The sequence below is a fragment of the Hippocampus bargibanti genome, linkage group LG17 (genome assembly GCF_051943395.1).
Source record: "Hippocampus bargibanti isolate YZ-2025 linkage group LG17, ASM5194339v1, whole genome shotgun sequence".
Classification (NCBI taxonomy): Eukaryota; Metazoa; Chordata; class Actinopteri; order Syngnathiformes; family Syngnathidae; genus Hippocampus; species Hippocampus bargibanti.
Window position 1 is genome coordinate 6,906,846 of NC_142750.1, and position 144,179 is coordinate 7,051,024.

General features: G+C 42.4%; 4 protein-coding genes across 8 annotated transcripts; 3 read left to right on the plus strand and 1 right to left on the minus strand.

Annotated features, from left to right (window-relative positions):
* The first annotated feature begins 668 nt into the window (after nucleotides 1-668).
* bahcc1a (BAH domain and coiled-coil containing 1a) lies at nucleotides 669-67,461 on the plus strand. 5 transcript variants are annotated; one of them, XM_089019550.1, is made up of 29 exons: nucleotides 669-930; nucleotides 2,928-3,253; nucleotides 36,965-37,147; nucleotides 45,899-46,024; nucleotides 46,218-48,524; nucleotides 48,910-49,024; nucleotides 49,111-49,310; nucleotides 49,383-49,541; nucleotides 49,784-50,040; nucleotides 50,518-50,863; nucleotides 52,351-53,286; nucleotides 54,963-55,132; nucleotides 55,237-55,373; nucleotides 55,460-55,570; nucleotides 58,240-58,351; nucleotides 58,591-58,804; nucleotides 58,899-59,075; nucleotides 60,747-60,920; nucleotides 61,027-61,298; nucleotides 61,795-61,863; nucleotides 61,947-62,091; nucleotides 62,178-62,292; nucleotides 62,430-62,505; nucleotides 63,111-63,219; nucleotides 63,299-63,415; nucleotides 63,501-63,647; nucleotides 63,820-65,060; nucleotides 65,132-65,368; nucleotides 65,498-67,461. In XM_089019550.1, the coding sequence occupies exons 2-29, from the start codon at nucleotides 3,082-3,084 to the stop codon at nucleotides 65,705-65,707; spliced, it is 8,634 nt and encodes a 2,877-aa protein (XP_088875676.1). In that variant the 5' UTR covers nucleotides 669-930; nucleotides 2,928-3,081; the 3' UTR covers nucleotides 65,708-67,461. The 5 variants fall into 5 exon arrangements, with proteins under 5 accessions (XP_088875676.1, XP_088875679.1, XP_088875678.1 ...); XM_089019553.1 differs by having other exon boundaries at nucleotides 63,302-63,415; XM_089019552.1 differs by having other exon boundaries at nucleotides 58,902-59,075.
* Nucleotides 67,462-83,426: 15,965 nt separating this feature from the next.
* fscn2a (fascin actin-bundling protein 2, retinal a) lies at nucleotides 83,427-92,215 on the plus strand. Its single transcript, XM_089019252.1, has 5 exons — nucleotides 83,427-84,737; nucleotides 88,160-88,316; nucleotides 89,079-89,200; nucleotides 89,281-89,448; nucleotides 89,533-92,215. The coding sequence occupies exons 1-5, from the start codon at nucleotides 83,915-83,917 to the stop codon at nucleotides 89,736-89,738; spliced, it is 1,476 nt and encodes a 491-aa protein (XP_088875378.1). The 5' UTR covers nucleotides 83,427-83,914; the 3' UTR covers nucleotides 89,739-92,215.
* A 9,686-nt stretch (nucleotides 92,216-101,901) lies between these two features.
* Nucleotides 101,902-113,165, plus strand: LOC148885451 (transmembrane protein 235). The gene is made up of 4 exons (XM_089018758.1): nucleotides 101,902-102,327; nucleotides 105,167-105,244; nucleotides 107,053-107,190; nucleotides 109,370-113,165. The coding sequence occupies exons 1-4, from the start codon at nucleotides 102,156-102,158 to the stop codon at nucleotides 109,609-109,611; spliced, it is 630 nt and encodes a 209-aa protein (XP_088874884.1). The 5' UTR covers nucleotides 101,902-102,155; the 3' UTR covers nucleotides 109,612-113,165.
* Nucleotides 113,166-137,966: 24,801 nt separating this feature from the next.
* On the minus strand, nucleotides 137,967-141,037 carry socs3a (suppressor of cytokine signaling 3a). The gene is made up of 2 exons (XM_089019054.1): nucleotides 140,854-141,037; nucleotides 137,967-139,220 (listed from the first exon to the last, which is right to left on the minus strand). The coding sequence occupies exon 2, from the start codon at nucleotides 139,108-139,110 to the stop codon at nucleotides 138,496-138,498; it is 615 nt and encodes a 204-aa protein (XP_088875180.1). The 5' UTR covers nucleotides 139,111-139,220; nucleotides 140,854-141,037; the 3' UTR covers nucleotides 137,967-138,495.
* Between the last annotated feature and the right edge of the window lie 3,142 nt (nucleotides 141,038-144,179).

A 144,179-nucleotide genomic window follows, 5' to 3' on the forward strand; every position in this document is an offset into this window, starting at 1 on the left:
AGCAGTTTTGTTAACGCACAATGGCTGAAGGAGAAGAAATGGATTTGGTTGGAGAATTACTGTTGAAGCCATTTTCAAGATGGACTTAAAAAAAATGGATTAGAAAGGTCGGTCAGTTATTTCCTGGATAATGGTACCCTCTAGTGGACGTGTAGTACATCACACTACACTTTTTTTTCAATCTGGATTGATTCAGAAGTAGCACTACTGAAGACCTAGCGATAAAATCCACGGCCCACCACTGCTATTTGTATTTAGTACAATGTGGTATCGTGCTATTTTGATTGTAAAAAAACATTGTATTCTGATTAGATTTAGTGATCCAAGAGTAGGGGTAGTCATTTACTTTTATCAATACACCAAATGCATTACAAATATTTGCAATTAACAACTATCGACTGCCAACCCAGTGATTGTCATTTTTTGGAGGCGACAACCCCCCTCACGCGTTTTCCCGTGGCACCACTGTGCTTTGCACGCCCCTGTCTTGCAAGCAGGCATTGTTCACGAAAGCATCGTGTGCTTTAAATCTGCCGCGTCTCTCAGTGTCGAGCAGCCAAAGGGACGCGCAATTGGTCAACGCCATTCACCAATCGCTTTCCTTGCTACTCATTAACATGCAGGTAGCCCACCAATGGCAACGCGTGTCGACCGTGCAGCGCGGGCGCCAGGCACGCAACTGCACCGGGAGAGAAAAGCACCGCTTGGAAGGTCGGAGGCGCGATCGGAGCCAGGCCGGAAGCGTCCCAGTCCCCGCTGCATCCCGACTCCGAGAGGCTCTCATGGACATACCGGAGCCGCTCGGCCGGCCTTGCTGCATCTGACCGTTTTCAAAGCGACTTTCAATGGGCGTCGCATCCTATCCTGCAGCCGCATCGCCAGTGATTTTTGCGGTTTTAATTCATTCGTATGCAGATATTTAACACGCCAGTAAGTACTGCCTTTTATATGATACATTTTTATAAACGTAATTAGATGTAAGGAATGTAAATATACAGGACAGGCATATTGCAGTTCGATTGTATGAATAGATTGAAAAATATCTACCTAAAATACAAATGTGATGTGTAAAATCGTCAAAAATAACGAGCATTTTAGGCTACGGAGTGGAGGGAGAAATAGGAATTAATGCAAGGATGTGAAAAGTGTTTACCTTGTATTGTAATTCATCTCTATTATGATTGTTCGAATTTCTTCGCGTTCAGATTAAAATAATGTTTTTTTTTGTCATCGTGTGTTTAATTGTCTTTATCGGCGTTATGTTTTTTTAAACAAATATATTTATTTAACGAAATATATCTGCCAATGAACCAAATACAATATAGCGTTTGAAAATGGCAAAATTAAAGATGCATTGGTGTGCTTCGGGAAGTCGAAAGAGTAGCAGCGAGTCGTGCATTTGGCTCTCCCCGGCCGAGGTTCACTCCCTCCCGGGCGCCTTTGTCACGAATGGTCGGTGGTCTGTGTCCGCAGCTCGGTCCGAGCCATTGAATGCAAAACAAAAAATGAACTACCAAATAATTAGATTTTCAGCACAAACCCATTTGTGCTGAAAACGACTGTAATTTCAACAATTATTTTACACCGCGTTGATTATTTAGACGATTTTAAAACAAATTACGCTTTTTAAAAATCGACGTTCAGGACTTGCATATTTGAGACGAAACGAAATAAACGCACAGGTAAACAAAAACAAACACAATAATAACGTGTCTTCGTAAATTTGCAACAATTTAAACGTCGTTTTTAGTAGCGATGTCGATGATGTGTTTTGGAAGCACCAGCATGGCGGGCGGGCTAATGGCTGCATGCAAAGCCGAGACAAAGGCAACTGACGGGCGGCCATTCGCCTCCGATGTGTCCCCCCTCCTCCTCCTTCTCCTTCTACTCGTTCCTCCTCCACCTCCATTACAATCTCAGCTATCTTGTTTGCAGTAGCCATTTTCTTACTCTTTCACGCACAGATGGTTCATGTGCTTGCACAGTAGCCCACTATGTTGCCTTTCATCATCTTTTTGACTAGGTGGGAGATTTTTTTTATTGTTGTGGATGAAGCACACGACACGAGACCAATGTGTGTGTGTTTGTGTGTGTGTGCATCTCTGCGTATGTGTCATGCACGGGAGGAGGTCGTGGAAGGCGGGGGTCTCCATGGAGGGATTGAGAGGACCCGTAAACGACAAGAAATGTATCTATGATATGATTTAATTCAATGTAATGTTGAATCCCCACACCTGCTGGGTGCACAATTAGATTTTATTTATTAAAAATTTGATTTATTTTGCAATTTAATCTCAATTTGACATCATGGTTGAAAAAAAAATGTCCAATATTATTAATCATAAGAATAAATGTGCTTCATTTCATTTTTAGATAGAAAATAGGTCGTGTGCATGTGCGAGTGCACCATCATAGTTGCACACATGCACGCATGCATGCATGCACCGAGGGCTTGATGACGCATCTTTAAATTGAAATGTCATGCATCTTTTTTCACGTGATCTTTTCGAAAATATTGTAATTGGGCAACGAGTGTTTTAAGGGGCTGCGATGCATTTTGTACGTCCAACATTCCGTTTGGGTGCAAAATGTGAAAATAATTAAATCAGCTGTGGAGACGATAGGAGAACGATGCACGTCGGAAATGAAGAGCTGACACAATTTTTTTTGCGAATTTTTGGTTGGTTTAGTCTCGTTTAACGAGCGAGTAAATGACTGGAAGTAGCTCCGAGGCTTGACTGGCGGAGGCACGCTAAAATCGGCTTGCTTGTAAGAGCAGCGCCCGTTGGGGTCTTCGCTCCACACACACACACGCAAACAAAGGGAGGAGAGAATATCAAGCAGGGTAAATTCAATGAAGCAGCACTAATGCCGTGTTTTGTGCCTTGTATTACTTCGATTTCATTTGGATTTTTTTTACTGGGCAGAAAAGATGATCCAGAGCGACGTGTTCGGCCCCACGCGCTTCGCGACCGACTGAATGCAACACACCGATCTGCTGGAGAGGATTATTTTATGGGCTGCGTTTGATTCTTTTCACCGGGCCACATCCGGAGTGAGGATTACTGGACATTATCGGGAATGGAAGGACGGGATTTCGCGGCTCCAGCTCATCTCCTCACGGAGCGGGGCGCCTTGGTGCACCGAGCCACCTCGAGGATCGCCCCCTCCGGCCACAGCTCCGTGCAGCACACCGGTCACTTCCCCGCGGGAAAGTACTACCCTTCACACATACCGATGGCTCCACACTCAGGTTTGTCCCCTCTCCAATTTGCATTTTTACGCGTATGGTTTCGGTGCAGTACAATTCTTCTGATTAAAAAAAAATCATCGATACATGCAGGGAGTGGCTGTTGACACTAACCGTTCAAAATGCGAGCTAATAAACCAACCTTTTATTTTGAAGTCTATCATGGTCCTCAAAGGCATCTCAAGCTATTCGTTAAGGTAGAGAGTCTTTAAATTAAACGTAATACCTTTTAAAAACATGTTTTTTTTTTTCAAGCTAAAACAGGCCTGCCAACTTGGAAAGATAAACCCTTCAACACGGAAATAAAATGGAATACCGCATAAAAATGCAATGCAATTGGTTTTAACGGCCTTCATTTTTTTTTTTTGCAATTTTGTTTTACTGCCTTTTGAAGACTTTTTTTTAAACCTAGCAGTGGATACAGTGAAAAGGAGTGGAAATCACAACAGTCATGATAGTTTGAGATCAGTGGTATCACGATACACAGAGTTATAATCGATGCACAATGTGATATTATATATTATAATGTGTGTATGTACGTGTGTGTGTGTGCATGTGTGTTATGTGTCTGTGTGTGTATCTATGTATGTGTGTATGCATGTATGTGTGTATGAGTGTGTATGCACTGTACGTGTGTATGTATGCGTGTGTATGTAGGTGTGTGTATATGTGTATATATATACTGTATATATTTCTATATATATGTACTGTGTATGTATGTATGTATGTATGTATGTATGTATGTATGTATGTATGTATGTATGTATGCATGCATGTATATATTTATGTACAATATGTATGTGTTATGTGTATGCATGTGTAAGTGTGTGTGTACGTGTGAATATATGTGTGTACGTGTGCGTTTGTATTGCTATTTTTGTGAGGTCCACGATGATTTTATACCATACGTAGTGAGGACATTTTTGACAAGTGTGTGTTTGTTTGTGTGCATATGTATGTAGGTATCTATGTGTGTAAGGAGGTGCAGTACCTATGCATGCGTCGATTCTGTGCCTGAAGTGGCACAATACCAATGTGAGAACGATATTTGGTCAGTTATTACTGCAGAGTATCTGCATGCATATTGAGATAATATAAAAAAAAAACATATTAAGGCCCCATTTTGATCACATTTAAGAGCCTACGCAAACAAATTGCCAACCCGCAACACATAGCTCATAAGGCGCCCCTCCCCCAATCCTTCACCAACCCACAGAATATTGATGCTTCCACCCTCCGTAATCTCTGCTACGCCGCCACATGAAAACATGAAGAAAATACGGCAGCGTTGTTGCGTGCCCTTTGAATGACGGTTTCCAAGATCAAGTGTTGTGCTTGCGGATAATCAAGGCCTTCATTGTTGACAAGACGTCTTGGGCACGCGTTGCGGAGGGTCGCGGCCGCGCATGCAAAACAACGCTTTGTCACTTTGCGTTGGCGGCATCGTCTCGGGGACGTGTGGCTGCGTGGGTGAGGGGCTTCATGCGGGGCCACCAACGGGTGGGGGGGGGGGGGTGACGAGTAGGGAATCGGCGTCAGGGGCCCGGGTGGTTACACCCCCCTCCCCCTCGGCGCCCTCCCGTGTTGGCCTTCAAAGTGCCGGAGTGCAAATGTGTTTGCGGTGCACGTGCCAGCTCTGACAAGTGACTCGGGAGTATTTACATTTGTGACACGGTTTTAATTTATCATTTTGAAAGCAGATGCAGAGACCAATCACATGTTTTAGTCTTTTTGTGTGTATATCAGAATCAGAAAACCTTTAATCCTCTCACAATGGGTACATTTGCAATACTGTACCAGAAAAACAAACAAACAAAATCTTTCGGTTTTTGATCCCCTTTTGTATTTGTCAGTGGGCTATTGGAGTCTGCTGATAGAACTCCACCTGTTGTGTGTCTTTTTTGTGCACATATTAAGGCACACCTGTGCAATAAGCATCTTGGCATGCCTCACCTGTGAGGTTGGATGGATTATCTCATTTACACAGATTCAGGGACCAATGTGGGAGAGGTCTTCTGTGCATCAATTTTTACTTTGTGAGCTCATGAAAAATGGGGACAAAACAAAAATGGTGCATTTTGTTGTTGTTTATGCAGAGATGACATTTTGTGGGGGTTTGCCTGAAGAAGTACTAATTTATGGTACTGTTGCAATGTTTTTATATGTTTTGGATTGATGGTTGGCACTTCTGTTGTCGAGAGGATATCTGCGCAATATTTTGATGTTGGTGAAGGAGAAGTGCTTACAGATTCAGACCGATTTGGGAATAGAATAAGTGAGAAAGAGGCCTCTTGTATGGTATGATAACATTTTAGATTTTGGAGTTCAACTAATCAAAAATTGATTAATAAATGAGCGTGGTGCATTTAACTCATGCACTGCTAGACGTGCAAAAAATGTCCACTACAATGCCAGGGCTTTTGTCATTGTCACTTGAATTCCAGGACCCATAGAATATTGAGTTTTAGGATGACATAAACGTTCTATACAGAGTTACAAACCTTAGACTCTTTTCTGTCATTGGAAAGAAAGAGTTAATTCCTATGTTATATGGGTCTGGAGTTATATGAGCTTGAAATGAGGGCAACTGTCCAAAATACAGTGCAATACATACATATAGGTTTTTATCGCGCTTTAAAAACAGCTGAAGCAGGAATAAAGCGCTCACATGGAAAAAAGAGAAATGCTGCCCCTTGTGGAAAAAAAAAAAAAACATTGCCCGAGGCCATGGCCACGCTTTATCCGCACCCAAAGATGAAAATACAAAACCCGAACAAATTCAGGAATAGCGCTCCATGTCATACAGTGATATCTCGGTTTACGAACCCCTTGGCTTACAAACTTTTCGGTTTACGAACATTAAATTAATGACAATTTTACCATGGCATACGAACATTACCTTGGCATACGAACTCTACGGTATTTGAGGCAATACAGGCATCATCTTATATAAGTTTGAATACAATCACTTTTAAGTACAGTGATACCTCGGTTTCCGAACCCCTTGGCTTACGAACCTTTTGGTTTACGAACGTTAAATTTATGAAAATTTGACCTTGGCATATGAACTATTTTTCGGGATACACACGGAGCTGCCACAATGAGTGATGTGTCGTTCGCGAACGAGACCGTTCTCCTAACAAGAAAATGGTGGCTGATTGTAAAAATTATGTTTTATGGGAACCTGTGAACGGATTATTCTCATTTTAATGGTTTCCTATGGGAAATTCATTTTTGGGATACACACTGTTCGCCTTACACACTCTGGGAACCAATTAAGTTCGTAAGCCAAGATATCACTGTATTTTCAATTGCCGAATAAATTCGTGAATGGCAATGAATGAGTTAAAATAATCTTGGTCTACACTATGTATGTATGAAAAATGCAAATATGATTCATTTAAAGTGAACACATTTTTGCTACGATTGCCATGTTGATATTTTTCCATGACATTCAAGCTCGACACTTAGGGATTGATCTGGATATTCACTAAAACATAAAGAAATATTAATTTATGCATGAAAATTTGTCATTTTCAATGGCAGGTTGTATTTAAAGGGGCGAGAGGATAAATAACAAGGAGCAGAAAGTGAAAACCCCGAATATAGTCAGGTCATTCGCACCAAAAAAAAAATAAAAATATGATGAGGAATGTCGAGAATTTATAAGCCTTTCATCACTTTGTCATTCACATTTGCTTTCACCGTATGCGTGCGCACAATAAGATGGACCGGCTGTCTTTTGTGCTGCGCCATGCAGACTGCAAAATGCCATCGCTCCAGTGCGCTGAAAGCACAGGTGGCTTATTGTTCTCTCCGCTCTCATCACTTTAGGGTGTGACTGGAGGGAACATTATCTCATGTAGCTTCGAAAATACCTTCAATTTTCACATTTTCAGGTATAAGTTTATTTCTGCTGAAATTTTGGAAGGACGGTACTGAGAGAAATGAACTTGACATATATATTTTCTTCCTTTTACACCATCACATTCATTGTCAATCTATTATCGATGTGACTTTTATGATATCGTATTTAAAATGAGATTTCAAGTGTTAAAATGGATGTTTTATGGCACAGGGGGACTGTGCTAGACTTTCCCGCCAAGGGCCACATTAAAAAAAAAGGGCTGTTAGTCTTCATATTTGGTTTGCTAAACATGTGAAACCAATGTAAATGTGGGTTGAAGTATTTATGTGTATTTATCAAACAGGTAATTCATCTGGTATGTGTGACAGAAGGTAAATATCTATCTTGCATTATGTATGTGTGGGTTGGTGGAGGGGGAGAAAATTGACTTGGAAGTTAGACAATTGTTCTCCAAAATGTCTCCCGTCCCCTCTACGCATATTCACAAATGTACCTATGTGCGGATATAGACAACAGCAAACTTCAATCAGAGATGGCTTTATGATCCCCTTATGTCTTTTATATGGCCATTTTTAAAAAGTACCCGGTCACATTGAAACAAGACTGAATTGGTCCCTCTGGATCTTGACAAAATAAAATAAACTATCACACTTTTTATGTCATTTAAACATAATGTCATCAGTGCAAGGATGTTGACCGTGTGTCATTTTATTATTGTCAAATATATTGCTGCTTTAAAAAAATACCCTCACAAAAATCCTTTAGAGCATTTACTCGCTTTATGGCTTTCAAGCACGACAAATTACATTTTACTTTTTTATATACATATGTATAGATAGCGAGATAGATAGCTAGCTATCTAAATAGCTAGACAGATAGCTAGATGGCTAGCTAGATATATAGCTAGCTGGCTAGATAGCTAGATAGCTAGATAAATAAATAGCTAGCTAGCTAGCTAGATAAATAGCTATCTAGCTAGCTAGCTAAATAGATAGCTAGCTAGCAAAATAGATAAATAGCTAGCTAGCTAGATAGCTAGTGAGATAGACAGATAGATGTGTGTGTGCGTTTGTATTCATCGGTGCAATATGGATGTTTATGTACACATATGTACATACATGAGTTTAAAAATAAAATAACCACTGTTAATGTTAAATAGAATAACAAAATGATGATCGGTAGCTAAGTAAAAACAATCCGGTAACCGTGATGCGACAACACTTATACCTCAGTGGAGATATAAGTATATAAAATCCCCAAAGCAAACAAAGAACTCTAAAACAGTGACTCTTGCTAACATGCTTTTATCCAATAGAGAGACATTTTAAACTCCTGAAAAGTATTTTCAAAGTTGTTACATCCAAACTTTTAACATTTCATGTCGTATTCAAAAACCTAAAAGAAACAAAACCTCTCGGGTAGAATGTCCGTTGTTAGTCACTAACGTCCCCGCCCATTGTCTTTTAAGCTAGCATGGTTAGCCCGACTGAGTATCTTGTTTGCCGAGTGCGTCGAATCCCCCTGGGGGACTAACTTGCATAGTGGTTGACATGAATATTTAACAGACACAATGAATATTTCAAGATTGGTGTTGGGTGGTTGTGGGAAGGGGGTTGTTGTGATCAGGTGTGCCATCTTGTTCATGATAAGAGTGCGTTAGCATACAGTGCTGCGTCTATGGGCCGCCAGTTTTCATGAGTGAGCGAAACTCGGCCAAGTTTTGCTGCACTTAACATTTCGATTGCTAGTGAGCATCTACGCAAAGTCATTAGTCGTATTTGAAGGAATACGATTCGCAAAGTTGATGATAGTATCCCGTTTCACATTCATATTTCAATATGACAAAACAATGACTTCAGCAACGAAAAAGCGAGCGATGCCTTAAAAATATGTTTCGTGTTTAAACGCACAATGCGTGTAATTCTTTTTGTGTTTAGTTTCATAGTAAACCACAGCTGGGGTGTTTTTAATCAGCTTCAATGAACGGTCTGAAACGGTCAGAATCACAGACGCTGCATGTTTGTTACGCAAGCAATATGGTGGATTCAGGGTACTTTCACGATGCGCCATTCAATGCCATTTACAAATTTATTCGACAATTGAAAATATGACGTAGAGCGCCATTCTTGAATTCGTTCGGGTTTTGTTTTTTCATGCTAGGGTGCCAATAAAGCGCTGGCCATGGCCTCTGACAATTTTTTCCCCTTTCCACAAGGGGGCGGAATTTCCCTTTTTTCCATATTAACGCTTTGTTCCAGTTTCAGGTGTTGTTAAAGCGCTATATTAACCAATCAATATGTATGTACAGTATTGCATTGTATTTTGGACAGCCACCCTCATTTCAAGCTCAGATAACTCCAGACCCATATAATTTAGAAATTTACTTTTTTTTTCTTGATGAAAGAAGAGAGTCTAAGGCAGGGGTGTCAAAGTCATTGTTTGCCGCGGGCCACATTGTAGTTCTGGTTTCCTCTCGAGGGCCGTTATGAATTTGGGGAACCCATTAGAATGTTTAAATCCCTTCAAATATTACATATAGAGCACACAGCAAATTAATGAATAACTCGTTTTCAAATCTGAAGTCAAGAATAATGACTTTTATTGTGGTTGACATGCAAAAATATGACATTTTGGCTCAGATTTTAGCAATCATCATGGAATTTAACAAGTTTGATTTGATTTCGCGGGTCGAAAAAAATGATGTGGCGGGCCGGATTTGGCCCGCGGGCCATGACTTTGACACTAGTGGTCTAAGGTTTCTAATGCTGTATTGAATGTTTATGTAGTCCTAAAACTCAATATTCTATGGGTCCTGGAATTCAAGTGACAATGACAAAAACCCTGGCACTGGGTTCACATTTTGCTGTGTATAAGTTAATGGTCATTTTTTGATTATAATATTTGAAAGATTGAGAGACACCAAAAAAATCTATATCTCAATTATATTTCGATTAATCGGCTAGTTGTAGTATACACTACAATACAATACGTATTGATTTATATAGCGCTTTAACAACAGCTGAAGCTGGAACAAAGCGATTAACAACACATACAAAAATGGCACCTATATAATTTTGCTATGTGCGGTACAGTTTAATAAATGTAGAAAAAAATGTTGTGGGACAGATTTTCAGCTAAGGGACAAGAAATAGAGCCGTTATTTGCTCGAGCGTGCTCGGTAGAGTTTGACCCGTGGGCAAAGTGAAGCTTGTCTAAACCGCCAGATTGGATCAAAAATTCAGATTTCTCCAAAAATAAAAAAAAGCCACGCTGCGACCATGTCAGTCCATTTTCATTTTAGGAGCGTTTGCGACGCATGCCAGGTGGCCGGTTTACGGTTGCACTTTCCTGAACGTGACCGCTGATCAACTTTTTTTTTGTTGGGCCGAGCTGTCATGTCATTTAATGTGCTCGAATTCAATGAGTCCGTCGACAAGCTGCGGAAGGGGTAACACTATCTTTTGTTGACTTGGGGGGCAGTTTGCACTTGGCTGCAGTGGAGACGTACGAGAAGCGATCTTTATTGCTGGGCTTTATGGCAAAGGGGGCTGGAGGGGGTATTGGGGGCGCTCGTCTTTCAGCCATATTGTTAGAATGGTCGCGCTTTGCCGGAGGTGTGCTCATGTGAAAGCAGCTGTGGGGCGAGGGAGGGGAGAGGGGGTGAGATCTACGGCAAAAGGTCATATTTGTGTCATCCCGCACGCTCAAACTTCCACTTCCTCTGCATCTCCCCTCGCTTCCCTTTTCCGCAAACATCCCCCACGCCGAGCCCCCTCCCGAATGGTTCTTTGCAAGGAAGAACTGGGAAGCGGACGTCTTCCTGCCGTCCCCTCAACCCGGACCATTGTTGGCCCGCCCGGCTTTGTGCGTGTGTTTTATGGCTGCTGTTAAAGATAAAAAAACAACCCTGTCCACCCCCTTTATTGTTCTCTTGTAGGATGTCCCTGTCATTCTCCCAGTTTTTTTTTTTTTTTTTTTACCTCCGAGCAGCTTCCCCCTTCAAAGGTTAGCCGGGCTGTCTGCCGTCTCCCCCCCTTGCCTCACTCAGATGCCCCTTCCATTTTATTTCTGAAGCAAAGGGGAATAAATAACTTTACAGAGACTTTTATTGAACGTCTCATTGCTGGAATATCCCGTAGGTCTAAGGACGCTTCAAAGACAAACGCAGGTGTCTGGAGGGATTAGCTAAAAAGGGCCGCTTACGACTCCAGACCTGGAAAAAGAATCAAGCCCAGTGGGGGGGGGGGGGGGGGTGGGTTGGTCTGTGGTTGTTTACAACAACTCGTTTCAAAATAAATAAACCTACTACAGTGAGACCTCAACTTACAAACACCTTAACTTACAAACTTTTCATCTTACAAACGTCAAATTTCTGAAAATTAAATCTTATAATAAGCACTATTTTCATAATACACACCCACCACGGCTGGTGGAGTGATTTTCGGCGGAAGCACACGACCGAACAGCACCAGAGGTTAAGTTACCAACAGTCCTTATGGAAGGTGACTCTCCTTCCATAAGCCATCAACGGCCATCAAAAAGGTCAATAAAACTTTATTTTTACAGCACAGTTTATTTCTTTAATTACAGTCCTCATGTAATGCGCCTCTCTTTCCAGCCAGCAATTCCCTTTGACCTTCGACCTCCAACGCCATTCCGTCAAGCCATAAATGACCATCACAAATATAAATAAAGTGACTTTATGATACAATGCAGTGTATTTCTTTCATTACAATACAATAGCACATTTATTATACATAGAATAAGGTATGTTGTGTATAGTTTTAAGGCTTATTTAGTTGAAAAGTATATTTTATGGAAACCCGGGAACTGATTATTCCCATTTTAATGGTTTCCTATGGGAATTTTTTTTTGAGATACACACTTTTCGCCTTACACACTCCGTCTGGGAACCAATTAAGTTCGTAAGTTGAGGTCTCACTGTATTTTGTCCATTTCAGCGCTTTGGGATATTCACAAGAATGGTTTCTTATTGTGTCCCCTATTGGCCTGGCATGCAAGGTACACTATTTTCAAACTTTTAACCAACAGCCTTTGAAGGGAAAAGCCGAAAGGAAAAGAAGAAACAACAGCCACAAAAATTTTAGCTCATTAGAAAAAAAAGATCATCTCCAACTGTTTAACTCATTCACTGCCAGACGATATGCAACAATGTGCCAGCCTGGGCAAAAGGGCACCTCACTGGTGTCGCAACCGTCTTTCTGGTACTCCAAGTGAAATCCACATAAATGACAATGGCTCCCGAAACATTTTTTTTACTACAATTTATAAAATGCTCACCAAATCGGATCATTTTGCATGTCACCCAAATTGTTGTAAAAAAATGGACGTCGATAATGCCGAACTATATCAAATTTTTGCATCCCATTTTTATTGGTGGAAAAAAAAGAACACTTTGAATCCGTAAGAAAATCAGTCGGTCTGCAAATATAAAAAAAGCATCACAGGCGGGCTGCAAAAGCAAAAAAAAAAAAACATTTTGGCCAGCGAATGGCCATGCCTCCTCCGAGAGGGCACTTGAAATGGTACGCCACCCACACCACACCGCGTGGGCCTCAAACCCCCCACCCCACCCCCATTCAAGCATAGGGTGGTGGCACATAGCGTCAGAAACACAAAAGAAGAGCGCGCCGGATGGCCCAGCAGCCTCTTGTGTCAGCTTTTGGGGGGCACTGAATTTCACCCCCACCATCCCTCGCGTTTATTTTTGTGCTCAATACAGAAAACAGAAGAATCCAGCTCGGTTTCCAAAATATGTTTTCATTTATCATGAGCAACAAAACTGGAAATAAAGTACAACGAAAAGATTCATAGATATTTTTTTGCTTTTTTTTTAATATTGAATTTTCTCTTTTCTAATCTGTATTGTCCAAGCCACCTCAGCGAGTGGCCGCGTTGCATGTGACAGCTGTCGGACATTATTAACAGCTCATGCAGAAAATCCAGATTACTCTTTTTTTTAATTTCAAATGTATGATGGTAAACGCGAAGCGAGGGGAAACAAAAAAGGGAGCCGTTGCGGCCCATTGTTGTCGGCAGATTTGTGGCGAGAAAACAACACGCTGTGAATTGCACGCATGTGTGTGTATGTGTGTGTGTGTGTTTGCGCGCAATCTGCAGGACAGCCTGATTTGAGGCAGGCACCCCGCGGTTGGTTTGGAGGCCCAGACAGGTGCATTGTTAACCCTCTAATGTCTCAGTCTGGATCCGTGAGAGGAAGAATACTCCCGTCAGGATTCCCGCTTTTAATTCAGCATGTCTCGAGGTGGCTAGCCAAAGGGAAACAAGCCCTTCCCCCCCCTTTTTTTTTTACATTTCTATTGCTTACCATGAATTCAGCATTTGCTGTTGTGTTTCGGGATCGCTTTCTCCTTGGGAGGCTCTGGTGGCCATATGTTTGCCTGTTTGTTTGTTTGTTTGTGGGATTAAGCCAAACCGACATAACCACAAAACTTGATGTTTGGTTGGAGGCAGGAAGAGCCCAATTTGGGGGACGGGGGGTCTGAAAAGGGTAAACGATGTAATGGCTGTTCAAATGAGACAAATTTGGGTCGCGGTAATACTGTAGTCTGTGTTTTTGTTTGAAAGTGCGTCATTTTAACTCATTCACTGCCATTCCCGTTTTGGTTTTTCCATGCTTGGGTGCCGATAAAGCGCTGGCCATGGGCTCTGGCAATATTTTTTTCTTTTTCACAAGGGGGCAGCGTTTCCCTTTTTTCCATGTCCGCGCTTTGTTTCAGCTTCAGCTGTTGTTAAAGCGCTATATAAACCAATGTGTATGTATTGCATTGTATTTTGGACAGCTGCCCTCATTTCAAGCTCATGGAACTACAGACCCACATAATTTAGGGATGAACTCTTTTTTCTGATGAAAGAAGAGAGTCGAAGGTTTCTAACGCTGTATTGAATGTTTATGTAGTCCTAAAACTCAATATTCTGTGGGTCCTGGAATTTGAGTGACAATGACAAAAACCTTGGAACTGGAGTGGACACATTGTAAATGTGACCAAGAGAGGGTCTCCACTACAACCCGAACGAGCGCAATTGAAAATACAGTAGATAGGATAGATGGAAGGCGGAGGTCTGCGGCCAAGAAGCGAAAGCGCCAGGTGTTTTCTCTCTCTCTCTCTCTCTCTCTCTCTCTCTCTCTCTCTCTCTCTCTCTCTCTCTCTCTCTCTCTCTCTCTCTCTCTCTCTCTCTCTCTCTCTCTCTCTCTCTCTCTCTCACCTTTTTGCATTTTAATTGGGGCAACCGCAATCCTGAAAATGCAGATGGTGCGCTCGGATCAACTCAAGTAATGGAGCACCCTTTCATTAGTTATCAAGGCGTGCCGTTAAACAGATGCGGAGATTTGCTATTAAATATACACGCCGCGTGCTTCTTTTAAAGAGGTGTCAGGCCATTGGTGAGAAAACAAAGATTAGCGTCAGGAATTTCTTTTTTAACAAGTCTCAGGAGAGATGCTCCAACCAGCTGCCTCATCCTCAATCCAAAAGGGACTTGTTGCTCGGTTTTCATTCTTTCGCCTCTGTCTTGGTCTCTTTTCCTCCTGATGACTTTGATCAAAAAAAGCCACATTTGTCCCTTTAAGGTTGCTGTTTATATCAAAAGGCTTGTTTTACAAGATGAATTCTTTTATTTCGTGATGTGCTGTGTTAATCTGTCCGCACCCATCACCGTTTCTTGAACCTATCATCGCTTGTCCCGTTCAGTTTTATTTTTCCACCAGGCCACTAGGCTACGCTATCTCCTCTCTCCGTCGATAAGGGACAAACGATGGTCCACCCAGCAACAGATTTTTCTGCCGTTGCCGTATGGATTCGTTCTCTGAGCTCGCCGGACGCGGCCGCGGTCCGGTTGGGGTGTGGTGTAGTTTGGGGATGGGCCGAGCAGGATGGTGTGTTTTCATAAAGGAGGACAGAACGGGGTGCGGCGCCAAAGCGAGACTAGATGAGCATTGTCACATGCTGTCATACACTTGCTGGTGCATAGCAAAGTGACACGCACACACGCACGGTTGTCACACGCGCTAACACGTCTTGCTTCCCAGGAGGCCGTGGGGGCCAGTGAGACGGAGCGAGCTTGAGAGTCTGCTTTGACTATTTACATCTAATTATAGTGGCGGAACTATTTCTGCAATCGCGGTTGAAGCTTTTTAAATATATATGTACCACAGAGCGGGAAAGGGAGGGGGGGGGGCACGAACAAAGCTTCAACAGCCTTTTCACAATGGGAAGTGGTTATCTCATAGCCTCAGCGCACCGACAGTCTGCAGGCTCACGGTATTGTTACGATAGTAGGCGGAGGGGGAAGGAGGCGGGAGGGCGCTGGGCCCCGGATCGTAAGCCCTCTTGTTCTCGCGTAACATCAATGTAGAAATTTACGAGAAGCCAGGGCGATATCGTTTTTCCCCCATTAGCTAATACGCTCATCGGGGCGATCACCACCGGAGAAGAGTCGTTTTGTCGCTTCTGCCCCACGGACCCGCCCAGAAAGTGCCATTCATCTGGCCGAGTCAAAACAAAAAAAAGGGAGTTGAAGCAAGGGATTAAGTTGTGTAAAAATGTAGCTAGCGCTATAGAGAAGAGGGGAGGGGAGCTAATCCTCGAGTTTGCTGGTTAAAATGCAGCTGAGTGGCCTGTATTACCTGAGGGCTGTGGAGGAAGCACTGGGCTAGAACCACCCCATACCTGCCAACTTTTGCCGTAAAAACTACGGTTAATAATGAAAAAAATAAAGAAAACTACAGTCATTTTGTGAGGAATACTCCCAAGCATTTCCAGGAGTTAGACTTCGCTCAAGAAAAGGTGAAAATGACATGAGTTAGAGTTTCATACCTATCAACCTTGGCTAATCTCTGCTCGTATACATGATTACAATTCCTATATAAAAGTTGTAGTACCCCATACATTATTTGAAATGATAAAAAACGCTAACAAGCAGAAATGCAATGTGGAAATGCTGGACTCCGGCGTTTTACTCGGCTTTTCTGGTTTCAGAAGTTGGCAGGTATGTCACCCCCATTCCTACCCCTCAACACCGCCCAGTATGTCCCCATCCGCATCCAAAAAAAACGGACAATAAAAATTGCTTTCAAACACAAAACGGCAGGAGAAATGAGAGTCTGATGTGAAAATTCACATCACAGTCCCGGGGTTTCTAGCGTTTCCTTGGTATAACTCCGTAGGCATGACATTTACAGATTGACTTCAACCCCACCCACCTAACGCCTTTACTGCTTTTGTTCGACATTGGTTTGCCATGAAACTAGCCGACGTTGAAAAGGGTAGACGAATCCACAATCCATAGTCCCCATACTTTTCGCAACCCTTCCTCAGGGGTAACAACAGTTAAGATTCAGTCCCTCTGGGTTACCGTATTTCACTATAGTCCAATCGACACTTGTAAATGACTTCATTGCGATCATGAAACAGGAAAAAGATGAATTGTAACACCTTGAATAAGAACCCAAGAGAGGGTCCAGTTGAATTCATGACTGCCTGCTATGCAATGACATCATGCTAGCCAATATCTGAGGTCATGGTTCAGTGTTCTAAATCGCACAATGCCAACTGACTTAAATCGTCTGTTTAAAAACATGGAAAAAGAGTTGCCTCAGGAACACGCTTAGCCTGCTGGATGCAACCTGAGACAGGTGCCCCACCGAAACACACAAGGACGCACATACACACAAAGGAAATGGCTGCTCGCATTCGGCACGATCCGACGTTGCCTCGCCGCAACATTCAACTCTATGGCAAGCAAATTAATTAGCTTGCGCAGAGATAACGGCGGACTGTCAAGCCAAAGTGTAACACAACCGGTTTCCTGATAGCTCCATTGTGGGAATGTCAAGGGGGACCCCCTGATTAATGGTGGGGGTTGGGGGGATTCCTCTGCAACGTCTTCCTGAAGAAACGTGTTCCCGGAACTGGCTCGCATCCCCCATTTCACAAAGACGTTTACAAAATTTGGAATATGCTGAAATGTTGCCAACGGGTTCAGGCCCTGATCCGCCGAGCCTGCTTATGATTGGCTGCGTAGAGTATGTGGGCTGGCAGGAAGTCCCTCTTCCCAGTTGACGCTACAGGAGGACGCGATGCATAACAAAAAGTAATGTCTGCTGGCATGTAATTACTGAATTACAGCTTTAGTAATGGCTTACTGAAGACCCAAGGATATATGTCATCGCACTACAGTAGGCGTGAATTTATTTTATGGCTGTTAGAGCGTCCGTGTTTTATACTTCCACGTTCGGTGTTTGACTTAAACATAAATTCCATACAAAATATAGCACTGAGGAAACGTACGATCAAATTCACCTTACAAACGACCGCTTGGAACGATCTTGTTCGTAAGGTGGAGAGCCAATGCAGGTGGAACATATGTCATAGCTTCAAGATTATGTCAAGGATACACCATTAAAAAGGTTTTGCGAAGGATGGTGTGTTGCATTTGTTAATATTTTTGCAATTGCTGCACTTCAACCGTCATCTGTACTTCTTCGACACCTTCAAGAAGGACAGAAGACGGCTAACGAAACCTTTTCATGGATAGACCACTCCTGTATAACTGAGACAATTGTTGAACCATTCAGTTGCTACCTGGAGGCAATAGAGAGTGAGTCTGTTTATGGGAAGGGGGCACATGTAACACACCGAGCCGCCGTCAGGAGTCATGGGATTGATGTGGCACAAGTGGGACACGACCGGGGACAATTCCCAGGATCCATCTTGATCTCGCACACTGACAGACGATCTACAGCTGCGGCCGCGTCAGCGCTAATGTGAATGTCTGCGCTCGGGAATCCAGAGTCGGATCTGTCAGCTGTTCAAGAAAAACTATTAGTGGCGGGAGAAGGCAATTATTCCAGTGAGGACTTAGAACCACTTCTAATTGCAGTGAGTTTGGGCAACGATTACACGCTGGCTAATGCTCTGACGGACCACCCCCCGCCCCTTGCCTAGCTGGCTACCAACGCCGCCAAAATGCTTGCTGGATGCCTTTTGGTTCTACCGCATATTCGCGGGGGCACGTGTGGGTGGCTGCCATGTGGATCTGTGATTAAACTTCCATCGAAGCGTGGTTTTCCATGCTTGTGTGCAGTTCTCCTGCTTACATTATTGCGGCGTGTGTGGTGACTGTGCCTCGCGTGTTCCTCAATTGCATTATCGCAACGTCTCTGCCGCATTCTGGAAAGAGTATGTGTTTTGCACGTGTTACATTAACGCGTGCATGTCGTCACAGGAAAGAGCTTTGCGAAGCGTTTCGCAAGCGGTGGAAAAAAGGAAAGAGGGAGGCAGCTGAGAGGGCAGCATGTGGGGGAGGAACGGGGCACCGATGCAGGTGCCGAATTCTACCACAACCCACGGCGTGTTGTATTCCTGTCCCAAACACTACATGCTTATAACACGGATTAAACGCTCGATCTGAACACCACAGTCAAGATACAAGTTGAGGTAATTATAACCACAGTTTAGTCCTGCTCACCATGCAAAACCAAGGCCTGACTCTGGTTTAGGAAAGGGATGTTGGTGGGCTAGCTTACAATGATTCATTCTCCACATTCAGGTCCCAGATAGGGTTACGTTTGACCAACAGAAGTCACAGGTCCCCATATTTTGGGTCTGCATGAGGTACAGGACATTAGGTGGGGTAGAAATGAGTGAGTCATGGATTTAAGGTAGTCTGAGTGCGACCCGGGGCCCTCTCCGGTAGGGAGGACTTGCTTCACATTATTTACAGAGACAGGAACGTAGCTTCATATCATGATGTTGCCCCAGCACCTTTGACAGTGGAGATGGTGTGTTCGACGACCCCCTCCCCTTGTGTGGATTCTCCTCAGGCCTGGGTTTGCTTCGGGTACTCCGGTTTCCTCCCATGTTCATGCACATGTACAGCAAGCTCACCATTTAGAGTGTGCTCACACTCTAAATTGTGTGAGCACATATGGTTGTTTGTCTCTTGTGTGACCTGCGATTGGCTAGAAAACCGACTTAGGGTGTCCCCTGCCTAGTCCCCGAAGATGGATGGGATAGGCTCCAGCACCCCCAACATTTTGAACTTTATGAGGATAAAAGCGAGTACAAAAATCGATGGATTCTTGCTGCTGATTTTGAAACGCATCGGGGGAGAATGGCATCGTATGGACACCATTCCTGCCGCTCTCAGTTTGTATCCCTATTCGACAGATCCCCTTTCAAAAAGTGGAGCTGCTTTGAGGATCGATATGGCCACACGGTTTACTGTACACGCGCACACTTTTTACATCTCATCTGTCATTCGAAAGAGTCCCCCACTCTCTGTTGGTTTACTTTCCAAGCGAGCAGATGGAGAACATTGAGAATGAAAGCAGATCCTAAATCCTTTTGGACCCGCATCAATCCGCCTCAGATTGTCCTGTGAGGGGGCTCGAATTTCCAAAGACCGAGTGAGGCTTAGTAGCCCCCCACCCCCACATCTTCCAAGCAGGCCGTTAGTTACTGTCCACCAGTCTAGTGATAGTACTTTGTGGATCGTAACACTTCCGGCAAATCACTGAAAAGAGTGTTTGTCCCCACAATGTTGAGCATTGTGGGGACAAAGACTGAGTGAGTTATGAAAGCCCTGCCACCCCTTCCAAGCAAGCTGGTAGTTACTGCCCGCCATTCTAGCGATTGTACTTGGTGGATTGTTGCACTTCCGGCAAACCACCAAAAATAGTTTTTGTCCTCACAACGCTCAACGCAGATTGCTACGTCCTACCATGGGCTGCACCTGACTCTGCCTTTTTATGGTGGTAGTAGTGGTGGTATGATAGAAGACTTGGATATAATCGAGCACATGTGCCGCTTTGAAAAGCTACATTCAAGGGAGTTTGCAGGAGGCTCTTCTGTGCGAGTAGGCCGGGACAAACGCCACATTTGCGAACAGCAAAGCTATACCAGCGCACCATCTGGACAACGATTGCGAGCAGGCACTCCTTGGTTTTTGTATGTGCGCTCGTGGAAAGTTGTGTGTCTGCATGAGAGAGAAGATTAAGCCTTCCAAGTGGAGACCTCATACTGCCCCTGCCTCTGTCTACTGATTTATGGGTTTGTGTAGGAAATCGCTCATTTGTCACCTCTCATCTCTTTTTTTCCTCATCAACCACTCCTGCCTTTTTCTTCTCCTTTCCCCTTGCTTGCACTCGCAATGGTCGCCCAAATTTTGTCAGCGTTTCCAGAGAAAAGAAGCACTTACAGCTGAGGAGAAGACAAGTTATTTCTATTGAAAAAAAAAGATTGGACACGTTTGAGTAAAAATGCATGCATTCTAGATGAGAATGATAGATGTTTCTGCTGGTTTGAACATAATTGTTGGAACTAAAAAAAGTATGAAATGCGTTTAGGTTTCGATTGGAATGTATTGGATTATAGCCTTTATTAGTCTTGCAGTGGAGACATTTACATTTCACAGCAGCAAATTTATGAAAGGAAGAGAAAAGGAAAGAAAGAAAAGAAAGAAAAATAAAATACAGGAACTGCTAGAAAGGCAGCTACTCTCGTGGCGCCATTTTGAAGTCAAAAGAACAAAAAAACTAAACAACAAATAATATGACAACACAAAAAAAACAGACAGTCATTCAATCTAGAGCACTTTCTGCTTCCTCTTTGAAGCATCATTTGTATTTGCGTTATTGAGAAAGAAAGCTCTCAAAAGATCTCTGTTAATTAGTCTGGCGACCACTCTTTTTCACATCGAATTGCTGCCAGTACTGGTTCTGTTCTGGTGTTTGTGGTATTATCCTGTCACTGGCAGAAAGCCAACCCAAATCCAGCTTGGCTTCACAGAAATTAGTTCTAAAAGATCCCCAAAATGGTGAACTGACGCTCATTTTGGCTCTATCGCTGAAACAGGCCGAGAACCAGTCAAGTCTTATCGGTTCTCCCTGAATCTTTAGTCTTGTATAGGTTACCTTTGAAACATTTGTTTCGGGGCCTTGACCATTTCCCAGCCCACAATATGTAGTCTGGCCATCCATTTCCTGGACCGCTTCTTCTTTTCAAGGCGACGACAGAGGCTTGGAGCCATGTCCGACTGACAAAGGGGGACAAAGGTGGTTGACACCCTCGACCGGCTCATCAATCACACAGAGAAATTGGGAGAGGGTGGAATCAGATATGGAATCCCACAAATGGCTTAAAGCAAGATCCACCAAGGCGGGTTAGGTTTATGACACTAACCTCAACCCTTTCAGTCCCCACTGGGGAAAAAGGAGAAAAGTTATGGTGATCTCTGACACCTGGAAAAATCCACAGACGTACTACAAAAACAGGCACAAACACAGTAGCCTTTTTTTTTACCACTTCCATCTTCATTTCATTTGAATAACCCCATGCTGTAAGAGTCTGCGCTGTATATAGCTCTGCTGCTAATAGCTGGTCGTCAATATATTAGCACGCTGAGGTCCTGGGGAGGTCAGCGGCAGTCTAGAGCCTAATGTGCGTGAGTATTTACTCCCGGTGTGTTTATGTGCCTCCGTGCACCTTACTCGCTCAGGTGCTGGCCATAAATCTGCATCAGTGTTCCCAGGCCTGCTGAGGGCACGCCAGGGGCGACTGGGTATTTCACCTCCTTCAAAGCCGGGGAGGGGCGGATTGCGCAAGTGAGAGATAAATCAGGGAAGAGGCGCTTAATGAAAGCTCAGAAGTCTCAGATAATCAGGGGACTTGCTGACAGAAATCAGGCTCGTTCTCGAAAAGTCAATTAACCTGCTTCCCTTCGTGCCCTAATTACGCAGCGTCGATGGTTCCGTACAGTCTGTACAGATGGTTATGCACAATCATGCTGTTGCAGGTTCCACCTGTGTGTCTTGAAAATGTTTTTTTGGGTTCATGTTCCCTCTCGAAGTTCCAGAAACATTGCACGATGGCCAGGGGGTGGGGAGTGGGAGTTAGCAATCTGGATAGACAAAAGTCTGACTAGCACGATTGTCTTTGATCACAGAAAAACATTCACAGAAACAAAAAGTAAGATCAGAAGAACACACAGCGGAAAACGAGGCAACCAGAATGTGTCCAAAAGATCTGAGTTCACCCGATAAGTACAAATTAAGTACTGGGCAGTTCTCTCCTCGTCATTACAATGTGAGAGGCTACAGTTGATGTCTGCGGTCAGAGTGAACAAGCGGTGTTGTAGAATGTCAACACGACCAGGCGGCCTATTTCACAGCACCCACTGTTGACATAACTGCTCTCTTATCTGGGGAGCGCAAAGCCCGACCCCATAATTGAAAACGGTGCCAGAACAAATACTGTAAGGCAAACTAACATGCACATAACGCACACCATAAGGGAATTTGTAATGGCATTACAAAGCCCCAACAGCTTTGACATCATTGTGGCCTTAAACACACACACACACACATATATATATATATATATATATATATATATATATATATATATATATATATATATATATATATATATATATATATATATATATATATATATATACACACAGTAAAGTCTCGTTATATTGATATTCTCGGGAGTCTGAAAAAATATCGATATAACCGGGACTATCGATATATCCGACCCTGCACGCATGTAATTTTCTCCTTGTGTTCATAGAAATAGTATCGTAATAAGTGGTACTATCGATATAATGAGACTTTACTGTGTGTGTGTGTGTGTGTGTGTGTGTGTGTATATATATATATATATATATATATATATATATATATATATATATATATATATATATATATATATATATATATATATATATATATATATATTTCATGCTCTCATACTGTGAGTTTCTCAAATGAATGTAGCGTTAAGGGTCTCGATAATCTGGTTGAAGGTCCCACTCCGCTAAGTCTGGAAAGCGATGAGACAGGAGAGACTGTGGAAAAGTGCCACTGGTTTGTGTATCAAAGCCACATTCAAGTACTTGTGTCAAATACTTATATTTCAGTGTCAAAACATGTCAACGGACGTTCTTGTACTCATCGCCAGGGTAGTAACTCCTCTTTATTCATCTCTTCTGTCCCTCCTCACCCCTTCTCCTCTGCTTCAACCATTTGCGCCCCTTGCTGCATTGTTTGCATTGTGATAACCCGTTGAAAGCTGTTGGCGTTGACTGCGAATCTGCTTCCTCCCTCTAGCTCCACCCCCATAGCCCCTTTTCCCCACGTTCAAGAACATCTCCAATTGCGCGAGGGCCAGATCTCCAACTGCTGAAGCTCTGGAGATCATGCCATTTTAAAAAATAGCGCTTAAAAGTCGCACAAAACCCACGCAGAGGCGCAAAGAGCTCCCTTCAGCCTGTATATCAAAGTCATTCAACACTTTGCGAGAGTTTGCATTGTAGTTTGGTGGTGTGATTTGATTTTAGATTCGACTCTTAATGCGGTGGACTGCTTTATTGTTTGGTCTCCCGCTGCAAACTTGGCGAATGAATATCTACGACCGTGCAATGGAAGCAAGCAGCTGCCGATGCTGCAAGATGGTCCTCCCTCTCGCTACTGTGAGATAAGAGGAGGTTCCTGTTCCTTTCTTGAACCTTGGAAGATGCTATTGTTCCGCTCATGGCCGTCAAAGTGCAAGTCGATGTAACCAACTTTTTACGTCACCCTGTCTCGAGGTTTAAAATAATCTGTGACACTCACCTCATCTATTACACTCCTACATATGTTACTCTGGCGCAAACTATGGTTTCCTTCGGCCCCCACATTGCCGGGTGAATGCTTTTCTTTTTTTGAAAACTACATTTTTTTTGTCTAACCGACCTTGTATGCACTTCAAGTGTAGGACACGTTATAATGTGTTATCTGCACTGGCTTTGCCGGAGTACTTTTGCCAGATGCACAAGTACTCCTCACGAGGTAACTCGACGCCTGACGTGGCCTTGGCGATGCTGCACCTCCTCTGCTTTTGTCTGAAGCTTATCTGGAAGCGAGAGGAGTTAAATATTTCGCTTTTGTTCTCGGCGTGAACTCAAATTACACCGAGGGCATCTGCAAGTCCTTGGACTAGCTGCTCAACGGCTTTTAGCTCTCTTTTATCTCCTTTGTTCCGTCTCTGTGCCTCGACAGGTCGCATCAGATGGAGAGAAGCCAGGGCTTTCTTCTCTCTCGCGCACACTCTCAGACTTGATCGTATTAAGGGCAAGAGAGGACACAACGTGAAAGTGTGGACTTCAAATGAGTCCCAAATGTCCAACGAAGATGCTGATTTATGGTTGAGGGTTTCAGGAGTTAAATGTTTGACTCCCCTTTAAAAAAGGTTCATTGTTCGCATGGATGAAAAGGTTTCTTCAGCCATTATCTGTACTTCTTTGAAGGTGTCGGATGTTTCACTCCTCATCCGAAAATCTTCGTCAGTGAACTAAAGTTGTGCTGGCAGCTCTGGCCCTATATATATATATATATATATATATATATATATATATATATATATATATATATATATATATATATATATACACACACCTAATGTACAGAGGTGGCGGTGCCAGACCTCTGCTTTGAGGTGATTTTTATGCTACTGGTCTAAGGTTGGGGGGAGCGGTGGACTACTCCCTGAAGATAATCTGATTACTTCTTTTGTCCTGTCTGTTTATGTACTATGTAATGGGTTTATCGTGATTATTCGTCCCTGGCTCATGGCTTTATGACTGGCCCTGATTGCCCCATTCGCTCTGGTATCACCTCATCAGCATGACATGTTATGGCACCTCTACCTCTGTACATTAGGGATATATAAAATAAAAAAATCCTCGTCTCACCCACCATGGGTGGTGTCTGTCCCCATTTCAGCTCGGGTCCTCTACCAGAGGCCAGGAAGCTTGAGGGTTCTGCGCAGTATCCGTGCTGTTCCCAGCACTGCGCTTTTCTGGACCGAGATATCCGATGTTGTTCCCGGGATCTGTTGCAACCATTCGTCGAGTTTGGGGGTCACTGCCCCAAGTGCTCCGACCACCACAGGCACGACTGTCACCTTTACCTTCCAGGCTCTCTCCAGCTCCTCTCTGAGCCCTTGGTATTTCTCGATTTTCTCATGTTCCTTCTTTCTGATGTTCCCATCACTCGGGACCGCTACATCCACGACAACGGCTTTCCTTTCCCCTTTATCTATGACCACGATATCAGGTTGGTTGGCCATTACCATCTTGTCAGTCTGTATCTGGAAGTCCCACAGGATTTTTGCTCGGTCATTCTCCACCACCTTGGGAGGTGTTTCCCATTTTGACCTTGGGGTTTCCAGTCCATACTCCGCACAGATGTTTCGGTAGACTATGCCAGCCACCTGGTTATGGCGCTCCATGTAGGCTTTCCCTGCCAGCATCTTACACCCTGCAGTTATGTGTTGGATTGTCTCAGGTGCCTCTTTGCACAACCTACACCTTGGGTCTTGTCTGGTGTGGTATATCCCTGCCTCTATGGCTCTGGTGTTCAGGGCCTGCTCTTGGGCAGCCAGGATGAGTGCCTCTGCAGGAATAATATATATATATATATATATATATATATATATATATATATATATATATATATATATATATATATATATATATACCTTCAAAGAAGTACAAATGATGGCTGAAGAAACCTTTTCATCGATGGACCACTCCTGTACGACTGAGAGCTCGCACAGACTTATATTCGCATGGCAAACTGATGGACAAACAAAAGCGACTCTAACCGGATGTCGAGAAAGTGCTTAACAACCCCAAAATATGACCAAAAGAAAGTGACTTTGAAGCACATATTTGATGGGAGCTAAGGGAAGAGATCAAGGTAAAGAGGAAGTGAGACTACGCTTTGAATAGTAGGGGGAGGGGAGGTGATGAAAAGGGAAAGAGCGGATGAAAGCGAAAACAGCAAAAAATGGTCCAGAAACCTGCCGATGATTCTCAATACTGACGGATTTATGTTGCGTTGTTGTCCGTCAAGCCTTCAGCAATCTGACAGCAACGGGGTTGACTTAGCATTTTTATCTCACTGTTGACTAAGCAAACCGACTTCCGAGATTGACAGAACCCACGAGATTGTGGCGCAAAGGGGGAGAGCATCAACCCTCAGCCCTACTCCTGCCTTTACAAAAGCAGATCCATCGAGCAGAGAGGAAGGCCAGACCACCCAGGACGGCGCCGTCAAAGAGCCGCTTTGATGTGGCACGAGCATATGTGCGGCACGAGGGAGCGATCTAAAAAAACATTTAAATCTCCTTTTCTTTTTTTTACTGCGTCCTGTACGCCATCATTGTGTTTCATCTCTACAGAAAGACCCCGCCAGCGCAGAATGCTGATTGCCCCCACTCAGTTAAACCACATCACAATTAACCAATTAAGTTTAAAATTAAACAGGGGACCCGTTTGTTGAAATACAGTACAATAATAGTGTCCAGATTCTGTCCGTACCGAAAGCCGAAAGACACATACGGTCGCTTTTGCTAACGTTATTGCGGGTACAACTGTGGACTTTGTTGGCAGTAGTGGCGCTTACTTGTTTCTTCGCTATGCTACAAAGAATGTTAGCAATATGTTCTGTGTATCAACTAGCTAGGCTAGCGGAAACATTGTCTTCAAATGTGAATTTGGTCCTACAGATATTTTCTTTATATGGGTGTCAAACGCAAGGTTTAGTGCCTCGCCATTGGACCACTTCGGACTCTATAACATTGCGATTTGAACTCAATGTTGTCCTTCTTGTTGACAAAATGCCTCGAGGCGAAGGTGTTTGTGACTTTGCCCCAACACATTTTATCCCAGCCCTCGTTCAAGAGGCGAATCGCCGCGCTTTTGCCGCATTACACCAATAAAAAGATTTGTGGTGTGCATGACACAATTGTAACCGGGTCTGATTTGAGCCCCGAAGCCAAATGCGGTGTTGTTATGAAGCAGGCTGACAGCTCTGGAGCTGAGAAATCCCTTTTTGTTTTTTGAATCAGCTCTTGGCTAACTTTTTTTGGTTTATCTGACGGCTCCCACAATGTAGGTTCACGCATGCTTGATTAGCTAGTGCGTGTGGATGAAAAACAGGGTGAGAGAAATCTTGCATGTCGGTGAACAAGCTGAAGGGTGAAGGACTCCCCCGATGTTTGTGCAACCCTGGAGGATTCCTCCCCGCTTCCTCTCTAAACACTCACCCCCGTACGACAATGCTGGGAAGAAATGTGTCATTAATGGAAGAGGGGGGGGGGGACCAAAATAATGTTTATGGGCTCAAGCAGCTCTGAAATCATTTTCCATATCAGTGCAAGTGCATTGGCCCCCGTGGGGGGAATAAATCAGATTTTCTCCTCCCCTGTGCCAATAGGAAACATCATGGGAAAGAAAACAGATTGGATTGTTTGAGAGATGCCCTGGCGCAGCTGTGGGTGTCTTTATGTTTGGGTGTCTTTCTCTGTGAGTGTGTGTGTGTGTGTGTGTGTGTGTGTGTGTGTGTGTTGGGGGGTTAGAACGAAATCACAAATTTAAAAGCGGATGTTAAGCATGCATGCGTGAGATGAATGAGTTGTACTATAATAATGGTGATTTTTATGCCACGGGAATAATGATCCGGGACGTAGGAAAGTGCTCTAAAAGCATCTGGTGTTACAATAGGTCAGTTAACAAGCTCACCCGACAAATGTTTTTTTTTTCCTTTTAAGGACAACCAACGCCTCCGGACAAGTTGTGTCCATAATTTGTAAAATCACTTCAAATGACTTCTACTGAGCGTATTTTACAAAGATTCCACGGCATATAGCTCTATTTTACGTTTTAAGACTCGCGCTGAATATTCAGGAAGTCTTGTTTTCGAGTTGACGACGATGCCTGACGTGACGTCACGTCTGGAACGTCCCTGACTAAGAAAGCGACACACAATGCATTTTGGGTACTTTGTTTGGTCTGAAAACTTCGTGTTGATGGCGAAATTACAAGGGAAACACATAAATAACGCTATGGTGAATCGTTGTGTGTTGCACCAAGACTACTATTTGATACTGACACAAATTCCCAGCAGACAAATCAGCCCATTTCCAACAGAGCTTGGGCTCCATCTTGTGCATTTTCTGGGACGCTACATTGGAGTCCAGACGCCTCAAAATGATCCAGAAGGACTTCTTTAATCGATTGCAAACATTTATGCTTTCCTCTTCAGAACTATTTGAATCATATTCATAACTGGATGAGTAACAACAAAGCATCTTCTCCAAATCTGAAGCCATTGTTTTGATCCAAGAGCATAGCAAGACGTCTTGGCGTGACGTCACCAACAAGGGGGCGGGACCTTCTGAAACTCGCCATCCCGAGGTGATTTTGAAGTAGTTTTGGGACACTTCAACTCATTTTTATTGGTGTTTTGCATTTGAATAAAAATATCAGCCAGCATGTTTTGGGTATTTTAGATGCTATAAAAAGTTTTTCTGATATCAGTTAGGAAACAAAAAAATGTGGTGTCGGTTGTCCTTTAAGATGCTCTAAAAACAAAGAGCAGAACTAGACAATGGGCCTTTTTGTATATTATCTTAACCAAGTGACAGGCACTTTCGATTTGGCTTTAATAGCGGTGAAGCGGCTGGCAGGGGGTGGGTTCATAAAGTACAATGGGACTAAGGTGCTTACAGAGTCAACACTCTGTAATGAGCATTAACCAAAAGTACGACACCTTGGTCTGGTTTAATATCGACTTCCTGTGACATCATAAACATTCTCATGAAGACACCGTTACGTGGCTCTCTGTGGGGACCTGAGCTATTAAACCAAATCTGTGCGGTGGGTGTGGGAAATGTGAGTGGGTGGGGTAAAAAAAAGGAGGTAATGGGCCTTGTCCTAGTCTCATCCTGTTGCTGTTTCGAATCTGTCCTCCCACTCCCTTCTCTAGACATGGAATGTCTATGTACTTGTGCTTTTCAGTTGAGGCCAGTGACTCAACGCATGACTATTATTTTCTCATGGACATAGCACAAAAGAGGGAAGCTAAAACTGCACTCACCTTCAAAAACCATTTTCCAATTGGAACCGGGTCTATCACTGCCACAACAATAGTAGTGTACTGACTTTTCGGTGTAGGATACTAATAGGAATTCAAGTTCACGGTATTCCCCACGATTAAACGTTCAGGGTTTCAAAATCATCTCGGACCTTTTCGGCATTGGGATTGTATGAGTTTTCTCACAGTCTGGAATCCCAAGTCTGAATAGCCCAAAGGTGTAAATCCGATCTCCCTTGTCATGCAAGAGGTATGCTGGGATATGCTCCAGCTCTCGTGCGACCTCAGACATGGTGAGTAACTTGGAAAAGCAGTTACTTCTCGAGCAGACAGACCTAAGAAACATGCTCTGAGGAAAAAAAATAAAATGAAATAAACAAAATTAGGAATCAGCTAGTTACAGAGACTTCTTTCTGGCAAAAGATCACTTCCAACCAACCTATTTTTCCTATTGCTACCTTGGCAAGGACATACGTTGTCCTTGTCTTTTCAAAATGATGGTTCAGCACAACTTTTTGAGCCATTGTTATCTTTATGTGTATGATGCTTCAGGTGGATATGCAAAAAATATTAAAAAATCCAAACACGCTTTTTGCTTGCCATTAATCACAAGAAAGTAGCTGATCAAGGAACGCACCAGTCCTTGACACCACTATCTACACTTGGCTCGACCCTCGGCCTTCACCAAAATTACCCCCACCACTCTGTAGTACCAAAATAAATACGTTCACCCCCCCCCCCCGCCCCCGCCCCCACACCTTCTATTCTCCAAATGGTTTCTCCTGTTTTCTTCCCAAGCCCCTTACACGCTGACCACATCCACTAGACTCAGTCCACAGGCATGCAGAGTGGTGAGTGTCAGAGGTGTGCGTTGCCGGCACCTCCACCCCTCCCAATCCACCCCTAACCCACCCACATTCGCACTAGGCCCGATTTCAGGACTCACGCGCCTGTTCCATCAATTCAAGTAGGGACGAGCCTTCAACAGAAGACATTGTCGGACTGTGTCTTGTTACGTTCACCCAAAAAAAAAAACCACTTTGGGGGTGTGAGGTTAGTTTGAAAGGGTTTTCTAGTCTACCACATAGGTTTGTGTTTCCAACATGACGCGATGGTGCTACAGCTGTCTCTGATATTTAAATAAGCTAGCTAAAGGCCTTCAAAAACGTTGTCCCCTGTGGTCAGTACCTCAAACGTACATTTTTTTTGCACTCCCCACAAATTTTGACCAGAGCGTACAGAAACAAGACACTGAGCTAGAGATACTAGAACAAAAACGTCTGTGACAATTGTGCGAGGAAATCTGGCTACCAATTGAGTTAATGTTTTCAAGATGACTGTTGGAAGGAAATGCACCCCCCTTCTAAGTCAAATAGCCTTTTCAAATTCCCGATGTGTTTTATTGTGAGGAAGTCGATGCGGCCCTGCTTAGCGGTGTATGCAGTCTGTCTCAGGCCGCCGATGTGTGCAGTTGTTGCCCAGTTCCAACCCCACCAAAAATCTTTCACTGATTAAGGAGCATGAGGTGTAAGCGGAAAGTTTTTGGGTAAGCAACGATGACTACACCAACAAGAAGTCAGATGAGCAACACATAAAGAGGAGAAGGTATCTGAAGAAAACCTTTGTGATGTTTTTACTTGGTAAGTAAACATTTTTCAAGCTTTATTTGGGTGCGAGTCTGGAAAACAGAAGCTAATTCAATTGATGAAGATGAGTCCTGTTCTTAACGGCGATGGCACAGTTTGGATATCGAAACCATTTTTCTGGCACGTCGTCTAGCTTTGTCAGATAACATCAAACACAGCTGCTGCGCTCAGACTGAGTGAATCATTTTTGGTAAATACAAGAAGTAGGAAAGACAGAAGACCGAGTTGCCTTTTGGGAGCTGTGCCGTAAGGAGCCGTGACACTGGGGACTTTTCATTTGGGAGTTGGAAGGGGTTTGCAACTCCGACTGAAGTGATTTTTATGAAACTGCGGATGGGTGGGGTACGGGCCAAGAATAAACGGATTCAAATAGAAGGCGGATGGTTGAAGGAAAAGATTCTGAGATGATTTAGTAACTTTTGTGAGCATAATTCATAATCCAAAACCCAAACATATGCAGCGGGTGGCGATGCGGAGGTGGACACTTAAGATCTAACCATGGCGACGGTCTTGTTTCATTAAATAGTACAGTTCGAAGTGTGAGTGAGAAGCACTGTTATGTGTTTGTACCTTGTAACGTCCTCTCTTGGTCATTGGTTGATCACTGTCGTTGTCACGGGTCCAATATTTCTTGTCAGCATCACACCTCTGGTTGTTTATGTCCTCTCGGGTGGACATCTTGGCAGAAGAGACAACGATTAGACTCAATACGCAAACAAATAATGCTTATCTCATTTTGATGCATGCATTCAGGGCAGTGGTTCTTAATCTTGTTGGAGGCACTGAACACTACCAGTTTCATATGCTCATTCACCAAAACGTTCTTTCAATGACTGCTCACTAACCGCAAACGAGACTGAGGGGTGGATCTCTGTGGCGGAGGATCCACCAAACCCCTAGGGTTCGATCGAACCCAGTTTAAGACCCACTGATTTAGGGGAAATATGGTGCACACATATTTTGATTGGAATCCCAATGTATCAGAACCAACGTTTAGACCTTCCATGAATCCAATTTGAGGACACGGTGTCATGACGCCGGTTGGATTATTTGCAAGGTCTGACCTGGTTTGAAGAAAATTGGAGATTTTTCATCGAGTACTGCCTGCTCTTCCACTAATATCTCCTTGCTTGACATCCAGACACTCCCTTTACTCTGTTTCCTCTCTTGTTATCCTTGCAGAGACACCTTTCTGTATTGCTGTGCACAAAAAGACCTTGCTGTCACTCCCGATGTCTCTCTAACCCCCCCTCTTTCCCTCCGGGGCGACGCTGTTAATAATGCAAGAGGATTAGCTGATTTATGTGAGCCGGAGGCACTGAAGAGGCCTGGCTTGGGTACCTAGAGGCGAAATAAGCCGAAAACGGGGCAGGGTAGTGCATATACGGTAGATAGCGGCGCCGTACGGCTGTTGTGGGTGGTTGAATGATGCGAGCTGGATGTGTGCCTGCCAACCACCCTGGCAATAATCCATCCCCTCCGTTGTCCTCGACCCCCCCACCCCCACCGTCTTCTTTGGAGCTGTGACAGCATTTTACCGCAGGCACTAGGGTGATTTGAGGTGGCACCGGAGATGGAGGCGATAAGGTAGGCGGGGGGGGGGGGGGGGGGGGGGGGGGGGGGGGGGGTACAAACCAGAAAGGCCACGTATGACGTTGTAGCGTGTCAGCAGGAGGCCACACAATGCCTCCTGTCACCTCAATATTCCAGCGTGGTGGAATACTGCAAAAACAACCATAAACATGCTCCGTTTTCTGCAGCGTGTGAAACACAGAATCATCCGGTTTCGGTCCATACAAAACAGCAGCAAGACTCTGCGGCAATATTTCACCTTGGATGAATTAGAAAATGGTAAATCTAAGAAGGGAGGAAAGTGAGGTTTCACACAAGACTGAATCCTACTGAAGACTGAATCGGAATCCTACCTTGGACATCACAATGTCGTCTGATTCCTGGATGCCATCTCCGTGTGAAAGCCCAATTGCTTTTACTTTACTGTGCTCTGTGTGAAAAGCAATAAAATCACTTGTTAAAAAAAACACAATCATGGAAAAGGATTCCAACATGGAATTTCGCCGTCCTTGCCAGGAAAACAAAACCAAGAGTGCTCCATAAATACATGAATTAAAAAGGCATTACTATAATTTCCGGTAGATTATTGAATTACTCCCAGAGGACAACTCACGCTTTCTTTTCGATGCAATTGAATTAACATTCAGATTTGTGTGCGTTCCTTTACATGAAAATGAGATGCAGAAAATTGCGGGAACCCGAGCTGTCGACTTGGGTCCCTCTATAATTTACATTTAGCATTTCGAGCATCATGTGGGATCCAAACGTATACCGGAGCGCCACCTTCATACATAAGCATGACACGGTCGTGCAACTCTGGTGGGGGTCAGGGTGGGGGGTCGTCGTGGGCAAATAGAGGCAAAGCAATTTATGCATTGGTTAATGAGTGTGTTTTACTCCACCTTGCCCAGCAAATACATAATAGACGAGCCCCACAGTATCGTCCATGTTCAGCCGTGTTCCAATTGGTCAATTACTCATCACGGTCTTGTTAAACACAGCAGGGATGCATTTTTTATTTTATTTATTTTTTTGCTGGAATCATAATGGTGTAGAACAAGGTCTAATGCGATGCTAAGCGTCAGAGACATGAGGAACTGGGAGACAAGAATCATTTCTCACCAGTGGTAATGTGTGTAAAGCAGACGCTACATTGGAGGGAGTATGAAATGCATAAGAAAGCATTGTACAATTCTGATGTTTCTGTTTTAGTGCCATTTGCTTTGGATTTCATAAAAATGAGCATTAGACCCTAACCCCACCCACCTTTTTTGGTACATTAATGCATCTAGTATGTATATTTTATAAGATGGATAGTAGTTTTACTTTGGATTGTTGTATTACAGCTTTGATCCTTGTAATTCATTCATTCATTGTTTGGAAGAGGCAAAACCGAAAATTCTATTTCTATCAATATGAATAGTAGTATGAAATTCATTGTAAGAATGTTTAGCCATTACCGCCGAGATGTATACACTATTATGACTTCATAGTGGTATGCTTTACATTTATCAGTTGAACCTGTACGTTTTCACTATCTGGCTACACCTCCCCCCATACACAGACATTGACATTTTTTGGGGGAGAGGGTGGGGGGTCACAGAGAAAAACGATTAGTTATTTTGACCCAAATAAATAATAATAATAATAATACATTTCATTTCATTTCTAAGCGCCTTTCAAAGCTCTCAAGGTCACTTTACAGTCACAGGATAAAGTTTTTCTGTGGGTGAGCAGAGGCAGCCACGTGCGCCAGCGTTCACTCAACCCCGAAGTAACTCAAATCGATGGAAATCCAGCTAGCTAGCTAATGGATAGCAAATACATAGCTAATAGATAGCCAGTGATAAGGATGTGCTAAAAAAGATATTCTGTTCATGTGTTGCGTAATTTGAAATTTCGTATAAAGAGAAGTTCGGAAGTAGTGGTACCACTGTTTTCAAAATCTCAAAAATATAAGACGAGGACAAAGTGACTTAAATTGTATTGTATTTTTTAAGCATATTTGCTGTACAATGAGAGAGTAAAAGCGGCGTGCAGTTGCTCACTTAGAGGGAACATTGATGATGATAAATGATTTATTGAGTTTTACTAAAACTCAAAGAGGCTTATAACAGTGTCAAACGTATTGATATCATTTAGTTTGGTGTCGACTGTTACTGTAACAATAATTTCATATTCAAGCATTTCCAATATTTTGCCTTGTCAGCAGAAAGCAGCACAAGCATGATTCACTGCCAGATGATATGAAAAATGTGTCCACTCCAGTGCCGGGGTTTTTCACTCAAAATGCAGGACCCAGAAAATATTGAGTTTTAGGACTACATAAACATTCAATGCAGCGTAAGGAAAACCTTAGACTCTCTTCTTTCATCAGAAAAAAAGAGTTAATTTCTATCTTATTTGGTTCTAGAGTTATCTACAGTGAAAATGGGGGCGGCTGTACAAAAGGTAAATGCTGCCCCCTCGTGGGAGGCAAAAACATTGCCAGAGGTCTGACTGAAGCTTGAAATCCCCCACCCCCTGAACAAATTGCGTTCCACATCATGTTTTTAAATTCCCGAATAAATTTGGGAATGGCAGTGAACGAGTTAAAGACGCAAATCTGTTGCCTTTTCTTTCATTTTGTTCCAGTTTAGTCGATCTTATGGCAATACGTGTATTTTAGTGCACTTGGATACCTTTGTGGAAACATTTCTATTTTGGGAACTGCTTTATGAAGACAATCGATTTTCGGATGACATAACTTGTGCTCGGAGAGACTGAAATTCCGATTGCATCCCACCACAAGTATATTTCTGCTTATTGCGATGGGACCATAAAAGAATGTCTAAATTTAACTAAAGGGTGAAAAAAGGGTGGGATTGTTGAATTCCCGCTGTGAAATCAGAAAATTAGATAAGTGGGAAAAGAGACTTGAGAGATAATAGAGGGACTGTGTGTGTGTGTGTGTGTGCGTCACACTGGGGAGCAAAGGCAAAAGTGTGTGAGAGCAAAAGGGAGCGAGCCTGGAAAAGTGTGTGCTCAGCTGTGAGAGGAGACCTCTGTGTGCCCACAGGGAGCAGTGGAGTGAGGGGAGAGAGGTCCACGACTCTTGTGTCAGAGCGCATGAGGATGTTACGCTCTCATCACACACATACACACACATGGGCGCATTGTTGTGCCGTTCATTCACCCCCTTTCCCGGCCAGGGGCAGCGTTCAAATATGTCATGCTTAATTATCACATTGCGGAAGTCAACCAGGCTTTGAAAATACATGGATCATTTTATTTTTGTGTGGCTTTACAAATAAATACAGACGCTCCCCAACTTACGAACGAGATACGTTCTGAGCGGTCGTTCGTAAGGTGAATTTGTTTGTAAGTTACTTCAGTGCTGTATTTTGTATGAATTGTAGGTTTCAGTCAAATACTGAAGGGGGAAGTATAAAACACAGACGCTCTAACAGTCGTAAAATAAATTCACACCTACTGTAGTACGATGACATATATCCTTGGGTTTTCAGTAAGCCATTACTGGAGCTGTTGGCACGTCATTACTGATTGACGTGCCAGCAGCCATGACTTTTTGTTATGCATCGCGTCCTCCCGGAGCCTCAACTGGGATGAGGAATTTTCTCCCCGCCCACATACTCTACGTAACCAATTGTAAGTGAGCTCGGCGGCTCGGGGCCTGAACTCTTTGGCAACACTTCAGCATAACCGGCCGCTGGTGTCCGTCGCGTAAACATCCAGCCCGTCAAACCTCTAATGTTGCAGGCTATCTAGCTAGCTATTAGCTATAGGGCTATCTATTAGCTATGTCCTTGAGAGTTGAAGGGCGCTTGTAGATGCAATGTATAATAATAATAATAATAATGATGATGATTATTATTATTATTATTATTAGCTATCTATTATCTAGCTAGCTTTCTATCTATTTGAGTTACTTCCAGGTTCAGTGAACGCTGGTGCTTGTGGATGCCGCTGCTCACCCACAGAAAAACTTATAATGTGACTGTAAAGTGACCTTGACAGTTTTGAAAGGTGCTTATTAATGAAATATATTATTATAATGTGTCTGTGTGCGTGAAGCACAGTATGCAGCCAATCGTAAGCGAGCTCGGCCGGAAAAAGGCGCACAATACAAAATCTAACTTACAGCATCATTGTCCTAACAGTTTTTGACATACTGTACCCGCAAAAATGTTCACATGTACCGTTTTCCGAATGTTTGTAAATTGGGGAGCGGCTGTAGTCTCCTTACAGTACATTGAGCATACCATCTGCACTACAGTTTTCTCTTTCCTGGCTGGGGTTGGGAAAAAAAATCTCACCTATTTATTTTTTATTTTTTAATGGAGCCAAAAACCTGTCCCGATGAGCAATGGCTTCGAGGCAGTATGTTTCCTCTCTTCTACGAGGCACATAATGTGCGATATATGCATATAGCCAATCCGAGTCCTTGCCTTGGTTGAATCTGACTTTTATTTTTTCATTCGTCTCCGTTCACTTGAGGTCACCAGTCCTCATACTGACTTTTACTTTCCTGTTACACATGCCCATACATGGTCATTTGGTTTCCTCTTCCACAAAAAAAGGTTGACAGAGATGTTAGTTGTTTCTTGCTCCTTACGTCAATTGACAACATATCAAAGAGTGTTTTGTCTCCCTCCATACAGGCAGTGGATTGATGGGAAATTCCTCCGCCTCCTTCATGGGGACCTTTCTGGCTAGCAGTCTAGGCTCACCCCCTTCCCACCCGTCGCACCATTCCCGGACGCCCTCCTCGCCTTCCTCTCCCTCCTTCCGGGGCGGACCTCATTCCGGCGCATCGCCAATCTGGTTCTCTCATTCGCATGAAGGTACAGTACCATACAAATCATAATCTTACTGGGTGCCGTTGCTCTTTATTTTTAGGCTACGTTTGTTTTTTTTTTTTAAACCAACCACGTCTTATAAAACGGGCCAGGACCAGAATGATTAGGTGCTTGTGCCACAGTTTTTTTTTGGGGCCACAAGGACACAAGAGTCAAAAGTTCAGCCAGGGAATCTTGTGGTACTCGCAGCGTGTCAGCCGGAATGACTCTAGAGCAGCACTCGTAAATTTGGGCCAGTAAAAAAGATTCGACCGGTGTCCCTCCCAATGCTCGGCCACAAAAAGACAAAACCGGGGAGTTGCACACATGTGGCACGTGCAAAAGTCAGGCAAATGAAAACACATGCTTTCTGTTGAGCGGCGCGCAAATGTTCGGAGAATTCAAATGTTTCAAGAGAAAGGGATCATTCACTCCTTAAAGGACAACCGACAACATTTTTTGTTTCCTAACTGACATCAGAAAAAAAGTTTTATAGCAGGGGTATCAAAGTAATTGTTTGCCGCGGGCCACATTGTAGTTACGGTTTCCTCTCGAGGGCCGTTATGAATTTGGGGAAGCCATTAGAATGTTGAATCCCCTCCACATATTACATATAGAGCGCAAAACAAATTAATGAATAACTAGTTTTCAAATCTGAAGTCAAGAAAAATGACTGTTATTGTGGTTTACATCCAAAAATATGACATTTTGGTAAGGATTTTAGCAAGCATCATGGAATTTTACAAGTTTGATTTGCTTTCACGGGCCGAAAAAAATGATGTGGTGGGCCAGATTTGGCCCTCGGGCCTTGACTTTGACACCTGTGTTTTATAGCATCGAAAATACAAATGTGTTCGGGTTTTGTTTTTTCCTGTTTGGGTGCCGTTAAAGCTCTGGCCATGGCTCTCTGGCAATGTTTTTTTTCCTTTCCGTAAGGGGCAGCATTTCCCTTTTTACCATGTTAGCGCTTTGTTACAGCGGCAGCTGTTGTTAAGGCTAAATCAATATGTATGTATTGTATTTTGTATAGCCACCCCCATTTCAAGCTCACATAACTCCAGACCCATATAATTTAGGAATTAACTTTTTTTCTGATGAAAGAAGAGAGTTTAAGGTTTCTAACGCTGTATTTCATGTTTATGTAGTCCTAAAACTCAATATTTTGTGGGTCCTGGAATTTGAGTGACAATAACAAAAACCCTGGCACTGGAGTGGACACATTTTTTTGCACGTCTGGTAGGGAATGAGTTAATATTCTGACAAATGATTAATTACATAACATTAAAAAAGAGCTTTTTTTTCTACCGTGATCTCTTTCTCTTGAGTTTGTTCTGATTACGAAAAAAATGGATGTGCTTGGATGGGTGGAAATAAGTGTTTTCAACATTGTTCTCCCAAAGTACAGAGTTGATGTCTGTAGCAACCGTTACAAATAATGAACTGTGTGTGCACCCTGAACTCCAAATGTGATGAGCAAAGTTTACTGTTTGGGGCTGGAAGGCAAGTCTCTCCACATCAAGCCTGAAAACAGTCGACTTTATGGTGTTTCTTTCCCCTTTTAAATATTTATGTTGTCATCGTATTTTTTTTGAAAGCCCTATATCACATACCCATACCCTTCTATGATGTGACTTTGGACGTTGACATTGTTTCAATCATATTTGGCTTTCAAATCGGTTGGTTGGCCTATATTTCGATGACGACCACATCGGCGTCGCAATCTGTTGTTGATGTGATCATGGAGCAAGTGACTTGCACGGAGGCTGTGAGTTTGTAGTATTTCACTCATCTGACTTGGAATGGTATTTAATTACTCTTTTGGAAAGCCACCCCCATATCAAGCTCAGATAACTCCAGACCCATATAATTTAGGAATTAACTTGTTTTTTTATGATGAAAGAAGAGAATCTAAGGTTTCTTACGCTGCATTGAATGTTTATGTAGTCCTAAAACTCAATGTTCTGTGGGTCATGTAATTTCAGTTACAATGACAAAAACAATGGCATTGGAGTGGACACATTTTTGCACATCATCTGGCAGGCAATGAGTTAAATATTCTGCGTACAAAATTATAATAGAGTTTGGGAACTCATTGGCTTCTCCTGACTGATGTAACATTCTAGTTCATTCCGTTATCAGAAAATACATCCGTCAATAGAGCTGTTGTATTATTTTCTTTCGAAAGTCTCAAATGTAAGTTCTGTTCGACGTACTCTCGTAGTTTATAACTCTCCGTTTCACATTAGCATGGCCACTACGTCTTCCCCTGTTTTTGCTTCTTGCTAGCGGTCTCTCACAATCAGCTAGCTATTCTCTGTCCTCCTTTTAAGACACTGGTACATGTGAGAAGTGTGGTTAATTCACCATGGAAGCGAGGAATAGTGACAGAGAAAAGCAATTCCACACCGTGGCAGAACAATATTTGGCCACGCCTGATCGCCAGTTGGCAAGTTAGCTTAGCACCTAGCATTCCCCTGGTAGTTTCTCAGCAGCTGGGAAAGCAAGGGAGGATGGTTGACTGTTTAACAGAGACGTATGTATCTATGTAAAGCGTGTACATTCACACATGTGGACAATTTAGAGTCTTCAATGAATCTAACACGCATGCCGGAGAAATCAGGATTACCGGATGCATACCAATACAAGCTCGGGGAGAAGAGGCTAACCCCATAACACGCTAACCGCTAGCCACCTGTGCTGCCGTTTTAGGAAAGCTTCTTCTTTTCTTTTCGGCTTTTCCCTTCAAGGGGGTTTCCTGACACAACCCTCTGTATTTATGACTGTAAAGTGACCTTGAGAGTTTTGAAAGGACCGGCACAAGAAGACTTATGTCCCTTTGTGGCTACAGAAGAAGCAACTCGCTCAGTAAAAATGCTCCCAAACACAAAATGGTCATCGGCTCAGCAACATTCAAAAAAGCAAAAACAGTCGCGCAATGCTTAAATAAATATTGGCTCATTGATTCATAAGAAGGCAAACAGTGAAAAGAGTATGTTATATCCAATGTTTTGGGATTCAGAGTGAAGAAAGACACCGTTTGAAAATATTGGCGCTTATTCTGATTTGAATGCTTAAACACACCGCCCTCCTGAACACAAGTGTTGAGTGTTTCTTTCTACCGTTTGATGATACAAGATATTTGATTCATCCGGAAAAGTAGACCAATATTAATAAGAGTGATGATGATGATGAGGATGATAATGATGATAATGTCAAGAGTAATAAAAGTAATGGAGGTGAGTACGGGCAGGATTATGACTCGGTAGGCAATGGAAGCCATTATCTGTATTGCGGTTTAATAGCATATAACGCACTAAGTGTATGATTGAATCCAGATTGTTCATCAGCCGCATTCAGCTGTTCTCCCCTTCAAGATAATTGCATATTGTCTTTTGTGCGTGTTTTGCATAAAAAGCAAGTCATCAAAAACCAACAGAACAATTACCCCAAAGACGGCCATCCTCTGTGTGGGTAACGGCAGAACCCCCTGCCCTTGAGTCCCTGACGTGGGCGTAACTTGAAAATACATGTATAATCGCACTCGCTCAAATTAGGAGTCAAGAAACATCTCCGGTCTGCAAACATTTAATCAAAACAAAAAACGGAGATGTATAGATTTCATTCGGTGCAGATGTGCATGAGAAAAGCCTTTTGAACCACTTCTGATTTTCGAGTGGATTTATTGACTGCTTATTAAAAACAGTCACGTCATAACGGCGTTAGGGTGCCACCCCTGCTGAGCCACAGAGAAATAAAAGCGATACAATCTGGAATATTGCTGAGTTGTAATGATGGAATGCGCCCAGGATGCATAAAAGATGACAAAATTTACAAACACGTCAGCACATGGCTTGCTTCGGCCAGGAAGAGAAATTGCCAGACATCGAGTCTCTATTGAATTTAAAGCAATGTATGATTCAAGATGGAACCCATGCCACAAACGTCATGTTTTTTTTTCTTCGTCGCCGTTTCTCAAACGTTACGAGGCGCCGATCCTAAATTCAGGGATGCATCTGGGTTGCGCCTTGCGCCATTGACACATTTTGACAGCCAGCCACTGGCGCTACTTTGGAATTCCACTGTGCCAGCACTGGCGCAAGTCAATTGAAATTAGCGCATATTGCTACGTGATCTGCGCCACATATGACGCACTTCTGTCAAAATAGCCAAAGAACAAATTTAGTGAAACAGAAATTGAAACTTGTTCGTTTTCCTTCAAAGATTTTAACTTTTGTCGTGATCCGCCGGAAACTGCCAAAAGAGATAATCTAATATTTATTTACCCATGGTGCATTGCAGTATTTACATCGAATGACATCGACATATGTGGTTGCAATATGGAGCGATAGAACAGGAGTAAAACTACAAAAGACATTTAAAAACAAGCAGCAAACTAAAATATTTTCATTTTTTAAGAAACAACGGAGGGTAGTGACATTTAGTTTCAGAAAACTGCTGTTAATTATTCAAATTTAGTGGCTAATTGAAGTGATTTCAGAACTGTTGCAGCATGTTGGAAATCTTAAAAGCTAAGAAATTTATGAAAGGGCAACCGACACCATTTTTTTGTTTCCTAACTGACATCAGAAAAACGTGCAGGCTGATATTTTTAGTCCAATGAAAAACACAAATAAAAATGACTTAAAGTGTCCGAAAACTACTTCAAAATGACCTCAGAAAGTTTCACTTTCAGAAGGTCCCGCCTCCTTGTTCGTGACATCACGCCAAGATGTCTTACCTTGCTCGAGAATTAAAACAATGGCTTCAGATTCGGAGGAGATGCTTTCTTGTTACTCATCCAGTTATGAATATCATTCAAATAGTTGTGAAGAGGAAAGCATAAATGTTTGCAATCGATTAAAGAAGTCCTGCCGTCTCATTTTGAGGCGTGTGGACTGCAATGTAGCGTCCCAGAAAATGCACAAGATGGCGCCTAAGCTCTGTTGGAAATGGGGCGATTTGTCTGCTGGGAATTTGTGTCAGCTAGTATCAAATAGTAGTCTTGGTGCAACACACAACGATTCACCATCACCTTATTTATGTCTTTTCCTTCTAATTTCGCCATCAACACGGATCAACACGAAGTTTTCAGACCAAACAAAGTACCCAAAATGCATTGTGCGTCACTTTCTTGGTCAGTGGCGTTCCTTCAGTGACGTCACGTACGGACTCGTCACCAACTCAAAAACAAGACTTCCTGAATATTCAGCGCAAGTCTTAAAACGTAAAATATAGCTATATGCCATAGAATCTTTGTAAAATATGCTCAGTAGAAGTCATTTGAAGTTCGGAGGCGTCGGTTGTCCTTTAAGGTAGACACTAGTAAGAAATAATGTGCTGTTATCGGTCTTTTGTTTATATATTAGAAAAATAGATTGTAGTCAAATAATGTTTTTTTTTTAATTTGCAATTTAGAAATATGACTGCATTTTGGTATATTTTAATCAGTTTTGTATACTTTGGCAATGTAGTTAAATGGGGCTCATCCATTTTAAAATTTGGCCCCCTTTTCAGACCCCGTTTTTAATTTCCCCGATGCATCCCTGTAAATTGGCTTGCGGCAATCCGCAGCCGATAAAATGCGCATAAATAAAGAAATGACTCAACAGTTAGAGATACTCTGTACCGTGGAGTCACCTCGTCTTGGTTTTAACGATTAAAAAAATGACAAAGTGAAAGCAAAGCTTTAGTTCATGGTCGACAAAGATACAATTTCATGTCTATCTCCTGACACGCACTCAGGCATCCATTTTCTATGGCGCTTCTCCTCATCAGGGTCGCGTATGAGCTGCAATTTATCCCAGCTGACATTGGGGGAAAGGGGGTAGGGGGCAGACGGGGTACTCCCCGGACTGTTCGTCAGCCAATCACAGACACTAATATTTAGGACTCACTGTATTAATCAAATAAAGCCACAACGATGACAAATATGGCAACAATTATGTCACAGTGAGCAAAAATAAATCATTTCGATTTACTGCATGAATTAGTTTCACATTCAGTCCATTCGAATCTGATAGTCCTTTTGTTTGCCACCAGTTTCTTTTTTCCCTCCCTCCAGTATGGAAAACGCCGAAAGGGCTGATGTCATGATTTATTTACCACGTTTTCCACGACAATCCAAGCGCGGAAGCCCGTTTTGCTTTTGTTTTTGTTCTTTTGCTCTTTAAGGTCCAAATGTAAAAAGGTGCATCGTAGAAACGAGTGTGGCACAGAAGGTGCTTTTCAAAGATTCCGTTTGACAATCGATTCAAAGGCGAAATTCGGGGTTCCTCGCAGGGCTTCAGGCCAGCTGGACAGGATCCAAAGCACCTCCTGGTTTTTGCCAACAATAATCCAAGCGCCATGCTCTTGGCAGATATGCGCTCCGTTGCCTCCACACACCTGTCTAATCCATTTTGGATTACTTTCGCCTTTCTCAGCCTATCTTCAGTTGTCCATCTTTCCCGTCTGTGATGCAGTAGCTTGCTTTTCTCCTTTTGTGGGATTAAATGTCAGCCTTCCCCAGCCGCCTCTCTAATTCCCTCCACTCTCGCAAGCTGGTTTGCATCCCTTCCTTTCAATTAGTCAGACCTGGAGAGATGCGCCCGCCGTGCTGCCCCATCCCCACCAAGCATTTTTCATCTTCTCTCCTCCCTTTTTCTGCATCTTGACGGTTCTGTCACGTTTTCTCAATTAGCCGATCTGACGGGTGCTCCGGCATGCTCCTCCTTGCCCCGCTCGCCGCACGCCCTCTCTCCCAATTGTTGCGGCGACGTCTTGAGGCACGTTGTTAGCGGCGCAAGAAAATCAAAACAATTTCTACAAGTAGTAGAAAGGCTTAATTCAAAGGCCCCGAATGGACCAAAATCTCAGTAAAACATGCATCACACAAAGTGATCTTCACAATTACTTTAGAGAATGCTTCTTTGTCCTGGTCGTTCAGTTACTCTCAAGCCACCAAGCCGTGAGAAATACCTTTGGAACATTTTGGAGATCCCCTCCCTTGGGCTCTATTAGTTCCGCCTCCTGCTCTGCCCGCTGAAAACGAGGGCACGCTTAGTGAAATCCCCCTCTGTGGCTCCTGACTTGTTTATTGTGAAGGGAGTGAAAGAAAGCAAAGCTGCTGTGCAGTCAGCAGACAGCGCTAACACCCTTCTTGCAGTCGCCTGCAGCAAGAGCAGCAGCAGCAGAAGCATCTTCCCTTGTCCTGGTCAGATTAATGGCTGAATGAGCGACGCCATGCCCGGCAGACCCTCCCCTCTACCCACAACGCTGAAATTGAGCAGGCTGGCATTATCGGGCACAGACAGACCACACTGTGAAAAGGGATTACGCCATCAATCGTCACACTCACTCTCTCCCCTCAAAAAAAACCCTCTCCCATCTTGGATAAAGACTCACCAAACAGCTCGTTCTGTATTTCTCTTTTCCACAAAATTATTCCCCCCTGCTTCCACCGTAGCTGAACTAGCATAAATTGATATGCTTATTAGTCATGACAACGAAGATGGAAGACCAATGGGGAATGGGTGGGGGCAGGAGAAAGAGTAACAAAGAGGTGAAAGAAAGTGAGGCTACAGTGTGTAATTATCACCTTCGTGGCCTCTCTGGAAAGCATCCCCTCCTGTATTATTGGAGGCTGTTTAGCCTCTGCACAATTCATTAATTAGGATGGGAGGGTACAGGAGTTGCTTAGAGATGAGGTCACCTAGCCCACAACATCACTTCTCCTCTTTTAAACCTACCACGAGCACCTTCCACAATTGTTCCAAGAGCTAAAAGTGAGACATCTAACACTGCAGAAGGTGTGGGTTGAAGGGGGAGAGAGGGGGTGTTGAAGAAAGCATGCCGCTGCGCACACACAAAGCCGAGTGAACTGCATCTGCGCTTTCCAGGATCAGGCCGCACACTTGCCAACACAAATACATCTGTCTTTCATTTAGCTTGTAACAACCATGTTTCCCCTCCCCGTTAGTCTTCCTCACACCACCGCTACTCCCATTATACTTGTACCTGTGTGTTGCGTTTTAAGCTGAGGATGGTGCGATAGCTTAAAACTGTGATGACTTTAACTGTCCCTGTGTTCACCTTTCTTTTACCCACAAAGTCATAAGGAATACAAGAACAGATTTTTAGCATCGCTGAAGATTTTCAGTCCTAAATTCTTGGTATTTCATAAACCGTTATCCCTAGATAAGTAGGACTTCTCCTTGATTTCTGGAGATCAGGTTGGTTACGAGAGACTTGGTCTCAAGTGTCTGGTGAATGGTTGTTTTTAATCCGCCACTACTGGTCCAGTGGAAATTCCAAATTGAAGAACCCTTGTGGATAAAAAAAGGGGACAGTCTTAAAGTGCAGTTGCCTTTGGTTCAACTTTAGTGGTTCCAAGTCCCTCAAGGGCACTGGAATCCAAGGATTACATTGATATTATACAAGATTCAAAAGATGATCTAGGTCATGATAGCGGCAAAGAGAATGTGAAATCCTTTCAATCAGATGGAGAAAGGTGTCACAGATATTCTTGGGAGAATGAAAGACAAATAGCCATATGTTGAAGAAATATCACCATCCTCAAGCCTGAGCTTTTTGTGTATTGTCTGAAATCTAAATTCAAACGGGAAAAGCAAACAAGAGCCACTATTTATTTGCGTATGAACACCACCAGCTGCATGGGACCTCGAGGATTATGTAGAGTTTGTGCGGATAACTGCATTATGGTGCTCAGTGCCCTGTCTTATCTGGTATCTATACTCCTTTCCGTGCTATCTATTTCAGCCGCTGCAGGGTATCCTCGATTCTCAGGGAGTCTGGCACACACTTTTCTTCCTATGAGCCACTTGGATCACCATGCCAACGGCGGGGTTCTCTATGGTCAACACCGTTTCTATGACACTCAAAAAGGTGAGGCACAAATTATTAGAATTTAATTATGCAGACGTAATAAGTAAACAGAATCTACACTACAGTACTTTGTATTGCATCTGACCTGTGATAAAGGAATGGCCAGGGACCTGATCAGTGATACAAATCATGTAATTCTCTGAAATCTCTCTTCTTATTTGATTTGTCTTTGCCTTCTTGCTCTCGATCACAGAGAACTTCTACATTCGAGGTCTACCGTCACAGCCCCCTCTCATCTCAACTAATCACGGTCTGCCATCGATGTCCAGGGCAGGATCTGGCCTTTCCCAGGGGCCTTGCAGCAGAGAAAGAGATCCAGGTGGTGGGGCGAGTCACCTTAAGAGTCTAAAAGAGGGAACTATGGAGAGGGGAGTGGGAACTGTCAAAGACAAGGAGAGATCAAGTAGCAAACAAGAGGCAAAGGAAAGACAGCAACACCAACAACAACAGCAGCAGCAGCCACAGCAACACAGCCACCAGTCTGCCCTGCCCGCACATCACCATCACCACCATTCCCACACCCATCAGCAGCACCCACACTATCCCCAACACCCGCTGCCTCTGGAGGAGGTCAACAGCCGGGCCATGGAGAGGCATAAGGCGTCACTCCCAATGGAATACAGCAAGGACCCACAAATTATGGGCAAGCCGTTGAGCGCTTGCTTGCACAATGCCAAGATGCAAAATGGAGAGACTGGAAATGTAGTTGGACCAAAGACATCCATTTCCAGCTGTGGAGGGGAGGGCACACCCCTGGGAACTATCGGAGGTGGAGGGAATAGTCATGGCAGACATATGAGCTCTAATGGAAATAGCCGCTGCACCAAAGAAGGGATAAGTGGGGAAATGAGGATTAGTGAACAACCATCAGACTGCCTAGAACGGGGTCAGGCACCACTCCACCACTCTTTGTCCTACCCTGTACCACCTCCCTTACAATTGGGTTCGACTGGAGGGGTGCATCCACATACTCACCCACATACACATGCACACCCTGGAGGCTTCCATTGCCTTCAGCTTCACCCAAGTCACCCACACCATCCACATCCTTCCCACCATGCGCACCACCACCCTGAATTTTTCTGTCCACCACCTCCTGCCACACTAGGTAACCCTGTCTCACATGACAGGGGGCAAGTAAATGCAGGACGGGAACCTAAAGTCACAGGGTCTACCTTTGTGCCATCTGTGGCAGGTGCAGGGGAGAAACATGGTGGGACATTCCAACTTGGTAACACCGATTGCCAGATTGTAGGCAATGGAGGTGGAAATACCAAGGACAAAAACATGGACAAAAATGCAGGTGGTGGTCACCACAGTAGTTGGCATAGAAAGCAACAGCAACAACAACAGCAGCAACAACAGCAACAGCACACATACAGAAAAGCAGAAAAAGCTCCAGACTGGATGCAGTCTCACCATCACCATCTCCAAGCCACTCAACTCCCTCCACCTCTACAACAACAACAACAACAGCAACAACCTACACAAACCCAGAAGCAACAACAGGTTGGACGTTCACGCAGTGTTGAGTGCGTAAACGGTGCTGTTGACATGGACATGTTCCGTTCCTCATTGCCCCAGGGGCCCAAGACTGGACACCCTGTCCCACATTCTGTCAACACTTCACCTTACAGAGACTGTTCCCATCCAGGACCACCACCAAATTCTTCTCCACTTGGAAACAAAAATATGAGTCAGCACAGTGCTTCTGGTGGCAGCTGCTCCTTACAGAGAGATGGCCAAAAAGTAGCCAGGATTCGCCACCAGCAGCATGGACGACCTGGCCCAGATGCTCCAACTTCGGGTGACATCAACCATGGGATGGTTCAGGAGATGAAACGAAAAATTGACATGTCGGCTTATGGTTATGGCGCCAACAGTGGGCAGCAGCACCACCAGCATCCCACTGTGCCACAATGGTCCATGAGACCGACTCACCACATGCCACACAATGAGGAGGAACAGAGAAAGTCCTACATGGAGTTAGGAAACAGTACTATGCAACATTCACAGCAACAGCAGCAGAGAATGAATCAGCCTCCTCAGCCAACCTCTGCACCTACAGTCAGTCAGCAACAGCAACAGCCGCAGCAACAGCCACAGCAACAAGCCGAGCCTCAAGGCTCAACTCGGGGAGAGAGCAGTGCCATGAAAAGCTTACTTAAGTATAGCAACCAGCAACAACCACAGCTCCTCTCTCAGAAAACTCCTTTTGGCGGGCTGGGAAGCCTGAAATCAGGGCCTGCTGGGGGAAGCTGCGCCCTTCAGATTAACAAACAGACTCTACCGTCAAGGAAGGGCTCAGTCAATGACAACGACCGTCCGGATTACAATGGACGACATCGGGATATTGGGGAAGCTGGCCATGGCGAAGGCGAGGTGCGGCAACCTCCGGTTGGAATTGCAGTGGCTGTGGCAAGACAAAGGGCACCTTCGTGTCGTTCAGCAGATGGTCATTCCAGCAGCAGACATGGCAGGTTGCACCCCACCGTGAAAGGTACGGTCAAACGTCAAAAAGACAAATAGCTCATTTAGAATGTTACAAAATCCAGAATAAAAACATTTGAAGCTCCAACTGTTCATATTGACGTAATTGACATAAAAGGCTTATACAAAGAAAGCCAAATGCAAGACAAGCAAGTATAATATCTGGGAAAATATTACATTTACTTCATATCAGAATTGCAGTCCAACAATAGCACCATGCTGGGCACAACTCCCCCTACTGCTTTGTGGCTTTAATAGTCTTTGAGTTGAAGTAAAAGCGTGCCAATTCTCTGGTGGGTTAAGTTTGTTTTTTGAGTCACCAGGGAATTTGTGCTTTCCTTGACACACAAGGCTGAACAGAGGTAGTTAATTCTAAGGTAATGTTTGTCCCACAGGACCAGCTCACACCATGTATCCCTCAAATCCAACTACTGAAGAAGAGAGGAAAATGATGAGTGGGGAACAGATAGGTCTAACATGTTTGGACAGAGATCGGGATATATATATAAGGTAAACCACAGTTACTTGACAGAATGTGTAGTGTCCTATGATCGGCGATCCCCTATGTTTGATTTTTTTCCAATACCCCAATACAGAGATAATAAGGAAAGGGTGGAGTTTTCCAGGATTCATCCGTCCAACAGCTGTCACGGGGACCTCACTTCTCATCTTATGGTCCCGGGTGGGACTTCCCTCCAGTCAGGCCAATTAGCAGACCCTGCTGCACATTCTGCTCATCACCATTGGATGCCAAGAACTGGAAGCCCATCCCTTTGGATGACAGGACACTCTTATGGTAAAATCCCAGCTATTTTTGGGGAACCGGGTATTGATTTGATACAGAATGACCATCTTCTATTTCAATCAGGTATAGGTCATACAGCGCTGCACCAGAATCTTCCCCCTGGTTTCTCCACAACCATGCCAGGCCCTCTCCAAACGGTCCTGCCTCTTCCTCAGGATCCATCTGCCCAGTTGGTGGTCCTACCCACGGATGCCCCTTCCCATCCTGCACCCCACCACCTTGGTATGTCCAAAAGAGGCCCACCAAGCTCATAGAAAAATAGCCCTCTTCTTTTATCTCTTGCTGAGTCTGCAACATACCACACGCACTTGCATTTTGACCATTATACCATCTTGAAACAGTCAGCTTATGTGACATACAGTACTGTTTTCCTTTCTGGGGCTGAGTACAGCGTGAATATGGTTTGCGTGGTTGGCAGGAGACTGATTGTGGCTTTTGTCTGGGCATTCCCCTGCTCTCATTAGATGTGATGGAGCAGCCAGGGCTTTGGCCCCAAGTGTATGGCGCCCGGGGCCCAGCGTCCCACATGCAGCATCCCACCGTGTACTCTAGATCCCAGTTTCTACGGCAACAGGAGCTGTACGCTCTCCAGCAGCATCAACAGCTCCAGCATCAGCACCAAAGCCACCAGTCGCCGCATCCACCACAACCGCAACAGCAGCAACAGCACAAAGGTGTTCACGGCATGGATATGCAACATGAAGCCCCCCACAATGCACAGGTGACTGAAAATCAATTTGTTGATTTGGTATAATTTAATGTAACCCACTGAAAGCCAGACATTTTTACTATATGTACAGCACTTTGTATGCAGCTATGATTGTTTTTAAAGTACAGGTAGCATCCGACTTGCAACCGAGTTCCCTTCCGACCAAACGGTCGCAAGTCGAAATGGTCGTCAGTCGAAATCCATTCAAAATGTTGAATAGACACTCGGAGGCTAAATGACATGCAAACCCCCGTCTGGTGCCATAACACGGTCGATTGCTGTGCCAGAGTGAGATGCTGGTTGGCCAGAATTGTCCTACGCGTTGCCGGCCTGCTAGCGCGTCGCGGTGCCAGGCGTATAATTATTTTTTTTTCTTAATGGGGTCTCGAGGTCATGGTCGTAAGTACGGGTGGTCGTAAGTCGGATGTTACCTGTATTCTATGAAGTTGAATTTGAGTCCTTTATAATTCCTTGTCTTAACCCCCCTAGATGCAGAAAAGGGCAGATGAATCCGCTGTTGACCTGGAAGAACTCCTCCCAAAACCAAGGACATCAAAACCATCGAAGCCCTACTCTTACAATCCCGCTCAAAAGAACACCTCACCCCCTGGAGCCTGCACTGCTCACTTGTCCCCATGTTGCCAGTCCCCTTCAATGCGCCCACACGCCAAAAGCACTCCCTCCACACCATGCCCTGTTCCTAGCCCTGCTGTTACAACTCCTCAATCGCCGACCATTAGTCCTGCCCCGTCGCAGATGCCCAAGGGGGCTGACCCCCAAGATAAGCAAGGGGAGGGCCAGCCCCCGCAAGATTATCCAGAGTCTTTGGAGCCGGGTAAGCATAAGCACAATTATGACAATGGAACTGTTTTGAAGTGTCTGAAGGAGTTACAACTTAATTCATTAGTGCCTGCGGTATTTGAGGCAATACACGCATCATCTTATACAAGTTTGAATACAATCACTTTTAAGTACAGTGATACCTCGGTTTACGAACCCCTTGGCTTACGAACTTTTTGGTTTACGAACGTTAAATTATTTTTCGGGATACACACGGAGCTGCCACAATGAGTGATGTGTCGTTCGCGAACGAGCCCGTTCTCCTAACAAGAAAATGGCAGCCGACTGTTTGTGTCCTCTCTTCCCCGCCCCCAGTCTTCGGTTAAAGCCACATGATTGGTCAAGAACGCAGCAGTGAGGGAGTGGGGGGGGGGGGGGGTACAGAAAGAGAGAGAGTGAAGCCGTTCTCGAAAAAGTAAATGGCTGCCGACTTTTTTTTGTCCTCTATTCCCCACCCCCAGTCTTTGGTTAAAGCCACGTGATTGGTCAAGAACACAGCAGTGAAGGGAGGTGGTTTAAACATTAAAGAGACAGGCAGACGACAGTGAGAGAGTTTGAACTTTGATAAAAGCAAAGGCAGAGTGTAGACTGCAAGAGTAAAATATCCCATCAATCAGGCCCCACAAACAACCCACACAAGCCATCTGTACACTTGATGCAAAAAGCTATCAACCCAGCTAAACCGAACACAATTGATGAGGAACTAGATAAAATTATCACAGAGAAAGCACCTACAAGGGATCATTCCTCAAGATGGTGAAAGAAGAAGGTTACATTCCTCATCAAGTGTTTAATTCTGAGGAAACCGGCCATTCCGTTCCATCAAGCCATCAAAGACCATCACATAGGTAAATAAAACAACTTTATTATACAGTAGTTTATTTCTTTAATTATAATACCATAGAACATTTATTATACATAAAATAAGGTATGTTTTGTGTAGTTTTAAGGCTTAGAAAATAAGAAAGTAGAAAATTATGTTTTATGGGGACCTGGGAATGGATTATTCTCATTTTAATCATTTCCTATGGGAAGTTATTTTTTGGGATACACACTTTTCGCCTTACCCACTCTGTCTGGGAACCAATTAAGTTCGTAAGCCAAGGTATCACTGTAGTTGTGAGGCTTTGTTTTTCAACACAAAACAGCTGTGTTAAATATCATATATTCAGACCGCTATTATTTTCTGTTTACCGGTTGTCAAAGTGTGCTTCAGTCGAGTGCAAACCTCTGTGAAGGCCAAGCAATTGCAATTTGGATCACCACTATATTGTACACCTCCAGAATGCCAACAAGTATCCCCTTTTACAATTTTAACAAAAGTAGGCATGACTTCCTGAATGTATTCAGATCCAGACTGAAATGTAAAAGGCTTTTGTGGAATATTTAGTTTTGGCATCACTGTGTAAACTGACAAGATAATGAGATTGTAACCTTCCTGTGGAAATAACTGAAGTAATTGAAATCTCTTTCTCCCACAAGACTTGCCTCCTGGATACACATACTCCGCTGTTACGATCGGCTACAGAAACGGGCCTTCTCCACAGGATATTCAACTTGCAGAACCAGCCGAACTGGAAGCTATCCAATCGCAGCCCTGTGACCATGCCCCCCAGCCTCTCTCAAGCCTTGGAGAAGGGATGGACTGCCAAGAGGTGATTAGGCCTCCCCCAGAGCCACTGGCACCAACGGAAGTAGAGCAGGGTGATGAGGGGAGCATCAACAAAAGAGTCCTGGACCAAAGCGAGGAGGTAGAGGCAGCAGCGATTACAGTAGCTAACTATGCATTAATGGAGGATGAATTGGAGATGCAGGGGGCCGCCGAGAAAGAGGTACTTGTGTGCCCCCCTAGTGACAGCCCAGTGTGCGATGCTGCTTCCTGTCCATTGCCTCTGTGCATGGATGAAGCTGAAAGGTCAGAGACTGTCATCACCTTGGAGGATGATGATGATGATGAGCCCCTGGGTGAGGAAAACCAGGTGGACCATGAGATGTCAGAAGAGCAAAAGCCAGTTCTGGGGACCATCAAGGACCTTAACCCTCCACCTCCGGTAGCACTTGAGGAGCAATGCACATCCACTGAACTAAACGACAGCGAGCAGCAGCAGGGGAACAAGATGGCCGCTGACATGGCCTCGACGGAAACGCCATGTCTTTCCCCTGTTGCGGCGTCCGACCACAGTCCAAGCCAGACAACTGCTGCTGAATCCCCAAAACCTTTTGTGCCCTGCTACTGGAGCCTTGAGCTGCTCATTGCTGCAGCTTTCTGCACAGATGTACCCCCGTTTCCCTTGCTCCCTTTTAGCATTCCATCAGCCATCCCATCTCAGACCAACCCATGCCAGGGAATGGAGCTACTCAGTGAGGTGGCAGACCTGGAGCTACAACAGAAACGACACAGCAGTGGGGAAAGTCAAGGTAAGGAAAGCATTTTTCTTGTAACCATTAACACACTCCTACCAACCAGTAGACTCCTCTTTTCCCAACAAGACCACCTCCCATTTCCCCCTAAAGGGGAAGCCTCAGTAGCTCAGTGCTCCCTTCGAGGTTCGTCTCTCTTCTCCATCTCTAGAGCCTGCGGTGAAATCTCCCTTGGGAGGTCCTCTCCATGCCTGCTTGCTGTTCCTTTCTTTGGTGCGCTAAAAGGCAGTATTATCTCCTAAAAGGCTGCTCTTACGATACAAAAGCCTCTGGAGGGAGGGAGAAGAAACTAATAGGACAGTGTTAAACATTGTAAGACAGGGTGCGCACTTCTTTCTTTCCCACATATTTTTTTCTTGAGGAAATATATAATTTGAGTTACAACTGCACTTGCATGTTTTCATTCACAAAGCAGCGACATAACTAATTTCCATTTACAGTGATAACTTAATTGGTTCCCAGACAGTGTTTAAGGTGAAAAGTGTATATCCCAAACATTAATTTCCCATAGGAAACCATTAAAATGAGAATAATCCGTTCCCAGGTCCCCATAAAACATAATTTTCAACTAAATAAGCCTTAAAAGTACACAAAAGATACCTTATTTTATGTATAATAAATGTGCTATGGTATTGTAATTAAAGAAATAAACTGTACTGTATAATAAAGTCGTTTTATCTACCTTTGTGATGGTCGTTGATGGCTTGATGGAATGGAGTCGCCAGTTTCATCAGCAACACTTGATGAGGAACGTTGCCTTCTTCTTCCACCATCTTGAGGAATGATTCGTTGTAAGCTTTGGCAGCTTTATCGTCAGAACTGGCTGCCTCACCATGACGAATGACACTATGAATCCCTGTACGACGCTTAAAGTTCTCGAACCATCCGTGGCTAGCCTTGAAATCATCAATGGTTGATGAACTTCGAGGTTGCCTCTTGACGATATCCGAGTGAAGTTGCCGTGCTTTCTCTGTGATAATTTTACCTAATTCCAATGATTGTTCCACCACTTTGACAACACAACCCAAATGTGTAATCACAAAAGCAGTCAATGTTTTCAGGACCCTGGAGCATTGCCTCACTAATTTGATCTCATTGTTTGAAAATGCCTTTTAAAAGCTTCCTTGTTTTCTCGTAATGCATTTAACAGCTCCCAAAAGGGGTTTTTATAAACATTAAAAAAAACGATAAAAAAGGGTTGATCCACTGATTTTGGAGTCAGTGATGCGCTTTTGAAGAGAGTGACATTGACAACAACAGCAAAAACAAATTGACAGTCTTTAATATTTCATACAAGACAAAAGAGAAGCAGCTCACACTTTCTCGCCTTTCTTAAAGCTCAGTCTAGATAACCAGCCGCATATCCTGTGAATAATTTTCTCCTGCCCGATAGCCATGATGACAAATATTTTATGTCATTTCATATCACATCACATCGCCTGGATCTGTCGTCTCATTGCGAGATGTTTATTGCTCTGTAAAAGCGCAGAGCTGCGGCAATAATCTGCCTTTGCTGGGTGTGATGTAAAATCCAAAGGTTGGAGGCACCGGATTCTACGTAATATCCAGATAAATACCAGTTGTTCTGATGTTGTAATTTTGCAGGATCTATAAATGGTTTCTGGGGTTTCTGTCTCACTGCGGAGCATCAACCGTATCGTTTTCTTCCCTAGCTGAGGAGTTGCTGATGTTTGACCTCCACAGCCTGGCTACTCTGGCAACAGCCCGATCGCTGGAGATCAGTTCACAAGCGGACAACACAACATGTTCAGGCCGACAATTCCCAGCCCGCAGGACCTTCAACTTGCGGAGGAAATGCACCTGGACACCACGCAATGAACCAGTAATAATGTTTTTTTTTTAACTTGGTCCCCGAAAGGTCATATTTGAAGTTTCATTAGAAAGAAATAGAGATGAACGTTATAAGAGACAATGGCCTCTTTCCAGGTGTGCCAAGCTAAAGGCAGTATGGAAACGATGGACGGTCCTGAACTTGAGATGCGTGTCAAGTTGGCCGAGCTTCAACGCCACTACAAAGAGAAGCAAAGGGAGCTGGCCAAACTACAGAGGAAACACGATCACCAGTGAGTCTGATCCGGCTTTCTGAGCATTGATCGACATTTGTTTTTAAAAACAGACAACATCATTCTTTCAATGTACACTCAAACAGAAAAGAGGAAACGCCACGTAGCCCAGCACGAAGAGGACCGGGACGACCCAGGAAGAAGAAACCCATTCTTGCGCCAAGCTCAGGGTCATGTGAGGGCCACAGAAAAGTCAAGTATGTACATGTCTGACCATCTCTCTGACTCCTGAAAGGGCCTACCTTTCACTGGATAAGGGAGAAGTCAAAACAAACCATTCAACTTAGTTCGGAAGGGTGGTGTAAATTATTTAATTCATTCACTGCCATTCACAAATGTATTCAGGAATTGAAAATATGACGTAGAGTGCCATTCCCAAATTTGTTTGGGTTTTGTTTATTCATGCTTGGGTGCCGATAAAGCTCTGACCATGGCCTCTGGCAATGTTTTTTTCTTTTCCACAAGGGGAAAGCATTTCCTTTTTTTCCATGTTAACGCTTTGTTCCAGCTTCAGCTGTTGTTAAAGCGCTATATAAACCAATGTGTATGTATTGCATAGTATTTTGGTCAGCCACCCTCATTTCCAGCTCATATAACTCCAGACCCATATAATTTAGGAATTAACTCTTTTTTTCTGATTAAAGAGGAGAGTCTAAGGTTTACAACGGTGTACTGAATATTTATGTAGTCCTAAAACTCAATATTCTGTGGGTCCTGGAATTCAAGTGACAATGAGAAACAAACCCTGTCACTAAAGTGCCCCTTTTTTGCACATCTGACAGTGAATGAGTTAATAGCATACCTGTGACAGCTAGTGCTTACGGCTATTTGCAGAATATTTGTTAGGACATACCTGCAGATTATACTCATTAGGTTTCGACCTGCGTGGCTTGAGTGGAGTGTTTGTAATGCTTGGTTGGGTCCGGCGTAAGGTAGGGGTGAAAGGGCTGATAGGCAGCCGATGTAATTAGAGTACAATGATTCTATGGTATTCTTGAACTGCTCGGGGAATGCGGCACCTCACTGTCATACAGGCCCAAAGGGTCAACGTGGGTCCCGGAGGATATCATGACCGTCATGTCGTGTTGTTTATCAGCTCTCAAATATTAATAGGCAAAGGGCTGGGCGATTTCAGTTCAATTTTAACATAGTTCAAATTAAAAAATATTCAATATGAGAAAAGGGTCTTTAATTCGATTCAAAGTATAATTTTATTTTTGGTAGTGGGAGACCGAAGTAGCGTAGTTCCCGTTACGGCAAAAGAATTTGGGAATAAAAAACTACTGTCAGGATTCAGTTACTTGATTCCGGCTTCTTTTTGTGGTTTCCGAGGCAACAGCAACGCCCGAAACTGCCCTTCTGCAATGTCACCTCCACTTTTCTTTCAAACGTGTGCCTCCTGCCCCCTCGCCAGGCCAGCGCTGACACAAGAGGAAGGGGAACGCTGATTCTGGGTGACAGTGACGCCAAAGCGAAAGGGTAACAGGGCCAAGGCCCTGCAGCAGGGTGCAGTAGAGGGAGGGTGGCCACCACTGAACATGCCATGGGGTTGTCGGGTGTTTTGCAGGCTGTAGCACAGGGGTAGTTACTCACTGTTGTGTACTTGGATGAATCCTAGCTTGGATGTTTGGGTATCGTAACCGAGGGCAATGGGGCCATCAAGTACACGGATTGAGGCTGACACTTGATCTGATGTCCTTCGTGAGAATTGTTCTAATCTAAAGCTTTTCAGATCAGCTGATCAATTTGTCACACCAGGAAAAGTCAAGATTTCAGTCATTTGCATGCAGCGTCCGAGAGGACAGTAATTTCATCTGAATTTTGGCCAGGCAGCCAGCATCTCACTCTCGCACAGCAATCGAATGGCACCAGAGGGGGCGGGGGGAGTTTGCATGTCATTTAGCCTCCGAGTCTCTATTCAACATTTTGAATGGATTTCGACTTAGGACCATTTGGAACAGAACACGGTCGTGAGTCGGACGTTACCTGTATCTTGATATACTTATGGACATGTAGCCATTTTAAAACATTTGCTATTAATGCTTCCATCTGGTCACTAAAAATGAAGGATGTGAGTCATTCTCAACCTCAAATATCCACTAAAACATAACACAAATGTTTACTGAATGCGTGTGTGCCGTTATATATACAGTTATGGCCTACGCGGTGGATTGTGTGATATTTTCATATTTAGCATTGAGTCCAACACAATCCACATTTTTCAGCGGTCCTGTGGTCCATTGGTATCCAGTTCAGGGTGTAGCCTGCCTTTAGAGTTCAGCCCACCGTCTAAGCGGTGCAGAAATAAGATGGATGGATTTCAGCAAAGATTTTAGTGGCTACTGAATCGTAGAGTGCATATAAATTAGATATACTTTTACAATATATAGTTTTTTTAATTCCCTTTTCACATCCAGGCTTTTTCCCCTACCGTGTAAATGTTAAGGATGTCACAGGCTGTGAACACAATAGGAGCGGAGGTTAATTTATTGTTTGCGCACAGCCAGGAACTTATCATTGTGGTCCATGGACAAATTTAGGGGAGGGCCAGTCAAGGGCATTTAACAAAATCGTCAATGCTCGTTGATGCGCTGCAGACGCTCTCTTGTACCAAATCTCCCCATCAAATAACTTTAGCTTGCTTGTCATATATCCACCTTTTCAAACAATACTGCTCAGATGTGGGGCTATGCTACTTTCACGGAACTCCATGCTTCGTACAGAGAGAGAAGTGTTATTAAATTCCACAGGGCGGTGACTTAATTGTTTTTCCGCACGATGTCCCTCTTCCCATCTATTTATTTATTTTTTCAAACAACTGGCATCCTTCTAAAATGAAATCATCCTCCCTGGTTTTGACTGACAGGCTGGTGGCAGGACATTCACTGATGCCTGAGGAATTAGGAGGGGGAGGAGACAGCCAGAGAAGAAAGAAAAAGCCATCCAGTCGAATCTTTGAACAACTTGGCAGTGCACAGGTCAGGCCATTGTCCACATCCTTTTGCATCTCAAAATTAAAGGGGGCACTCTATCTAATTTGTATTTAATATTTACATATTACTTTGTTGATCTCTGTTTCTAATTAAAGGCAAAACCTCAGGACTTTATGTTAATGCAATTTACACCTGGGCACTTAATATCCCTTTTCACCTTTTATACAGTCTCTGATGTTTTTGCTGTAGCTTTACTAATGTCTCACTATCCTCTTCTGCCCTAGCAGATGAAAGCCCAAGGTGGCAAAAAAAGTGGTCCTCAAAGTGTACTGGGCTCTAAGATGGTCATCGACATGGCGCAGCTCAAACAGAAGAGCCAGGGTAAAAAGATCCTCTCAGGGATGCGCTACAGGGACAAGGAGGTTTCAGCGTGCCACTCAAAGCATGGACACAGAAGCCAGGGCAACAGACAAGAGTCTGGGGGACACAGCGACACAGGTACGTGGCTTGCGATTATTTCATTCTTTCATTCACAGGTAATTCTAAGATGAAGGGGAACCTAGATCTTAGAAGGGTTATCCAACTGTCTCAGCAGCAAGTGTGGACAGTGGTCCCCAGGAGATCTGGCCCAGGGAGGTACACCGGGCATCGAAGAAAGAGACACGCGATCCCACTCATCACAGGAAGACCGCAGCGAGAGTTCACCATGGGCAGAGACGGGAGTCATTGGGTGAAAGTTCAAATCCTGAGAGTGACTCCTCAGAACTAGGTACAATGAGACAATGGTGCCGTCATTCAAAACTATACAGTGATACCTCATCTTATGAACGCTTTAGCTAACAAAGGTTTCACCTTACGAACGTTAAATTCGCGAGAATATAATCTTGGCATACAAAGTATTTTTTGGGACGCACGGAGCGCCACAATGAGTGTGTCGTTCGCGAACGAGCCGGTTCTTGGAGCTTCTAACAAGGACCTGGAAATGGCAGTCCTCTATTTGTCCTCGATTCCCCGCCCCCAGTCTTTGGTTAAAGCCGCATGTGATTTGTCAAGATCTGTGGTAGAGGAGGGAGGGGACACACGCAGCAGTGAGTGCGGGGAGGGGTTATAGAAACAGAAACACACTCACAAACACACAAAAGGGAGATGACGAAAGTGAAAAAAAAAAAGAGACATGGTGAAAAAATGGATAGAAAACAGTAAAATTTGGACTCGTTTCAACTTTATTGATAGTTCAAAGGCAGAGTGTAGACTGCAAGGTTAAAATATCCCATCAATCAGGCTACACAAATAGCCCGCACAAGCCATCTGTGCAATTTGAAGAGCACATACAAGCAAGGGAACCAGCTATTAATGAAGTTTGTAGTGTGTCTGCCTGCATCTGTTGCTGTTGCAATATCACAACTTCTAAGATGTACAACCCAGAGCTCCTTGAGACATTTTATGCAAAAAGCTATCCATCCCATCAACGACTATCACAAAGGTAAATAAAACTACTTTATTTTACTGTACTGTTTATTTATTGAATTATAATACCATAGCACATTTATTATACATAAAATAAGGTATATTTTGTGTAGTTTTAAGGCTTAGAAAATTACAAAGTAGAAAATGATGTTTTATGGGGACCTGGGAATGGATTATTCCCATTTTAATGGTTTCCTTTGGGAAATTAATGTTTGGAATACACAATTTTCGCTTTACACACACTTTCTGGGAACCAATTAAGTTCGTAAGCAAAGGTATCACTGCACTTGCTTTTGAGATTTGCTTGGAGATGCACCACACACACACACACACACACACACACATACATTTTTTTAGCATGAAATGTGAACCGTTAAAACAAATACAGCTAAAATCTACCCCTTGATCAGAAGTGACAGGCAACTAACAGCCACCAATTTAAGGCCAGGGGCGGTGGTTGAACTCCAAAGTACCACTGTAAACCCAAAGACCGAGAGGAATGCTAATGCATTGTATACGCTTGGGAGAAATGCGGTGCCATGACTCTCGTGAGCCTCGAAATCTGTAAATCACTCTGAAGGCAACCAGATGTGGGTGAAAAGGTGAGGAACACCTTGTGTAGAAGACAAGGCGCGCACGGACATTTTGACACCTGAGTGATCCTGCCTTGTCGGCGGATCTGTGTTACGTGCGCAGCTGAGGACACTTGCCTGTGAGAGGCTTTGACAGGCCTGGAGACTGGGAGAATGGCTGACTCAAGGGGGAGGGGGGCTATGTGACAAACATGCACACACAAAGTCACACCCACTCACCATCAAGGCAAAACACATAATACATCATTTCAATGAATAGTTCAACATTTAGTCGAATGCTAATGAAGTGTTTCTGAGAGAAAAAAATGGTGGGTCCTTCCAGATTACTAGACTTTTCTAACCCAAGAATTCACACTCTGTATTCTTGTTTCCCATATCAGGAGAGGATGAGGAAGACGTCATTCATGACAGCGATGAAGGTCAAGACTTACGAGCCCCACCACCCAGAGATGTGACTTCTAGCTCCTCTGTGGCAGGTCCGACTCCTTCGTCCATTGTAAAACTCGAAGCCAATCAGAAAGCCAGGAATAAAAAACAGAGACAGGAGCTTTATGGTAAGGCTGACGGCGGATTTATAAGAAATCTTGACGAGAAGCATCTGTTTTGTGTTTCGGGTCATGGCTTGTTAACAGTGTCTGTTTCTGTAATTGAACTGCACAGGCTCTCACAGTCTCTCTGGTACAGAAGGGGAGGTCAAAGTACGAAAGAAGAACCCCAGTAGACAGAGCCCGGCCAGTGCGGTCAAAATTCGGCAGGAGGACCACAAAACCAGACTGTGTACACCGAGGTCCAAGGACCCACGGTGGGGAAGCCACAACAAAAGGGGCAACCATTTCCGACGTAGCATGGGGCTGCCTACCTTTCCAACAACGAGCGAGAGGTTAAAGAGGGCCACACGCAAGAGTACCGTGTTGAGAGGAACAATTAACAAGGTTAGTGCAAACTAATTATTGGCAAGTGCACATGATAATGATAATGCAGATTCATTAAATATCCACGCATATCATAAACCATAAAGATGCCCTTGAAAAAAATGCAAGCCAAACCAAAACACAGTGTTTGCTGAACAAATGTATCGGAAGACCGCATTGATGATAAATATTAATGATGGTGAGCCCAGATGGTGTCTGGAATTCATGCTAATCTAGATAGCAGTGAGGTTAAGTTTTCGGAGTTGGTCGACAGCATCGCCAATAATTTCTCTTGTATTTAGGAAGGACGTATTTTCAGAATCTTTGTCTCATTGCCTGAACATCATTGTATTGTAAAAAGAATAACAATGATTATACCAGAAGAATTCATTGGAATTGAAAACTGTTTCATATTTAAACAAAACAAAAAAACAACCTGCTTACACTTCATTGACGAAGAAATATATTGAGAATTTGCACCACTCAATTTTTTGCCCTCATCATGTCCCATTACCAGAGAAATAGCTCGCCGTCGGTGTCAAAGAGTGAGGACAGCAGCAGGGGTAGAAGAGTCAAACAGCAACAGGTACCAATGACGGATGGATTTGAACCGCCAGTATTTTTAAAACGTTCAATGAATTGAGACGTCTTTCACTCAATGATCCACAGGAAAAGGGTCGCGCAGTTAGCCGGCTGCTGGAAAGCTTTGCGGCTGATGAGGGATTTCAGATGGATGGTAGCAGCTTTTCAGAAGAGGAGGAGGAAGAGGAGGTGGAGGAGGACAACAGTGATTCATGCAGCAAAAACCCCGAGGGTAAACTAAATTACATGGCGTGTCTCACAACTGCTTTTTCATGGATGCTCAAATATTTATTGGGATGATTGTGTTTTCACTGGCAGTTCCCAATTGCATCTTGGCCAAAGAACTCTTAACGGACGGACTGAAGATACTGGTCTCAAAGGAAGACGAGCTTCTTTATGCGGCCAGGATCCACACCATGGATTTCCCGGATATGTAAGGAATTACACCAGCAGTGTTTTTGGGGGTCATTTTGAGTTGACCATTGAGTTATAAAGGCTGAACATATCAAGAAAGGCAGCAATGGCAAGTCCATGGGTTAAAAATAGCCCATGCATGTCGTTTCATACCAGATTCAGCGTTACGATTGATGGAGAAAGGGGAAACCGTGCAAAGATCTATTCATTGGAGCAACTGCTGCGGGAAGCTGTGAGTTACACAACATTCATTGCTTCACCCTCGCTTGTAAATAATTGTGCCGCTTGGTTTATTTGCTTTATATCTACGCCGGATGAATATAGAGAGATGTGAGGAACAATCCATAGATTGAGACATTCTTCTCATCACAGTGGCTCAGATAACTACAAGATCTTTGGTTGGATCTTAAGAGAGATCATCAACAATTTTCACAGAGCTCCTTCTCGCACATACGCTCACACCCACATCCACGCTTCATCTTTCAAAAGGGTCTCTCGTCATGGCAACAGTAAATGAAAGCAACCTGAAAGAACCCCCAGTGAGAGGCGGATGTTGGGCTGCCTGCATTGTTGGAAGGAGGATCTGGCAACCAGCAATCACAAGCGCTCTATTCAGGCCTGCTTTGGTATTACTCGGCAAGTCAGGGTTTACTACATCCAGGCTTCCTTTCCTTTCAGCGCTGACTGGCACATTGGCAAGGCACGCAGAAAGCAGTGCTAAGAATTGCAGCACGATGGATGCGCACGAACTTGTTTGCGGTTCCCTGAAACGCGTGTGTTTGATGTTCCACACTGATTGTTATATAAACCCTAATCGCATTTTGGTCTGGATGTCAGGTTCTCGATGTACGCCCAGAGTCAGAAGCCATGCTAAATGATGGAACCAGGGTGTGCGCTTATTGGAGTGAACGCTCACGCTGCTTGTACCCAGGTTATGTTCGCAGAGGTGAGACATCAACCTCCATTTGTATCCAGTGGATCTCAATTCTTCACTATCTACTACTGAATTTCATGTTTGTCTCTAGAAGGGATTTCAACCGAAGAGGCAAAGCCAGGAGTAATGGTCGAGTTTGATGATGGAGACCGAGGGAAAATATCTGTCCCAAACATCCGTCTTCTACCACCGGGATATCAAATACATTGTGGGTGTTTCCTTACTATTCTCCTGAACATGTTGTTTATCTGTAAATATATGCTAAAATTGAAATTAAATATACCATTTCTAAGGTGAGGAAACACCTCCTGCTCCATATGTACCCAGTGGAAGCCAGGCCAAGAAAAGTCCCAGTTTGAATTATGCATCCAGTGAGATACTCAACACTGTTAGTTCGGCCAAAAGCAACCCCCCGCTAACCCTTCAAAAAAGAAGACCGGGTAGGATTTCATATTGTTTTGTTTCCATCCTGTTTCTAAAATATCATATTAGTCCAAATATTCAATAAATGTAGATAATGACATACAATTTAATGTCAGATACATACTGTACAAACCGGTCAGTGCACACATTACATGGTAATACTTCTATATTTTTATCTTTCAAACCTAGGGAGACCAAAGGGATCTGGAAAAAAGCAAAAGCAACAACAGCTGACTGAAAATGCCAATAAAAATACATCTCTTTTTGTGGAATGGCCTTCATTGACCGGCAGCAGGAAGAGGACATCCCACAATCTATTTCAGCTTAATGGGACACAGAGAAAAGCCTTGAGATTGAGGGAGGATGATTCATTTGCCTCGACTCAGATCCAACCGCTTGCCTCCACCCAATCCAAAGGGCTTTTCAGCAGTAGCTCCTTTGAAGTGGACTCCTTTAGTAGCATAGCAAATGGCTACTCCTCCTTCTGTACCAAGCCTGCGGGATCACGTACAGATTTATCTGTCGGTCCGAAAAGTGGAGTTTATGGGCAGAAATGTAGACAAGACGAGTTGGTACCGTCTAAGGGAAAGAGGTCTGAACAAGAGTTTCTTGTCAAGTTAGATCATGAAGGAGTAACTTCACCAAAAACCAAGAACAGCAAGGCTCTGTTGCTGCAAGGTGGCTCTTCGGGTCTGAGTGCAATGCCTAAGACGGAGGGTTACTCACATCCAGTTCTTCTAGTTAAAGACAACAAAAAGGGTGACAACTCTCGGGTGGAACTTCTCTTGAAAGGAACAACACCCCAAAGAAAGCCTTCCCCTCCATCGCATCTCGGTGAATATGGAGACATTGGCTTCAGTTCGCACAGAGAGTGTCATAGCTCTTACTCTGATATGGATGATGAAGAGGAAGAAGAGCAGGAGCGGAAAAGGGCTGCACTTGCGTTAGGTTCACGAGGTCTAAGGACAACCGGGCATTTCCTCTCTCATCTCTCAGTTTCATCGTCTTCTTCTGGTTCATCCAGCTCTTCTTCATCAGGCTCGATATCTAGCTCCAGCCTGTGTTCCTCGGATAATGACTCTTCCTACAGCTCAGAGGATGAGGAAAGCTCGACACTAATGCTACAGAACTGCTTGTCTCCTCACCGGGGACTCTTGCCACCCAGTGAACCATCCACTTCTTCACGGCAACATTCATTCGTGGCTAAAGCCTTGGCTGTTTCCAATCCCAAAGGATCGCCTGATGAACATGTCTCCAACAGTAAATCTCTTAAAAGGAAAGACTGCAACGGTTCTGTTACTAAGTCATCGAGAGAATTTTTAAAGAAACCAAAAATGCTACCAGATGATATGTCATGTATACCAAGGCCGAAGATGTCCGCATTCCTTGTGGGCCGCCAGATGTGGAGGTGGTCTGGCAACCCTACACAGGTGAGAAGATGATCATTTCCAGTACATAGTCATTGCAAAGGAACATTGCTGAAATACCTGCATTTCCACAGAGACGAGGCCTAAAAGGTAAGGCCAAGAAGCTTTTCTACAAAGCCATCGTGAGAGGAAAAGAAGCAGTGAAAGTGGGAGACTGCGCCGTGTTCCTTTCAGCAGGACGTCCTAACCTACCATACATTGGTAAAATCGAGAACTTCTGGGAGTCTTGGACATCAAGCATGGTGGTCAAGGTTAAGTGGTTCTACCACCCTGAAGAGACCAAGCAAGGAAAGCGGCAGCGAGACGGCTCGGTAAGCAGACGTTTTCAGCATTATGAACCTTCAAATAAGGTATTTTCCCTGAATGTCTTGGTTTTCCCATTGTGGGACGATTAAAAGCTTTCTGATTCTGATTTATGTAACCGATCTTTCCCCATCCAGCATGCGCTCTACCAGTCATGTCATGAGGACGAAAACGACGTCCAGACAATCTCTCATAAGTGCCAAGTAGTGAGTCAGGAGAAATATGAGAGTCTGACACGCAATCAGAAGGCGAACAGTACCTCGCCAGACCTGTATTACCTGGCTGGGACATATGACCCCACCACAGGGCAGCTGGTCACTGCTGAAGGGGTTTCGATCTTGTGCTGAACTTCTGTGAGGAAACTACTGAAGAATTCCTCAGCTGAAAATATCAAAGTCCGGCACTTTACACAGAAGACGCCCCCAGGTTGTAAAGTGACGTGTTGCTTGGTTTACAGCTGTCTGAGACTACACACTGGAGACCATTGATGTCTGAACCTTTGTAGAAGAGGAGGAGACTTCGAAAACCTGGACCATTTGAGTGGAACGGCTGAACTCTGGGTCTTCTTGTGCATAACAGCCCTTAATAACTGATATTCCATTGGTCTAACGGTTCCATACTCTGAGCTTCTCTCATGAGTCACCAAAACAGAGCTGGGCCAAGTTCCACAAAGCTCATACTGGTCTCGAGGGACCAATTAGAAGAAGAAGTGAAAGAGAGACATGGGACTTTCCCACAAGCCACGTCATTCCAGGGAAATTAAAAAATGTGTGAACGTTGATGTCTGTAAATATTTCGAAACTGATCCAAACCAAGCCATACACTTCAGTACCTCTCACCTGTCTTCATTGTTCAGGTGTACAGATTGTACAGATGGAATATTGTATTGTTGCCCATTGTCAATATGTACATAAAAACTATTTTATACAGGATTATATTGTATATATAAGATTATCTTTCCATGTTTGCAATTGATTTATTTTTCTATATGTATAGATTGTTGTTGTTTTTTTCTCCTCCTTTCTTTCCTTTTGCTTTGAGAACTCATGATTGAAGATTTTATCGTTGCACTGCGTATGCCCTGCTGAGACCGAAACAGACAGAGCACAAAGAATGAAGGATATGGTGTACAACAGGGAAAGACTCGCTCTCGGAGAGATTTGCAGTCGCCCTGTTTAAAAAAGGGTCATGTGGCTTTTTTTTTGTAAATGTTCTTAATTTTTAATAACCTATCATAGTTTTTTATTTATGTTATCCTAAACTGGTTTTTAAGGCAGATCCCAGTGGACTGCAATCACACTTAATAATTTAAGATATGAATGACATTTGTGTCATCATTAATCATGTCAACGCAAATGAATTTCAAACAAGACTGGGTCTTATAACAATGTAATTTAATGTGCTACATTATAAAAAAAAACATACCAAAGTGGCTTTAGTATCTTTATTTGAATTTATTATGTGTAAAGCACCTGTATTGAATTTGCATCAGGAATCATTAATATCCTCTACAATACTCCTCCACTGTGTGTATTGGCTCTGCATCGTGACAATGGCTTCTTGCACATGAACCCACGGTTTTATCTCACGAAACATACAAATAACAACAAAAGAAAAACATCGCAAAGCCAAATGGGGAGCATGAGCATGAACGTCCAAGGTACTGACAAAATATGAGACTGAGGATTCAATTATGTTATTTCCGTTTGAATATCATGTCTATTTTGTACAGTACATGCACATACTCGATACTAACTGTGAAGGACAATCAGATTCACAAAGCAATGGACTAAGTTCATTCAATCTGGAAATGACGTTTATTTAATTTTCTGCCAAGTACCTTTGGTCGACACTAGTCTTGTTTTATATGCAATCCTGACTCTTGTATTCACCAAGGTTGATTTTTGTTCTCCAACATTATTTATTTTCATGTCAACGTTGCTGTTTGTTGAATACAAAGAGCGCTTTATGAGAATGTGACACTTTTTTTTCCAAGTCGGTGTGATGTCGCATTTTGCATTTCTTAAATAAAAGTGGTCTTCTAGAGGCCAAACAGTGAAATGAAAATAAAAACACTGGATTTTTCTTGTCCACAAACATCTGTGAATGGCCTCTATTATTTTGCCTGTGCTCTCGTCAACTCATCTTAGCCACCATGCGTACCACCACCGAACGATTTGAGGTTGCTCGGATTCACTTGGAGAACACTTTATCAGACACAAATACCTTCGCCTGCCAACTTTTATTTGTCGCGCTAAGTCTTTCTGTGTAAGTGTCTGGGGCTGAGCTAAGTTTTCCCAAGCGGTGGGGTTCCACGGTAAATAGACAGATCTGTCACGGCATCGGATAGAGCCTTCTGGCTTTCACTGCCAAGCTCTGTAAATATGATGCCTACTGATTCAGAGATAGAGTAGATATGCATTCTCGCGATTCAGGCAAGAGTGCACACATGCATAGATTAAAAAAGAATTCAAGGTTATGGCAAAAAGGCCCTTTTTATGCACCTTTAAAGACACGATCGCGAATGTATATGCTTTGATACTGCGGTGCACTGATGCGTCATGTGATACTATGAGTATGACAGTTCGATGGCTGAAAAGTGTCTATTTGAACATTTGGTTAAACTGAAATTTGGACAAGCTTTAAGAGTTTCCACATCCACATTTGCATACATCCCCGTCAGCCTTGTCAACGCTTATCTCTGTTCACACAGTGAATGAACTGCTAACAGGGCCCGAAGGAGAACCAATATGGGTCAATGGCATTCTCCTCGGGTGTTTAGAGCAACACCACCAAATGTCCTCACCAGAGGTTAATGGGTACATCAGTCATTTCCAACGACAGCCCAGTGAACACAAACAGGACTGTTTGCTACCATAACCTTTTTGTGTTGACTATGGCCGCTGCCCTGTTGTACGAGTCGTGGCCCTCTGCTGCCTCAGCGGCGTGCGGGCAGGAGGGGAGATGAGGACAGGGAGGGGTGAAAAGTGCGATTATGATGAGGTTAACTTTCTTTGTTTGGAAAAGGTCTTGCCCCATTACCTCTCCAATGCTTTGAGATACACAGCCGAGAATAGAGTGAACAGTCTAATTTGAAAAATGTGGGTTGTAAGGGAAGCAAATCACCCAACGAACGTTGATTGGAAAGCCGAGGTCACTTCGCTGTTATCTATCGTAAAGCGCCTCAACTTAATTGGTTCAAAGACAGAGTGTGTAAGGCGAAGTGTGTATCCCAAAAAATAATTTCCCATAGCAAATCATTAAAATGAGAATAATCCGTTCCCAGGTCCCCATAAAACATAATTTTCGACTTGCTAATTTTCTAAGACTTAAAACTACACAAATATACCTTATTTTATGTATAATAAATGTGCTATGGTATTATAATTAAAGAAATAAAATGTACTGTATAATAAAGTCATTTACCTTTGCAATGGTCGTTGATGGCTTGATGGAATGGAGTGGCCGGTTTCATCAGCATTAAACACTTGATGAGGAACGTAACCTTCTTTCACCATTTTGAGGAATGATCCCTTGTCGGTGCGTTCTGTTATAATTTTATCAAGTTCCTCATCAATTGTGTTCTGTTTAGCTGGGTTGTTAGCTTTTTGCATCAAGTGTACAGATGGCTTGTGCGCGTTGTTTGTGGAGCCTGATTGATGGGATATTTTATCCTTGCAGTCTACACTCTGCCTTTGAACTATCAAAGTTGAAACTCTCTCACTGTCTCCTTAATGTTTAAACCTGCTGCGTTTTTGACCAATCACGTGGCTTTAACCGAAGACTGGGGGCGGGGAATAGAGGAAAAAAACAGTCGGCTGCCATTTAGTTGTTAGAAAAACACATCACTCATTGAGGCAGCTCCATGTACGAAAAAAGTTCGTATGCCAAGGTAAAATTTTCATAAATTAAACGTTCGTAAACCGAAAAGTTCGTAAGCCAAGGGGTTCATAAACCAAGGTATCACTGTATTTAATTTTTGGGTGAAGAAGTACCTCCTCCTCTCTGGATTAGCTTGCTCAGCAGCCAGGCTGTGTTTGCTTAGTGCCAACGGGAAGAATACTTTCTTCCAGAAATATCTACACCTCATAAATGTCTCGCCCTCAGGTTGACCCTGTCTGGCCTCTGACTGTGGGGGGTTGAGGTTGAAAAGGGGACAGGGAGCCTGGTGTGCATTAGTGTGCGTGGATGTGTGTATAAGATTTGGTCCTGGGTCTTAACAAGATGGTGGCTTTCACAGCAGGAAAAACATATCAATCAAGTGCTGACTGCCCTTTTCTTAAAGGGCACTAAAGCCCTGCTCATTCATTGTTAAGCATATCAATTCGAAAGCAACAGCAGTCGTCATAGAACAAATCTAAATAGATTGGCAGCGCTACTTTAGTCAACATTGAACGGAAAAATACGAGGAACATCTATTTGGAAGCTTTGTACGTATTGTATCCATATTCGGAATGACATGTTTGTCATACGTCCGGTGAGGAAGTGCGAGGTGCTACGTGATGAATGATGAATAAGTGAGGCCCCCTTTTAGCATTGAAGTTGCCCGTTGCAGGGTTCGAGCATAGTTCAATTCGTCATTCGATCTCCATTCTTCACTTTGAAGGAGCATTGGTTCGAAATTCAAACAAAATGGAGTTTGACCAACATTCTGAAACTGACTGTTAGATTTAGCTTTTATTTTGGAGTCAGCAGGGACTTTCAATCTTGCTGCTTTTCTGTCCTAAATCCAGCTATTGCCCCTGATACATTTTAGTTATTAGTCTCAAGAAAAGATACTGTCTTAGTTATAAGAGACATTTTGTCAGTTTTATATTGGACTAGTGTTTTTTCTCACAACATGTGCTGATCACAAAATCTGATGTAACACAGCGTAGCTGTTGCTGGGGTTCACTGAAGTTCCGCATACGAACAGGCAGCAAAAATGAACATTTATCGTGATGCTAGAACAAGTTCAGGCGAACATAAAACACACACGGATGCAGAATCTTCATTTGCTGATCAGTTATGACACTTTTAAAGAGCGACTTGGAAACTAATGTGTACAATTGGATGTCGTCGTTATAAAAAAAAAAAAAAAACATGCCGCGCCAACAGTCACAGTTGTTATCTCAGCAGTCCAATAACGCTGTACAGTCAAGGCAAGTAAAGTTACAGCCTGTCATAAAAGGGGGAGGGGGTGGGGTAGGTCAGGTGGCGGACAGCTGGAAACTCTGTATATCTCATCTGAGATGACTTTGCTCTTTGTAAGAGAGATGCGTACAAACTGGTGAGGTATATCCGAGAGGCTTGACGACAAGAGTCAGGATGTATCAAGTGTCACAATAAACTCTTGTGCCTCTCCAAAAGAAAAGGAGCAGCATGTGTCAAAAATTGTGTCGGGCCCAACAGTTCAAGCAGTGTTAGGGCTGGAATTCCTCATCGGTGAGACTTTTTCCATCACTGCAGCGCCAACGCAAAGGGAAGGTAGTTTACACGAACGATTCAGCGAGGTAAGATGAAGAAGAGCGCCGGTGCTTGTCTCTTCAAGTCTTTTCCGAATGTAAAAAAGGGAAGCAAATCACGATGCGTTTTTAGGATTCCTTCAGTCCACAATTGTCTGAAAAGTTGCCTCGGTTTTGTCCTTGAGAGTTGAGAACAGTTTAAAACAAATCAAGGCAAACCCGTCAAGCCTTCGCTTTGACTTTGCATTGGTGTGACGTTATTTTGCTTTCAAGTGCACGTCTGGATTTGTTTTGGAGGTCGGCAACAGTTTAATCAAACATGCTCCTGACACTTCAAGTGTGAAAAGCTATGAGTGAAATATATAGTCATGATTTTCTATGAGGCCATTATTAACATGTTTGCTTTGGCCTTCTGTCAAATCATATTTTTCCCAAAATTTGGTTCTGCTCTTCATTCCTTTAGCTGGAACACACAAAAATTTGATTTTCTACTGTTACATTTACTCATAATGGCCCTTTAAAAGGAGACCTAAACTCCAAAGCAGCCTGAAACTTCTTTTCCTTTTGGCTTTTCCCTTCAGGGGTCGCCACAGCGAATCAGTGCCTTCCATCTAACCCGGTTTTGTGCATCCTCTTCTCTCACAGCAGCTACCTTCATATCCTCTTTGACAACATCCATAAACCTGTTCTTTGGTCTTTCTCTTGGTCTCCTACCTGGCAGTTCAAGGCTCAGCATCCTTCTCCCGATATAGTCACTCTCTCTCCTCTGGACATGTCCAAACCATCTCAGTCTGGCTTCTCTGACTTTCTCTCCAAAGCCTCTAATATGAGTTGTCCCTCTAATGTACTTATTCCTGATCCTATCCAACCCGGTCACTCCCAAAGAAAAACTCAACATCTTCAGCTCTGCGACCTCCAGATCTGCTTCCTGTCTTTTCTTCAGTGGCACTGTCTCCTGTCCAAGCATCATAGCTGGTCTCACCCCTGTTTTATACACCTTTACTTTCCGTCTGTAACTAAAATGAATTTAATTTATGTACAAACAGACGGGGGATACAAAACTGCCTTGATTTGATTTGACGGCCAAGAATAGTTTAAAACACACACCCAAGACACCTTCAAGGCTGAAATGAACAGAGGTTGTGACAGTTTTTCTATCGCGCAAGTACTTCGATCGTTAGCTTGGAGCCGAAGTCACGTATTCGTACAGTGCGATAATTTGTAAACGACCACTTCCATCTGGAAACGGAAATCATCCTGGTAATTACCGTATTACCTATTTCCCCCACTTCTCGGTGTTGTGGCGTTTTGTGCATTCTCGTGTTGACAACCGCAAACCTCGCCGTTTCCCTCGGGTGTTTACCCACTTTTGCGAACGCCGAAATGGAGCTCTCGCCATCCCATCTCTGTTTACATTGCTCTTCTCTGCTATTTACTCTGCGCTCACTCGCTCTGGTGCGCCGTGCTCCAAACAGCTGTCCCATTATAGAGGAGACCGGGCCGCTTCAACCACAATGCTCTGCCGCACGGCTCTCGTCAACAGCCATTACTGCTGCCACCGCAATGATTGCCTGCCTCCGCTGGCACGGACGCAAAAGTCATAAAGTTTATCGTCTCCAGCAATGCCAGAGAGAATTCGGGGTAGACAGTCAGCCTGGGAAACTCTCAAAGAAGGTCGTTGAATCCATATGAAAACTGACCCAAGGACTGCTTTTGATTTAGGTTTTTCTTGAGATCCCGATATATTTTAGGATATTGGTTGACCTCTGAAGATGGAGGAGACTGATTCGCTGTGGCGACCCCAGAAGGGAAAGCCGAAAGGAAAATAAGATAGAGGCACACATTAGTGTCTGTAAACTTCACTTAGCTTGGATGCACTCCATGTTTTTTCTTGAGTATCGAAACCAGTTTATGTTTCCACTTTTTGCGGTATCGTATGATGACGTGGTATTCTCATCCTGAGCTCATCATGTGGGCGATGGCATGATACGGCACCCTGCTTTGTGGCGTGAGGTCTGTCATACAATATACAATATCAAACTACAGTTGCTTGTTCCTTAGTAAAGCTATTAACCATTAGTAATGGTTCTTAAACTGGGTTTGAGTGAACCCTAGGGGTTCGGTGAATCGGTCTCAGGGGTTCGGTGGATCCTCTGCCATAGAGGTCCACCCCCCAGTCTAGTCTGCAGTCATTGGAAGAAGGGTTCGATGAATGAGCATATGAAACTGGTGAGGTTCGGTGCCTCCGACAAGATTAAGCACCACTGCATTAGAGCTACAACATCAACATCAAACTCATGAGGTATCTTATTTTTTTTTACAGTCTATTAGTCTGTTGATCAGCGCAGCTGTTGCTGAGTCAGTCAACAGTGAAACCTGGCCAAAAGGGCGTCAAACAGCCCAAGGGCGACCCTTGGACTGCTGCAAGACGGTGTGGGGACATGGACAAGAAAGTGGGTATAAATGAGTAAGTAATAGCTACCGCCTTGGGCCGGCTGGATATGAGATTTTCAGGCTCAATGCTTTATGTTGTCACTTAGATATGGCAAAACATTCATCAGAAATTTGCAATTGATCAGAAACTTGCAACCAACTGTGCTTTTTCACCAGGCACTTTCGTCAATGATAACCTGACACAATAAAAGTGGATTTGGTGGGTGAGAGATTTACCAAGTTAAGTGTATCAGTTTAAGCTGAATTAAAGAAGAACAAAAACAACACTTTTTCCGGCAGTTGGCAAAAAAACCCACATCAGTGTTTATCACTAAATTCACTGCCTCGACTACTTTTAAAAATACACAATCTCTTGAGATACAAGGTGTTCATAAGCCTTGTGACTGGCACTCGGTCAACTTATTAACATGAGTTGAAGCCCCTAGGCTGCTAAGCCAAGCTTTGATCAGGCATTTTGGAGACACTGCAATATTCTTTCCAAAAAAAAATCCAATGGGGGCAAATTCTAAACAAACTCATCGAGCATCAAGTGTAGCCAACGGTGCGGGGAACGGCTATAAATCCACGTTCCCTTCAATGGCAACGTGAGGAACTGAGAAGGAGATTCATACACGTGATGACAAAGTAAGACGGCGTGACGAAAAGGGAAAAGGACAGCATGCATTGGTAATGCTATGAGATCGTCTGACACACCTCTGCAACCTTGCCAGAGGCCAAACCTAAACCCTCTCCTGTGATAACAGTTATGTACAGAAAACCAATTTCGTCTTATATCCGCTCTTGAATTTAAGCAACGGCAAGCTGTCAGCTGGGGGGAGACATCAAGCAGGGGTGAGTGAATGAAATACGGAGAAAGAAAAGGCGGTCTCGAAGCCTGCGGCTAAACAGTAGGGGTCAAAGGCAAGGAAAGGGAAAAAGATGTGGACAAGAAAGAAAATGAAACCGAAATGGACCAATTCAGTCGGCACGGGCAAACTGTGAAGTCACCTGAGAGAAGGCTCGCTCATACACGGTTTGCGTCTCCATGGAGACTGGGCTATCAGAGCGCACACATCGGTGGGGGCAAACTGTTGACCAACTGGCCCACCCGGTGACTGATTTCCACACACGGTGTTACCGACCAAATTGACATCAAAAGTAGACCTGTAGTCAAACTAAACTAATGTGGACAGTAGGGAACTAAACGGTGAATGGGGTGTGTTTATAAAGTGACTTTTCGTTGTTACCTTTAAGGTATTCGAGTTGTTTTGATGGGGTTTGCTCAGTGACACGATGGCAGAACAAACCAACTTGTTTCAAATTGGTATGAATCAACAGGCGACACTCTGGACTAAATCAAGTCCAACTGGGCTATGAATTGTTCGTGTATAATTCTTCCTTGAAGTCGCAAACATCCTGTCTAATAGCAGTGGGGGCATATTTTGAGGCCAATAGGTTGTGGTGCGGGGTGGCCAGCAGTGGTTAGCACGCTGGCTTTACAGTGCAGGGGTCGCAAGTTCCAGACACAGTCCGGCCTTGTTTGTCTCTGTGTGACTTGCGATTGGCTAGTAACCAATTCAGGGTGTCACCAGCCTATTGCCCGAAGAATGCTGGGATAGGCTCCAGCACCCCCCGCGATCCCAATGAGGGTAAAGCGGTCTGGAAAACGGATGGATGGGGGTTGTGGCACACTCAGCTATTTGATGGTCTATATCAGTGTGTTAGTGTAATTGTTAAGATTAGGAACGACATAGAATCTTGCACTTGCACACTCAAGTACAGGAAGTTTGAATATCTTGTTTTCTATCCTTTCACCCCCACCCCAACCCCATCCCTTTTCAATTGCTGCTGTGGACTGCAAATTTCCCCATTGTGGGACGAATAAAGGTTTTCTGATTCTGATTTGAAACCTGTACTTTCATGATGTACGTCACAAAATTATTTGGGTGGGCATTTTGGGGAAATGAACCTGAAAGTCCACTGCGTCTGAACTTTCAGGTACATTTCCACACGTGATTCATTACAACAGCCTCATGTGCTAACATTTCAAGTGTAAAGAGCTGGTTTTGAAGGTACATCTCGTCTTGACCTATAAATACATCTACAGAATAGCTTCCGCCCAACATAAGTTTTTGATCATCTCTGGACTTCATTTGCCACCCTGACCAGAGGAACCATATCAAGCTCAAGGGTTTCCTCTGCGGTCCGCCGTTCAGCATCGGCTTAAAGGGCCCACTCCGAACGTGCGGCGCATTATGGAAGTTTTAATAGGTGATCAGAGCAGCTGCTGCCAGCACAGCGTTGATTTACTGCGGCTAAGAGAGGGCTTAATGACTATAGAAGCAGACAGCTCTTAACCCTTTGATGTGCTCCGGATAATGTAATAGGATCAGGTAGCCCCCTTGGGAAAGTTGCATCCGCGCTGGTGAAAATGAACATATACAAAGCCCCGGCGCTTTGGGAATCCAATTACACCATCTAAAAACTCCTTAATAAGAGAGTGCCGCCCCCGTGCAGTTCAGTTGGAACAACACATGGCTTGAACCGTCGGTCAAAGCGTTTGACACTGTCGTAACGGACGTGCACCAATGTGTAAATGCGCTCCAATCCAAATCCATACGCACTTGGGTTTCCTGTTGACAGGTGGTACCGTGCTCGAGGAAATAAAAGCTTAACTGCCGCAAACGGCCCAGGCAGGTTTAGTACTATGACGGAGCGCCATTAGAGTGCTGGTCCGGTCGTTTGCACTACTCAGATCATGTAACATCCAGTTTGAAGGCCAAGGGGGCACACATTTGGTTTTGCACAGTCCGAAGATGCATTGTGTGCACCACATCATGGCAGATTATTTTTTTTTAATGAAACAGACATGAAACTTTGAGCTGTTCAGAGTTTGAGCCAAGTGCAGAGTGCGAAGTAGCTTGACCGATCTGTGACGATGTGGCAATGTGACTGTGCCACGGAGCAACAGACCAAGAAGAAGCTTGGCTTCTCAGGTAACTCACTTGATTACAGTCCAAATTTCCACAGTGATATGACTTAGATTTAGAGGAAACATTAACGAAAATTAGCTAATCGGATTAACGTTGTTTGGGGGTGTGGGAATTGGGTCTAAAATTAACCGGACTATCTTTACATGGCATTTTGAAGCATTCATCATACAACAATTGAAAATCTTTGCCAACCGGCTGTTCATCCCGATATAAAATTGGACCCCGGGACCCATTAACAAATATAGGAATTACAGCTCAATTGTCCAATGGCTCTTGGTTTGCCAGGCTGTAATCAAAAACATATGGAATGTTCAACAACAACAACAACAACAACAACAAAGTCCATTATTACAGTAAGGATGTGTCCCAGTAGCTCATGAATTAAAAGCGAAGCAGATACGGGTGACTGTGAATGATGGTGGGCTTCCGGCAGCCGCCAAATCGCTACTCACCAATGCCAAGTGAGAAGGCGCCAGGCACTTCCTGTTGTAAACACGCAACCCACATTTAGGGAGAGTGTGACGGGTAGGGGGGGAGGCTGGTTGAGAGACAACAAGGGGGATGTAGAGATGTCCCCAGCTGCTCCATGAAAATGTCCCCAATGAAACAAATGTGTTCAATTTGTTTGTCTGTTTGAGGGGTGCGTTGAGACAAATGGCATCTCTCTGTGTATTTGTTCATGGAGGCGGACGGCTTGAATGCGACTAAATGGTAAAATTCCAGGGGGTGGGGGAGGTTCTTTTTCCCCCTTCCATTTCATCTGCTGTCATTAAAAGCTACCGTGGTTCGAATTCTTTTATTATTATTGTTGTTTTTTTTTGAAGAGTCGATGTAGTCAAACTTTAAAAGAGGTTGGTTACCATAGATTACAGCCGATTGAGGCAGTGCCACAAACCTGATCAAGAGGAGAAAGGGCAGCAAAAAATAAAATAAAGAAATAAACTAATAGCTAGATAGCTAGATAGCTAGACATCTATATAGATAGCTAGATAAAAGGCTTGCCATATGGACCACAACCAATTTGAAGAGTATAACCGTCACCAAGTTAATCCTTAGTAAAGGGTCAACAACTGACTATCAACCAGCATTGCAGGATACAGTATATGTTTTTTTTCCAATCACCTGTAGCAGTTTGTCAAATTCTGAAGGAGATCGCCATTTACAGAGAGTCGATTAAAAAAAACGTCGCAGTCTGTGACAAAACCCAAACAGACTTATGCTCGAGCATAATTCTTCTGCTACGATACAAGACCGACATCAAAACAGTCATTTCAAAAACAACAATCATCAAACGCCGCCAAATTCAGAGTTTAAAATAATAAATAAATAACAAACGCATGCACCCTCAGAAGTTGAAGAGTTCAGTAGTCCCAAAATCCAATCATCAAATTTACCTGCATCTCAACTGGCTTTATGAAAGACTATGCCAGTTTTTTACGAAAAAAAAAAAAATTGTGACAGTTGTTATTGTGAATGGTCAAGTAGGGAGGGGGGGACTGACCATGGGTGAGTTCCAAGTGTCCACAGTTTGAAATAAAATGTGTTAATATGGTACTACCTCATCCTCCCCCATCCTACCAATGGTGTGTCTTCACACGGAAAGAAAGAGGAAGGGAGGAGTGAGGGTAGGGGTATGGTTTGGAGGAATTTAACAAGTTTGGCTGGTTCTTAAAACAAATGACAGCCAACAAAACAAATGTGCAATTACAAGGGAGAATTAAAAGGCTTGACATTTACCAAGGCTCATTTATATGGCCAACCATGCTCGGTTCATTGGTAAAGTCCCAATTACGGCGGGTCGAGCGACAGAGAGCGAGCCGACGCTAGCTTGACTCGGGATTGAGGCCGGACAAATATAGTAGGACTGAGGCGTTAACGGTCCGAGGGAGGTTCATCTCGTAGATGAATGAGCACCTGGATTAATGAGGTCAGCGAGAAGTGAAATGCTGAGGAAGGAGATTCCCAGCCAATGCGGCCATTTTATGCTTTACTTTTACTGCGCGTCTTCCTTGGTCGGGTTTTAGAGGGGGCAATCGGAAGGTCCCAAAGAGCCACAGGAGACCATAGAAGGAACATTTTAATTTTTTACCTTAAGATAAACGAAATGGGAGCGATAACAGTTGTCGTTCCTATTATTGTGTTCTGGTGTGATTTCGAGGAACCGTTTGAAGGACAAACTCAATTGGAAAAACTGTTTTATTTTCTCCAATGGCATAATTTCAAGACAGCTATTATATTTAATTGGTTTCCGTCTGGAAATTAGCCCATCGGAGTTGGCAAAAGTACGGTTTCCAAAGCGACGTGATGTCACGCCATTACACGCGTGGCGGCTTTTGTAATTATTCAAAGCACTTGCGCCGTCGTCTTTTGCAATTATATGAAGCTCCCTTGTGCCATTTGACAACTTTTGACTCTTTTTAGCAATGGAATAGTCACAAGGTGGTTTGCTGGCCCTTTAAACGCAGCAGGCTAATAGATGCCGGGGGAAGGTGCTAATGGATGACAACTTGAAAAATGGTTCTTATCTGAGGAAGGCCCAGGACAGTTACAAATGAAATAATCGGACCGGGCACATTAATCCATGCTCATGCCCTCCGAGGAGACCTCTGCTTTACGTGAGCATGTGTACAGACAGTGTGTAGAAGTACGTCTGTGTGTTTGCAATACCTACCATATGCTTCACTTTCAGTCATTGTACTTGACAGCAAAAAGTGTTTTGTTTGTCTTATTTTTGAAGCAAAGATTTTGGCTATAGTAGAAGGGAAAGCTCCAAATAAATAACTAAAAATACTCAAAATTTTCATTCATGTTCTACCATGTACTGTATGAAGTCCAAGATGGTGCCCGAGTAGGCGGACATCAGCAAGTGCTTTCACGAGCTTTGCTTTCTTTTGTTTTTGTTTGTCTTGTTTTTGTGTTTTCTTTTGTCATTTTGTGCCGTTGTGCATCATGTGGAACGGATACGGAGGTTTTTCAGCATTTTTGGCCACGACATTCATCAAGGAGACTGCTGAGCGGTTGCGCCTTTTACGAATATGCCAGCACTGTTTTTGATTTGGGAGGAATGTCAATGCCCTTTGACTGTCATCACTGGACAGCTCTGGGGCAATTGTGCTTTTTTTTGCGCCTGTAATGGGCAGCATTTTGACAGCCCCGCTTTGTTCAGCGGAAAGGTCGGTGCTGTTGGACAGTCTGCGGCGATGAGAAGAAAGGAGTATGTGGAACTGTCGCGCCTTGCAATGGAAGCGGATTTACGTGGGATCAGGAGATGTGTGACAAACTCTTTTCATCATTGGATGCTAAAGCTTCGTGTATACTTTCAACATTTAGCTTGTAGTAGACGCGCACATTCCACCATGACGTCCCTGATCCACTGGTCAAAAGGACGCTTTGATCTTCTCCTGTTTCATCTAGAACTGATTCATCCAACAAAGAGGGTGCAGAAAGTGCTTAAGATTGAATGACTGCGTCCTTGTGGTGTCATTATTTGTTATATATTTTTGTTCTTTTGACTTCAAGATGGCGCCGTAGGAGTGGCTGCCTTTACAGCAGCTCCTGTATATTGTTTTTTTTACTTCTTTCTTTCCTTTCCTCTTCCTTTCATCACTCTGCTGTTGTGAAATACAAATTTCTCCACTACGAGATTAATAAAGGCTAATCCAATCCAATAAAGTCCACTGGCGGACTCACGTGACTTTAGGTGAGAGGCACGGTCCACCCAGAAGCGATTGGCAATCAATCACAGAGCAAGCGAAGGGACATTTGAGCCACAATTCGCAATCTGGCATCTAATGGACACCGAGCACTACAATGCCACCGTAAAAATGATGTAAGGTTATTGCTCGGAAGGTTCCTGGAGTGCCAGGCAACCTAGGAAGGAAGGGGGGGCAGCAGAAGGACAATGCAAAGGCTGGTCCCATTAGCTGAATATTAGCATCATCGTCGGCTTTGGGCCATGTGACAGGAACCACAACGCCTCTCACAGAATGCTTTTTGTCAGCCCCCTTGTACAAATGTTTAAATATTGTCTTCTTCATGGACAAATGGACCGGGGGGTTTATTATTCCACGTCTTTAAACGCAAACAAATTAAATCAGCTTTTGTTTTGTGTTCAACTGGGCGAATGACTCCCTGAAGACCGATGAGAAAATGAAAAACATTCATCTTTTGGATTTTTTCCTTCATTTGTCAGCTGTTCAGCCAATTGCAGACATGCCGTGACATATTTGTTGGTCAACACTGCCATCTGCTGTACATGTCTACACCCATCTTTTACATGCACTTTTACAACATTTCGCTTGTCAACTGTCAAGTTCTGGATTACTCAATATCGACAAAATGGTCAAAGCGGAAAACGCAATGAGATTAAATCTTATGTGCGCAAAGCTAACTGAAAGTAGGTGTCGTGATGGAGAAAATGCCCTTTGCTGTTGTATTTGGAAATTAATATAATGCATGAATGAGGTTTGGAAGTTCAAGTGAAGTGTATTTAGTTCGCCATTGGGGTATACACAATAAATAAAAAATAATAAACAAATACAGAACAACAGAACAAACAAAATGAATAAATAAACATAAATAACATTACATACAATTAAATCACATTAAATATAAATAAATATAATTATACACAATTAAATAAAATTAAATAAAAAAATGGAACAGATTTTTTTCTATGAAATACAAACGGACAAGCTTCCCTTTAAAAAGAATTACAACAATATTTTTAACGCATTCACCGCAGTTCACGAATTTATTCGGGAATTGAAAATATGACGTGGAGCGCTATTCCTGAATTTGTTCGGGTTTTGGTTTTTCTTAGACCCCTGGCAATGTTTTTTCCCTTCCACGAGGGGGCAGAATTTGCTATATAAGTCAAGATGTGTGTATTCCATTATATTTTGGACAGCCACCCTCATTTCAAGCTCATCTACTCCAGACCCATATCATTGAATTCTTTTTTACTGATGAAAGAAGAGAGTCTAAGGTTTCAAACTCTATTGAATGTTTATGGAGTCCTCAAACTCAATATTCTGTGGGTCCTGCAAATTGAGTGAAAATGACAAAAACCCTGGCACTGGAGTGGACACATTGTTGCACATCTGGCAGTGAATGAGTTAAAAAGTGGGGAAGAAAAAAAGAATGTCTCATATTTCTGCGCCACCTGAGCTGGTTATTGTTTTTTTAGGCTTCTCATTCATTCCTTGTAAAGCAGAAGTCAGTTTGTCTCAATGTGATGTGAGGATCATGCGGTTCCAGACCCGCAACACACGGAAAGTGCCAACTGCTAAGCTGGGTCGTAAATCGGCACTATAACTGTAAAAATGAATTAAATTACATCTCATTTATACGACTTGACGGGTTTGGGAGGCAAAAGAATAGCAGAGAGCCTGGAGTTAAAACACAGCTTGTTGATTCATGTATCGTTTGTTACTTTAATTACTACACGCATGGAAAATATGGATCCTCTCACTCGATACAACATGACCCACGAACCTGTTTGAGGTCCCCCGTTTTATAAATTGTCGCAATTTTGTGATTCCTTACGCAGTTTATCACAAGTGTTTTATAGCAAGCCATGTTTAAAACAACTACTGTATTTCCATTAGGCTGTCGTCAACACGTACTCCATTAATTATGGAAAACCGATTGCCGTTACTTGAAGCATTGACAATATCGGGTGATGGCGGTGATGTTTTGAGCAGATGACTGACAAGACAGGTGTGCTTTTCGTGAATGTAGTATGCACCATACATGCAGATATGAGTGTCTGATTCAAAATATTAAAATGTACACACAACACAAGTGGGATTCTGGTACTGAAGCTGTGGTGTCATTTACAAAAAGTCAATCAAAATTAATCTCAATTTTACTTTGATATCCCCAGTCCACAGACAATTGATTTTTTTTCAGAGTGTGCACGGGGTAGCAAAGTATCGCCAATCCCAAAAATCATAATCTTTTCAAAAGCAATCTCCCTCTAAATAGTTTTTTTCATACAAATACTAGATTCCTTATTCCATTGCAGCCATTCTTCTGAAATCTGTGATTAAAAAATGCAGTACTGTAGTTCTATCATTACTGGTACTTGTAAGCGTGATAACTCCGACTCTGGCATCCCTTCACTAGCTCTTTATACATTTTAGTTATTTTCAATGTCTTATTATTTGTCTTCAAATCTTTAAATGGCCTCGCTCCTCCTTACCTCCCCGAGCTCATCCACTCCTACACACCTTCCCGACACCTCAGGTCTGCTGACCAGACATTAGTAGATGTGCCAAAAACTAAACGGAGGTTCAGAGGGACCTGCCACCAAATTTCCAGACAAATTAAGAAAAAAATGGACAGTATACTACACTTTGGAACCCCAGATGAGTTCAAACAACCGATTTTTGGACGACTGTATTAGTGATTTTAGCCCATGTCGTTAAAACTCTAGAATAGGAAGACAATCTGGGAGTGGGGGAAATTGAAGTAGTATTGCAATGCTGCCATCCAGTGAGCATAAGGGGGAAAATCCTAAATCCTGTTAACAGTCTCTCTCTCTCTCTCTCTCTCTCTCTCTCTCTCTCTCTCTCTCTCTCTCTCTCTCTCTCTCTCTCTCTCTCTCTCTCTCTCTCTCTCCCCTCCCCCCTCCCGCTTCCTATATGCATATATAAATACGTGTATGACTTGGAAATAGGGTTAGATGAGAGATGTCCGGAAATCAAGTGATGCATATTCATATTTATCTGTCCTTGGTGCGCACCGTGACAAAAGTCATGCACGGTATCGCATGTGTTTATCATCAAACGATGGCTGACAGAAGCGCAGAGACGGGATTCAGTGTTGAATAAAAGTTGACAATGCACTAAGGTGAAGGAAAATGCGGCGACGGCAAATATGGAGGTGGGTTGCATTCAAATATGTGCCATTCAAATTCTTCTTGGCTAAGCTCACAAAACTGAAGACTTGGCATTCTGGGTAGACTTGCTGAAACAGCATGTGGCCGATAAAGAAACCTTTGTATTTACTCGGGGTTTAGGACCTTTCTTGAGGCCCTAAGCCCTAATTGATAAGTCGTCGATACTTGAACGACTTGAACAAAACAGGCGATCGCAGGAGACAGAAGCCGTCGAGAGTAAACACCTCTCCCCCGTTGGGACATTTTCCAATTAGGCTGTGGCTCGCCAGCAGGTTTAAGCAAGGATAATCCCAGGGGTTATGGCGTTGCAGGACCGACAATGTGAGCGACACCAGAAGGAAAACGGAGTGTCGGGAAGAACGAATGACGAGAGCTGTGAAGACGAGAAAAGGCAATGAAAGGCGTAGCGCTTGAAGGTGCAGCAATTTGGTTGTCCTGAAGGGGACAAAAGAGCGAGAAGGGGAGATTTGCGGTTAGCAGAACCAGTATGTGACGTCAGCAGCTTGTTGGATTGAGGTACTTTGTCCAGCTGATTTTAATCCGAAGCCATTAAGGAACCGAGAGCGAGTGTCTGCGCAAGAGGTCCGACAAAGAGAAAGTGACAGGCGTCCGAAGGAGGCCTCAACAATCCATCAAGGGAGATAAGTAGACCCTATCTATGACTTTGAGACGGCTGGGGAAGCAGCTTTGAGATTCCCTTTGAAGCGTCTTGAGGGGGTTTTCATTTATTTCCGTTGTACATTATTTGTCCTTGGAACTTTTATTGTGTCTTGGTCAAACATGCCCACAAACGGAATTAACAGAGCCTTGAAGCTCCAGTTTGGGCTCATCAACTACGAAAACCGCTACCTTACGGCAGAGGCCTTTGGCTTCAAGGTCAACGCTTCAGGCACCAGTATGAAGAAGAAACAAATCTGGACCTTGGAGCAAGACGAGCATGACGGCCAGGTGGTGTTCCTCCGTAGTCATTTGGGACGTTACCTTGCTTCCGACAAAGACGGCAAGATCACATGTGGGGCGGAAAGTCCAGACTTGGAGTGCCGGTTCCTGATTGTACCCCAGTCCGATGGTCGCTGGGCGCTGCAATCGGAACCTTTCTTGCGTTACTTTGGAGGCTCGGCCGACTACCTGTCCTGCTTCGCCCAAGTGATTGCTGAGCAGGAGTTATGGGCCGTCCATTTGGCGCTGCACCCGCAGGCCAATCTGCTCAGCGTGGCGCGCAAATGCTACGCCCACCTGTCCGCTTCAGATGGAGAAATCTCGGTGGACAGCAACATCCCCTGGGGGGTGGACTCCTTGGTCACTTTGGTCTACCAGGATGGCAAGTACAGCCTGAAAACCTGCGACAGCCGTTTTCTCAGCAACGACGGTAAACTGGTGAAGGAGAACAGCAACGCAACCAGTTTCACCCTGGAGCTGAAATCGGGCAAGCTGGCCTTCAAGGACTGCGACGGAAAATATCTGACCCCCATGGGTCCCACGGGAACGTTGCGATCCGGCCGATGCTCCAAACCGGGGAAAGATGAGCTCTTTGACCTTGAGGAAAGTCACCCACAAGTTGTTTTTCAAGCAGCCAATAAAAGATTTGTCTCCGTCAAGCAAGGTAAATCGACAAACCACACGTCCTTCCTGCGGAAGTTTTTTTTTTCCATATATAAGACGCACCAGACTATAAGGCGTACCTTCAATGAATGACAAAAACGTTTCCCAAATATAACATATAAATAGGTAAAAGTTTTCCAAATATAAGGCACACTACATTATAAGGCGCTACAGTAGAGGCTGTGGTTACGCACTACTTCTACGGGCGGGAAACGGAATCGGCGGCTGCTGACAGTACTGTAGTTGGGCGACCTCAATATGACTTAGGGCACACCTGCGTATAAGACATAGGGTCATCATTTGAAGAAAATCAAGGCTTTTGGGTGCGCCTTATACACCGGAAAATACTGTACTGATTAAAAAAAAAAAAAACTATAATAAATCCGATCCTGTTGTAATCCGAGTTCCAACGGCCACAATTTCAGGCACAATCCCAAAACAAGAGCCGATTGTCTTTTTTTTTTTTTGAATGATTGATGTAAGCTGCAAAAACCACCTCAAGTACTTTAAACAGATGCTAACAAAGACAAACAGGGCATTCATTCACTGACAAATAAACCAAGGTGTTTCATAGAAACGTACATGCCCGTTCTTTGTAATACTGTATGTTAGCCGAAAATCTCGCATGGGGGCCCAAACCTCATAGTGCCATTCGCATACGTCATGTTTAAGGTGCATTGTGTTCAAATCTGCGTGAAAAAGCACAAGGAGTCTATTTACATGGCTTTAATTGCTCACACGCGGTGCATAAAAATGAATAAAAACACACATCGGGAGATGAATAGGCAGATTAATGGATCTGACTGGTCATGGAAACATTTGCGCTTTGCACTCTGGATTTTCCTCTGTATACAATCTGGTCAACGTTTCTCAATGGCAATCCCCTAATTATTGGAAACGAGCTACTCACGTGGAAACTAACCTTGCGTTTTTCTAAGAACCTTTTGGGAAATGGACGCTAGTATGTGTTGCTCCACTATATTTGTTCCATTGAACTTTGCTTTTCAACTGGAGCGAGAACTCATGTGGTGATTATACAAAGGCGTTTCTCACGGTTACAATTGATTTCAGTCCACTCTTGCTATAATTTTCCCTTTCTCCCCACAAATCGATATTTTTTTTTATGGACTGCGGTTAATGCAGTGTAATTAAGGCTCGCCATCCTGCCATAATCACTTTTGTTTTCATTTTATAGTCAAAGAGCATATGTGAGAGTTTTATGATGATGACAGAAAAAGCAAACCGGGTCGTCAGAATGATTTTTAGTCATCATTTTGGTTCACATTTGCCTTTAATCCATCCATCTATGTCGTTTATCCTCACGAGGGTCGAGGTCATGTGCGGAACTGAACCAGCTGACTTGAGGCAAGAGGACGGTGACATTCTGGAACGGTTGCCGACCAATCAATCACAAGGCAAATCGAACCCTGACAGTTACATAACATGACCCTCCCAAAATAAAAACCCAGAAACATCAAGAAGCCCGTTTCGAATTATAGAAAGCCAAATTTATCTTGTTTGCAAGCCCCTGAATGGTCATCGGCCATACCGTGGAGGTAATAGTGGCACGAAGAAATTATACACAAACAAAATTGTCCGCTGAGGGTCAGTAACCTAAACTTTTATGCTACTCGCTTTTCATAGTCATTCACTGAAGAGGGGTTGGCTTTCTGTTACACGGATCTACAATATGACAGTGTGGGCTGTCAGGGCCTGCACGGTCTTCTCAACTGGCATAAAAATATCTGAATCACAGACAAATGTGAATTATATTTTGTCAATGAATTCTTATTAAATAATTCCAAATTGTCTTTCAGCTTCATTTGATTGCTTTTCCCTTGTTGAGCTGCTTCCAGATCACGTTTCAGCCATCATTTGTTACCAGGGTCAGAAATCTACCTGGACACCTTCACAATCTGTTCTGCAGGCCCTGGAGCATAAAAATCAATTCTGATAAAACAGTTGCTTTAACCAATCAGAGTTTGAGTTGGCAACGCAAGGCCTGCTGGAAGTCGCTGGAAACATCAGAGTTTTCGCAAACTATAATTGGCTAGTCACTAGCCAATCATAGTATCACTAGCCGCTAGTGATAAGAGCATACTGGTCGGAGCTAGCACACTGTATCTGTACCGAGCTGCATAAGCAAATATATTGTTGTGTTGATTTAAACGTGATTTTGTCAACCCACAATGGCCAAAGGAGAAGAAAGGGTTTTGGTTGTCGATTTACTGTTAAAGCCATTTTCAAGACGGACTTTTCAAGAATAGATGGACATCATTATGATTGGACAGCTCCAAAGCTAGCAAAAATAGCAAATTATATTGCAATTTTAGGAGTCTTATCACGTTCATAGTAAAAAATTTCTTCAAGTCACAAGTTATTCCCTGGCCAACAGCACCCTCCAGTGCACATGTGGTAATATCACAAAACACTCGCAGCTGATTGAGTCAACATTGCACTACTGAAGGCCTACCAGTGATATGCACTGGCAATAAATAACGACATCTGCGCCTTTTGAAAAAACAGTTTGCATCAACCCGCAAGATATGATCTGCTGACTTCTCTTGTAAAAATAACTCATGCGATATATTGGGAAATGACGCCTTGCCTCATGAAGTTTCGTCGTACTCAATTACAACAACCGAGAGCACTGCTGAACAGCATCTCAACCAGAGTAGATTTCAGGTTTATGTTTTTTTTCGAAACCCCCTCCATTTCATCGATCGGGCAACATTTTATAACTATGGCGTTGGTCCTGGCGCCGGTTTCCCCATTTTTTTTCAGGGCACTGAAAGCGGCTTAGTGGGCCCTGCAGCGAAGATTTGCATTTCACCACTCAAGGAATTACAGCAAGTGAATGAACACGAAGGGCGGAGGGAGGTTGGGGGCGGGGGTGACTGTGGCGGATTATGGTTGTAACAGGCTTAGGAGAGAGGTTGGAGGATATTTCTGTGGCATCTAATTTGACCTGCAGCAGACAGCGTTCGGTTCTACGCGTCTGTCAAGTGTATTCGCCATCACCTGACACACCCAACCAGACAGAGCTCATTCATGAGGCTTAAGTGCATAACATTGGATTGGTTGCAAGTGAGGCGACCCCCCTCTGCCCCTCCTTCCACGGCAATGGCTGACTGACACGATTGTGTATTATTTACAATCCTAAATTATCCTCAGAAACTAAAATTCCTTAACATATATGGCCGTCTGTACACAATTCCAAATTAGAAGGCCAAATTCCGTTTCAAGACAAATGGCCTCTGTGCAAAAATCAATGACCGAAAGATTCCCCTCAGCGAAAAATAACGACTCACAGTCAATAGTGCACGGGATGGGAATGCAAGGTGTGTCTGAGATATCCTCTCCGGAGGCGATTGTAGTTGTGATCCTAACAAAGAAGCAGCAATATTCTTGTCATGATTCCAGGTGTGAGCATTTCAGCCAACCAGGATGCCGAGACGGATATGGAGACTTTCCAGATGGAAATTGACAAGAAGAGCAAAAAGTCCATGTTTAGGACAAACGGAGGCTCCTATTGGACTCTTGTGACACACGGAGAGATCCAGTCCACTGCATCTGAAGCGTAAGTAGCTTTTGAGAGGTTCATTTTTCACTGATCAGACTATTACTGTTCATAAGATAGTTCCAGTTTTTTCGTGCTATCATTAAAAGGATGGCCCTTCACTTTTCCAGCACACTTGTTCCATTCAGTGTACCGTATTTTGCACACTATAAGGCGCCCCTAAAAGCCTATAGCTAGCGACCTATTAGTTGAGAGGTTGGAGGATATTTCTGTAGCATCTAATTTGACCTCTAATTTGACCGAGCTAGCTATCTTGATACATAGCTATCTGTCTAGCTAGATAGATATGTGTCTGACTTGCATGACGCTTCCACACCTTTTATTTTACTTGTCAAAATTATTTCGCAGTTAAAGCATAGTTGTCAAAGTCAAGGCCCGGGGGCCAAAGCTGGCCCGCCACATCATTTTATTCGGCCTGCAAAAGCAAATCAAGCGTGTCAAGCTCCATGATGCTTGCTAAAGTCTGAACCAAAATTTAAAATGGTCCCATTTAAACCATAACAGTCATTATTTTTTTACTTCTGATTTCAAAACAAGTCATTTATCAATAAGTTGTGTGCTCTGCATATGAGGGGATAAAACATTCCAATGGCTTTCCCACATTCATAACACCCCTTCAGAGGAAACCGTAACTACAATGTGGCCCACGACAAAAAAAAATGAGTTTGACAACCATGTGTTAAAGAAAGACATTCAGTGTCAAATAATAGAAGTTTATCTTTGACTGTTTCTTTTTTTTCTCCTTCTTTTCTCTGTAACCAGAGAGATCAATACAATGTTTGATATCGAGTGGAGAGGACACAGAGTGGCGTTCAAGGCCAGCAATGGCAAATACGTGTGTACAAAGAAGAACGGGCAGCTCTCGGCGGTGAGCGACGCTGTAGGTAAGTGCTTTTACGCGTTTGATATGAACTAGATTGCTGAACGTGGAGATGTAACCGTGTACTACTTCCTGTTCTTGGAGGGGAGGACGAATTGTTCCTCATGAAGCTCATCAACCGACCGATGCTGATCCTTCGTGGAGAGAATGGCTTTGTGTGTCACCATAAGAACTCCAACACTCTCAATGCCAACCGATCGGTCTACGACATTTTCTCACTGATATTCAACGACGGCGCCTACAATGTTCAAAGTCAGTATGGGCGAGAAAAAAAAAATAGATTAGACAACCACTCAATCGGCGCGTGTTTTTAAACCCACTGTTGTGTTTTGGCAGGTGTGAATGGAAAGTTCTGGTATGTCTCCAGTAACGGCCTGGTGTGCTCAGATGGAGAAAAGGCTGAAGATTTTTTCTTGGAGTTTCTGGAACACGGGCGGATGGCTATCAAAGGTACCAACGGAAAGTACCTTCGAGGAGACCAGGGAGGCACACTCATGGGCGATCGCACTTCAGTTGATGCATCCTGTCTTTGGGAGTACTAAAATCTCATCACGTCGGTGTGTCCTAACGCGGTGCAAGACGATAATGAGATGAAGAAGCTGCTGCTGTCAGCTCACACAAAGTGGATTGGCTGGCTAACATTTTTATGCCATGTTTTATATCGGCAGCCGCACGCCCCAATCGCATTTTTTTAAATTGAGACGTTTGGGAAGAGTTTTGGTTCCTCATTTTGTTTTTTCGTCTTTTAACTCATTCACTGCCAGACGATGTGCAAAAATGTGTCCACTCCAGTGCTAGGGGTTTTGTCACTCAATTATCACTCAAATTGCAGGACCCACAGAACATTGAGTTTTAGGACTACATAAACATTCAATGCAGCGTTAGAAACCTTAGACTGTCTTCTTTCATCAGAAAAAAGAGTTAATTCCTAAGTTATATGGATCTGGAGTTATCTGAGCTTGAAATGGGGGTGGCTGTACAAAAATACAACACAAAACATACGTATTGATTTACATAGCGCTTTCACAACAGCTGAAGCTGTAACAAAGCGCTAATATGGGCAAAAGGCAAATGCTGCCCCCTCGTCGAAGGGAAAAAACATTGCCATAGGTCTGACCTGCACTTTATCGGCACATCCTGCAAGAAAACAACAAAACCCGAAAACATTAGGGAATGGCAGCGAATGAGTTAAATGAGAATGTGATTGCCGATGTGAGAGGGGGATAAAAATGTCATCAAATCATAGCTCATCAAAATATTTTCTTTGAATCAAGGCTAGCAAAAAACACATAAAAAGAAAAAGATGAAATTTCATCCATTCAAAATTAATTTTTCCTCAACTGAAACTCGCTCAAGAAAAAAAGTCAAATCCAGACATGCTTTTAGTTTTGCAGACCGTTGCATTAAAGTCCCCTCGTCCCTCGTTTACAATCCTTGATTTGACCCAACGCTTTTAACGAGTGTGCTCCACAGGCAAGGCGTGGCCCCTAAACGTCACGACGGGCAAGTGGTCATGCCCCGTTGTTTTTTTGTAAAGACAGATGGACAATTGCCAATGGAGTTTTCATTTATTTTTTATGAGCCATTTACAGCTTCTATAAAACACTGTATGACACAAATGAAGTGGACTTGCGCAAATGGACTACAGAGTTCGAATGCCGAGCAGCGTACGGTAAAAGCAAACTTGGCTGAATCGTTGAGGGGGTTGGTGAATATCAGACATGCGGGACAAAATTTAGGTTGAAATATTAAAACAGCAACATACGAAAATGAGTGTGAACCAAAGTAAAAGCATTGCGTGTGTTTCTAGTAGGTCAAGATTCTGCATTGGGGCCTTATACTGCTTTCCACAGTAAATCACTTTAGGCTTTTATGTCTAATTAGAACAGGTTAGGGATAGGCAACATTTGGGTGCTGACGGGGTGGAGAGTGTTGACTCATCGGCATGGGCAAAATGAGCATTTCATTGTCGTGGAATTACATCATCAAGGAACTGAGGTGAAAGGGGATATAGGGTGTATAGTGTACACTAAGGGTGTCAAACTCGTTATTTGCTGCGGGACAAATTCTAGTTACGGTTTATTCTCGGGGGACGTTATGAATTTGTGGAAGCCATTACACAATGTTTAATCCCCTCCACATATTACGTATTACGAACAAATTAATCAATAACTAGTTTTCAAATTTGAAGTAAAAAATATTGACTGTTATTGTGGTTTTCATAAGACAATTTGAAATTTTGGTTCAGCCTTCAGCAAGCATCATGGAATTTCACATTTGCTTTCACAAACCGAATAAAATGATGTGGCCGGCCATATTGGGCCCCCGGGCCTTGACTTTGACACCACCTGTGTTGTACACAATTTGGCGGCAACGAAAAGAGCCACCGTTGACTGATAATAATAATAATCAAACATTCTGTGGTCTGAAAAAGACCAACGTGACGTCTGTTATGATCGCAGACCCAACCGACAGCAGCACCAAAAGGGTTGCTCAGAACATGCCGATGAAAAGTAAAAATGACAAATTAATTGTTCAGAGAGGTTGATTGTTTTGGCTCGACAATGGTGACAATGCAAAAAAAAAAATGGATTGTGCATTGGCAGTCCAGGGAGCGCCGAATTGCAGAGTTCCCCAACGCCCACCGTGACGCTCAAGTATGGTCAATCGCTTGCTAAAAATCTCATCAACCCAAACCAATCAGAAATTCTGATCAATGTAGAGCACTTTCAGATATTCACGGCTTGGTAGTCGGCTCTGAAAAAAAGCAAAAAACGCCTTTTTTGAGTAGAGAATGACAACAATGGTACAAAAGCACCATCCGTGAAGTGGAATGTCGTTTTCATCTTCCCTCCTGGAGTTGGCACTATTGTTGTAAAGTGATACTCAAGGGTGTTAGCGTTAAATGCATTCCATCGTAGTGAATAATGCCTGATTTCGTTTCCACGAGCATACTGTCCATCATATTTTCTTGGAATCAAACTATTCACAATAAAATCGAAATGTGTGGAAGAACCAATATGGTCGGGGGTCTCTTTCTTTTCCAAGTTTTATATCAATTATATACACTAGGGGGCAGTGTGGGCCTTCACCAACACATACACCGCTAGGTTCCAACTGCTGAGACAAGCCCCCACAGCATGATTTCCAGCATCTTTGAGAATCTTAGCACGTTCACTGCTCCCTCCCCCCACTACGGAGTCCTGTCATCTGGCGACACACGATTCCTCCTCATCGCTACCTCATGTGCAAAACAATATCCTTATATAATAATACATTACATTTTAAGCACCTTTCAAAGCTCTCAAGGACACTTTACAGTCACAGACAAGCATAGGTACTATAATAAATAAAAACATAATCACAAACACAATGCAATAAATAAAATACAATTATAAATAGAAACAGAGAGAGCTACACAGAAAATGCAATTTTAAATAGGTGGGTTTAGAGATGGGACTTGAAGGTGGGAATAGAATCGATGTTACAGATGTTGGGAGGAAGTCAGTTCCAGAGTTTGGGGGCAGAGCAGCTGAAAGCTCTGTTCCCCACCGTGCTGAGACGGGCAGGGGGGGGGGGACACAGAGGTGGAGGGAGGAAGTGGATCTGAGGGAATGAGAGGGAATAGACATTTGAAGAAGGTCAGATAGGTATGGGGGGCAAGGTTATGGATAGCTTTAAATGTATAAAGAAGAATTTTAAAGTTGATTCTTACGAAATATATAGAAAACAAGGGGCAAAAAGTGGTGCTTGTACAACTCGTCGCTGTTGAGAGAAACACTTATCGCGAGCTAAATTATCAACCAGAGAGCGTATTGGGGTTGTGGACCGGAGGCAAACAGCCTTCCAGCGCATCAACTTTAAACTCATCCTTGACATATTGACAGAGCAGACAAGCGATGAATACATCGACGACAGGCAGACTGGTGTCAAAGCACTTGGGGGGATTTTAACGTCCTTGAAACGGCTGTGGTTTTAAATTCGTACGGTCAAAAGTGAATCCCAGAATCGGGACAAGATGGGATAAAGGTCACCCAAACATTTCCCATTTCGTTTTTTTTTTTTTTTTTGGGGGGGGGGGGGGGAGGGGGGTTGCTTCAGTGGCCAATCATGAAACTCCACTGTCAACACTTATTAAAGATTTTTTTAAGAGTATAAACATAAGTCAAAAAAATACCAAATTAGACCCAAAATTTAAGAAGTCCAAGATGGCGGTGCTTGGCATGGCTTGGGGATCCCGCGATGAGACGAAAGGAACGTCAGCGCAGAGCGCCGATGCGTATGTAGAACTGCAGCGGCTTGGAATTGAAGCGGATTTACGTGGGGCAGGAGATGTGAGACAATCTCTTTTCGTCAATGTATGCTACAGCTTTGTGTATACTTTCAACATTTAGCTTGTAGTAGACGCGCACATTCCACTATGACGTGAAAAGGATGCTTTCATCCTCTCCTTTTGCATCTGGAACTGCTTCATGCAAAAAAATAGAGTGCAGAAAAGCGCTTAATATTGAATTCCTGTGTATTTGTGTTGTCATTACTAATTATTTAGTTTTTTTATTCTTTTGACTTCAAGATGGCGCCGCGGGAGTGGCTGCCTTTCCAGATGCTCCTGTATTTTGTTTTTCTACTTCTTTTTTCCTTTCCTCATCCTTTAGGATGTTGCTGCTGTGAAATACGAGACTATTAAAGGCTAATCCAATCCAAATCACAGGTGTCAAATTCAAGGCCCGAGGGCCAAATCTGGCCCGCCACATCATTTTATTCAGCCCGCGAAAGCAAATCAAACTTGTGAAATTCTATGATGCTTGCTAAAGTCCGAATCAAAATTTTAAATTGTCTCATGTAAACCACAATAAGTCACTGTTCTTGACTTCAGATTTGAAAACGAGCTATTCATTAATTGGTTGTGCAATCTATCGGTAATATGTGGAGGGGATGAAACATTCTAATGGCTTACCCAAATTCATAACGGCCCTTGAAAAGAAACCGTAAATACCGTACAATGAGGCCCGTGGGGGAAAAAAAAAGTTTGACACCCTTGCTCTAAATCCTAACCCATGTTGGGCCGCAGATATCTTGACTGTGACGATAAACGTATCGATTAGCAAAGAGGCAACACCACCCTGGCAAATTTGGGCGTTTTTGGGATTGTCGGGTATTTTTGAAGACTGAACCTGAGTAATTATCTTCCAGAGTGTGTGTTGTTGAGAAGAAATATTCTGCTCTGAAATTGGTCAAGATAGACAAATAAATTATCTATTTCATTTGTACAGTCTGCGATCACAATTTGGTGTGATTAACGAGTCAGCGCGACTGGGAAAACATAATGATTGTGGCGTGAAGGAGATCAATTGTCAATTTGGCAGCACTCACGGCTTCTATTGTCATCAACACAGTGCTTTTTCCAAGAATTTTGTTCAGTTTGCAAATTTCTATGGTGTCATGAAGAAACAAGTACAAGAATCAAAACACTGATTTCTCACAGCACTTTTTTTAATGAAATTGCCTAATGAGCACAGCTTTACAAGCAGGTTCTTTTTGAGCGCAAAGTCCTCTTGACAGGTAGTTCGGCAAGAAAAAAAAGTCATGCTTTCAACAATGTGTGAATTACACTCGCACTAATGAAAACTCGCTTACACATAATCATCTTAAGTAGCAGGTGTCAGCTTTAATGATACTCCATCCCCTGCACGCATTTTTTAATACACGTTGACACTCTAAGAGCGAATCTTGAAATGTCTCCCTTGTAATATTCGATGAAAAGTGACTTGATATGACAAAATTGAACACAATGCATGATAGCGGCAAATTGGTTCTAATTACGAAATAACAATTCACATCAGATAGACTGCAAGGCGGATTAATTGGTTCCAAAATGCAACCGTCCTGACACATTTCACAGACACCAAATCGAACAAATATTTTTGTGGATGAACTATACCGTGAGAGCCAAGAAAAAAAGTGAGAAATAGAGAAAAAGCACACTGCTATCCTCCTCACTCATATATAGTCTGTGGGAAATATCAGCACACAAGTGGTGTTGAGGTGAAGGGCACCAATTCCCTTTTCCAATCTGGAGCCACACGCCGTTAAGGCCATTGGGGCTCCATTTCTGAGCACCCCCCCTGCAAGGCAGCTGGCCGAAAGAATCAACCCCATTAACGGGGACTGGAGTGTCAGCGCAGACTGCTCAAAATCCGGTATAGCCGATGCACCAAAGCGTAAAAAAATGAACAGAAAGCAAGCAGAATCGCCACTTTGCAACAGAAGAGCAGACTGGATCATTTTCACCACCAGAGAATTATTGGATCAATGCGTTGACTCATTCTAAGTGTCAGAGTCGAGGTCGAGCAATGGGATGGGAGACGGGGGGTGGCGGAGGGCGGGGGGGATTAAGTTTGGTCATTTGTCCTATTGTGGCCGCCGTCATGATGCATTTTGTTATCATCAGCGCTGCGGCTATTTCGGTGCCGGCAAATGACTCGTTTTCACAGCACCTTTGGACTTTCTTATGAAGAAATGACACAAGGGACTCAAAAAAAGGGCTGAACTTCAAAAAGAAGCTCACTTTTGGAATGTGGGTAGAAATATTCAGACTCCGGGCAACACTGCTGTGTGTGGTCAGCATACAAAACAAACATTGACGATTAAATTATTCAGTTACCAAGGTGAGTATGAATGGTTGTTTGTGTGACCCTCTGTCTGTTTTTGAGGCTCGACAAACAAGGAAAGTGTGCTACATGCAATGTTCCCTCTAAGCTGCGTGCGTGCGCAATCGCGCACTGCCTGCACATACTCAGCGCACAAGAACATCGATGCAGCGCAAATTTTGCAAAGTAAGTCAATGAGTGACAGGTGTCCAGCCAATAATGCCGTACAGTTCACGTACGCTACGCAGCCAATCGGAGCAGAACGGCGCGAATGTGCCCTGCCGATACGCGTCGGGATACTGGCGTGAAACTGGTGTGTGACCACAGCGTACACATTCGTGATGGGAATTCCGGCTCTTTTCAGAGACCCGATTCTTTTGGCTCGGCTCACTAAAAAGATCCGTCTCTTTTGGCTCCCAAATGGCTCTTCATTTGTTGTTTTTTTTGCTTAAATTAATGAACTACCATAAATCATGTAAAATTATGTGGAAAAACGAATTACTCATGTCAAAATACACTATAGCAAATATTTGTATTTATATGGCTTGATTTATATGTGCTCAGAAAGCATCCATGAACTTTCACTTTCCCTGTGGTTACTCCGGTCTGATGATCAGCTGTCACTAATTTGCTTTTCATATTAATAATACTTTCACCAACTAGCAAAAAATATAATAATTGAATACTAATAACAAAATAATGTGATAACATTTGTCCACCTGTCTACCCTAACCCCCTCCCCCTCCTCCTCACTGCTGCGTGTGTCTGTAATTCTCCCCGCCCTCCTCTACCACGGATATCGACCAATCACGTGCAGCTTTCACCGAAGACTGGGGGCGGGGGATAGAGGACAAAAAAAGTTAGCCCCCATTTCCGGCTCCTTGTTAGGAACCGGCTCTCCTCGTTCACTTCACAGTTCTGGCTCTAAGAACCGACACGTTCGCGAACGACACATCACTAGTACTGATCTGATGGTGCTCACAGTGTTCGTCAATGTGCTCAGGGAGCTTGTTTGTCTGCTCAGACACATGAAAAATTAGAGGGAACATTGGCTGCATGTATTATTTTTAATAAACCACCCAAACATGGCACACTTGTCAAGATAGTGCGGATTACTCAAGGTAGAATAAGAAGAGAAATTGGTTCTTTTCAGAAGATGCTGGAATGTGAGTGACCCCCTCTTAATATACCGCATCTATCAGTGGGTGGCCGTCAGGGCTTGCAAGGCCTTCGATGCTGGCCGAAAAATATCGGAATCACAGACTAAAGTGAATTATATTTTGTCCATGAATTCTTATGAAATAATTCCAAATTGTCTTTCAGCTTCTTTTCACTACTTTTCCCCTCTTGTGCTGCTTCCAGATGTGTGTTTTCGTATTTAAGCATTTAACCAATCACGTTTCAGCCATCATTTGTTACCAGGGTCAGAAATCGACCTGGACGCCTTCACAATCAGTTCTACAGGCACTGACTAGACTAGGGCATTAAAATCAATGTTGATGAAACTTGTCGATGCTTTAACCAATCAGATTTCGAGTTGGCAACTCAAAGCCTGCTGAAGGCGCTGGAAAACATCAGTTTTCAGAAACTATGATTGGCTAATCAGTAGCCAATCATAGTATCACAAGTCACTAGTGAAGAGCATACTGGCCAGAGCTAGCACACTGTATATTTAGCTAGCTGCATATTGTTGTGTGGATTTAATAGCGTTTTTTTGTCAACCCACAATGGCTGAAGGTGGAGAAGAAATGGATTTGGTTGCACATATTCTGTTAAAGCCATTTTCAAGAGAGACTTTTCAAGAACAGATGGACAACATTAAGAAAGGTTGGACAGCTCTGAAGCTAGCAAAAATAGCAAATAATATGGCAATTTTATGAGGCTATCATGAATCCACATGTTCATAGTAAAAATGTGAACAGTTTAATGACAGTATTTTTTAAGTTTCTTTAAGTCACAAGTTATTTCCTGGCCTACGGCACCCTCTAGTGGAAGTGTGCAATACAATACAATACATATTGATTTATATTGCACTTTAACAACAGCTGAAGCTGTACCAAAGCGCTTAATATAGACAGCTATCATATCGTGTCGTAATATCACACCACACTCGCAGCCTATTCAGACTTAGCACGACTGAAGGCCTAGGAGTGACATGCACGGACGCCACTGGCATCTATGTATATATATTTTTTTTATTTAACCTTTGTTAATATTTACAATTTGCATGATTTCCAATAGCAGTAGACTCCCATTTTCATACTAAGAGGCAAAGTCTGGGAACAACAATTAATTCCTTAAAAAGCACAGGCGGCTGCCTTGTCACGTCCAAATTCATTCATGCAATTGCCGTGTTTGGACATACATTTCCTGCAAATGCGTTTTCTAACCTATCCTTTTTTTAACCGCACAAACTATCAGTCTAAGGTTGCTGAGAATTGGTTATTCTTTTGAATTCAATCAACTAGAATAGTTTGGAATTCTGAGAGCTCTTTTATGTTGTTGCATGACAAATGTTGCCATTACATTTCTTGTCCTTACTTTTTCTCGAGAGCTTTGAAAGGTGCTTATAAAGAAAATGTATTATCCTTATTATTATTCTCAAATGTCAACATAATTACTGAAGGCCACATGTATAGATCTGAAAAATTCATTCATTCTGTAAAATGGTTGGTTACTTTCGACAAACTCACTGTATCGTATGCTCTCAAAATCTAATCGAATTCCAATCCCACACAATGGAAGCGCATCAAATTGTTCCACTTCCTTGAATCATATTGAATTCTATGCATTGTATGTACTGTATTTTCCGGTGTATAAGGAGCATCCAAAAACATTGGTTTTCTTCAAAAGATGACCCTGCACCTTATATGCAGGTGTGCCGTATATGTGAAGTAATATTGAGCCACAACAGGTCTCGCAACTAATTTCAGCAGCCACTGACTCCATTTCCCACCCGTAGAAGATGTATTACGTAACCCCAGCCTCTACTGTAGCGCCTTATAATGTGGTGTGCCTTATATTTGGAAAAAAATATACATATTCATGTATTATATTTGGAAAACTTTTTTCGTTCTTTGAAGGTGCGTCATATACTCCAGTGCGCCTTATATACGGAAAATGTTTGAAAATACACCATTCATTTGGGGTGCGCCTTATAAACCGGAAAATACGATATATGCTTTTCTCAACCCTCCAAAAAAATATCATATTACTTTTCATATGATTACAATTTTAACTAAACACCTTTTGTTTTTTAAATACAATAAAAAAAAAAGAATTTACCTTGTCTGGCACTGGCGGCTGTTTACAGCACCACTTTTGACAGCCATCGCGACCTTTCTTTGCATCATACGTTTACCGCCGTCTTGCTGTTTGGTGTCAGCGCCATCGGGGACCTCAGGCACAACAAGGGCACAAAAATGTGAACAGCTGCGAATATTTTTTTGTTGTTGTCATTTTTGTTCAGTTCCACAGGAAATTCACTGGAGTTATTTTGCAAACTGCAAATTGTCTTGGGTTAAATGAACATTGCAAAAGTGTTGCAAAAACAAGAACAAAAAGAAGCCATGGAGGCTGAGTTTCTTATTTTTAGTTTCCTTGCTAAAATGGTAAAACCCAAAGCATGTGATTTATGGGAAACATACACCTCAGTCAAATCCAGAAATTGGAAGCTGGCTTAAAATGGAGGATAAATCATGCCCGACTCCCAAATTAAAGAAGGATCTATTGCTTATGTTCCGTCCGCCAGACCTAACCTGCCATGGTGGAGAAGGTTTATTTTTAAAAGAGCTCCCATGGCTGCGGAATCAGGACACAGCTAGAGAAAACCTCACATCATTCCGCTGTCTATGCATACCGCAGTGCGCTTAATTGCAGCATCACCATCTTTTTTCTCCACTTCTCCTGAAGCTCGCAGTGTAGCATTTTTCTCATATTTTAGACAAGATAAGAAAACCTTCATTTGTCGTACAAGGGAGAAAATCTCATTTTACAACAGCAAAATTATCAAAGGGAATAATTAGATGATAAAAAGTAGATAAATATAAGTAGTGTATTTTCCAGGGTATAAGGCGCACCCAAAAGCCTTGATTTTCTCGAAAAGATGACCCTGCGCCTTATACTCCGGTGCGACTTATACACCGGAAAATACGGATATTAACTCACACTCACTCACAAATTTATTCTGGAATTGAAAATATGGCGTAGGGCGCCATTCCCAAATTTGTCCAGGTTTTGTTTTTTCTTGTTTGGGTGCCGATAAAGAGCTGGCCATAGCCTCTGGCAATGTTTTTCCCTTCCATGAGGGGGCAGCATTTCCAATTTTTCCCGTGTTAGCGCTTTGTTCCAGCTTCAGCTGTTGTTAAAGCGCTATATAAACCAATATGTATGTATTGCAATGTATTTTGGACAGCCACCCTCATTTCAAGCTCATATAACTCCAGACCTATATAATTTAGGAATTAACATTTTTTTTCTGATGAAAGAAGAGAGTCTAAGGTTTCGAACACTGTGTTGAATGTTTATATAGTCCTGAAACTCAATTTGCTGTGGGTACTGGAATTTGAGTGACAATGACAAAAACCCTGGTACTGGAGTGGACACATTTCTGCTTATGTCTGGCAGTGAATGAGTTAAAAATGGGTGAGTGGGGTTGAGTCCAGTTTTTAGCAATGTCTATTCAATAGCCTGACAGCAGTCAGTATTTGTATATTTACAAGTCCATTATTGAGTGACTATTCATCCGGCTACAATTTTCCAAAGGTCAAATGCGGATTGGTAAAAGCTTGCTCCTTTTTTTCTTCTTAAACAAGATTAATCCCTTTTTTCACAGCAGACGACAAATTTCAGAAAACAATTCTTCCGTCTCTTTTTTTGGAACATCACTCTTCTTAAATTGTTAAAAATATTCTCTTCTCTCCCAACGGAACACTTTTTGGGTAAGTAGTAAGAGAGTATATGTTCAAAATACACACACAAAATGTTGTAATGGTCTCCCCAAAGGCGCTGGCTCTGCTCATTAGGCGGACATTTTAGGTGCGCAAGGGAAAACAACTAAGACTTCCTCTTTCCTCCTGCTCACATTAATAGAAAATCTGTGTGCTTTTGTTGTAAAATACTGATTTTTAAAGAGTGCATTCAAGTTACCTTGCAATTGCAGACGTTTTTGTCCAATTCCTTCTCTGCACTGATCCTTATCTGCATGAGAAGCATGTGGCATCATTTTCCCCTCCCAAGAATTGACTTCCTCTTCCTCCCTATGTTCTGCATTTGGGAGTCAATGTATGTTGTATTTGTAAGCACCTTTCAAAACTCTCAAGGACACGTTACAATCACAGGTTAAGAATTTTTTCTGAGCATTTGAGTGTGAGTGAGCAATGTATACTTAGTCAATGAGGTGAAAAGACACATACTTGGGTAGTGCTTCAGTGTTTTGTGATTAATATCTGCACACTCATCCTCAGAGGTGAACATAGCTCCGCCAATTGACAAGTAGGTTCCTAAAGGTACTCTATATATATTAGACATGGTATTTACTCCTCTTTTTCACCTCGTACAAAGCAATGTGTTACACTATTATTTATCATTGTTTTGTGTTAGGAATAACAACAATAGCTAAATTAATACTGTTTTCACGTATGAATAAACAAGTGCATTGGGCCGGGCGTTACAAACAAACCTGCTTGGAGAATGGACTAATCGAGGTGGTGAGTTTTTGGAACTCGAAAACGTCTTTGCAAACTGCCTCGCCATGAGCAGGCTCAAGTGTAAGGGGTAAAAAATAAATATCGTAAAGGACTATGTACCATTAGGTAGTTTCTGGATTTTGCGTCGTTTATTCGCGCTACCTCAAAACGCAAAGTAGCCTTTTCTGCAGCACTGTTTTAACGATTGCGTTTGAATCGCTCGATGACGTACACGAAGCCGGAAGCGGGAGATAGAAAAATAAATTACCCCACCAAAAACCATGGCTTAGATTTCTATTTTGAAATGCTAAGCCGGAAGCGAATTTTCTTTTTCGTAACACTTGACAAATAAATAGCCATGCGCTTGTTCATCCTGCTTGCGGGTGGATCACCTGTCAGTGTCTTCCTCACTTATTCAAACATCTCAAGTTGTTATCTTTTCGCGGAGAAAGTGACCAGAAAGTATTATTTTCTTACAAATAATCTGCGCCAAACTCAGAGCGGGCGGAGAGAGATTAACAGTAATATTTTTTTACACGTTTGGTTGCATTTATTTATTTATTTATTTATTTTTACAGATGCAAAAATTGTGCAGAGTATTAGAATAACTGTCATCTTCGCTATGGGATACGGCTGGGTGGTTCTCTCTGCCGGATGTTCGGGTTTGCTCAGTTTTTGCTTCCTGGCCGTTTCAATCGGAACCGATTATTGGTACATTATCGATGTGAATAAGCCTAACTACACTGACTCTGCGGAGCTGAGTTCGTATTCTGGACTGTGGAGGATTAATGAAGGTACGTGCACTGATTGATTGCGGCAGTAAAACATGGCATATTTTGGGAACAAAAAACACCCTTTCGTAGATTTAGCATGTTTTCAAAATATCTTTTTTTTGTATTGATATTGCTTTGATACAAATTATTGATTTGGTTTTGATTGGAATGAAGACAGTTGAATTATGATCAGTACTTAGGTGAGGGAAAGCTGGCCACACTGAGACAAATACAGAAGGTTGGAGTTAGGAAGGGCATCTATGTATAAAAAAAATATGTCGACACCTCCAGCCACCCCAAAAAACAATAATAATAATAATACATTTCACCCGCAGAAAAAATATCCTGTGACTGTAAAGTGTCCTTGAGAGTTTTGAAAGGCGCTTATAAATGAAATGTATTTTTATTAAAAACATTTGTGTTATGTGTACGATGAGGACGTGTAAAGAAATGTCTTTTCAAATATTGGTTTTGAAAGAAATAAGGCGCAAGTAAAACTATGAATGGAAAATGACTAATCTTGCCAGGTTCCCCTCAATTATGCGCCCCCCGACAGAAATTCTAGTAAAAAAATTGCCACTACAAATGCAAAATAAAATGGGCTGCAAAAAAAATTCCATTGTGGTTGATAGTCTGGCCAGTACAAGTGGTTTTTAAAATGAATGATTGAATAGCGTGACGACAACCTTGAATGTACACTTATTTTTTTTTGTGGACATAAATTTGTACGCCACTATTCATCCTTCAATAAAATGTAAGCACGGTGAAGAAGCAGAGACGTGTCAGGGAGGATCAGGGAAAAATGAGTGGGTGACTGACTCTGTTGCTCAAGTATACGGTCTATTGACATGATGCTGCGGGTCTCCATCTGGCAACCTTCAGGTGAAGGGACAACCATTTTATTATCCAAGCCGAGCCTTTGAAGGAGCCACACTTTTTTTTTATCTCTCCCGAATTGTGGAGAATCGGACGAAGAAATAAAACCATGTTCCATGACGATACTTGTTAATGACTGCAGCAAACACCAATTTTACTAAACATCAACACTGTAGTTCTGCTGACCATTTAAAGGACAACCAACACCTCCAGACAAGTTGCGTCCATAATTTGTAAAATCACTTCAAATGATCTCTACTGAGCGAATTTTACAAAGATTCCACCGCATATAGCTATATTTTACGTTTTAAGACTTGCGCTGAACATTCAGGAAGTCTTGTTTTCGAGTTGATGACGATGCCCTGAGTGACGTCACATTCGGAACGCCCCTGACCGAGAAAGTGACACACAATGCATTTTGGGTACTTTTTTTTCATCTGAAAACACAATTAATCGCGAAATTAGAAGGAAAACGACATAAATAACGTGATAATGAATCGGTGTGTGCCGCAGCCAATTGCGGTAACACGCATAAAGAAGTGTGAGTTGACACAAATTCCCAGAGGACAAATCAGCCCATTTCCAACGGAGCTTGTGCGCCATCTTGTGCATTTTATGGGTGCTACATTGGAGTCCAGATGGCTCGAATTGATACGGAAGGACTTCTTTAATCGATTGCAAACATTTATGCTTTCCTCTTCAGAACTATTTGAATCATATTCATAACTGGATGAGTAACACGAAAGCATCTTCTCCGAATCTGAACTCTCTGAAGCCATTGTTTTGATTCTCAAGCAGGGCAGTTTGTGACAGTGTATTCTGGCGTGACGTCATGAACAAAGGGGGCGGGACTTTCTGAATCTTGCCATTTCTGAGCTCATTTTGTGGCAGCTTTGGGACACTTTAAGTCATTTTTATTGATGTTTTGCATTTGACAAAAAATATCAGCCTGTGTATTTTGGGTATTTTAGATGCTATAAAACGTTTTTCTGATGTCAGTTAGGAAACAAAAAATGGTGTCGGTTGTCCTTTAAGCCTGACACGATCGAGCATCCATGTGGGCAGTCACTTGAAAGTGGCATCGCTTCAGCAAGTCGAGCTGCTAAGTCATAAGCAGATGCATTTTAAAAAATAGCCATGAGTCAAACTATTTTTTTATTATTAATTGGTTGGTCAATTTCACAGACCCAATCAGAAGGTGGCTCGACACTCCAAGCATTTGCCCACAAGCCAATAACAAAGTTAACTCATTCACTGCCATTCCCGATACAGCGCTGGTCAGACCTCTGGCACTGTTTTCTCCCTTCCATGAGAGGGCAGCATTGTCTTTTGTCCATGTTAGTGCTTTGTTACAGAATCAGCTGTTGTTAAAGCACTATATAAATCAATATGTATTGTATTATATTTTCTCCAGACACCCCCATTTCAAGCTCAGATAACGCCAGACCTGTATAACTTAGGAATTAACTCTTTTTTTCTGATGAAAGAAGAGAGTCTAAGATTTCTTACGTGCATTTAATGTTTATGTAGTCCTAAAGCTCTATATTATGTACGATCAAAATAAACCCATTACTGTGGGTCCTGGAATTTGAGTGAAAAGGACAAAAACCCTGGCACTGGAGTCGACACATTTTTGCACGTCTGGCAGTGAATGAGTTAATTATTCATTGTCGTACATCAACATCCTTTCAATTTTTCAAAATAAGCGATGTACAAAAACTTTGGGGTATTGGGCTTTTAGGACAAAGTTTCACCTTGAACGCCTTTTCACACCAAAAGGAGCTGAAATTCACAACTGCTGTTTGAGCCATGAATCGACACCATCAAGGTCGCCTTAAACACACACTTTTTTTCCCTCCCACCCTTGGGCACTATGAGTTCTTCAAAATGATAGCAATCAGAGCCACTGAAGCAACATTATTTGCTGTACTGGGCTCTTACAATCACCGATGTGACAAATTTATTCTCATTGGAACATTTTCAGGATCAAACAAGAGTTCGGTCATCCCTTCCTTCACAGCAAACATGTCCGCCCTGTCTGAAGTGGAGAGGCACCTTCTCAGTGAGTGCTTATGTTTTTTTTCTTGTTGTCTTTGTGTGTATTTTTCAAAATAAGATGTCATTGTTTTGTTGGCAAACAGACAAAACAGCACAGTCACTAAAATGGTTACTTCAAGGTGTATGGCAGTAAACTTGTAATATTGGGTGTAGAGCAATATCAAAGACGTGCAAACTGTTCAATATGATGATGAAAATAGAATTTATTTAAATTGTATTTCATCGACATGAAAAAATACCAAATTTTCCAGACTATAAGGCACACCTTAAGTCATATTTTCAAACTTTTTCCATATATGTGTAAGGTGCACTGGATGATTGTGTGCATGGTCAGCTTTTGAATTTTTTAAGGCTTTTTAGGTGTGCCATATAGTGTGGAAAATACATAATAATAATAATAATAATAATAATAATAATACATTTTACGTATAAGCGCCTTTCAAAGCTCTCAAGGACATTTTACAATCACAAAACAAGGACATAAATAAAATCACATGTAAATTCTGAATAGAACAAGAGATAAAGCTATTCAGAGAATGAGATTTTAAATAGGTGGTTTTTGAGATGGGATTTGAGAAAAAAATAAGTAATTTCAGCAATTAATCCTCATACTAGAGTTAGCAGAGCAGGATGGTCCATCTTTTTTCTGTTTCCTCGTGAAAAAGTATATATATATATTATATTTATTAAGAGGTTTTTGGTCAAGACATAAATATGTTTACTGAGTTATAGATGAGTTGGCTAACATTGGATTAGACTGGATTAGCCTTTATTAGTCTGTCAGTGGAGAAAGTTACATTTCACCACAGCAAAGTGATGAAAGTAAGAGGAAAGGAAAGGAAGAAGTAGAAAAACAGAATACAGGAGCTGTTGCAAAGGCAGCCACTCCTGTGGCTTTTTCTCATTGTCACTTGAATTCCAGGACCAACAGAAGATTGAGTTTTAGGACTACGTACATAATTATTCAATACAGCGTTAGAAACCTTAGACTCTCTTCTTTCATCAGGAAAAAAAATAATTCCTAAATTATATGGGTCTGGAGTTATATGAGCTTGAAATGAGGGTGGCTGTCCAAAATACAATGCAATACATACATATTGGTTTATATAGCGCTTTAACAACAGCTGAAGAAGGAACAAAGCGCTAACATGGAAAAAAAGGGAAATGCTGACCCCTTGTGGAAGGGGAAAACATTGCAAGAGGCCATGGCCAGCGTTTTATCAGCACCCAAGCATGAAAAAACAAAACCCATACAAATTTGGGAATGGCGCTCTACGTCATATTTTCAATTCCCAAATGGCAGTGAATGAGTTAATACCTCATTATTATTTTTTCTGGTATACTTTCATGGTGACTGAGTAAATCTGATGAGAACACCATGGGCACCTAATAATGTTATGGATCCATTCCTTTCAATTGAGATGACTGTTCTATTAGTTCTCCCTGCTGGAAGTGGCCTTGATGCAGGTGAACTATCATGACAAGTGTGAAAATCATATCAAATATGAGTATCTTTATTCCTCTCCTCACCAATCACAGTAGCACACAATTACTTTTGCGGAAACCAGCACCAAACTATGAACCATAATGCAACAAATGACATCCAAAGCAGAGTTCTCTCACCCCCTCACACTTCCATCAGAGGTAATTATACGAGAGAGTGGGTGATTGGACCATTGAAATTACATTTTCTGCTTGTAGCGTTTATCTTGTATCTATGATTAGAACGAGAAAAAAACGCAACAGGTCAATGATTGTACAACAGGGGGGAAGTAAGACTCCCATGCTGTTATGATTGTTTGATGTTTTCAGACCTACACAAGGCGGTGGTCATCATCTTGCCGCTGAGCTTGGTGCTGCTGGTGTTTGGTTGGATTTTCGGCCTTGTCAGTTCGTTGGCCTGCAGCCCGAAGCTGCTGACCGGAACCGCATTCTACTTTTTCATCTGCAGTACGTCCGCATACTTGGATTTGTTTTTTTCTTCTCTTCTGAGTCTCAAAAGAGCGTTAGCACTATAATGCGTGGGCTGAGGTGCCTACAGAATCTACCGTCAGCGCAGCACTATGGCGTTAACTATTATTCTTTTTTTCTCCTTGAGGCAACAGGCAATAGTCTTGTTTCGATCCTGTCAATACGCTGTTAATGTTTGTACGTTCCGCTGGCAGAGTGAACGTGAACAGGTGGCGTATATTCAGCTTGAGTGAGGCTTTAAGTCGCTAAATCACTTTTACAACACTCTGTTGGCATCTCTGTTGCCAAAGCCCAGACGCTGCAACTGGACTTGACTTATTGCAGACCGGTTTTTTATTTTATTTTATTTTATTTTATTATACATCCAAATTTATTTTTGGGTTGACATTATAATCTGAGCATCCATCCGTGTGTTTATTTATTTATTTTTATATAGCGCTAGCCATCATTTGGATTGCAGGTCAGCTGGAGTTTATCTCAGCTGACTTGGAATGAGAGACAGTGTAATCCCCAAAGTGTTTTTGATGTAAATAGCAAAGCAAATATACACAGAAACAATACACACTCCCATTCACACACCTGCAGAGAGAGAGAGACAGACAGACAGACAAATAATGTTTTCCCAAAAATATGTATTTATTTATTTATTTTAGTCATCTTGACAAATTTGAATTCATCACTAAAATTGATCACCCGCTGAGGTTGGGAGCGAGGAAGGAAGGAAGAGAAATAATAATATAATAATACATTTAATTTCTAAGCGTCTTTCAAAACTCTCAAGGACATTTTACAGTTTTTTTTTTTTGTGCGGGTGAGCAGCGGCTGCTATTCGCGCCAGCATTCACTCTACCTGGAAGTAACACAGCAGCAAAGTTATGAAAGGAAGAGGAAAGGAAAGAAAGAAGTAGAAAAACAAAATACAGGAGCTACTGGAAAGGCAGCAACTCTTGCGTTGCCATCTTGAAGTCAAAGGAAGGAAGAGAAAGGAATAAAGGGAGCAAGGAAGGATACAAGGACTGAAGGAAGGAAATAATAATACACTTTATTTAGAAGCACCTTTCAAAAGTCTCAAGGTCACTTTACAGTCACAGGATAAGTTTTTCTGTGGGTGAGCAATGGCAGCCACACGCGCCAGTGTTCACTCAACCCGGAAGCAACTCAAATAGATAGAACTGTAGCTAGCTAGCCTGTATAATAGATAGCTGATAGATAGCTAAGATTGTTGACATTGATGGTGCCCAATCACGTTTTTTGGAACATGCTACTAATGTTGTCTATGGAGGTGCTTACTACCTGATGCCCATAGTAAAAGCATATAAACAGACGGGACTTACTTACGTTTGACGTCCCAAGAAAATTGCGGATGATTAGACAAGATAAGGATGGAAGGAAAGAAAGAAGGAAAGGAGGAGAAATGGGTCATGGGAGGGAGCTTCACAAATCAGTCCGACAGAGAAGCTCCTTCGCTGGGCCATTTTCCGGCACAATCACCCTTTCATGCATCAAAAATGATCACTTGTAACCTGATGACATGCCAGGCTATCCAATCTTGTTGCTTTCCTTACTGCCGTATGCACCGAGATGACTTTGTTTTGCAAGTCAAGGAAGCCTGTACTCTTGTACTTGATGAAAATTAGTTGAAGCAATTGCATCAAAGTATTTTTGAAGGCAATTGAAAAGAAAAACATTTTTTTCCCCAGCCAAAGCATTTGCATAACAATCAGAACGCAATCAAACTGCTTTCTATCTATTGTCTTCAGAGTGGCCATAAGAATCACTTTATTTTTTAAATTTAATCAAGAATTACGCACAACATCAAGAGAACGATTTGCTGACAATTCCAACCTCACCGCACACAAAATAGCCCCCTCATGGCAAATTGAAAAGAATAGTTTTAAATCCGCATTCAAGGCAACCTTGATTTGTCATGCAAGACAATGGAGCCTTCGAAAGTGGTCAGAGACAATATTACACTGATAAATGACAGACTGAATGGAAAAGCTAATCGCTCCTAAAATGAATATGGCAGTCTTTTGTTTTTCATTAGCCCACAATTAATGAAAGATGGCTTAATGTGTTTTTTTTTCTCAACAAAAGGGTTATTGAAGGCTATTCGGTAAACTGTGCAATATATTGTTGTCATTTTTCATCTGTCCAGGTCTCTTCACCGTGACTGGGGTAAGTCTCTACATCGAATACTCCAACAAAGCCATGGAGGAATTCCAGCGCATCGTGTCCCCAAAAGATCTCGCTTACGTGAAGGTTTCATTCGGTTGGTCTTTCGCCATGACTTGGATTTCGTTCGTTTTAGAGCTAGCCGCCGGCCTGTTTCTATTGCTCGCTGCCAAAATCACCCAAATCAAAGGACGCTACGACTGTGGCGCCCCCGTCACTTTCTGAATGTCAAAAGTGTGTGTTTTGCAGTTGACCTTTTGCAAAGTCGCAACCCCACTGAAAAAGTCAGCCCGACTCATCACGGCATAGCCCATATGAACATGAGAGGTCCTATATTTCTCACGGTAGCATCTTCTTGAACACAATCCATTCATCCTTCTCAAGGTGGAATCTTATCCAGAAGACGCCGGATGTTACTCAAGCAAACTAGTTGTTTCTCTCTCGAAGAATGCACAAAACCTCGATCTCAGAACTGTAAGGCAGATGCTCTACCTCACTAGCCGAGAATACTATTTCAACCAAATTTTTATTTATGGTTCAGCTTCCAAAACCCTGGACAAACACAGACAAATCCAGGTTTCTGAAAAAAAGCACTGCACAGCCCTTCCTGGCTGCTCTTTCAGTCTAAAATGTAATTTTTCCCTCCCAAAATTCAATATTGCTGCTTCAGGGGAGTGCAGACCATGTCAGTTTCCAGAGCTTCATGCTAGCAACGGTTACCAAGTGGATCTTAGCGGAACACTCAATACACTCACACACAATATACATTTTATATATATTTTTTCTTGGCCATATTGATCATCACACCAATATCCATCTGTGCAAATCAAATCAACACCAGCAGACAAAAAAAAAAATCAAAGGTAACAGTAATAATCAATGAAATGAGATTGTTGCGCGTCAGTCAAAATGTCACCAGACGTGTTATGAATTTGTGTCATGTACAGTATTAATTGGAATCTCAATGTAAACAAATGGAACGGAGGAGCTCAGCGCATCATGGGAAATTATCGCATGAATCGAGGTCGAATTAAACCCAAGTGAATGCAAACAATAAGATCCTTCCTACTCCTTCTCATCTCTTATTGATCTCCCTCATCCCTTCACAATCTCGAAGCTCATAACTAAATCCAAGAATTCTTCCTGTCAATTAGATCTCCTCCCGACAGTTCTGGTCAAATCCTGCTTGCCATCTCTCCTTCCATTCATTTCAGCCATTTTTCACTCCTCGCTGTCCTCAGGAATTGTCCCTGAACCTCAAAACAGCGGCTGTCACGCCAATTCTTAAAAAGCCTGGATCTGATCCCAATGACTTCAACCACCTTCGGCCCATTTCTCACCTTCCTTGTATTTCCAAAATCCTAGAAAAAGTTGTGTACTCTCAGCTACACTCTCACCTCTCCCAGAATGATCTCTACGAACCATTTCAATCTGGTTTCCACCCCCTGCACAGTACAGAATCAGCTCTCTTAAAAGTCACGAATGAGCTTCTTTTGGCAGCTGACGCCGGTTTACTCTCCATCCTCGTCCTTCTTGACCTCTCTGCAGCTTTTGACACCATTTCTCATCCCATCCACCTTGACAAACTTTCCTCCATAGGGATCACCCCTACGCTTATTTCTCTGACCGCTCTCAGTTCATCCAAATTAACTCCTTCACAGTCCTCTTCTGTATCTTTTGGTGTACCCCGAGGCTCTGTCCTGGGACCACTCCTCTTTATCACCTACCTTCTTCCCCTTGGCAATATTCTCCGCAAATTTGGTATACAATTTCATTGATTTGCGGATGACACCCAGCTTTATTTCTCCAGCAAACCCGACGTCTCTCTTCCACCTTCTTCCCTTTCACTCTGCCTCTCTAAAATTAAATCCTGGTTTACCTATAACTTCCTCAAACTTAACAGCGAAAAAACTGAAATTCTCCTTGTTGGTACCAAATCCACCTTGAGCAAAGCTAAACATTTCTCTCTCACTATTGACAATTCGACCGTTTCTCCCGCCCATCAAGTGAAAAGCCTAGGTGTCATTCTTGACAGCACACTATCTTTCCACTCCCATATAAATAACTTAACCTGGTCTGCGTACTTCCACCTACGCAATATCAATCGTCTTTGCCCATCTCTCACTCCTCACACCACTGCTATCCTCGTTCATAGTCTTGTCACCTCCCGGATTGCCTACTGCAATTCACTTCTCTTTGGTGTCCCTCAGAAACGTCTCCACAAACTTTAACTCGTCCAGAATTCTTCTGCTCGGATCATCACCAGAACCTCATCCTTTCACCACATCATCCCCATCCTCCAAGCGCTCTACTGGCTCCCGGTCAAATATAGAATCAACTTTAAAATTCTTTATACATTTAAAGCTATCCATAACCTTGCCCCCCCCCCCCCCCCATTACGATCTACCTTTTTCAAATTTCTATTCCCTCTCGTTCCCTCAGATCCTCTTCCTCCCTCTGCCTCTGTGTGCCCCCCTGCCCATCTCAGCACGATGAGTGACAGAGACTTCAGCTGCTCTGCCCCCAAACTTTGGAACTCACTGCCTCCCAACATTCGTAACACCGATTCTCTTCCCACCTTCAAGTCCCATCTCAAAACCCACCTATTTAAAATTGCATTTTCTGTGTAGTTCTCACTCTTGTTTCTATTTATAATTGTATATTATTTGTTGCATTGTATTTGTGATTATATTTTATTTATTATAGTACCTACTCTTGTCTGTGACTGTAGTGTCCTTGAGAGCTTTGAAAGGCGCTTAAAATGTAATGTATTATTATTATTATTTTGATTGTTGCTGTGCTGATGACCATTTTGTGTTTGGGAGCCTTTTACTGAGCGAGTTGCTTGTTCTGTAGCCACAAAGGGACATAAGTCTTCTTGTGCCGTTCCCAAGCCCGGAAAAATACAGAGGGTTGTGTCAGGAAGGGCATCCGACGTAAAAGCTTGGCCAAAACAACCATGCGTATCATACCTCTGAAGATGGAGGTTACTGATTCGCTGTGGGAAAAGCCGATTATTATAATTATTATTATAAGATGTGGAAAGCTGTAGGATTTACAATGCAAGATTGGTTCATGTGAATGGTATAAAATGCTAATAATAATAACAATAATTATGGACTGAGGACAGACCCCTGTGGAATATCATGGTTTATTTCTCATTTGGTATTGAATGTTTTTTGGCTGGCAAAAATAAGAAAAAAAATGTGCCATATCTCTGATGGTACGAATTACAATACTCCAGCCAAGAACTCAAAAATAAATTCATATTTTGTTTTAGATATCAGTCGAATATCAAAAATAATAACAATAATACCTGGATTTACCAAAAGTCGTCCAATCGTGTTTTGGCAGCTTTCTGGTGTGTTTATCGGCAAACACAGAAACTTGTGTTCACTTTGCATTTCTGTTGTGATAATGTTGTAACTTAACATAGTTATTTCAATAGATTGTTATGTGTTTAGTGTTAGTATTTCAGATTGGTTAAAGTTATTTCTTTTCAATTTGTGTTTTTATTTTTCTATAAAGCAAAAACTCCCAAAGAAAAAAACATCAAAGAATGCTTTGAATCTGAAGCCTTTTCTTTCAACATACCGCACAACGACCAAGATGAATACTGTACAGCCATAAAGATACACACGAGACTCATTTTGGGAGAGTTTAGGGGTGGAAGAAGAAAATAATGATCAACAATGTGAACAACTTGCATTTCTCTGTGTTTTATGTCAAGTACTATAACTTATTTTAAGTGTAAAATGAGAAAATTACGGGTCACGTGGATGTTGCGTGATATTGGTGATAAATACTGTCATTTTCCATCAAACTTTTGTTTGTTTTTTTTCCGGAGATGAGCGGACACCTGCTACTGACAGAGCTTTTGTTGATTTATTTATACATCCATCCATTTTCCGTCCCGCTTAATTCTCATAGGGTCGCGGGGGGTGCTGTAGCCTATCCCAGCCGTCTTCGGGCACGAGGCGGGGGACATCCCGAATTGGTTGCCAGACAATCGCATGATTTATGTATTATTTTTTTAAATAAATATAGAAACTGTCGAAACACCTGACACCGTTAGGACTATTATTACAAACTTTAAAGGACAACCGACACCGACGGTGAATGAGTTATAGATTATTTGATTAGATTAAAGAAAAAAATGAAAAGGGATTGTGACCTGGAAGTGCAGGAATGTGAATGACTCTTGATTTGGTTGCCAGCCGATCGCAGGGCACACAGACAAACAACCATCTGCACTCACACTCATACCTAAGGACAATTTAGTGTGTTCAATCAGCCTGCCAAGCATGTGTTTGGATTGTGGGAGAAAACCGGAGGGCCCGGAGAAAACCCACGCAGTTCGGGGAGAACATGCAAACTCCAGACAGGTAGGCCGGGAACGGGTCATGAACTAACGACCTCTGCACTGTGAAGTCGGCGTGCTAACCATTGGATACCGGGTCGCACTGGTGTAGCTCAATGGTTACTTCAACAGGAATATATCCTCTTACGAAATAAAAAATCCAAACAGGGCATACCAGAAAATGACTTGACAGCTATCCTGACCTTTTTCTGCACCATTTTTAAGACATCTACTGAGGCGCCTCGCTGATTGTCGAATTGAGCTGGCGAGCAACTGGTGGGCAACACTTAGGGAGGGCATCTGAGGACAAGACAGAAAGCACCAACAGGGGACTTTGTGAGCAAATCATTCTTTGTTTGGTCAAGAAAAACATCAGCTGGGAATGTGCAATGATGAATTAGTGGAGCTTCCTAAAAGAAACCTAAAAAATACAAATAAACAAATTCAACGATGATGCTTTGGCCACAATAAAACATCACATCACTTATCATTTCTCCAAATGTAACAATTTATTTCCACATGGGTGACGGTGATGAAATGTGTTTCTTGAATGGTGTAGAGGTGCAAAGATGAAGGATCAGTGACCTCAATCAGTGCTCTCATCAGCTTCGAAGACTGAGGCTGAAGACCAGATATGCTTAATAAAAATATACATAATGCAAAAGCTGTGTGCTCAATATTCTATTTATGTGGTGTGTACGTGTGGGGTCACAACTCTCTCTGAATAGTCTTCCAGCTCCTACGTTGAGAATAGCGGCACAATATTCAACACAATGGAGGAGGCAGCGTGAAGAGCACCGCGTGACTTGCTTCCATCTTTGTCACCATCACTTCACTGGCCGATAAGTATACATCACCGGCCTTGTGGGCGTTTATTTCTTTCAACAATAGAGGAACGTTTTGGTTAAAGCACAGCTACACTTGATCTCCACAGCGCAGCTTCCGCCATATACAAAAGCCCAATGACCAAGCGATGTGACTCTGGTTCAATGAAGTGAGCAAATCGTGTAGGGCAGCTACTAGGAGAAGCAACCTCCATATCTGCTGGTAACTGCACATTCAACACCCACAATGCAAGTACATCTCATTCACTGCCAGACGATGTGCGAAAATGTGTCCACTACAGTTCCAGGGTTTTTGTCATTTTCACTGAAATTGCACGAGCCACAGAATTTTGATTCCATAAACTGAATAACGTGTGGTTGTAGTTTGAAATAAATAGCCTTTTAATCAAAGCCACGTTAAATATCAAAGCTACGTTAAATATCCGCAAGATGGAAGACGTCACTGATAAACGCCAGTCTTCTGCCATGTGGCACCATTTCGATCTTGTCAGTTAAAATAAGGTATTGTTTTATGTTGATTTCCTTGTTTCACTGTCTTCCTCTCATATTTCCTAATGTTCTGTTATTTCATGATTATTTTGAAAGTAAGTCTTAGTTTATTATTCATACTTTGTTTATCAGGTGAAATGTCACATTTGCGGCAGCGAACTTTCTTACATCAACAAGAGCACCTCCACAATGCTGAGAAATAGACTGAAGAACAAAACGCTGGAGAAACTATTTTTTTTATTTTTATAAAAATCTTTAATTACAATGATTCCATTGTCATTTACAACACTTGTAATCAGGCATTCAGACAGATGTTCACTTAATTTATCGACTGCGTCTCGAATATCAAAGATTATTTTTATGAAATTACATATACGTAACAATAATCTGAATGGAATCGGATAAAATTGGTTTGACAGATCAGTGTCAGATGACCCTGTCAAATGTTCCCTGCAAGTCCACAGGTGTCAGTTTACAGCAAAAGTATTCAGCAACACAGTGTCAACACAGTGTCGATACATTGTGTCGCTGTGTCGAAACGATACTGGATGCTTCATATACCCATCACTAGTTTTAGGCTAGGAGAGAAGGCTTTGCAGGCCTTGACGGTCCACCACTAGTGCAGCTGTATCAGAGGTAGCATCGAGCACGACAACCCATGTTTAGAATGACAAGAGAGTGGTTAATGGGAATTGTTGTTAGGCCACAACATCGGAACACAGCACTCAGGTAAACAGGCAGCCCTGCGGTAAATCAAGAAAGGACTACCGGTTTGCCATCATCTCAGGTATTAAAAAGAGTTGTCTGGGGGCTCATTTTTACACACAGGACACCGTCATGAATTCTAATTATGTCAAACAGCTAAAAGTCTCCACAGAGATCGCCCTTGTAAAGGAGCGCAGCAGCTCCCATGACAATATTTCGGATGAAAATTCAAGTAGAGTTACTACAGGAAACAACAACTGTATTTCAACTGTCGCACCTGGTGACGTTTTTCCTCGGAAAGTGCGGAGAAACCGCGTGGCCGTGGCCGAAAAACAAAGCCAAATTAACAATTAAACACGGCGGTAAAGATTAATCGTCTAGTTTATTTTTGATGGACGCCCCCCCCTATCGCAAAGCCATTACCCAAAGCCTGCCGGGCTTGGTGATTAATCATCTTGTTGGCCACGCTAGGACAATCAAATTGATCGTCTGGCTCTGGACGGGCATCCCATAATCCACTAGGTGTCAGCGTCCCATCATCTTCACGTCACGCTGCGGTCACTTGGGTTTATTTATAGGGTGTCTGCGGGGTCGATAAAGGATGGATTTGACTAGCCGAAGACTTTTTGACTAGCATCTTGGCATCCTGCGTGTCTGTACAGACACAGTGATACTGAGCTCATCGACATGGAAGTCACTCCATCGAACGGGAGCCACTGCTTTCTTTGACTTCCATTCATGGACGCTGATGTCCTGCTATTGATTTTAAAGGGGGGCTGACAAGGGGTACACGACATGTACCAGGTAGTCTTCTTGGAATGTAGGTCAAAGTTATGTTTGAATACACAGCGGTTCATCTCTCTGTGATACATATTTTTTTTCACCATACTCCCCAAAAATATTTATGTGTAGCTCTCCAAGAGCCACCATCACGACCAACATTGATATACCACACCGTTGGATGTTCATCAAAACCGAGGCAGAGTCATGACTCTTAATTTAATCTTCTCGCGCATGTTGAATATTAACACCGCATCTTAAAGGACAACCGACGCCTCCGGAGAAGTTGTGTCCATAATTTGTAAAATCACTTCAAATGACTTCTACTGAGCGAATTTTACAAAGATTACACAGCATATAGCTATATTTCACGTTTTAAGACTGGCGCTGAATATTCAGGAAGTCTTGTTTTCGAGTTGATGACGATTCCTGAAGTGACGTCACATTAGGAACACCCCTGACAGACAAAGCGACACACAATGCATTTTGGGCACTTTTTTTCGTCTGAAAACACAGTGTTGATCGCGAAATTAGAAGGAAAACGACATGAATAACGCAATGGTGAGTCGTTGTGTGTCACACCAAGACTAGCAATTGCGGTAACACCATAAAGAAGGTGTAATTTCCAGCAGACAAATCAGCTCATTTCCAACGGTGCTTGGGCACCATCTTGTCAATTTTCTGGGATGCTACATTGGAGTGCAGACGGCTCGAATTGATACGGAAGGACTTCTTTAATCGATTGCAAACATTTATGCTTTCCTCTTCAGAACTATTTGAATCATATTCATAACTGGATGAGTAACAAGAAAACATCTTCTCCGAATCTGAAGCCATTGTTTTGATTCTCGAGCAAGGCAAGACGTCTAGACGTGATGTCACGAACAAGGGGGCGGGACCTTCTGAAACTTGAAATTTAATTGGACTCACTACATCAGCTCGAGTTTAGGCAATGTTATCCAACAAATGATGATAAGCACTTTGGATAATGACACGAATTGATATTAATGATGAATATAGAGCTTGGTCATTTACAATTGCCTGGCAGGCTGCGGCGCTTAAAAATCGAGAAAAAAAAGATATTTTTTTTCAAATCAGACAAGAATAGTCAACAAACAACGGTGCCATGTTTCAAATCCGCAGGAGTGTAACATCCCCCATATCAGAAGGCACCGTCATTGACTCCTGCTGTCAAAACAAACAGTGCAGAAGCATGTTCACTATGTGGAGTCGTAATCCACAAGCTGACACCCACCGCCGCCAAAGACAAGTTCAAACTGGCAACGGCTCGAGAAGCAAAATTAAAATCAGGACAGGAAGAGCTATCGTTGGAAACTGGAAAACACAAACTAGATGGATAGCCATCCAGCTAGCTAATATCTACATAGGTAGCCAGCTAGATAGCTCAAGTTAGCAACATAATGTAAAAATATTAATAATAATACATTTCACCTCTAAGCACCCTTCAAAACTCTGAAGGTCACCTTACAGTCACAGGATATGTTTTTCTGTGGATGTGCAGCAGCAGCAGCAACATGCGCCAGCGTTCACTCAACCCGGAAGTAACTCAAATAGAGCTAGCTGGCTAATAGATAGCTAGATAGATAGCTAGTTGTGTTAAATTTCATTTCAGCCATCATTTGATACTAGGGTCAGAAATCTACCTGGATGGCTTAATCATTTCTGCAGGCCCTGGAGCATAAAAATCAGTGACAATGAAACTGTTGGTTTAACCAATAGGAGTTCGAGTTGGCAACCCAAGGCCTGCTCAAAGGCGATGGCAATGTCAGTTTTCGCTATGTGACTAGCCAAATCACATCATTGGCTAGGTACTGGCCAATCATAGTATCATTAGCCGCGAGTGATAAGCGCGTACTGGCCAGAGCTAGCACATTGTATTGCTAGCGAGCTGCATAAGCAAATATATTGTTGTGTTGATTGAATAGACGTTTTGTCAACCCTCAATGGCTGAAGGAGAAGAAATGGATTTGGTTGGAGATTTACTTTTAAAGCCATTTTCAAGACGGACTTTTCAAGAGAAAATGGACATCATTAAGAAAGATCGGTCAGTTATTTCCCGGCTAATGGCACCCTCTAGTGGACTTGGAGTAAACCACACCATATTTTTTTCACTTTGGATTGATTCAGGCATAGCACGACTGAAGGCCTAGCGATGAAATCCATGGCACGCCAATGGGTACCAACAATGGAAATATGGAAAATTCACATTTTATTTCATTTTATTTGTATTTTTTTTCTATTGTGGCGTCATGTGGTCATCATTGCTGTTAGCCGTTATTACACAATTGTTAAATTCCGGACAATGCGGTGACGATGTTAACTCAGCCAGATAGTCGTTTGGAGACAAATAAGTCACCATCACTCATCAACTGACTCACAGGGTGAAATGAACTCAGCTCCACTCACAGTAACACACTTGAGCTCATATGGTGAAGTTAATAATCAACCATGTGACTGTCAGTGGATCTTTAGGTCAACCGCCAGGTTTTGTTTATTCTGTCTCGTTATTCGGAAAGAGGAAATTGTTGTATAAGGCATACGATTCCACATTAGTGGCCTTGGCAGGCAGTAACAGTTCTTGTGAAATTCATTAAAAAAGGCACCATGATAAAGCAGAAGGTAACAATTTTCACTCAAATTAGGTCATTTTCAAAAGCAGGGACTTTTTTAGTCGAGTAAATGAAATAATGGTTATTGATTAAAATGTTTGATGATAGTGGTGCTACTGTGTCCAAAAAATGGTCAGTTTCTTTGAATTGCCGCTAAATTTTGAAATGTTGATGACATTTCGGACGAAGAATTGCCATGGAATAATATTGCCCATTTTTCTCTCATATTGTTGGCTTAAAGGACAACCGACACCTTCGGACAAGTTGTGTCCATAATTTGTAAAATCACTTCAAATGACTTGACAAATGACTGAGTGTATTTTACAAAGATTCCACAGCATATAACTATATTTTACGTTTTAAGACTCACGCTGAATATTCAGGAAGTCTTGTTTTCAAGTTGTTGACGATTCCTGACGTGACGTCACGCCTGGAATGCCCCTGACTGAGAAAGCGACACACAATGCATTTTAGGTACTTTGTTTGGTCATAAAACTTTGTGTTGATCCGTGTTGATGGCAAAATTAGAAGGAAAAAACATTAATAACATGATGGTGAATCGTTATGTGTTGCACCAAGACTACTATTTGATACTAGTTGACGAAAATTCCCAGCAGACAAATCAGCCCATTTTTCCAACGGAGTTTGGGAGCCATCTTGTGCATTTTCTGGGCGCTACATTTCAGTCCCGATGCCTCAAAATGAGACGGAATGACTTCTTTAATTGATTGCAAACATTTATGCTTTCCTCTTCAGAACTATTTGAATCATATTCAGAACTGGATGAGTAACAAGAAAGCATCTTCTCCGAATCTGAAGCCATTGTTTTGATTCTAGAGCAAGGCAAGACGTCCTGCCGTGACGTCACGATCAAGGGGGCGGGACCTTCTGAAACAGAAAGTTTCTGAGGTCATTTTGAAGTAGTTTTGGGACACTTGAAGTCATTTTTATTTGTGTTTTGCATTTGACTAAAAATATCAGCCTGCGTGTTTTGGGTATTTTAGATGCTATAACAAGTTTTTCTGACGTCAGTTAGGAAACAAAAAAAAATGTGTTGGTTGTCCTTTAATTTGCACTGACAACATGATTGGCATATTGAGGCTCTCAGCGATAACATTTGCTGTCTTTCAGGAAGCCGCATCAAAAATGAATAGACACTGGATGGGAATGTTTGAAAAGACAAATACAGACTCATCAAAGTGTGATTTTGCATAATCTCAGTCGTGGTTACCCGCCATCTATTTTTGTATATCCATTTATCTTGTCAGTCTGTGACTTGGTAGAGCTAATGCTATATCCACATGCCTGCGCTAGCACTCCCCTTGACGCTGACAAATGGCGACAGCTTCTGACATGCGATAGCACAAGAACACAGAGTGCAAATGACGTCCGTGTGAACGGCAGACACAAAAAGACATGCACGCTCATGTGTGCAGATTTAAAAAAATGGGAGCGTCGTCCCAGTTGACATGCGATCCACTAGGCTGACGAGGACCTCACATTGGAGGAGCTTGAGTTTCTCACATCGGACGCTAAGACAAATGGCGTCCGTCCCGGTTCATTGAGCTCTACTTCTCGTGCCGTTTACAGACGATTATTCAACCGCTCCAGGGAACACAAAAGATCGGATGTCGGTAATTTAATCGTGCGTGGTTGCATCTGCACTGAAAAATAATTTTACGTCACTTTTTTGGGTACATTCTCCCACGGAATTGATGGAGTTCTTCTGGCTCACACAAGAAGCAAAACACAGACCGTCCAATCACTTTGTGAGAAGCTGCAGTGACGGTAAAAAAAGGCAGAAAATGTCTACCGTAACACAGCAGCTTGAAGACACCTTGAGATAAGGTATTGATCAGACTGTCGTTTACTGGGAAGTCTTTGTCTAAGACTGGGTGTGTCAAAATCGCTTTTTTCGTGGGCCAATTGCATCGACCCAAAGAGATTATGGATGGACACTTTTCATATCAGTAAAAGAGAATATTAAATTGATTTGAAAAACATGGTTGCAATATGTCAAGAAAATGAAGACGCATTGTCATTTCGGAACAGATGTGAGCCAACATGAAGCAGACCCACGAGATTTGTTTTCTGGAAACGCATCAGGCCCTGTGGCCTCATGTTTGTCACCAGTGCTCTTAAAATTTCACATCACCAAATAAAATGTGTCGGATTTTTGCTCTCTGCGCCTTTCGTGAATTGATCACACATTCTAAGTGCACGTTGTCGATGTAAGAAATACAGCGGGGCCTTGAGATCTGTCTTCTCACCTGATCTCAAAATCATGTCTCATCTATCAGAGAGCTAGCTAGCTAGCCAGATAGATAGATAGATAGATAGATAGATAGATAGATAGATAGATAGATAGATAGATAGATAGATAGATAGATAGATAGATAGATAGATAGATAGATAGATAGATAGATAGATAGATAGATAGATAGATAGATAGATAGATAGATGGATAACTCGAAAGCCAGATATTTTGATAACTCGATAGCTAGACAACTCGATAGCTAGACAACTCAATAGTTAACCAACTCGATAGCTTGATAACTCGATAGCTAGACAACTCGATAGCTAGACAACTCAATAGTTAACCAACTCGATAGCTTGATAACTCGATAGCTAGATAACTCGATAGCTAGACAGACAGACAGAACGACAGATAGACAGACAGAACGACAGATAGATAATCAAACAAATACATAAATAAATAAGCAAGCAAGCATTGGACATCAACTAATTGTGGTATTGTGAGGCAAATACACACACTCCCAGATGTTTTCAGCAGTTTTATGAACAAACCACCCTCAACTTTCATATTTTGCAGGTCGATTGTGTCTTCAAAACAAAGGCTTCAGAAGATGCTTTCTTGTTACTCATCCAGTTATGAATATGATTCAAATAATTATGAAGAGGAAAGCATAAATGTTTGAAATCGATTAAAGAAGTCCTTCCGTCTAATTTTGAGGCGTCTGGACTCCAGTGTAGCACCCAGAAAATGCAGAAGATGGCGCCCAAGCTCCGTTCGAAATGGGCTGATTTGTCTGCTGGGAATTTGTGTCAGTGAATATCAAATAGTAGTCTTGGTGCAACACACAACGATTCACCATAGCGTTATGTGTTTTCCTTCTAAGTTTTCAGACCAAACAAAGTACCGCAAAATGCATTGTGTGTCACTTTCTTGGTCAGGGGCGTTCCTGGCATTGTCATCAACTCGAAAACAAGACTTCTTGATAATTCAGCGTGAGTCTTAAAACGTAAAATATAGCTATATGCGGTGGAATCTTTGTAAAATACGCTCAGTAGAAGTCATTTGAAGTGATTTTACAAATTATGGACACAACTTGTCTGGCGGCGTCGGTTGTCCTTTAAGCCTAGCATCAGATGCTGACATTCTCCCTATTTATTGTTGCTAATAGAAATGTGATGGTAAATATTTTTCCAATTCATTCTTTAAAAGACAAGTCTTATCTTTGACGTCATCAATTCGATTGTGAACATTCACAATCGCTTTCCCCACCAAAGTCTAGACAATGAAAGGAGGCAGAGTGACGTCTCAGTGACTAAACTACCGGTAAACTACTGACAATATATCAATTTAGATATTGTTTTCCTCTCAGGGGGTATCATCTGTAGTGTGAGTTCCTATTCCCTGTTCTTAGTCGGCCGAGGGGATATTTTGTGTCATTTTCAAAGGCTGACTCACAATCATCATTTGAACTGACGGTGAGTTATAACATGTAGTGACCTTAACAAGGTGTGAATATCATATGTCTGGAGTACATCCTGTTTTTTTTTTTTCAAGATGGTCATGCTATTGTTCAAGTGATGCTTCCTATACATGAGAACTGAAATGCAATTTGTACAGGGTCACAGGGGAGGGGGCGGGCTCTATTTATGTCCGCCTGCATCAAATTCCGTTGTCCACCCTCTCACCACCACCAGGGTTGGATGGCCAGGGCCCCTTTCTTATATTAACTCATTCATGGCCAGAAATGTGCAAAAATGTGTCCACTCCAGTGCCAGGGTTTTTGTCATTATCACTCATTCAAATTACAGGACCCATAGAATATTGAGTTTTAGGACGACAAACATTTAATACAGCGTTAGAAACCTTAGACATTCTTCTTTCATCAGAAAAAAATGAGTTAATTCCTAAACTAAACTGGTCTGGAGTTACGTGAGATTGAAACAGGGGTGGCTGTCCAAAATACAATGCAATACATCCATATTGGTTTATATAGGGCTTTAACAACAGCTGAAACTGGAATAAAGCGCTAACATGGACAAAAGACAAATGCCCCCTCATCGAAGGGAGAAAACATTGCCAGAGGTCTGACCAGCGCTGTATCGGGAATGGCAGTGAATGAGAACTTTGTTAATGGCTTGTGGGCAAATGCTTGGAGTGTCAGCCACCTCCTGATTGGGTCTGTGAAATTGAACAACCAATCAATAAGAAAAAAATATTTGACCCTTGTGTAATTGAAAAAACATCAGCACCCAAACAAGAAAAAACAAAAGCTGAAAAAATTCAGGAATGGCGCTCTACGTTATATTTTCAATTTGTGATTGGCAGTGAATGAGTTAAAATGGGTACATTTAATTCCAGCTCCGGCCTCCCTGCATGTAGTTTGCATGTTCTCCCCGGATCTTTGTGGGTTTTCTCCGGGTATTCCGGTTTCCTCCCATTTGCCAAAAACATGCATGGCGGGCTGATTAAACACTTTAAATTGTCCCTAGGTGTGAGTTTGAGCGCATTGTGGTTGTTCGTCTCGGTGTGCCCTGCGATTGGCTGGCAACCGGTTCAGGGTGTCCCCTGCCTACTGCCCAGAGACCACTGGGATAATGTTCCAACACCCCCTGGTACTCTTGTGAGGTTAAGCGGTCTGGAAAAAAAATGAATGAATGAATGAATGAATGAATGAATGCTTCGGATTCTCACTGCACTATAACAACTTGAAATAGAATATCCACTCCGCATTCTGTAATTCATGAACGTCACTTGGATTGAAGCAGTTTTATGTGCATGTAATTTTACCTCGCCTACGTTGCTCAAATGTTTCCTTTGATAAATGCATTTCGCTGAAATAAAAGCCTCCAAGGCACACAGAGAGTACCCGATAAGGACTCATAATTATCGGACTCGGAATTGGTAAAAACTGATTGTTTGTATTTGAGTGGCAATTGCTTTGAAAACAAAGTGAGGGCTTACGTATGTGGACAAACATTCTCCTCCTGGGGTCAAGGTATTCATCAAACAACCTCTCGTAACAGTTGAAACGACCGGCAAAAATATTGTGGCATCAAAATGAGGACAAGCCCAAGGGCACCTGGGAAGCTTTTCTACCCCCTTGCGGGGGCTTCAAATGCGCTGACTCACTCATCCAATCAGAGATCACAGACACCGTCCAGGTCTCGCAATAAGATTTGATGAAACTTGCTCGAAACCATTGAATGTGGCGACGGGTTTTGTGACTTGCAAAGCACCATACGTGCCTGTATTCCTTTTTTTTATTCTCTGCTACTATGTCCGATCACGAGTCGTATCCTTCCATTTGTGTTGCAAATTTGTCTCAATGCTTTTACAAGTTCCGACTGTCTGAGTCTGAATATAATTGAATTGGATTGGATTTGCCTTTATTAGTCTCGCAGTGGAGAAATTTACATTTCACAATGACCTACTTTTCGAAATGTGATTGGCAGAAAGTGGTGCGGGGTCAAGCTAAGTATAATCGAGGCCAAAAGGGGAAAGTGATCAAAGTCATCACGGTTCGGTTCGGGAGCAAAATCCGACTTCAACGGAGAGTTAGGACGGAGGGAAAAAAAAAAAAATCACTGGCACCGCCCTACCCACTCTCGACGACTTGCACACTGCAAGAATCGAAACAAGGGCGGGGAAAATCCTACTGGACCCTACGCATCCTGCCCATCACCTTTTCCAGCGATTACCCCTCAGGCAGGCGCTACTGATCCATGTACACTAAATCCAGCAGACATTTCCACCAAGCCATGAACTCTCTAAACCGTAACCCAAATGTAGTAATACCTTGGCTTACGAACCCCTTGGCTTATGAACTTTTCGGTTTACGAACGTTAAATTTGTGAACATTTTACCCTGGTATACAAACTATTTTTCGGAATACACACGGAGCTGCCAAAATAAGTGATGTGTCGTTCGCGAACAAGAAGATGGCAGTCGGCTTATTTTGGTCCTCTATTCCCCGCCCCCAGTCGTCGGTAAAAGCCACGTGATTGGTCAAGGACGCATCAGCATTTTATACATAAAATAAGGTATATTTTGTGTAGTTTTAAGGCTTAGAAAATTAGAAAGTAGAAAATTATGTTTTATGGGTACCCGGGAACGCATTCTTTTCATTTTAATGGTTTCCTATTTGTAATTAATTTTTGGGATACACACTTTTCGCCTTACACACTCTATCTGGGAACCAATTAAGTTCGTAAGCCAAGGTCCCACTGTACAACTATTACGTGAAAGTGTTGCTCTTTCCGAAGCATACTGTATGCCTTCACTTTCCTGATGCTGACAGTGTCGTCTTATTAGGACTTACCTCAAACTCAAATGGGTGTGTTATCAGACGCGGATGACTTCTACTGAACTGAAATTATTATGACATGCTTTCAAAAGAAAACAAAGTTGGTTTTCACGCAGTCGTTCATTTTCAGCGACTTAATTACAAATGTAACATTGTCGATATCTTACTAAAAACTTTTTGGGGGAGTACTCTCATTCATTTACTTCTGGTTGCGAGACATGTCGAAAGACAACATTTTCTGACAGCAATTCGCAATGTTTCATTTTTCCTGTTTCTTGACCGATGTCGACAGTCGGGGCGATATGAAACAGTGACTATTTCCAGATAAAATGCAAGAGGGCAGGATGTGAGTCACGCAAATAGCTCGGTGCTTTATGAAGTCGATGAATGGCAGTCATCATGTGTAGTTCATGAGTCAACCTGCTGGAAATGGTCTTCAATAATCACCTGCAGTCTACTTAAGACTGCAATTACGCCAAGCGTTTTGAACCTTTCATCATATCATTATGTAAATTGACAGGATATTTAGAGGGAAAAGAGCAAAAGAGCAATGGAGCCTTGTTTGGCATTTAATGGCAAGAATAAAATTGCGTTTATCACAACATAGTCCAAAATCGTGGTTGGTGATATTTTTATGAGGATCAAATCATAATATTAAGATATTAATAATATTAATATTAAGAAAACATTTATTTGACTCGCAGTTGAGAAATTCTCAAATGATGACATAAATAACAAGCATTTCGCCACTGTTAGCATTAAAGGACAACCAACGCCGCCGGACAAGTTGTGTCCATAATTTGTAAAATCACTTCAAATGACTTCTACTGACCGTATTTACTTATTTATTTCCACCGCATGTAGCTATATTTTGCGTTTTAAGACTCACGCTGAATATTCAGGAAATCTTGTTTTCGAGTTGATGACGATGCCTGTCGTCACGTCTGGAACGCCCCTGACCGAGAAAGTGACACACAATGCATTGATTCTAGAGCAAGGCAAGACATCCTGGCGTGACGTCACGAACAAGGGGGCGGGACCTTCTGAGGTCATTTTGAAGTAGTTTTACGACACTTTAACTCATTTTTATTGGTGTTTTGCATTTGACTACAAATATCCGCCTGCGTGTTTTGGGTATTTTAGATGCTATAAAACGTTTTTCTGATGTCAGTTAGGAAACATAAAAATGGTGTCGGTTGTTCTTTAAAAAGCCAAATGTCTAAACTTGGTCCATTTCATATTTTTACACAAATGTAGAATATTAAATAGTCAACCTGTGAGTCTGCTATTTTAAAATAAATTGTTAGAGTTGAAATAGCAACATGAAAGTCACTTATCAATGAAATGTATTATTATTATTATTATTATTATTATTATTATTATTATTATCACGAAACATTTTAAAGCTAAATTAATTAAGTGACTTTAAACACGACAAACATCCAACTGTCTTGTATTTAACCATAATAAATACACATTAGTAGGAATATAAAGACAGTATATTCAAAATGCAGTCAAGTTTAATTCACATTGAGAGTGTGTTAAATTGTGAGCTTTGAAAACAATTAATAGAACGGCATTTGCGGTGTTTTGTTCAGTTTTAATTAAGTTGAGAATAGCATTAAAAGCCAATGTTCAATGTTTTGAGAAAATTAACATGTTTAGCATGACTCTGGGTGTGGTTTCAAAGAAAAAATATTTATAATGCTCATTCACTGCCAACTCAACTCATTCACTGCCATTCCTGAATTTATTCGGGAATTGAAAAAAAATGACGTAGAGCGCCATTCCCGAATTTGTTTGGGTTTTGCTTTTTCTCGCATGGGTGCCGAAAAAGCGCTGCTGAGACCTCTGTCAATGTTTTTCCCTTCCACAGGGGGCAGCATTTCCCTTTTTCCATGTTAGCGCTTTGTTCCAGCTGCAGCTGTTGTTAAAGCGCTATATAAACCAATATAATGTATTTTGGACATCCACCCTCATTTCAAGCTCACATAACTCCAGACCCATATAATAACCCTGGCACTGGAGTGGATACATTTTTGCACATGTCTGGCAGTGAATGAGTTAAGACATCTATTTATCAGACACGGTAATAAGATCAAGCGTGTATTTGCTTATTATGTTGCTTTAGTTATTGTCTCCATTGGCTTTTGTGTGTGTGGTTGCCATGATGCAGCTAACCAGGCCGCTGTTTGCGCAACTCATGTGTTTGCTAACCAGAAGAGCGTCACTTGACTACGAGAGAGCCTTCCAAGACTGCGTCTGTCGTGGTGACTCACAGGGTGTTTCCCGACACATCGCCGAGAGCGTGTTCGGGATTTCTGCTCAGCTGACATTTTTGTTTTGTTTGCTTTCTGTGACCATCGTTACATAACGTCAAAAGGGCATACAGGGACTCCTTCGAACCGAAACGGTGGTCAAAAATGTAGACAAGGTTTTGAGAAATTCTGCAAAGCTTCATCAAGATAATTTAACTCATTCACTGCAGAACGTGCAAAAATGTGTCCACTCCAGTGCCAGGGTTTTTGTCATTTTCACCCAAATTCCAAGACCCACAGAATATTGAGTTTTAGGACTACATAAACATTCAATGCAGCATAAGAACCCCTAGACAATCTTCTTTCACCAGAAAAAAAGTTAATTCCTAAGTTATATGGGTCTGGAGTTATCTGAGCTTGAAATGGGGGCAGCTACACAAGAGGCAAATACGGCCCAGTCGTGAAAGAAAAAAAAACATTGCCAGAGGTCTGACCAGTGCTTTTTTGGCAATAAAAGCCAAAACCTAAACAAATTCGGGATTGGCACTCCAGGTCCAGGAATTTTCAATTCCCGAATAAACTGGGGAATGGCAGTGAATGAGTTAACTGTTAACTCATTCATTCATATGTTAACTGTTAATATATACTAGTCGCAAAAATATTTAGGGTGAAAATTCAGAATGAGGCGAAAAATGTCTTCAAATCTCTTTTGACCTTTTGAATGCAAATGTTTAATTGTTGTGTCTTTCAATAGATACAAAGATAAATGACAAAATTCACAACAATAGTTTTTTTTTTGTTTAGTTTTGCTTGCCCAAAGACCCCACACAGTTCAATTCCTTGCTGTGACTCTTCTAGTCACCATTCGACCTGTCGAAGGCACTCAATCAAACATCCTGTTTCATCTCAATCTCAATGTGAAAATGTGAACATCGTGAAAAAAGTGTGTATATTTAAATTTGAATGAAACCAGGAAACACTGCTCACCATGTCATGCACTTTCGACTGCGGGGGTGTCCAACCACATGGTGTCATGACCTCAATGCGATCTGGTTGCAATTCGCCCACTCTCAACAAAAACCACATGGCGCACAATGTTGCCTGGGACGGATGTTTTTGATGTTGTTGATGTTGTTGTGACAGATTTTGCAGTAGGGAGGGAAGAAAAAAGAATTTATGTGTGAGAATGTCATATTTTCAATGGGGGACTTTCAGGAATACGCAAATATGGGTGGCGTTGCACTCAGAAAGTTGTTGACAGGACCAACCTTTTGTTAATTGAGTACAGTGATAGCTCGGTTTACGAACCCCTTGGCTTACGAACTTTTCGGTTTACGAATGTTAAATTGATGAAATTTTTACCTTGGCATACGAACTATTTTTCGGGATACACACAGACCGCCACAATGAGTGATGTGTCGTTCGCGAACCAGCCGGTTCGAACAACAAAATGGCAGCCGACTTTTTCTGTCCTCTATTCCCCGCCCCCTGTCTTCGCTTAAAGCCACGTGATTGGTCAAGAACGCAGCAGTGAGGTGAGGTGGTTTAAACATTAAAGAGACAGGCAGATGACAGTTAGAGAGTTTCAACTTTGATAGTTCAAAGGCAAAGTGTAGACTGCAAGGTTAAAATATCCCATCAATCAGGCTCCACAAACAACCCGCACAAGCCATCTGTACACTTGATGCAAAAAGCTATCAACCCAGCTAAACAGAACAGTGTCCTTGAGAGTTTTGAAAGGCGCTTGGAAATTAAATGTATTACCGGTATAATTATTATTAACACAATTGATGAGGAACTAGAATTATCGCAGAGAAAGCACCTACAAGGCATCATTCCTCAAGATGGTGAAAGAAGGTTACGTGTTTAATGCTGAGGAAACTGGCCACTCCATTTCATCAAGCCATCAACAACCATCACAAATGTAAATAAACCGACTTTATTATACATTACAGTTTATTTCTTTAATTATAATACCATAGCACATTTACTGTACATAAAATAAGGTATATTTTGTGTAGTTTTAAGGCTTAGAAAATTAGAAAGTAGAAAATTATGTTTTATGTGGACTTGGGAACGGATTATTCTTATTTTAATGGTTTCCTATGGGAATTTTTTTTTTGGGATACACACTTTTCGCCTTACACACTCTGTCTGGGAACCAATTAAGTTCGTAAGCCAAAGTATCGCTGTACTTTGATTTGTATTTGGTGACCGGTTTACGGCATTTTGGGTCCAACTGTTTGCACCGTTTGTCAAGACGGAGCACCGAACGAGCAATGACGTCAAACAAATGCTATTTTAACTTCTTATGATTAGCTGCCAAGCACGATGACAAAAGTTTGGACTCTGGAACGAATCCCGGTGTCTTTTATTGATACATTTTTGAGCGTGTTTTCTTTCACACCCCCTCCTGCACCCTTCAACTGCATTTTTTTTCTCTCAGCTGGAAAGCATCTGAAGTGAAGCAGACTGTAACACAGATGAAGCGTCAGCTTGCATGCTTGGACGCGTATAAAAGTGACTATTTACGCGGCATGGGGCAAAGGGGCGGGGTGCTATTCGAGGTCTAACAGTAAATCCCAAAGTATGGAGGAGAAGGAGGAGTGTGCCCGGAGAAGTCGCTTTGGACAGGAGAGATGGGTGGGACTTACTGGGCCGGGATGACTCAGTTTTTGGCCCGCTCCGTGCTATCTGGCATCTGGAGCTCATTGACGAGCGCACTCCATGGCAACCGGCAGTTGTGGAATTGTAAACAGGCTGAGCCAGTGGAGAGACGAGCGGGAAGTCGCTTTTGGTTGCTTGCGCCGTCTCACTCGCACACACCAGAGCGCTGCCTCGGCATGCTGAGGTCACCAGGAGCATGTTAGGTGAACAGGATCAGATGCAAATTATGTTGACACGCGATAACAGAGTCTTTCCTAAAGTTTAGTAGGGGCTAATTGTCAATTTCAAATCATAGAGAATTGAAACATTTGTCTAGATTTGAAAATTTGCCCCCTAACCGAGTTATTTCTTTGAAACAGTTGGTAAGATGGCTGGGCCCATATATTCAAAAAAGACGCACATACATAAACAAACAAACAAATAAATGGGTGAATAAGTGAGTGTCGAAATAAATAGACAAAAAAATAATAAAAATAAATGATGATAATAATACATTTTATTTTTTAAGCGCCATTTTATTTATAAGCGCCTTTCAAACTCTCAAGGTCACTTTACAGTCACAAGATAAGGTTTTCTGTGGGTGACCAGCGGCAGCCACATGCGCCAGCATTCACTCAAGTAACTCAAATAGATAGAATGCTAGCTATCTAGCTAGCCATTCAACTCGGAAGTAACTGAAATAGATAGGAAGCTAGCTAAACAAATCAATAAATGCATGAATAAATAAACGAATAAATAAATGAATGACCAAATAAAATAGTGAGGTAGCGAGATAGCAAGATAGAGAGATAGCTAGCTAGCTAGTTTGAAAGCTAGCTAGATGCAAACCCACTAGTATCAAATCAAACTATCAAATAGTAGTCTTGGTGCAACACACAACGATTCACCATCGCGTTATTTTTGTTTTCCATCTAGTTTCGCCATCAACATGTCATGATCTGGTTGGCGACCAACGGGTAGCGCTGTCAGCCCTGCCTGCTGCCTCGCAGGTGCTGGTCGTTCCGAATCAGTGACAGTTAAAAGGACTCCCGGCACGACCATTCGATGTCGGGTCATTGTATGCTTTGTATGCAATTGTATCCATTGTGCATTGTGAATGCATCGTATGCTGTGCACTTTTACTCTTGGTTTTTCTTTTGATACTTTGTATTTTTCTGTTCAAATGATTTTAACGTTTTAGATTTTGTTCCTGTTGACTTTATTTTAATACAACTTCTCAAATACAACCTGCTGTGCTCTCCTACCTGCTTTTTGGGATCCACAACTGCCATCACCACCTTGCAAACCGTGACAAACACAAAGTATTCAAACCAAACAAAGTACCCAAAATGAATTGTGTGTCGCTTTCTCGGTCAGGGGCGTTGACGTGACGTCACGTCAAGCATCGTCATCAACTTGAAAACAAGACTTCCTGATGCGGTGGAATCTTTGTAAAATACGCTCAGTAAAAGTCATTTCAAGTGATTTTACAAATTATAGACACAACTTGTTCGGAGGCGTCGGTTGGCCTTTAAATGAAACAGTCTGCGAATGTCATTCTAAAGAACCAGAAATCACAAAATCACTTCTGAGTAAGTCCGCAACTTTCCCTTGAATGTCCATCAAGCAAAAATTACACAACCATGAAGAAAGGAAGTACGTATCTATGGTGACGGATCTCAAGTATGCGCCGGCAGTCACGTGACATCCCCTACCAGAGAATTTCCTCAGAGCTACACAACAAGCAACAAGTGGCACTTATTATAGCGCTTCGTAAAAGCTCTTGCGGGCTTCAGCTGGTGGTTCGCATACTTTGAAAAGGTGCAAACGACGGCTCCCCTTGCACACACAAGCGAGGATGTCATTCAAAATGACACCGCTCCAAAAAAATGGACAGGCATAAACGTCTTTTCATTCATCTCGTATCAACACACGGCCGAGGTACGGAAGGAGAGGATGTTCTAATCGCTCGCTGACAATTGACGAATCAGAGCCCAGACCGGTTGGGAGAGAAAAATGCCGTGGAAGCAGGTTGAGCCCCATGCGTGTTTTCCCGTAACGCCTCAGGAAGTTACTACGAATTCCCGCTCATCGGTTATTTTCGCAGGTTGCAGGAAATATAGTGCGTCTTTATGCTCCTGGATATCATCTGGCATTGTTTACGACATGGACTTCGGTCAGTAAAGCAACCACATTAACCACGATAAATATTTGCTGCCCTCCATACTACTTCAAAGATCAGGCCAGATAAGGTCGACAATCGGCAAGAGCAAAATTTAATGTGCGGAGACATCAATTAAATGACGATGTTATGTGACCTATGCTTACATTCAATTTAGTGTCACTTTAAACATCTGTCATCGTTTCAGGAACCCAAATGACAATGTAAAGGTTAGATATGACAGACCACTGGTGTCAAACCCAAGGCCCGGCCGGGGCCAGATGTGGCCAACCGACACAATTTTAAAGGACAACCGACACAATTTTTATGTTTCCTAACTGACATCAGAAAAACGTTTTATAGCATCTAAAATAACCAAAACACGCAGGCTGATATTTTAGTGTCAAATGCAAAACACCAATAAAAATGACTTAAAGTGTCCCAAAACTGCTTCAAAATGACCTCAGAAATGGCGTGTTTCAGAAGGTCCCGCCCCCTTGTTCGTGACGGCACGCCAAGATACTCCAGACACAAAACAATGGCTTCAGAGAGTTCAGATTCGGAGAAGATGCTTTCTTGTTACTCATCCAGTTATGAATATGGTTCAAATAGTTCCGAAGGGGAAAGCATAAATGTTTGCAATCAATTAAAGAAGTCGTTCCGTCTCATTTTGAGGCGTCTGGACTCCAATGTAGCGCCCAGAAAATGCACAAGATGGCGCACAAACTCCGTTGGAAATGGGTTGATTTGTCCGCTGGGAATTTGTGTAAACTTACATCTTCTTTATACATGTTACCGCAACTGCCTGGGACAACGATTCACCATCATGTTATTTATGTAGTTTTCCTTATAATTTCGCGATCAACACGGAGTTTTCAGACAAAAAAAAGTACCCAAAATTCATTGTGTGTCGCTTTCTCGGTCAGGGGCGTTCTAGACGTGATGTCACTTCGGGCATCGTCATCATCTCGAAAACAAGACTTCCGGAATATTCAGTGCGAGTCTTAAAAGGTAAAATGTAGCTATATGCCGTGGAATCTTTGTAAAATACGCTCAGTAGAAGTCATTTGAAGTGATTTTACAAATTTTGGACACAACTTGTCCGGGGGCGTCGGTTGTCCGTTCAGGAATTTGATTAGATTAGATTACATTAGAATAGCCTTTGTTAGTGTCCTCCATACTTATTTGCCATGTCTTTTTTACGATGCACATTCTAATGTAGCATGTTCTACATACTTAGCCAATAAAGATAATTCTGATTTATACGGTTGCTGGCATCACAGGCCTTCACGGGAAACAGGAATTGTAATGTGACCCATGACAAAAAATGAGTTTGACATGCCTGATTGCCATTCAAAGAATTGTTCAGATATTTACAATGCATTAATAATAATAATAACAACAACAACAACAACAACAACAACAACAACAACAACAACAATAATAATAATAATAATAATAATAATAATAATAATAATAATAATACATTTCATTTTAAGCGCCTTTCAAAGCTCTCAAGGACACTTTACAGTCACAGGATACTTTTGTTATTGTTGAAAGTGTTCTGCTTCTGCAACGCAGATTTTTCAAATATGATATCTGAATCAAGTGGCCATAAATATTCCCTGACTTTACGTGGAGGCACGCCAACTCCCAAGCGTGTTAAAATGTACTTTTCCGATTTGGCAGACAGACATTTCAGACTTTCCAGTTTCTAGTACACGTGTCTAAGTCATGACTGATTTGCTAATATTTGTGAAGTTTGCGTCTTAGTAAAATTGGGCTACAATTCTGCTGACTTTCAATACAGCATAGGAGACATTCCATACGTTTTCCAAGTCATATGTTGCACATTTGTGAGCACAGCATTCAATTTCCAGTTGGCTCCAGATCAGTATGAAAGACAACAAAAGTTCGAAAATTCAAAACAAAAATCAGTTTAGAGTTAAGAGACTGAATATTTTAAAATTTTGCTGCGACTTATTGACAACAAAAACACAATCGATGAAGACTGCAGTCGGAGGACAACAAGCAGGACATTTCACAAATAATAACAAACCAGAAAAGCGAAAGCTAATTAATAACGACCGTTTACCATTATTATTCCTGGGGAGTTTTTAAGGCGCTGGAAGAGATCGGAACGTTTTGAAGTCCGTTTCTTACAGAACAAAGTGTTGCGGTTACATTGCGTTTTTGGGCTTCAGAACATACGCCAAGTGAATCGCACATGTTGAAAGGAATTACACAAGTCAGAATATACACGACAGACGACATTTCTGAGAAGTTAGCGCACTGGCAATGTGCTGCGATAGAATCTGATGAGTCACACGCATGCAAGAGCTCCTTCAAAGCAAGAAAAGCTTCTCTGAAGTCTCGTAAGTTCCCAGAAAGTTCTTCGTTTGGGAACACATCATAGATCATTGATGTGGAAATCAATATGACAGTGCATTTGGACAATGTCTTCTTTCAGGTGGTAAATACCAAAGGGTTTCCTCCAAGATATGTTGAGAGCAAAAACTGTGAAAAATATATGAATTATGATTCTGTGTAAAATGTCAGACAAAAGTAAGAGTTTTCAAGGGAGACGCAAGAAAGATATTTTTTTCTGGTGGTTCGGCCCCATAGGACAGACCCTGTTAATTTATTTGCTGTTCCTCAAGGATCCTTTTTAAGTCACATCATTTTCATGCATTTCACAGAAAAACGGATCCTGTGACTGTCAAGTGACCTTGATAATTTTGAAAGGCGCTTATAAATGAAATGCATTATGATTATCATTACCATTATTATTATTATTATTATTATTATTATTACTGTAGCATGTTATAGGTTTGTAGTTAAATGTTTATTTTAAAAATGAATAACTGCCAAACTGACTTTCAGCTCATCTACTCCAACATGAAAATCACAAAGTTGCCATCTTGCTTTTTATTCATCTAGCTATCCAGCTGTCTATCTATCTTGCTAACTAGCTATCTAGCTAGGTATATATTTGCTATCTATTAGCTATCTAGCTGGGTATCTATTAGCTATATAGCTATTTAGCTATCTAGCTAGCTTTCGATTAGCTAGCTAGCTAGTTTTCTATCTACTTGAGTTACTTCTGGGTTGAGTGGATTGGATTGGATTTGCCTTTATTAGTCTCGCAGTGGAGAAATTCACATTTCACAGCAGCAAAGTGATGAAAGGAATGAAAGTAGAAAAACAAAATACATGAGCTGCTGGAAAGGCAGCCACTCTCGCGGCGCCGTCTTGAAGTCAAAAGAACAAAAAAAAAACTAAATAACAAATAATGTGACAAACAAAGACAATATGACAACACAAAGACACAGAGTCATTCCTTCTTAAGCACTTTCTGTACCCTCTTTGTTACATGAAGCAGTTCTACATGAAAGAGGAGAGGGTCAAAGCGTCCTTTTCACCAGTGGATCAGCAACGTCATGGTGAAATGTGCACGCCTGCAAACACGAAGCTGTAGCATCCATTGACAAAAAGAGACTGTCTCACATCTCCTGTCCCACAAACTGTAAATCCGCTTCAATTCCAAACCGCGACAGTTCCACATACGCATCGGTGCTCTGCACTGAAGCTCCTTTCTTCTTATCGCGAGCTCCTCGTGCAATGCCTCTATCCAGCCGCAGACTGTCCAACAGCACTGCCCTTTCCCTTAAACAAAGCCGGTGTGTGAAAACGCTGGCCATTACAGGCGCAAAAAAAGCACAATCGCCCAAAGAGCTGTGAAGCGATGACAGTCAAATGGCACCAACATTCCTCCCAAATCATAAACAGTGCTGGCGTATTTGCTGTGCCGAAAAGGCGCAACTGCTCAGCAGTCTCCGCCTTGATGAATGTCATGGCCAAAAATGCAGTGACAAAAGAAAACACAAAAACAACAACAACAAAAAGCAAGGCTTGCGAGAGCACTTGCTGATAGCTACCTACTTGGGCGCAATGTTGGACCTTTCCAGCAGCTCCTGTATTTTGTTTTTCTACTTCTTTCTATGCTTTCCTCTTCCTTTCATAACTTTGCTGCTGTGTTACTTCCGGGCAGAGTCAACGCTGGCGCGAATGGCTGCCGCTACTCACCAGCACAAAAGAAAATCCCTTGAGGGTTTTGAAAGGTATTATTATTATTATTATTATTATTACTATTATTATTATTATAGTATTGCGGTTGCAATTTCATAATATGGTGTTGCACGTCTGTGCATTATTTCCAACTCATGAGACAATAAATATGACTAATTGTCTCAACTTAAAGGACAACCGACACCATATTTTTGTTTCCTAACTGGCATCAGAAAAATGTTTTATAGCATCTAAAATACCCAAAACACGCAGGCTGATATTTTTAGTCAAATGCAAAACAACAATAAAAATGAGTTGATGTGTCCCAAAACTGCCACAAAATGACCTTAGAACTGGGGATTTTCAGAGAGTCCGCCCCCAGTTTGTGACGTCACGCCAGGACGTCTTGCCCTGCTGTAGCATCAAAACAATGGCTTCAGATTCGGAGAAGATGCTTTCTTGTGACTCATCCAGTTATGAATATGATTCAAATAGTTCTGAAGAGGAAAGCATAAATGTTTGCAATTGATTAAAGAAGTCCTCCCGTATCAATTCGAGTCGTCAGGACTCTGATGTACCGTCCCAGAAAATGCACAAGATGGCGCCCAAGCTCCGTTGGAAATGGGCTGATTTGTCTGCTGGGAATTTGTGTCAACTAGTATCAAATAGTCGTCTTGGTGCAACACACAACGATTCACCATCACGTGATGTGTTTTCCTTCTTATTTAGCCATCAACACGGATGAACACGATGTTTTCAGACTAAACAAAGTACCCAAAATGCATTGAGTGTCGCTTTCTCGGTCAGGGGCGTTCCAGACATGACGTCACGTCAGGAATCGTCACCGACTCAAAAAACAAGACTTCCTGAATATTCAGGACGAGTCTTAATACGTAAAATATAGCTATATGCCGTGGAATCTTTGTAAAATACGCTCAGTAGAAGTCATTTGAAGCCATTTTACAAATTATGGACACAACTTGTCCGTGGGGCGTCGGTTGTCCTTTAAATGGATATTGAAAGTCTCCATCTAAGAGAGACGACCGTGGTGGGAAAACAGAACACACCGAAATGCAGCTGAGTAGAAAAATAACATTCTTTATTATAAATTACTGAAATGTTCGTCCACATATAAATAAGTGCAAATCGTTTTGTCGACCAGTCAACCTTTAAGCATCTTTCGTACATCTTTATAAAAGATTTTGTCTTCAATGTAAACATGGTGTAGTCCCAAGGGGAAAAAAACAACAGTGATTTAAGACAATTGTTGTGTCTTGTTTAAATACATTCATTGGCGAGCGAGTGGCGTTCCTGTCAGTGCCTAAAGTTTCATAAAAAACTTTGTTTTGTGACCTTGTAAATCTACCGTTATGGAGTATTGAGTCAAAGTTCAGCCCTTACAAAAGGCACGACTGCTTTGTAAAACAAATGTACTCCCAGAATGCACTACGGGAGGGCTGCTGGATGAGCGCAAACGCGTTCATTGAGGCATCGCAGCACATTGCTAGCAGCATCATTAGATGAGGGAAAGTGTGCGTCATCTTCGCCAGGAACTTCACTCCCGGCTCACAGTCTTTCCCTTCCCCCCTCAGACTTGGAATGCGCTTCTAAATGGGAGACTCGTAATCCTGCATGTATTGCCTCAGAGGATGCGGAAGCTGCTCTCTCGTGGAAGAAATGTCCAAATGTCCATTAACGGTTTTCCTGCATAAGTGCTGCAAGGTGGACGGGCAACAGGCGAGCGGTTTGACCAACTCCAACGGCACCTTTTCGCTGCCCGAGTAAATATAGTCCACGTTACGTCCGTTGGCTCTGCTCTGAGGCATGTAGTAGTGCACCAGCTTGAGGATACAGTCGAAACGAGGCACGGCGTGAATGTTCTTGGGGTCCGTCTGCAGGTAAAAGGAGGCGGCGTCGCATTGAACCCGCAGGTTTTTGGTACCCGCCGTTGTTTTGACGCTGAGGGTGAACAGGTGGCGGTTGTCGGAGCTGTCGCGCACCAGGAAAGTGCCGGCCTTCTCGGCGCCAAGCAGGCTATTGGCGTTCTTGCCCGTGATGGCGCCCCAATAAAAGCCGCTCTCCTGCAGCTTGCGCAGGGTGGCCAGGACCATCTGGTACTGAGCTTTGGACGTGAATGTCTTGTAGCGCTGAGGCAGCCGCATGCCGGGAGAGTCCAAGTGGCTGCTGCTCATGGCTGAGTAGGCCTTGCTGAGAGTTACCATGGCGCTGTGGCCGCTATGTAGTGCGGTGGTGCTGGAGGTGTGGCGCCTTTTGGGGTGCACCAGACAAGTAAACGACACGGGGACACAGAACGGTACTGAAGAGGGGACACCTGAGAAGGCAGGAGGAAGACAGGGTTAGCACACAAAGTCTAGATAAAGCGTTTTGTAAACTTTTTCAAACGACAGACGCTCCCCAACTTACCAACGTTGTTTGTAAGGTGAATTTGTTCGTAAGTTGCTTCAGTGCTATATTTTGGATGGAATGTATGTTGAAGGTTTATATAACTATGTTTAAGGTTTATATAAATATATTTAAGGTTTATATACGTTTGTTTAAGGTTTATATGACTATGTTAAAGGATTGTATGAGTAACCTGTATTGGTTTGTACTGAAAAATAAACATTTCATAAAATAGATCCTCGATAAAGATATGTACATGGCCAACTGGAGATAATACTACATATGTTAATAGAGCTTACAGCGCCTCGCGTCGGTATTAGCGGCGGGAAGAAGCACTACTCGGGGAAAAAGGCGCGGAATACAAAATCTAACTTACAGCATCTCTGTCCGAAGAATATTCGACATGCCGCCAAAAATGTTCGTATGTACCGTTGTTTGTAAATTGAATGTTTGTAAGTAGGGGAGCGCCTGTACCTCAAAATACTTAAAATGCATCATTATGAGAATCTAATCTTATTTGAAGAATGATGGTATCTCCTGTATACTTTGTTGAGATAAAGGACATTCTTCCCTAGTAAAAGGTGTCCAAAAATAAGTGGGGAGGAGAGCTGTGAAGGTATCCTTGACACAGGTGACCATTTGGCTCTTTTTTTAGTACTTCAGAGTCCTAAAAACGACTCATGTTGTCATAATTGAAGGGCATGCTTGCCTTAACTAGTTTGAGGCTACACTCAGAGAAAAAACAGCTTTTTGGATCATGGCATAGGGGGGAAAAGTTACATATGAAGGTCAAAAATAAGGGATAAGGCCTCTGTTTGTCTAATTTTATGTTACACCACTTTTAAAGGAATTCCAAGTAAAGGAACAAAACCATCACTTTGACGTCATTTTATCATATGTGATATAAGACGTTGACAGTTGTTTCCCTCATTCCGGATTGGACAGGCTGATGCGCCTCATATGAGGTGACCCGGAAAAAAAAGAGTTTTTAGAAGACTTGACGTCATTTTTCCTGGCAGTGTAATTTCTAAGTGTTCCAGCGACTGTAGAAAGCTGCCCCCGTTTGTTTTGGCGTCTTTGAATCATACATTCCGATTTATGATGGCGTGCAAGTCCGGTAAGTACTTTTTTGTTTGTGCAACATACTGCCTCAGGCACCATGGTCAGTTCCTGTAAACTTCTTGTGAAATTTGCATGGAAAGCCCTTTGATGCTCACAGACATAAATATAGCTCTGGGGGGGGGGGGGGGACATTTTTTTAACACATAACAGATGTCTACAAAATTATCTATTTGGCTAATTTTGTGAAATTCTGCAACTATTATTTGGAGCCTTTTTTTTGCAGACAACGCATACAAAGCTACATTTTTTTCTGTTAATTCTTCAAAGTTTTTTTGTGGGTTGTTCTCAGCATATTTCCCCAATCGTGGGACTACATAAGTCCTTCTGATTCTGATTCAACTTTTCCCATAACTGTGATGCAATGACACCGTCAGTAATATACACTTTCACATGCTTTAAAAGTTGCAAAGTGGAGAAAAAGATCAAAGATGAACACTCACCTCTTGCCCAAAGTCCTTTTAAAGTTTAAATCCAAATGGTCCGAATGTTCCTGAGCATGGAGGCGGCTTCCGATTTGGCTTGAAATTGAAATTCCAACCTCCCCCAAGAAAAGTAGTGGGGAATTTGCCGCAAAGTTGAGCGTGGTGGAGCAGTTGTGAAACGCGTCTGCGCCCTGAACTGACGCACAGGACTGCCTTTATAGAGATCCTCCTACTGCTTAGTGTGCATCTGCTGGGCAAGCAGGCCCCACCCCCACTAACACCCCCCTCCTTCCAGTAAAGCGCTGGCAAGTTGACAGGAAACTCAAGTCTGTTTCTCTCTCTCTCTCTCTCTCTCTCTCTCTCTCTCTCTCTCTCTCTCTCTCTCTCTCTCTCTCTCTCTCTCTCTCTCTCTCTCTCTCTCTCTCTCTCTCTCTCTCTCTCTCTCTCTCTCTCTCTCTCTCTCTCTCTCTCTCATACACATATATATCTAAAATACACATATATATATATACATATATGCATATATATATATATATATATATATATATATATACACATATATACACACACATATATATACACACACACATATATATACACATATATATACATATATATATATACATACAGTAAAGTCTCGTTATATCGATATCGGATATATCGATAGTCCCGGTTATATCGATACTATTTGTATGCACGCACGGAGAAAATTACATGCAAACAGGGTTGATATATCGATAGTCCCGGTTATATCGATATTTTTTCGGACTCCCTTGAATATCGATATAACGAGACTTTACTGTGTATATATATATATATATATATATATATATATATATATATATATATATATATATATATATATATATATATATATATATATATATATATACACACACACACACACACTATTCATCATCTGAATACTTTATCACCACGCCTAAACATCCACCCAATCAAAAAAAAAATCAGGTTATGGTGTACGTAAGTGAGTATTTGCATAGTGGAAGTTCCTCTTTATTGTCATGCTATGATGAGGTAATTACTTGGACTGCACCGAAAGGGTTTGTTGTGTAATAATCTTCACAGAAATTCTCGGTAAGGAGTTTCTAAAAAAAAAAGTTTGCAACAGCACCGCTTGGCCAAAGGTGGCGCAAAATTACATATATAAACAAATGGTCAAGTTTGGACACTGTCCTCGAATAAAAGGTCAAATAATTGTATAAACACACCCAAAAATGCTAAAAGCAGGAGTAAAAAAAATTACAGTTTGAAAATGTATTATAATATAGTGAGTTTGCACATTAGAACATTTATTATTCAGTCATTTTTCTATAACTTATTTTAATGTCCAATATAACTGCTGTGCACGCAAATTAGCACACAATACAAAATCCATTTACAAACAATAATCGTGTTTTTTATCATTGATAGTCAAATGTATGAAAACTAACCATGCCACAATGAAATGTATAGTAAATAGCAGTCACTCGAAATTCATCCAAGACACAATACTCCAGATAAAGTATCAGGGTAAATAAACATAAGGCAACAAAATGGCTAAAAAAATGGTCCAATGTTACACATTTCGCTGTCGAAAGTGCTGAAGTCGGAATCATCTATGTGGAACTCCAGATGCAAGTCTCCAAACTGATATGAGGCATTCAAAAACTGCTAATAAATAGGTTTGGGGCGTCATTGGACTGATGATTATGGAATGTCTGGAGTGAGCAATGTTGAGACCAGAGCGTCACGCAAAGAATGTGAATCTTTGCCAGTCATGTTTGTGGTTGAGAAGGTGCTCGTGCTGAAAAACATGTCAGACTATCCCTTGCTGACTCATGACGTGAGCACCAAAGTCCACATGAGCAGCCTCAGGAAACCTTCTAGTGCCGTCCCATGGTTCTCTTGAACCGGCTTGCTGCTTTCGTCATCAAAACTGCTGACAGAGCATCGTCACAACAGAAATGGTACAACACCAACCACATACAGTACTCCAGGAACTGCACGTAAGTAATAATAATACATTTCTTTCATTTATAAGCACCTTTCAAAACTGTCAAGGTCACTTTACAGTCGCAGGATACGTTTTTCCGTGGGTGAGCAGTGGCAGCCACACGCGCCTGCGTTCACTCAACCCAGAAGTTACTGAAATAGATAGAAAGCTAGCTAGCTAGCTAATAGATAGCTCATAGATACCTAGCTATCTAGCTAGCTAGAGATGACATTTACTGAACTTAAAACTTTATTTATTAATTCCTAGCTATCTAGATAGCTAGTTAGATACAGTGATACCTCAATTTACGAACCCCATGGCTTACGAACTTTTCAGTTTACGAACGTTACTGACATTTCTGAAAGTTTTACCTTGGCATACGAACTTTACCTTGCCATACGAACTTGTTTCGTACACGGGGCTGCCTCAATGAGTGATGTGTCGTTCATGTATGAGCCCGTACTTCTAACAACGAAATGGCAGCGGACTGTTTTTGTCCTCTATTCCCCACCCAGAGTCTTCAGTCGCCACGTGATTGGTCAAGAACGCAGCAGTGAGGGGGGTGCTTTAAACATTAAAGAGACAGGCAGACGACAGTGAGAGTTTCAACTTTGATAGTTCAAAGGCAGAGTGTAGACTGCAAGGTTAAAATATCCCATCAATCAGGCTCCACAAACAACCCTCACAAGCCATCTGTACGCTTGATGCAAAAAGCTATCAATCCAGCTAAACAGAACACAAAGAAAGCACCTACAATGGATCATTCCTCAAGATGGTGAAAGAGGAAGGTTACGTTCCTAATCAAGTGTTTAATGCTGAGGAAAGCGGCCACTCCATTCCATCAAGCCATCAACGACCATCACAAAGGTCAATAAAACGACTTTATTATACATTACAGTTTATGTCTTAAATTATAATACCATAGCACATTTATTATACATAAAATAAGGTATATTTTGTGTAGTTTTTAAGGCTTACAAAATTAGAAAGTAGAAAAGTATGTTTTATGGGGACCTGGGAATGGATTCTTCTCATTTTAATGATTTCCTATGGGAAATTAATTTTTGGGATACACACTTCGCTTTACACACTCTGTCTGGGAACCAATTAAGTTTGTAAGCCAAGGTATCAATGTACATAGATAAATATAGCGCTTTAACAACAGCTAATTTGGTGGCTCTCTGGACACCAGGTTCAAATTTGGTAGCAAATTGCAAATTTCCCCATTGCGGGACGAATAAAGGTATTCTGATTCTGATTCTGAATCCCTCAATATTTCTTGCAGTTGTTCACTTGCATAATCCTTCAATGGCCGAAACAAATCAAAATGGCAGACTTTGTGTCTGCT

Excerpts from the sequence above, each read along its gene's own strand:
- bahcc1a (XM_089019550.1), top strand. The coding sequence starts at position 3,082 with ATGGAAGGACGGGATTTCGCGGCTCCAGCTCATCTCCTCACGGAGCGG. Across the intron at positions 55,571-58,239 it reads GAGGGCCACAGAAAAGTCAA|GCTGGTGGCAGGACATTCAC; the intron begins GTATGTACATGT and ends TTTGACTGACAG. Across the intron at positions 61,864-61,946 it reads GAAGAGTCAAACAGCAACAG|GAAAAGGGTCGCGCAGTTAG; the intron begins GTACCAATGACG and ends AATGATCCACAG.
- fscn2a (XM_089019252.1), top strand. The coding sequence starts at position 83,915 with ATGCCCACAAACGGAATTAACAGAGCCTTGAAGCTCCAGTTTGGGCTC. Across the intron at positions 84,738-88,159 it reads ATTTGTCTCCGTCAAGCAAG|GTGTGAGCATTTCAGCCAAC; the intron begins GTAAATCGACAA and ends TCATGATTCCAG. Across the intron at positions 89,201-89,280 it reads GGCGGTGAGCGACGCTGTAG|GGGAGGACGAATTGTTCCTC; the intron begins GTAAGTGCTTTT and ends CTGTTCTTGGAG.
- LOC148885451 (XM_089018758.1), top strand. The coding sequence starts at position 102,156 with ATGGGATACGGCTGGGTGGTTCTCTCTGCCGGATGTTCGGGTTTGCTC. Across the intron at positions 105,245-107,052 it reads AGTGGAGAGGCACCTTCTCA|ACCTACACAAGGCGGTGGTC; the intron begins GTGAGTGCTTAT and ends TGATGTTTTCAG. Across the intron at positions 107,191-109,369 it reads ATTCTACTTTTTCATCTGCA|GTCTCTTCACCGTGACTGGG; the intron begins GTACGTCCGCAT and ends TCATCTGTCCAG.
- socs3a (XM_089019054.1), bottom strand. The coding sequence starts at position 139,110 with ATGGTAACTCTCAGCAAGGCCTACTCAGCCATGAGCAGCAGCCACTTG.